Consider the following 135,236-nt stretch of genomic DNA (forward strand, 5'->3'; position numbering starts at 1 on the left):
GGGAGGGGGGTTGGGGCTGGAGCTGTGGCATGCCACACGGTGCAGTGACCATACAAAAGTCAGTTGCTGTTGCCTGATAATTTATAAACGGTCCGAGGACCCACAAAGCCCAAAGCCCAGCGAAGCGAACTCAATGGAATGCAGTCTATTAGAAGCGCGTTAGTCGTCACACACACACAGATACATATACAGGTGCTGGTGCCGGTGCTGGTGCAGTCAATAAAAGTCCAAAGTTCGAAAAGGGAATGGCAATGGGGGTGGGGGAAGGATTGGTGTGCGGTTGAAACAAGTTGATGATTAATGCAAGTTGAATGGCAGACTTTGCTTTCAACTGCAAACTAAAGACCAAAGACTAACCGAAATAAACTTCAGGTCTGCCACTGCAAAGTTTTACTTTGCCAGAGAGAGACAGAAAGCGAGAGACAGGGAGAGAGAGAGAGACAGAGAGAGAGAGAGAGAGGTGTCCGAGAGGGACTACCTCTCGCAGTTAGACTCCTGAATATAATCTCTTGGATAAGGCGAAACTCATCAGCTGATGGGCTAAAACCAAATGGAAAAGGTAGCAAAAAACTAGATACCCTTGCTGCCCCTGTCCCTGCCCGTGTCCCTCTCTAGCAATAGCTTGATGCATTGTCTTTTTTTTTTTGGTTCAAGTCCTTCGAAAGCCATAGCTTATGGTTCGTACTCTTCGATAGGTTCCTTGAAGGATGCTCTCACATTCGTTGCTTTAATTCAGCTTTTTCTCAGACTCATAATCAAATCCATTGCCACCGCTCGCTGGCTCTCTGGCTCAGTGGCTCTGTGGCAAGCGGCAAAGTTGTCTCCAAGTATGGCTTCTCATCGTCCCCAGACACCCGAGAGCTTCCCCCTGTGAGACGGGAAGCATGGAGCAGGAGCCCTTTGCGCAAAAATGATTAATGCGATTTGAACTTTAAATTTACATTGTGTTCATGATATTTAGTTGAATTTATGAGCGCTGTTTGAGTTTGTAAATGAGTTGCTCATTTAATGTTTTAACAGGCTCCCCACTGACCCTCAGCCACCCAAGCCTGCCCAGCCGCAGGAAACCAAACTACACAGGCTGCAGCCAGGCCACAGCATGACACGGAGGACAGGCCCAAGGACCGACACTGAGGCCGACACCAAAACTGAGACCGAGCCGGAGTCCTGTAGCTGTAGCTGTAGCTGGGGCCATCGTCGTCTGATGCTGCAAAGGGTTGAGGCTTAGCTGGACTCTTGCCACTGCCAGAACGGAATTAATGATTGTATTTCATTTCATCTTGAAGCAACAGGAGCAGGACCTACACCGGACAGGACAGCCGCACTCAGGGCTTTAAAGCACTCATCAGTTTTTAAATGGCTTCCTCTCCTTCCTCTTTCCCGGCCGCCCCAAGTGCGCTTGTGTGACACGAAGACCTACGCCAACCGTTTCTTGTCACTGCACTCTATTTGTGGTCTCTCGCTCGCCACCATATTTGGACAAAGAAAAATTTGTTCCCTCCCATCGACCAGTGTATACCTTCAGTAGTTGCGAAGCGTGGTCTATTAGACGGCTGATCAGCAACTGATCATCTTCGAATTTTTAAAGCGAGACAACAAGTGCCGAAGTCGCTTGCCGAAGCATAGACCCCCCCCACCCGCCCGCATTAAAGTCGTGAAGAGTGTCGGCACTCAATTCAAGCCAGATACAAGTAGTCTTCCTGAGAAACCTGAGCGAAATAGGAGGCTAATACCAGGATACTCTTCAAGGGATTAATCGTAGTACGAGTATCTAGCGTAGTAAAATCTATACGACTAGTCACGTGACTTTTTTTCGCTGCCATCCATCAACCAGCAATACTTCTGTGCAGTTAATTTTTATAATTGGTTCGATTTTCTATTGCTATTTTTGTCGTTCTTGCTGCACTGCTGTTGTCCCCCCCATCGACAGTTTATAGAAAGATTTTCTTTTATTTTCCACAACATTCATTGGCAGTGCAGCAGCAGCAGCAAGAGAGTCCTGGAAGCTGCAAGTTCTTTCCTGGTTCCTGGTTGGGTTGCTGGTTATATGACAAGGTTAAGTGTCTTTGAAGGCAGCTTTGGAGACAAGCACAGACAAAACGCCTGCCACAGTGTGTCTCTTTTGTTGTCAGCTCAGAGCACAGACAAGCCGCAAGATGGCGACCACACACACACACACAAGCATAGAGAGAGAGAGCAGTGACACAGCAGCTACAGCCACACTCATAAAGGACACTAAACTGTCGCCGCTTTGAAGTTGTTTTCCTGTTGCCGCTGTCGCTGTCGCCATCGCTGTCTCCGTTGCTGTTTCCACTTTTGTATACCCTTGGCAGAAGGATTTTAATTCCTTTGAGCTTTCAGCTGACTGTCACACAAACGCAAGGTCAAAGCTGGAATTCTTTGCCATCTTTGCCAGCTGATTTGTAACCAAAATTCGATTTGCCTTTAGAATTCCTATGCAAAGATCCCGCCTCCAATAGAGCATCAATAGTTTCGGCTTACTGAAACCGAACGGCCTGCCCTCGCGTTGCTTGTTTTATGATTATTCTCTACGTTTTTTTTGGCTTTGTTTCTTCTTTCGCTTCTTTCGCTGTCTGTGTGTGTGTGTGTGTGTGTGTGCGGAACCATTTTATGTGTCAAGTTTGCCTGTTGCGCTTCTCGGCACTGCCCCTGCCACTGCCCCTGCCCTGCCCCTGCCACATTGCTGCTTTCTTTGTCTCCCGACTGGACTTGCCGCAATGCTCGATCCACAAAAAAAAAAGAAAAACCAACACAAAACCAGACAAAACGACTAACAAGAAATAAAAACACAACCACTGCCAGAGCCTTAATTAAAAAGTTAAATTTTGTTCCCCGTCCGCCGCCATTGAGAGACTTGCCACAAGTTTGTCGTTCAACACGAGAAGTAGGGGCAGCAGCAGGGGCAGAGACAGTGGCAGGTTGATGCCATCGTTCTTGCTGCTTAAACATGGCCAGAAAATGTCACCCCACCCCACCCCAGATCCCAGCTCCCAGCTCCAAAACAGCTGAGCCTTCAAGCTTGAGAGTTTCCTTGGCAAACTCGCACTGCTGCGAGTATTTGTACCCTAACATGAAGTGTGGCATGCTGCCAGTGCCAGTGCCACTTCCGCTGATCAGCTTCGACCTGACATCAGGACATCATTTCGTTGCCATTTCGTTGCGCTGAAGTTCTGTAATTAATTTGGAGCTGAAAGTGCATCATCTTTCGGTTACAGCTGTCTGTCAATTATTTGGATTTTGTCATTCGATTTCCCAGCAATTCGGCCATGCCAATAGGGAATTGTTTTGTGGCCATAGGTTCGCATTTCCACAGATCAGACTGCGGCTTTTCCACACACACACACACAGAAAACATGTCCATTTTGCCCACTAATTGGCATTAGTCGGAAGTTTTTTTTTTTGTTTCTCTGCCACTCGACTTTCATCAGCCAGAGCCAGCGACAGAGAGAAAGTCTGTTATTTTTTTTTTTCAAATAAAATTAACACTGAAATTATTTTAGTGCGTCAAACTCTAAGCGGCTTAGGCCGCCAGCCACTCCATGCCATGCCATCCCTCTTTCAGCTATCATCTTCTTTGCAACATTGCAGCACAGCAGAGAACTGCCAAAGCCATTAACCTGCCAGCAACTGCTGCTGCTGCTGCTGCTGCTGCTGCTGCCCCATGGCTCGCTACATCTAAACAATTTTCAACTTTCCACTGAACTTTCGCCTGGAAATTGTCCCAACAAATTGGTTGCCTGCGAGTACATGAACTGGCGCTTATTTTATGCAGTGGCATTCACTGCGCTATTTTTTATGCATCCAAATACATTATCTGCTGAACAAATTAAATCCTTATAGATTGTACTTTGTATAATCCGCTGCGCAGGGCAAAAGTTTCCACTTTTTGTAAGTTTCCAGGGCTTCGTAGCTCAGCATGTACCTGCCACGAGTATTCCCAGCGGATCAATGATCGCTGGCACGAAGTTCTGGGCCAAATGTAGAGCAATATTTATGCACGCAGGCTACGAAAATTGTTGCATCCAAATAAATGTTGGAAAATGAATGAAAAGAAGCTCCGAATGGCAATGGCAACCAGTGCTCCTCTCCACTCCCATGTGGGTTGTGAAAAGAGTTGAGTCTGAGTGGAGTTTTTGGTTGGCTCTTTTTGGTTTTGTTGAGTGGGTTGCCGGGCGCTTGGTGTGTGATGAAATTCAAGGCCTTGTGCAAATTAAACGCTTAACTAACCATTAAGCAAAGTTTTGCTTGTAGCTCTGCGGTTGTTGTTCTTCCTCCAGATCTCTGGTGTGGTGTGGGTGGTGGGTGTCGAGTGTCGCTTTATGGGCTGTGTGTGTGTGTTGGGTGCTGGGTGCTGTTGGGTGTGTGTGGGAGGGGACAGCAGTGTATTGTTTTCTGCTGCCTGCCTGCTCTTGTTATTTTAATTAAGCAAATTTTCGGTACCAAACATTGGGGGGGAAAAAACACCAAACGAGCAGCAAAAGATAAAATGGTTGAAGTCGGTGCCTGTCTCTGCAGTGGGGTGGGGGGTGCGGGTGCAAAGGGTAATATGCGTATAAAGAGGATAGGTTATGCCCTTTTGGCCCTCAACAGATTGTTAATTGAAAATACTTAATGCCATTTCTTCGCACGCACAAATTACAATAGGGAAAAAGCATTTCTTGGCTGGGGAAAGCCCCAGGAAAATTTACAGAAGAATGTTAAGAAAAATTAGCCACAGACACACACACACACACACATATATATATAAAGGGAAAACTCTGGCAAATAGCACTATAACATGAAAAGCAAATATCGAGAGCCAACTTCAATGATTAAATGGTTTGCCCCAGGCGCAAGGCTGTAAGGATTCTGTCTTTGCCACTCTTCCTCTCTCCCTGTTTCTCTCTCTCTCTCTCTCTTTGTCTGATTGTGTGCTTTGTTTTGCTGGTTGTACATTTATTTGGCTTACTCCCAGCAACCACAAAATGATTTCTACCGCTTAAGCCTCTATTTTGTTTTATTTAAATTCGTTTCGGTTTCTCTCCCCTTTCTCTCTTTTTCTCTTGCTTTATCGTTCTATCTTTCTCTCTCTCTCTCTCTCTGTGTCTCGAAATTTAAGTAGAATTTTACGAGTTGCCATTGTCGATGGTTCACACAAAAATATGCCCCAAAAACATTTTTATATCAAAATAGACAGGATAAAAAGTCTTTGCTCTCCCTTTATATGTACATGTATGTATGTAGAAACCTAGAATAGAATATGGAATATATATGAATATGGAAGTACTTTGTGGGGGGAGGATCGTGCCACACACCCGAAAAATGCTTCCTTTACCTACGGGCCATGTCCAACTGCACTTTCGCCCAAGAATCTATGCGCATTGCAGGGGAACACTTGATGACAAATTCTAAACGCTGTCGCTGTGGCCCGTTGGCGATGGCACCGTCAAATTATGCAACGCGCTCTGCCGCGCCACGTGTTCATATTTCACACGGCTACAGGGCCAAGTAACGGGAGCAGCAGGAACAAGGGGCACAACAGCCACAGCAGCAGCAACAGCAGCAAGCAACAGCAGGCAGCAGCAGGCGGCAGCTGCAACGGCGGGCGACGTTATAAAATTTAATTAATGCAGCAACAGGAGGCAGCAGTCGCTAGGAGGCGCAAGGTGAGGACAAGACTTGGGCTAAGCTCTGCCAGACAGACAGACAGACAGACAGAGAGAGAGAGATGGTCCTAAAGGCTTTGTATGCTCATTGCATTCGCTGTTCCTATGCTGCTGCTGCTGCTACTCCTACTCCGGGGCCCTGCTCCCAGCCCCACCCCATCGTTCTCCTCTCCGCCGTTCTGCTGCGGACAGCTGTAAAGTGCTTTGTTAATTAGCAAACTGGCGAGCGGCATCAGCAGCAGGAACAGCAGCAGCAGCAGCAGCTGCCTTCTGGCAATAATTTGCGCCCACAAGTATCGCAACACATTTTGCCACGGCATGCCTGCGGCATGTGTGCATGCGTGGGTGGGGTGGCGTGGGATGGGTGCGCGCCTGCATTCTACATTCTGCATTCCACTTCCCACGCTATTTGTCAATGTCAGAAGGGATTCACAGGCCATCTCCCAGCGATGATAAAAGTCCCAGCACCAGCTCAAGCACCAGCCCCAGCTCCAGACCCCAGTAAGGATGCCAATCATCACCCCACTACTCCCATCGCCAGTTGCTGGCATTTGCCTTTGAGTTGCATTTCCTTTAAATTGCTTCCTCCCAGTCGCAGCACTGCCTCCTCCTGGTCAGCATCGATGGCAGTTTGATGCCGTGACCCCTGCTTGAGTCAAATATCGTGCCGTAGCTCCCAGCCCACTCATTGGCAGCCGACTGCCGCAACGTGTTAATCGAGAGTAGCGCTCAAAGCGTCGCGTCGCTCATTTGGTTTTTCATTGCCGTTGACGGCTCCATCAATGTGGCTTGATTTTGTGGCTGGGATTGACGGATCCCAGCCAGGCAGCGGGGAGCCAGGCAGCCAGGCAGCCAGGGAGCCAGGCTGCAGCCAGGGAGTGTGGCTGCAATATGCGTGTCTTTCTCGTCTATCAATGACCCATCAGTCAGAGCAACAGCCACACCCCACCAGCGCAGGATAAAGCTCTATCTCCCCCTCTCCCACGCTCTGTCTGCATAATGTAAATTAACTTTAAACAGTGAAAAGCGGGGGGGAAAATCATGTTTACGGCATGTGTGAAAAGTGCAAGAATAAGACTCAATCAGCAGTCTGAAACCTGATTAAGTTGAAACAGTAAAACAAGTGGGGCAAAGAACACGAATTTCTGCCCATTGGAATTTTCACTTTATTAACAACATTTTCCGGTGCACACACATATGTATGTATGTATATATTTATTTCTTGGAAGTTGTCAACCAAAAGTAGAATTCCACAATTTCAAATTTCATTGCGAATTGCCTGTTTGAGGCTTGAGAATTGTTTAAAATTAAAATTAGAATTAATATTTGGATCCTTGGCATCCTTGCATTGATTTGCAGCATGAATTTACATTCAAGTTGGCAGCTTGCAACTCATGGTCGAGCATTGCCTTTTGGTGGCAACCAATCCAGCTCTTCAATCCGTTGCTCTGCCCAGGATGATTAGAATTTTCACTGCAGCCTTGCCTTGCCATTGAGTCGTCTCTGCATCTGGGCAAACCATAGCCCTCATTCCTTTACGGGGGGGGGGAACACTATGCAGGCTGCAGGCAATGAGAAATCATTAAAGACTTCAGTCAGCAATTAATATGAAATTAATACCATAGTTATAAATAATAAATAAATAATAATAAATAAATAATAAATAAATAAATAATAATAAATAATAATAAATAAATAATAATAAAAAAAAAAAAATAAAAAAATAAAATAAAATATAATAAATAATAATAATAAATAAAATAATGTTTTCCACCATTTTCATTTAAAGCCAGAAAGAAGCTCGAATTTGTTTAGCCCTACATACGGATAAAATAAAACCAAAAATATTCTTCATTGCCGACCGCCCCTCTGGCGGGGTGGGGAGTACTGTTCGTATAAAGATTGCAACGGAAAATTGTTTTCTGTGGCAACTTTTTGACTGTCAGCGCGAAGCGGCGCGGCAGTTGCAGTTGCACGAACAAAAAACAAACAAAAAATGTTGTCATGATACTTTATAATGTTATTCTGTGTTGCTGTTGTTGCCGTTGTGCTGTTATGGCATTATCCGACTTTCGCTTTGTCATGAGTGCTTAATTTTTTCTGCTTATTTGCTTGCGTTTTTTTTTATTTGTTTGTGCTTTTTTTGCTGCAAGTTGTGCGCTTTTTTCTGTCCTACCGATTCCGTTTCGCTTTTGTGTCACTGAGAATGTTTTGCATGCTGTCTGTCTGTCTGTCACGCTGCACGCCGCACGCGGGGTATATAAGACTGTCCATTGGGCTTGGCACTGGCCATGGATTTTGGGCTGCAATTTTCTAGTTGGATTTCCCATTGAATGCTGGCATGCATAAATATGTTTCTGCTGCCATGTACATTATTGTGCTGCGAGTTGTGCCTCCCTGCCCCCCTTGAGTTACATTTTGGGAAAATTCTTTTGCATGCGGCCAGAGCTGGCCCGCAGGACGCAGTTTGCAGGCTCGCAGGCTGATGGATTGTTCGATGGCCATGAGCATTCAGATATCACTTTTCGAAAGTAAGCCCGTCATCGGAAAAAAGAAAAGAAGAAAAACAAAACGGGGCACTCGAAACGTTGCTGCATTCAGCCGCCCCTCCACTGCCGTCCCTTTGCCTGGTTTTTTTTTTGTTTTTTGCTTAATATTTTTTATCATTTTGGATGATGTTTGGTTAGGCGGAATGCAAAGGGGAGAAGAAGGCTGTGGGGCCAGGCTATGCATATGAATCTTTCCCCCCCTGTAACGTGTATGTATGTAAATATATGTATGAATGTATGTGCACCCTCAAAGTACGTATACGTATACGTACTCGCACGTACGTATTTTATGTTATGCCCCAGCCGCAGCCCATATTTCTCATTCCACATTCGGGCTATCGGCAATCGACAATCGGACCACGGACCACGCCCACTCGATTTTTATATGCCATTTTCAATAAACAGACGCCGCAGATCTCGCTGTCCCTGCATCTCTGGCCTCTCCCTTCGTCCTGCGGCAGGCGTTCAAAAACAATCAAATATGGAAATTTCTCGGACCAGAATCGGGCATTCCAGATACTGGGGGGGGATACTGGCGACTGGCGACTGGGAACCCAACCACGCCACACATAATGCACATATGTGTCGCCCATCGATGTCCCCGTTCGTAGGCGAGTTCTGCTGCTGCTGCCACATCCGTGCAGCAGGCACCCCCTGAGCCACGCTTCCACCCATCGATTGCATGCATATTTCTGGTACCAGGAGGCACAAGCCAGGGGCATGTGGGAGGGATGTGGGGGCTGTGGGTGCCGGGCGAGAGATAACTATTTTCGATTGCGCATTTCAGTGCGTTGAGGCGGAAATATTTCAATTGTGAAGCTGACTTGTAATTTTTCATGCACTCCATAAGAAAGGGGACAAAGGAGGAGGGAAGAAGGGCAGGATGGCAGTGAGGGAAGGGGGCAGGGGCAGGAGTCGAATCAGCTTTTCGATTTTTAAATATATTTTCGTTTTCTATTTTTCCCCCTATTTTGGCTTTGGGTTTGGATATTTTTTTTCCTTTTTTCTAGCTAGCAGAAGAAACGAATAGAAATTTTGTAGTATCCCCAAAGATACGAGCAGTACATGCCACATGCTTCATGATAATCTTTGCGAAACAGAAGATGCAAAAACTAAGACGCGAAAAATTCCTCAAATGGCACCTTAAATGTTTCTATAATTGTGTCACTTCTTTTCCGCTTAAAACTACTAAATTTACTTAATTGTTTTTTAAAAAAATAAAATAAATATATAATAATAATAATATAATAATAATAATAATAATATAATACAGAAAACTTGGAGTTCTGCTGTTCAGATTCTCGGCACTGAACTGGCAACATGCGGCAACTGATTAGCTGAAGGGACACAAGCCATTTCCAATTTGATTTAATTTGATTTAAATTATAATCTGAATAAACATTCAATAATAATCCTTGTATGAATGCAGCAAGGAATCGAATTAAACTTACTTGCACAGAAAATACAGCTGAAGGCCTGGCTCCTTGGTAGGTGCAGAACAAAAAGAAATACTCGTACATTCATCCATCATCCATCATCAAAGGGATGCTGTACCTTCTGGATATGCTTGACCTTAACAGATGACCAGCAAACGGCATTGCTGGAAGCCCAAAACTACTTTGGCAAATTGCAGCATTTTACGCAGGCAGATTTAGCAGATTAAAATGATTCTTGGCTCTACTTCTGCTGCTTTGAAAGTCCAGCCTCAAAATGTAATTTAAAGTAATTTAATTGCATCATTATTTGAGGCGGAAGTGTTGCAAACTTTCGTTCCAGGAAAGAATAAGCGGCAAATGTGTGTTGGCACTCCATTACCAGCCCATGTGTGCCTCGTACCTCTGTATTATCTGTGTGGGATTCCATTCCGATGATTCTGCGTATATTTAAGTTACCACTAATCCGCTGCTGCTGCTGCTGCCGCTGCTGCCGCTGCTAGAGCCCTCTTGGCCATACTAAAAACAAAAATGTTCCACTTTTATTTGTAGCTGTTTTTGCCAGTTTCCAGTTTTCAGTTTGCAGTTTGGATTTCTATTCAGAGCGCATCCCCAGCGCGCTGCCCAAACCAATTATCCCAGTGGCCAGTGCCAAAGAGAGAGAGAGAGTGCTGCCCCGAAGGGCCACCAGCCCCAGTCCTGCCTGCACCTTCAATTATCGGCTTAGCTGGAGCTGTTGAGAGGGCCCCTACTACAGCTGCAGCTGTAGCTGTAGCTGTTTCTGTTTTTGGGCCTCGTTTTTGTGGATTTGGCTGGCATTCAATTAGGTATTGGCCACACACACACACACACACACACACACACTGACGCTGACGCTGTGCCGTGTCAATGAAGATGGCCAGAGAATTGGGGCTTGCGGGTTATCCACACTTCAGTTATCGCAAAACAAAAGCCACCTCCATGTGGCTCCGCCATAGGCTGGCTCTCTCTCTCTTACAGCTGCTGACAGATCGGATAACGGATATCGGATGTGGTATCTTCTTTGTCCCACTCTTGGCCGGAAAACGGAGATTGAAACTTTTCTTGGTTGTTTTTCTTTTTTTGTTGTTTTGTTTTTTGTATTTGATTTGTCTAGTACTTAGGACAACAATTACGTTTAGGTTAACTAGCATAAAACTATAATCATCACATTATGGCACAATGTATGTTATATAATCTTTATATTAGGTAATATATAAAGGAGAGAGAGAGACAGAATCACAAACTAACAAACTGAAGGCACTGCACTGCTCAGGCTTGGCTTGCGATAAACGTTAGAGTTATCCACTCAATCAATCAATCAATCATCTGTGATGCTTGATCACATATTTTCTACTCTCACTATGCTACGCAGGCGGTGTGTCAGTTCTCTCGATCGTGGCTCATTGCTGAGTGCCCCATTACTCGTGAGAGCAACCTCACGCTCGGCTCGGCTCGGCTCGATTCACGCTCATTCAGTCACGCGTCGTGACTCTTCTCTCACGCTATCAGGCGACCCGTGGCCGCCGCCTTGTTGCGACTCCGACTGCAGCTGCGACGACTGCCAGCTGCGCCACTGTACGGCGCACCAGCAGCCCCACCCCCATGATGATGATGATGTAAATGATGATGATGGTCGCCATTGATGTGCGTCAGCGTGGTGGTGGTGTGGTGGCCCACATAGAGACTCGTATTGTTGCGGGCATGGCGACGACGATAGCGATAGCCCGTGATCAGCTCGCGCACCGTCTTCCGGTACTTGTCCGACAGCACGCAATAGAGAAAGAAATTGGAGGCGGCATTGAGGGCGGCCAGCAGATTGCACACATTGCCGGCAATCACCTGGGCACCCGGCGCTATCTTCATATACTGTTCGAGTATCAGATAGATGGCCCACGGCAGCTGGCACACGATGAACAGGAGAACGACGGCGATCAGGGTGATTGTGACACGATTCTCCTGGGAAACGCTGCCCGTGAGTCCAGTGTTTGACTTGCGCTGAAATCGGAGAAACGGAGCAGCGGAGGAAGCTTTAAGGTTGGCTGTGTGCTCGTCCCATGGGATGCCATCTCACCTTGGTGCGTCTTATGCTGCTGGCATTTGTCAGATCGCCGCGCAGACTCTTTGAGCGATGCACCAGCAGGATGAGGAAACTGTTGAACGTGGCCAGCAGGAACAGGGGACAGAGCACGAACACCACCAGCGTGAACATGCTCCAGGCGTTCGTATACAGATCGTTGTTGCCCAAATCCGACGAAATGTGCTTAAAGACAGTCATCTAGGGGATACAACAAGTGCAAAACGTGAGCAGACAAAGGATAAATACAGAATCCAGGGCAGGGCCACACTCTTCCAGACGTTCTGCTGATTATTCAGCTTCTTGGTGGATTAGCGCCTCTGGGGAGGTCATTTTTCCACTCACATTTTGACAATATTGCGTTACATTAAATGCGAATGCATCCGAGTGATTGAAGTCCCCGCTGCGTTCGGCGCGTGGCAGCTGCAGCAGACTCTCCGTGACCTGCTCCTGGGAGTCTGAACTCTGCTGGGTGGCATCTAAAGTTTCACTCAGTCCCGGCGGCGGCGTCGTCACAGATGATGGCCAGTGCCGGCGCTGTTGCTGTTGCTGCTGTCGTGGAATGTTGCCTGTTGTTTGCAGTAAGCGGCAAGCGGAAGGAGGGGGAGGAGAGCAAATATTGTAGTTGCGCTATCACATGTAGCGAATCTGGAGGAAGGGGAGTGTAAACGTTTACTCACCTGACTGCCCATCACTGTTGCCACTGCCGTCGTAGAGGGGAAACGTTGCAGCACTGCTGATGGTGGTCGCTTGGGGGTCATCATCCTCCTCCTCCTGCAGCTGCCACACAGTCGCTGGCGTTGGCAGCGAGGGCGTTGGCGAGACATTGGCCGGGGTTTGATTGCATGGCTTGTAGGCGTCATCAATCAACTTCCACTCGATGTTCATTGTGTGCTCGAACGCGGTGGAGAGCGTGGACAGCAAACAGAACAGGGCGACGGCTGTCAAAATGATGATGCGTAGATCCACAGATGCGGGTGGAGGGTAGGGGGGTGTGCAGTCAAAGGATATGTTACCCAAGGGTATGCCATCTCAGCACTCACCTGATATCACCCTCTTGGCGAGGGACTCCGTGCAGAACGTTTGCCTCTTCAGCGGATATCGTATCGCGATAAAGCGCTCTATGGTAAAGCACACGGCTATGTAAATGGAGATGTACGCTGGGGCACACACACCAACAGAGAGCGTGGAAAGAGAGAGAGGAGAGCTGGTTAGACAATCACTTGGCCATCCCCCTACCGGCCCCCCCCCCCCTGCTGCAGCTGTTAGATGCTTCGTCCCTCGGCACGGCCAACAGACAGGCGAATGCCTGTCAATTTTTATTCAAAACGTTGCGCACTCTAAACGATTGACGTGGCCGTCCCCGCTGATGAGCCACGCACTCCGCGGGCGGGTGGGAGGAGGTCCCCTGTTGGGTTCCCTGTTCGTATAGCTTTTCGGATTGCTGTGAGCCGCAGCTGACTGACCGACCGCTGTAGCATTTGGCAGAAGGGCGCCGCTAACTTTGCATCGTAAATTGACAGAGAGCTCAATGAAATTGATGCACAGCAGCAGTGCAGCAGCAGCAGCAGCAACACCAAGCCCCAGCCGCAGGTGCAATGCCAATTGATGTGCCACCCCACAACCTTGATGCATGGCCAATGGTGGAGCATGCAGGAAGGATGATTGCCATTCCGCTTGGACTTTTATCCCTTCGATGCCAAAAATGATTTCATTTTACCCAAGGAATCCACCCAATAAAGCCACTCACTCAGGATATACCCTTAATAAATATATTTCTGCATGTTTTTTTTTGTTTGGCTCACCTGAGACATCGCACAGCCAGACAAAGTATCCGTAAAGCAGCCAATAGATCTCGCAGTGGTACTTGATGTACTGGTAGTGCTGGAGTGTGAGGATTAATTGAAAGGTCAGGTATGCAATATCCGTAATTGCCAGAGCCGTTAGATAAATGTTTGTGGTGCACCTCATGCGCTTCCTAAATGGCGACAAGAATCAAATCCCAACAAAAAAATAAATAGAATAGAATAGAAATTTCTCTCTCACTCTCATCTGCACTGGTCTGCATGTATCTCTGTGTGCATTTTGTATCTGTATCTGCATCTGATTTGAATCTGCATTTGTATCGCTGAATGCTGCGCTGTTGAAATCAGGCCAAACAATTTGGTGGACAATGCAAACGTTGCCAAAATGCAACACCAATTGAAATACCAAATTGCCCGAAAGCAATGGCGAGTCAGCGGGGGGCATGGCTGGCGTGGGTGGTGGCAGCCAGCAGTCAGGCAATGGAAAGCACGATGGTAATTTTTTTTGAAAAATTCACGCAAATGTCGGCACAGTCATAAAGGCAAAAGATGGCACAATAATTAAAACTAACTGTTCAACATTTAGTTGTGGCCTGCCACACACACACAGCCACACCCACACAATGGGGCTGGCCCAGTCAGGTCGCACTTTGAATTACCCTGCCAGACATTGGCAGGCAAGCGTCTTGGCAGCTAATTGGGAAACCCAGGGCTCTGATTTGCATGGAAAATTTGCAGCACAGAGAGACAGTGCACACAGCAGTTGCAGCTGCAGGTGCAAGTGCAGGGCACACACAACAGTCGCATATTTCGCAGCACCGAAACAACAATCGCAGCAGCACCAAAAAAAAACAGCCACTGAATCGGACTCATCTGCAAGCTTGCAACCGTGCCCCCGGCCCCCCAGGATCCCTTATCTGTTAAACAACAGCAGCAAAAACAGAAGAAGAAAACGGTGGAAAAGAGACCAGCCATGGGGTGGGGTTGGCTAACGAAGCATTTGATACCCCCCAATGACAGGCGAAGAAACTAATTAAATAACTGGGAATATTTGCAGGAAAATAGCAAGAAATATTTGTGCAAGAAATTATAGCCACTAAGCTAAGCTTTATAAATTTTAAATACACTCAAACAGGGTATCAATAGTCGCTACCAAAGGGTTTTTGCATTTGAAGCATCACATAAAATGGCGGTGGCTGGCTGGCTGGCTGGCTGGCTATTGTTGTCGGGTGTTGGGGAATGAATTTAAAGTGCAGACGTGGCTACAATTAAATGCCGTGTTTAATGTGCTGCGTACCTGTGCGCTCAGTGCCATGTTTCACTGTACTCAACCACACAGAGAGAGAGGAGAGAGAGGCAGAGGGAATGAGGCATACATAGAATGCATAAAATAACACTGCTGAATGGCCACGCCCATTCCATTTCCATTTCCATTGCCGAATCGACTGGGGCCAACATAATCCCCCAGCATACAAGGACGGGACAGAGAGTGGGAGAGTGGGCTAAGCGGGGTGGGATAGAGACAAGTGCACTTACCGCGTCAAAACATAAATGCTCACTGAATTTCCCAATAGTCCAATAACAAAAACGCACGGCACCAAAATGCGCTGCACAACATGCCGCACTTCCGCCATATCCGCATCCGAGAACATTTCAACGCCCGCCTCGGGCAATGTTGTTGTTGCCTCCTCTGAGGACTGCAATGCCTCCGCCGCCGTCGTTGCCGTCCCCATGGCCTCCGCTGCCTCGGCGAGCGTTAGCATCAGCGTCGATGACATTGTCATTGCTGCAGGCGGCAACCAAAAAGGCAGCCTCCAATTGGAAATTGGTGCCTATAACCCACGGACCAGAGCACAGCACTTGAGAGCTTGTTGATTCCGAAATAGGATTCCAATTCCGATTGCACTTTTGACAGATCCGTTGGCCCCTCAGGAGTACGCAGCAACTGCAAAGTGACAGAGAGCGAGAGAGAGAGAGAGATAGTAATTAAAAAATCAAAATCCAAAAATAGTTTAGTCAGCTTACAGCTCTGTGGGGTGGGAGCTGGATGGGCTGGGAGCTTACAGAGTATTAAAGCCAAGTGCCTAGAATCTTTTTTTCGAATGGCTATTATGGCTATCTCCAAGCGCTAGGTACATATATATTTAAGGCATTTTAGTTCGTATTTTCATTCGCAGTTGTTGGAATATTAATTAAAGAAAACTCTGTATTAACAGAGAGATAGATACTGACTTAAAACAGAACAGAAAGGGCGAAGCTTAGAGAACCATTCACATACTATCTATGTATATTCTAGAATTCTAATTGCACAATCGGAACATTTCCACGTATCCCTTTAAGTGCTTTGATATAATGTTTCAATGCATATGTACATATGTGGTTAGGGGATATCCCATAAGGATAATGATATTGGGAGACCCAATGAGAAGTGCCGCAAATGGATGCCATTCCGCATCCTATCCCTTCGAGCAGAAGCCCTCAGAAGCGTTGTCCAAGTTTTTGTCTTGCCACAGCCACTCGGATATTTTGTCTCAAATTACATTTCCACAAACCACACACACACACACCTACCCAACGAGTGAAGGAAAGATAGAGAGAGAAAGCTCACTTATTTATTTGGTTTTCAATTTCGGATTTTTTCGGGGCTTTTTTGCTTATTTCTTTTGATTCACTTTGTGGAGTGTGTAGAGCGGGGGGCGGTGGGTTGTGGGAGGCGAAAATGTTATCGGACCACCATCACCATTGGCCTCAAAGGCCACCCCCACCAGCCCATCCTTTCGAGTGCCTCTCGCCCAGAGCAGACAAATTGCGCGTTAAATAAAACTACGATTGCAATTGCAACTTAAACAACAACAAACTAAATAGAAACGAACGAAAGAAGCAACTGGCGAGGCATTTGATGCCCTTCTTGAATGCCAATTCCGACGCTAGCCAGACGTGTGTTCAATATTTAGACGATTTATATGGGCACTGCGATTAGAAAAAAGCCACAAGAAAATCATTCCAGATATTTGCAGGCAGTTTTTCAATGATGGTTTCCCTCTGTTACGTTGCAAGCTCAGAGATCAGGGTCCGGCTATACCCCGTGGAAAGGGTAACAACAAAACCAGAGAGCACCAGCACCAGCAGCAGCAGCAAAATAGAAATAAGCGAAGAGCAGCTAAAAATTGGAAAGCGTTTTAAAAACAATAAAAGTGGGAAAATTTCCGCCATTCTGCTAACGCCTCACTCTACCCCCCCCCCCACCAACCGCCACCCATCCTCACTGTCATGCAGCAAGTGGAAAATTCGCAAATATTGCACGTATGTACATACGTGCAACAGCAACCTGAAAACGCCCGTAAAACGATATTCGTTGCATTAAGCGAACAACCAAACAACGAAAAAAAAAAACACACGCCCCCCCCGTTCCAATTATATTCTCTCTCCCCCCGGGGGGGCCGGCGCGGGCTCCGGGGGGGGGCTGACCCGCCCTTTTCCCCCCCCCGACAGACAGAAAAAGGATAAAAGAAAAAGTACAAAAAACGAAACAAGAAACAAAAGGAAAGAAAAAAATAAAGGGAAAACCGAAAAGTGTGTACTTCTGGCCACACAGCTGATGACATTTTGAAGAGTGTGGGGTGTGGGGGGCAGATCGTCGCATGCAGCATAACTTTGTGGCATTCCCGGGGGAGGAAGCCACGGGCGAAGGCTCATTCCACACTGACATACTAAACATACTTATGCAAATCTACAAACTAAATAAATAATACATTTTTGTTGGCTCCAATCGGTGGTCAGGGCAGGGTTCCCATCCATCCATACACAGCCTCTGCTGCGTTGAGTGCAACTAATACTCGCAGGTGTGATGCCTCGTTCTCTGTTCCTGATCGCTGGTACAGGATTAGCGTCTGCTTCATGCCATTCAAAATGAAACGCGCAAACGAACGAACTCCTACTGGCCAGTTGCCAGTTGCAGAAGATTATGGTACTTGGTACGCTGCTGCTTGGGTATGATTACGGGCGGCTAACGATAGCCGGACCGGCCCACATTAGCACCGATTTGAGGTGGGCAGCGGCTGCAGGAAGCTGCTGCTGGTGTGCTTGCCATTCAGCCATTGTTTGAAGCGTTTCATCAGCAGAGACCTCAATGGGGCCCACATGCCCCAGGACGCGACGATGCAGCTCGTGGCTGTGCTTGATGGTTACCAGCAGGCGGCGCTTGTCCAGCCAGGGCCGCGGTATTGCCAGGATGGCCAAGACCAGAAAGTAATACTGATCCGCCTGGACGATGTTTCGATGATTGTGCTCCATAGCGTAGTACCTCTGGAGGGCGGTGGGCCAGTGCCAAGGCATCCCTGAGCAGAGGAGCAAGACCCCCCGAAGCCTCTGTATTGTTGGTTTCCTGGGGCAGATTGAGACGCAGATATTGCCGCAGCTGTTGCCGCGAATGGAGAAAGCAGTAAAGTTGCCTGCAATAAAACACAAATAAAAACCAAAGATCTGAATGCGCCGATCCGCTTTGGACTGCCACTGGCTTCCCAGTTCAGTTTTTCCGTGGCCATTTTAGTTTTTTGTTTTTACATTTTCCACTGATTCTCTGATTCAGTTACACTGCTTTACACTGAAAACAAAAAACACTACACTTTTCATCCACAATACCCAAAGGGTGATCAAATCGTGCGTGTAAATATTGCACCGAGCGCGAAACTTGAAATCTGATTATGAATTCCAGTAGATTTCGACTCAAAAACACATGTTTGTATGTATGTATGTGCCAGCAGTGAAAAGAAACGCTGTAAACAGAACGTTCGCGGCTGCCGGCATAGGAGTGGTAGAGAAAGAGAGAGCGAGAGAGGAACGAGCGAGAGTTCGTAACGAATTTTAAGCACAAATCTGCCTGGCGACAGCGTGTATGTATGTATGAATACACACACACACATGGCTTGTGTTGTGTTTTTCTTATGAATTCGCGGCGAGGCGCCGAATTGGTGCCCTTCATTCAATAGTGATTGCGCTTTTTTTTTTGTTATTATGCATATATTTGAACATATGTAAGGAACAAATGTAAGGAACAAATATAATTCTAGTTTTGAGATCCCTTTGGGGCTGATGTGTGCCAGTGCTGTGCCGAATTATTCGAAAGCACCTTCCAGCGCCAGATTATATTTTTGACAAATTTCTTTATCCAGCTCGTGCATGGCGCCAATCGTATCTCCCTGGTATTGGCGAAGTATTTTCATCTTCGCAAATAAATTGGAACAAGCCATTTTTTGAGCCTTCTGTGCGTCAGCAGCTGCGGATGGAGAAATAATTTAAGCAAAAAATGGCAGAAACATTTCAAGCTGTTTCAGTTTAATCACTTACCATCTCCATAGCCACATAACTTCACGAACTTTGCCTTGCACACAAACTCATTGCCGGCGTCCACCACATAAGTGAATTTCACACGAGTGTCCAGATTATTACTCATGTTTGAAATGGATTGAAAGTGATTTTAATGAATTCTGCAAATGCGTCCACCACTCGTCTCGATTGCTCTATGTTTCACCAGCGCAGCGGATAACGAATGACTCCCGACCCAGTTCGTTTCTTTGTGCAAATGCGCGAAAGAAGAATGGCAGACAGGTCGCGAGTTCGAAAGAAGAAGATCGCAACCATAAGCCCAACGTGCGTTAGAAAAGGATGGCATGACATGCAGAGCTCGACAGAAGAGTTCGATGGGCTGCATGCGTGTGTTAGAGTGGGACGGCAGTCCGAGGAGCAGCAGAGAATAAAGAATATCGATAGCGGCGCTACTCCTAACGTTCAGCAGGCAACGCTTTTAATGGCTCTTAACGGCTCCTCCGTAAGCCCTAACAAATCCAGACCAGAAGTTCACCCACGCCAACCACAACAGCTATCAATGTACATATGCACAAATGGATGTTGTGAAAAAGAAATATCTGTGGATAAATGTATGGGGTGCCAGGCATAACATCAGCATAGAATAAAATAGGAAAAAAAATGGAACGGGCTTATTGCATTCTCCCACGTCCTCCTCCTCCCTTGCTACATTTCCCATTTGCCGTTTCCTGGCGCTTCTTTTTGCACCCGGACAATGCATCGTATTTTGCTTGGTTCTTGATATTTTTTTACAAGTACATTCGCATTTGTAGGGTATATAACAATAATATACAATAGGTTTACCGATCATCTGTTTTATTTGGCTCGAAACAGTGTTAACAAATAACATTGGCTTTCAAGGGTTAAATGTGTACAATTTTGTTTCCGTTCCTAAGATATCTTCATTTATATACAGACATATGTATGTGTGTACATATTTCTGTACATGTCTTGGCATTAAAGGGTATGCACAGAACCTTAACGCGTCTCATCCAACTCTCTAATGTGATTCTCTTTCTCGGTCTCTTCCCGCTCCTAGCTATCACCCTCTCCCACACACACACTCCACACGGCCAGCACTCTGCACGCGTGCATGTGTGTCATTTCAGGCACGGCACAAAAAACAAAAGATGCCTAAATTAGCACACACTCAAACAAACAGGCATACGCAATAGGAGCACAGCACCAAAAGGGACGTGCGAAAAAAGGCAACCAGTGCAAGCGAGATGAAAGATGCATGTATGTAAATACTCTCGCTCCCACACACACACTCACACCTAACGCCTCAAGGGCATACTATCTTGGAGGAGAGGTGGCGCATTTTCAGTTGCGTTCGATTCGACATCAAACATTGATCGAAATGTTCTTTTGTGTTTGTGCAGGCGCAACCAATCGACGCATGCTTTTGTGGTAGGTGCTTCGATAGACAGTTGAACCTCACCTTATACAGTATATACCTTGCATTACTCTTCACACACGCTGTTGCTGCTGTGGTTCCTCCTCATACTCTTTGCGCGGGAAGAGTATAAATATTTTCAAGTAATGTTTGCGACGCCCTGAATCCCCTGCATATTCCAATCAGATGACCGTCTGCTTGGAAATTTTTAGCTGTTGCAAAATGGGTGTACCCTGTATAACTACATAAATCATATACCATGCCACGCCATTGTGAATAGTGACTCTAGTAAGAGTATCAGAAAATCTTTGACACCCAAAGCTATTCTTCGCGTTTTTTTTGTGTGTTCGCCAGTGGGACGCCGCGTTCCACTTTAGTATGACCAGATGCAACAGAAATACCTTCGCCTGCTGCCTACTCCTGCACTTCACTTCACTGCACCTGCTCCTGCACTGGCACACTGTGCTGCCTGCTGGTTCTATGTATTTATTTTTCGTTTGCATAATTAGTGAGTGGCTCAGTGGGTTGTAGAGGCAACAACAATAGCGCGGGAAAGTCAAGTGGCTGTGTGCCATTTTCTCAAGCCAGCAACAAAAATGTGCCTTGGCCCTAATTGGCAACAAACTACAAAGAAAATGGAGAAAGAACTTTAAGGAAGGCGGAAAGGGAGAGAGACAGACACAGACACACAGGCTGTGTGTGTTGCGCGGGGAGGGTAGGACAGCGGTCGTGTAGAATAGGAGAAAGAGAAGCAGACAGAGAGAGGAGACCTGCGGCCATGTTTTTTGCGCCTGATTATGACAAGTTGCATTTAAGACTCGCCACATTTAAAATGAACTTTAAATGGGAAAAACTGACTGGCAGGAAAATCCACACTTTTCCCTTTAGAGACCTCTTCCTGGCATCTGGCACCTGTCACCTGGCCATATAAATCTATGAGGGGAGCCAACGAGTGGTCCACGGTTCTGTAGACTTTGCTTATCGTTTGCCACGGAAAGTGTGGGTGTGGGTGGTAACATTCTTCATAGCTTTGCCTCGTGCCACAACTTTACCCTTCCATGCTTCAGCATGTTTACCATGGATCTGCGGGGCAAGAGGATAAAGTCAAATAGTTACAACAGCATCATGACAGGGAAGCTTGCCCATAACCAACCATCCAGCTTCAGCTCCAGCCTCAATTGCAGCCCCAGCCCCAGTCACTGTCTCAGTCAGGTCCCTCAGTCCACTCTCTTTCTGTCAGTCAGTCCACTCTCTCTCTCTCTCTCTCTCTCTCTCTCTGTCAGTCTTCAGTGAGGCAGTCTTTCAGTCACTCAGTCAGCTCCAAGCTCGGTCCGAGCACCACTGCCAAGCAGCAGCAGCAGCAGCATCATCAGGCTTTGTGGCAAAACAAACAGTCAACGATGCAAGTAGAGGACCCCATCAACGGGGTGCACGGACTTGTCCCTGAGAATGCGGACAACAACTACATACTGGCTAGACTGAGAGCAAAGGTTATGCGACTACCTACCAACATACCTTCTTGTGCAAAAAATGTACATAGCCCCCTTATCAAACATTCTTTGACGGATTCGTTGCCATGGCAGTGGGCAGGTCAGGTCAGAGCAGGACAGGACAGGACAGCATTTGTATTTGCTTTGCGACTACTTTGCTGCTTGAAGCAAAAAAAAACACAGTTCTCATAAACAGAAGCTGCTTTTAATCTTTCTCTCATCTGTGGCAGCAAAGCCAATATAATTAATTTTATTTTATTTTCCTGTTTTCCCTGTTGTTGCTGTTGCAACATGGAAGGAACGATCCTTAAGTATTATTCTTTCTCTTAAATTTAATGAAAACTACTTAATAATTGCCCCCACTTCAGGCTTCAAATGTTATGCCAAGAGCAGACCATCAATTTGATGATTTATAAACCCATAAGAGTCACCCCACTGGTTGATGCATTGTTGAAATGAACTGCGGTGAAGAGGGAGAGGGGTGCTGCACCCCAAATATCCAGCTGCATGCCAAGGTGCAGCACTGCTCTGACAGCACATCCAACTGGCTGCTTCTGCCACTGCCTCTGTGCCAGCATCATACCCTGCAAAGAGCTGGGTTCTATAATTCGAATGCAGCGCTGGGAAGCATTTTTGAAGGTTCCAGCTGAAAGGGTATCAAATGGCAAGGCTGAGGGTGTTTGCCTCTCCTTCTTGTCTCTTGTCTCCTTCTTTTACTGTTCTTCTTTTTTTTTTTGACAGACAAAATTGCATTTCGCTCAAGGTGTGACCTGGGTCCAGGAGTGCAATGAGCAAAAGGCTCTCTGGCCCAAGCCTTTATACATAAATCGTGTGACATTCCACGTAACGTGTGGGTGGGAAGGGGCACACACACACACACACACCACGCACCACCACTGAGGCACAGACAGGCCAGAGCCATCGTCCATTGCCATAAAACTTAAACAAAATATTTATTCACACGTCGCTGCATGCTGCATGCTGCGAGCTGCAAGCTTCTGCTTCAAGCTACTTTTCAATTGCAGCTGGTGAATGGTTTAAGAGGTACGCTGGTTGCTGTGGGGGCATGGGGCACGGGACAGAACTCTGGAGGGGCCTTAAGTTATCAACATGGAATGCAATTTTCCAAACTGTCTATTTTCTATGCAAATTCGCTTGCATTGCACCACGCGGCGCCCCTCTCTCTCACGCTCACGCTCACGCTCACGCTCTCAATCTTCAACCGACACCCACAGGACAGAAAAGGACCAAAGGAGAAAATCAGCAGCATAAAAAACGAGCAGCGCACAAACATGCAAATGATATGTGTGTAGTGTGGAAGAGGGGCATTCCTACCCACCCACCCAACTTATGTATATCAACGACACTCCCTGTCACTCCGCTCTCTCTTTCTTATTTAGCAATCAAATAATAATGCTTACGATAAAGATTCTTTCCGGGAGCGTGAATGATTTTGTTGAAATGTTTGCAGTACAAAAAGAGGCAACATTTTTGCATCTATAAATTACGAATAAACGAATGTGCATAATACGGATTTAATGCAGCTATAGCCGATCATCTTCCTGGAGTTTAATAAGCATACAAAATCCTCGTTGAAGCTGCCGCCCTGGTCGCTCGTGGGACATCCTTGAGCACTGCCCACACTCCCCACACCCATCGATGATGTATGCCCAATTAGCGCATTTGCAGTTGAATTAATTCGTTTAGTGGCCATTATTCACAATTTGCTACGGCTGTTGTCGGTTCTCGGTTGTCGGATGGTTAACCAAGCATTTATTTATTTAGCATTATCATTTTCATCAATCCATTGCCATTGCCATTTCTTTTGGCGAAGCAAAGCTCTCTCTTTCGTTCCGTCAATTAGTTGGACAGCCTAAGGGACGGCAGGAAGGGGTCTGGGCCGTTTTTGTCAGGGCCATTCGCTCAACGAGCCGCAAACTTTCCGCTCCGCTCCCCTTACCGCCCAAAACCCAAAAGAAATTAAAACCAAAAACGCGAGCAACAACAAAAACAACAACAAGGAGGAGGAAGGACACGCAGAAGCAGAACAATTGGAATGAAAATTTAACAATTCTGCAACTCTAATCTGCGCGGCAATAAAATGAAAATGCTGCAAGAAGGAAAACTTTGCCACGCGACGAGCACAACAAAACAAAACAAAAATATATATACACAAACAACTCGTAGAAATACAGTGGGAAAACAGCGCCGACACTTGGCTGGGTGTCACCGATATGCAGTTACCCTTTGATATCAGAGTCTTTGATGGCAGTCAACATATTTAGCCAAAAATTGATATACCCTGCCCTGTTGTGGGGCATCGAAAAAAAAAAAAGAAAAGCGTCACGAAAATGCGCAGACAGCAAAAGCGGAAAGTGTTTATACGTACAAGTACATACATACATACATACATACATACGTAGATTTGTATGTTTGCAGCTATTTTGTTATTATTGTTGTTGTTGTTGCGCTTTGCTAAGGATGTTTGCAGGATACCCTGGCGAGGAAGTAACACCGCAGGCATTTACATTCCACAGATGCTACTCTCCGTCAAAGTAGTCCAAGAGTTTTTAGGCTTTCTGTCTAGATTCTATAAGATCACATATCACATTCGTATGCAGCGTTGCTGCAACATATATCTTTTTCGACAGAAACCTCAACGGTCAAAAGATATTTTACTTGCATTAAATTTGTATTTTTGTCTCTTATTAAAATCTGAAAAAGAATTATTTTGAATTGTTATATCGATGGAAATGTAAGAAAATTATGAGACATACTTTATTGCTGTAATTATCTACACATATTTATTATTTGATTTATTTTAGTGTGCCTTTTCACTCCCTCCAAATGCCATGCCAGCACAGAGCCTGCCTGCCATCTAACCGATTGATCATTTAATGGGTATCAAATGGTTGGGTTTTCCGTGGACCATGTCCTTTCCTTCTTGCCTTGCTGTTGTTGTTGTTTTTGGGGGTGGGGGTGTGTCCCTCCATTGTTGCTAAATGTGCTGCGTTTATTTAGAAAGTTATTTCTCTTTCGCTCAGCGTCGGCAGCCGTAGCAAAAAAGTAACTAAAAATAAGCTCAGCCAAAATAAAAACATTGTTGCACATGTTCCACTCCCTTTCTCCGTTCTGGCAGACCTTGCCCCCCCCCACCACCCCGCAACACCAACAGCAGCAGCATAACAGCGCCCTCGTTGGCCCAAAACCTAACAGCAAAAAAAAAAAGATGGAAACAAAAACTAAAACAAGCTGGCAACATTGTTGTCTGTTATTCTGGCTGAAAGCAGGGCCTGTAGAAGAGCGGGCGGGGGGGCATTCCCCGAGTCGTCGCCGCCGACCACCCAATGCCGCACGCCCGCTTGCCTCATTAGCTCGGGGGATTGCCATGGATATGCTAAAAGGTTTTTATTATTATTTTATTCACTTTATTTGCCTGTTCGTCTTGCCTGCTTTTCTTGTTTTTAGTTTCATTTTCTTTGCTGATGATTATTAATGGAATTATTTTATTTTGGTTGTGGGTGGTTAGGGGGCAGCATACGCTTTTTCTTTTTAATTTCATTCGGTTATCATTACCGTGAGACATTGCTGTGGTCTAAGGCATTGTTTGAGCTGGCTTTTCGTTTGGATTTGTAGCCTCCTAATGGCATTTTGGTCCCACTCGTTACACATCTTGGATTTCTTGGATTTCTCCTTCCAAATTAGACTAAATTAAATTAAATTAAATTTAAATTTGAGAATGAGTAGGCGCAGAGATACACCCATTCAAAACCTATCAAAACTCGTTACAGCATAAATCATTCTCTAAATTTACATACGTCTGACCAGCAAAAGGTATACAAAAGGTATATTCCACAAGAGACAGGAAGGCAGGAAGGAAGGATGTTGGCCAATCAGATATTGGCTTGTGGCTTAATTACCTTCACAAACTATCATATTTTTTATGTACTAAAGTCTGCCTCGGACGATGAGTCAAAGAAGGAGAAAAAGGAACTGGAAACACTGCTCCATTCTCTGCGCAACTGTCTGCGTCCAATGGCCACCGCACTGACAGCATTGATTGTTCTGCAAGCCATTCTCAAGTGAGTTTTCCAGTTGCCAAATAGCTAACACATACAGCCAACACTTTGCTCTTCTGTAGATGATCGATGGCCTGGAGATCAAACGTTTCGTTATTTTAAATTAATTGCATTATCCAAAATTTGCCCAATAAAATAAGTTTTCAAATATACCAGCAATCAGACTTGTTTGTGTAACTACACATTCTTTAATTTTCCAACTTCAGGCGGAAATTTTCTGAATGAAAACACCCCCGCAGACCAAAGATACGTGCCATAAATAGACTGAAAATAATAAACATACAATAGATGCAATGACAGTTGCACAAATATTCGAGTATATTTGCGCACCAGTGACAATCAGTTTTGCCACTGAATTTGTATATTTAAAAATAATATTTGTGGATTTGGCCACATGCACATGATGTGTGTACCCTTGGTACCAGCAGCCCCTACCACCCCCTCACCTCGTACCCACCCACACTCGATGGTTACCATAGGGATGGCTGCTGCTGCTGCTGCTGCTGCTGTTATTGCTGCTATTATTATTATTTAGCCATCATTTGGCTGGCAGTCTATTGGGCGTTTTCGTTATAAACAAAAGAAAACACGAAGCAAAACGAACGAAACAACAAAAACAATTTTTGATGTAGCTCATAAAAATGCCAAAAGAAACCAAAAGAAGAACCGGCAAGGCACGAGGAAAAACAGCCCAAACAAAACAAAAAAAAAAAAGAAAGAAAATAATAAACACGAATCGCAAATATTTGTAAGCTTTCATCGGCTAAGGTGGCAACCAGGAGAGGATTGCTGCAAGGGGGGACGACTGCCGTTGATGGAGGTAAACAGTACGAACAGCTAAGGTAGCGTACCTAAAATACAGCCGAAGCATTTGATACCCTTTGCTGGATATGACCTGGTTTTCGTTCCTTCCCTTCCTTTCTATATTATGCAATTTAGGCAGTAATCCCATCTTACACGAATCCAAATGGAATATTTTGGATGCATGCCTCCCAAGAACTCTGTGCCACTCTTTCCCATTTCCATCTCAAAGTCAAGGGTGACCCTCGCTGTGCAAAATGGTAGGTGGGGTATGGGTACATATTTGTGTTGCTTTCCCGCGTTTATTTTTAGAGTCTGTTGAGCAGGGAAATTCGCTTTTGCTACGCATATTATTCGCCTTTTTATTCTCGCATGCGACATAAACAAATTACGCATACGCCGTGTGCCCAACAATAAAAAATTAAAAAAAAAAGGAACCCAAACGACAAATTTATGAAATTTAATCCAATGGAAATGGAAATGAGAACGAAAACGAAAACGAAAACCGGAGAACATCGGGGCGAAACGGACGAGTGTGGAGGCGACAAAATGAATTCAGTTTCAATTAATTGCAGAAGCCGCTGGCTCTGGTCTCTGGTCTCTGGGCTCTGGGCTGTGGCGTTCGGGTACAATGCGGGCATTGGCATTGGGCATTGGCATTGGTTTGGCTCCACTGATGATGGAGGATACGGACCCAAAGAGCCAGGCAGCCATCCAGCCGCAAGGAGAATGTTTTATGATTGCTGATGTCGCGCCGCACCCCCAGCCGGGAGACCGGTTCTCCACTCGAGCCGATTCTCTGTTTGTTTTATTATGCGTAAGAGATTATAATGGAATTAATTACGTATACGCACAGGTGGACGCAGGACATGGCACACACTGCTGGCCACTTAATTAGTATGTGGGGGTACAGACTACATACATATATGTATGCCGCTGATGCTGCCGCTCTGCCGCTGCTGCCTGCCGCTGCCTGCGCTGTGTTTGCTTATATTTAATTGCCTGACGGCTTTTGGCAAACATTTTCGTTGCCCCCTGCACGGCGTGGAGCGGCGCCGCGCGGCTCGGCACTGTTTTATTCGTTTCTTTGTTTGTTTATGTTTTATCCACTTTTTTAAACGTTTACGCCATAAATCCGGCAAATACCCTTACAGCCAGACTACGCGTAAACACGTAAATATTTTTAATGGGAAATGAGAAAAGCGATCGAAGAGATCTTCTGTTCATTCATAAATCAATCTATGAGATAAATGAAATTTCTATAAAGCAGAAAGAAAAGAACGAGCAAGAGTCATCCAATAATGAGAACTGTTGCAAGGGGGTTTGGTTAGCACCCATAAAGTATTTAGTAGGTATATTCTATCAATAAAGAGGGTATTAAAAAAGGCTCTTGCTGCAGGCTCTTCGCGCAAGTGTGATGACTAAAAGGATGGCTACAGAGTTTTGATATTTTTTTTTCTTTCCAGCCTGGCATTTAGATTTGCATAATTAATCAATTAATGCTGCGCTTTATAGTCATCCCAGCCCCAATTAGAACTGTGTGGGCGGTCAAGTGATGATGTTTGTTTTGGGGGTTTGGGGGGTGCCATGGCCATGTCGCGTGCATAAATTTTGCATCATTTTAATTTTGATTTTCAGATTGCACATTTTTAAGCCGCGCACGTTCCCGTTCACAAATATGTACACACACGTGTACACCATACATACATACATACATATATATACAATCGAAACATATACCCAATATTTATTTGCGCCTAAATGGTTCAGGGCAGAGAGGGTTCTATGGACAGCATTTCATTTGATATGCAACTTGTTTGCCTCATCGCCAATGGACATGTCAATTATTTAATGTTTAGTGCCTTATTGCATTTCAATTTTTGCAATTTTTATCGCCAGTAATTTGATATTCACAGCGATTACGTGACGTGCATCGTGGAATTTCCTTTACAGTCCGAATGTCCATAGTGGTTTTTTTTTCTTTTTGGGGCTGCTTTCTATTAGACGGGTGGGTGGAAGAGTGAAATGAGAATTTTTATTGACTGTGCGTCGGTTCCGTATTCCATTTATTATAATCTCTTCATTGGCTCCTCGCAGAACGGAAGCAAAGAGCCTCCCTCCTCTTGGGTTTATTCATACTGAGATTTGTTTGGATTTTCTGGCTCTTTTCTACTGATGTAAAAGTCTTTCAACATTATTTGAAACTACATTGGTTGCTTCTGGGTTGCTCATGGGTTGGAATGCCTAATCAGACTTTACCCCAATTTTGCCCATGATCTCTCAATTGACAGCGAAATTCTTGGGAAATCTTTTTCCCCTTCTTTGAATTCGTTTGAGTCATTTTGTTGTGTCATGTGGCATGGTAATCCCCTAAGATGCTGCCCAAGCCCCCACCAGGTTCCACTTAAGAGATACTCGCACGACATTGAGGTGTCAAAAGTGTGCGCTACTGCACTGCCCTGCCTGCCCTGCTCTCCCCTGCTCTGCACCTCTGTGGTCTATTTTGGTTTTTGGTTTTGGTTGGGTTCGTCATTAGACGACTGCTGATTCAGTCCACAATACTAATGGATCTTTTGGGCAGCCGCTTCCGCCACTGGCCACCGGCCACCGGCCACCGGCCACCGGGCCGCTAGCCCCTTTGCATCCTTTCCTGCTGTCACTGTCACTCTCACTGCGGGGTGGAGGGGAGGGGAGGCACCTCCTCACCTGCCATTTGAATGCATTTGATTTGATATTTTCTGTCATTTGCGTGTCGTTGTTTTCCCCTTCTGTTGTTCTTAGAATTATTAGTTTGTATCTTCGACTTGCCCCCTTCTGTTTGTGTATCTGTATCGCTGTGTCCCAGTGTCACGTTCGCCTCTCGATATTCCTCTTGCTGTGCACGTCTTTTGGCTTTGCTTTTGTTGTCTTTGACATTCTATTTTTAAGCAAGAACAACAAAGCACTAAATACATAAATAATATGACCCCCTCTTAATTGCATTCCCTGTTTCTCTTCAGTGTTTTTTTTTTCTGCTACTCTTTAACCATCTTATTTGTCCCATCTTTGTCGTTGAACAGCATCTGTTATTTCTTCCGCCGGAATTTCCGGTAATCTGTCGTCTTCCATAGATAATGAGTTTAGGCCAAACGCTAATGGCAGGCACCAATTTGTAGGGTAAATTTGAAAAAAAAAAACATTCTAAGAATTTAATGCGATTGGATTCTGCTTTTTTGTTTTGCTTAGAAGAATATTTCCATCAAAGTTCGGGGGCATATGTAGATTCAGATCTTAATATCTCTACCTTTTAGCTTCCGATTTGTTGGTTATTTTTGGTTGGTGAATTCCTTCTATTGCCAAGCGGCTCTGTGATAGAGAAATTATTATTGTTTTTTCATTTCAACCTCAGAGCCTTTTCTGGATGTATGAAAGGTTTTCGAAGCGCTCAGGCCAAGGGATTTTCAGGGGTAAAATCTGAAACTAAAGCACAATATTTAGTTAATTTCACCAATGGGCAAACTCCAGCGTCAATCGTGAACATGCGATGGATTTGATTTGGCTTGTGATTTTTGATTGGGGGGGGGGGGGGATTGGGCGGCGCTAACTTTCAATTAAAAAACCATATAAAATTCATGACTGAAACGTCGCGTCGCTATCGATGTTGGCTTGAATTTTCCATGTTTTACAAGCCCCAGCCCTTCCCACCCTCCCACAGATGGATTTTTGTTCAGGCACACAACAGAAACGCGTGCATAAAAATTTGATGTGGTGTTGGGAAAAAAAGTTTATCCACACAGCAAAGCGTTGAGCATTTCATTTCAATGAGTCTCAATGTACATGTGGCATCATAGCGCCCACCGAGCACCACTCCTCTTTTCAATTTCAATTAAATTTCAATCTGGTATGCCACATGAAAAATGCAAAATGCAAAAATGCATTTGCACTTGAATTCAAAAATGATCTTATCTCCGGCTGCATTCTTTGGCCAAGCGAATTTTCCTTTAAGCGAACGAGAGACAAATTCAGAGGAAAAATTTTTCAACTATTTCTTGGCATTTGGTGACGTGCGGCGATCGTGGGGCGATGGCTCGCTCGGCCAAAGAGGCAAAAATAAATGAAATAAATATAAAAATGTTGCGCATAAAAATCTATTTTGATTCAAGGTCGCGTCATCAGTTTCTCTCAACGGGGTGGAGCGGTAAGTGGATAGTGCCCAGTGGATAGGTGGGGGATATACATACATACATACATTTAGATGGGAAAGAGATCTACGATGATCATGGCAAAGACAAATCACTTAAAGCTGTGCAATATGCGCTCTGATCGATCTAGCACCTTTGGCAGTTTTCTTATAATTTTACCCATTCAAGGATCATGCACTCAAAATATAATCACGATTGGGGATCATCTCACATGAATACACATTACACCTTAAATATGCTTCTCCCTCAATGGAAGAGACCTTCTTCGTGCGGCAGATTGTTCAATTATTCAATTGTGAACCTGAGACGAGTCGGCGGTTGAATGATGATTAGATTTATTAGATGCGGGATTAGCTTGCCCCTGAGCGGAGGGTAGGGTGGATCCAGGGCTCTCCCTGTTGTCTCCACTTTGTGCCGCAACAAAATGCTAATTGAGTTCGAGCTCTCGAGCTCGAGCTCGTGGCTTGAGAATGGGACGCCTACTCCCAGCTTCTATTTCTTGATCAAAGTTCCACACACACACACACACACACACACACACACACACACATTAAACACTCGTATTTTTTGTGAAAATTCGACGTCTTTTTGTTCTTCTTCTTTTCTTTTCATTTTGTTTGTTTGTTTGTGGGTAAACGATTTGATTTGTCGTCGCGACTTTTGAATTGAAATGGAAATGGAAATGTGAAATGGTAATGGTAATGGTACTTCGTTCAATATTTTAATCATCTCTGATTGCCCCCTGTTGTGGACTCTGTTCTATATTGAGACGTCTCTCAAAATTTGTTCGTGGACTATGCAAATGTAGCGGAAATACTGAATAAGTTTTTTTTGGCCCTGGATCATGTACGAGTGCCCAGTCGGCAGTGGCCAGTGGCAGTACGAGTGCGCGTATACCTGTATATATGTACATACATACATGCAAGTAGAAGGTAAACCATACAAACAGACACCTAATACATACATATACATATACATATACATGTATGTAGCTTTAGGGGTTCCTGAATGATCTCTTCAGAGTTCTGCCTCAAGTGTGTCACTTGAACGGTGGCGGGCAAAACAATTGTTTTCGCATATGAGTATCGAGTATATTTGATCTGCTCTCTGCACAAAATCATTCAAATATAAAATATATTAAGATCGAACATACATATGCACATTTAAATTTATTATGTATTTATATATTTGGTTATTTTCTCGTACCTGATTCTCGTTGGCGTTTAGTTTTGGAGTAAATTTTTAGTTGCTTTTCCGCCTGATTGTTTGTATTACTAATTTTATTTTGTTGTCCGACCATTCGCCTGTCATTGAGAGTTAATTCAATTATATTAAAATATTTATACGCCTTCACTGTTCATTTTAATTTTGATATTTTCCATATTTTATTATTATATCTTTTTGCAAATGGTACTAGTAATTTGTCAACACACGATTCTCCACTATTTTTCGTGACACAAGCGCAAATACAATAAGAAATATATTTCTAAACGACACAAAACAAAACAAAAAAAACAAAAAATCACACAATAATAATGAGCAGCAGCGAAGTGGTAGAAGAAATGTGCTCCACATGGGACACACAAGTACTACGTGGCAAACAAATGAAAATTGTTTGAAATTTGTTCGGCAGTCGCGCCATGGGGCATTCTTTGTCACTAGCAAAAACAAAAAGAGGTTATATGTATGCATGGTATAGTTTTTCTTTTTTATAAAAAGAAAGGTAAAAAACTGATTGAAAAATTCAGTGAAATGAAAAGGTATTACTCCGAATGAAAATATGCAAATTATTTGCCATCTAAATGAATGGACGTTTAATTGATTTAATTGCTGCCACATGTTCATCGATCGGCAGCCAACAAAAAAAAAACGATAGAACTTAAATCGTTTTATTTGTTAAGTAGATGAATAAATTATTATATTAATTTGAACATTTTTAGTTTATTAAGTTTGTGTACATTAAATGTGTCTTAATTTTTATTGCAGTTTTTGGGGGTTTTTTTCGATCTAATTATGTTGCTATGCCTGGAAATGATAATTACAGTATTTAACTGTCTTTTTTTCGAGATATTTCGAATTTGTAATTAAGATTTTTACTAGAATAAAATTGATTTAATAAACTTAGTCAAAATCGAAAAAGCATCTGTAAGGTTTTAGGCATTTTGAAATGTTATTTAAAGCCTTTAATTTAGTTTTTAAACATTGTTTCGAATTTGCTTTTAAATTTTGTTATTTCAAATTATTTATTTTGCACCAGAACTGTATTGTTTTGTTTTGAATTTCTTTAATCAAAAATTAAAACCTAAAAATGTACGACTTTAAGCTTTAAGCTATTGCATTTTAAAATCCCATTTTAAATTCAAGTTTAATTCTCATAAAGAAAAATAACAAAAAAAAAAAAACACACGCACACACACCCGTATAGAGAACAGAAAGAGATAGCAGTAGAGGCGAAACGAAACGAGAAGAAGGAGATACGACGTCGCCAGCGCACGTGAAGATCAACGGAAGAGCATCGCGAGGAGACTGAAAAGCCCCGTTAGACACAGATCGCATGCCGCCGACAATGTCGATGGCGATGGCACAGGCACCTGCCTGTGCGTGAAAGCAACTGAGGGAATGGCAAAACGAAGACTGCCCTCCCCCAGAAGGGTGTGTGTGTGTGGGAGAGGGGGAGCACACTAAACAGCGCGTGGGCACCCACCCGGCATCAGTTGTAGCAGAGGCAGCGATCATTTAGGCAAATGATAAATGATACGAGCAGCGCTGCCGCTGCTCTGCTCTGCTCAGCATACAGGTGTCTGTGGGAGCTTCTGCTGACTGCTGCCTGCGGACTTTTTGTCATAAAGCTCCTGGGACCCAAAGCTCTGTGTGAGCTTTCACAAGGTTGCATTCAATAGAAAGTTGTATTTAATTTGTGTGGTTCGTGTCTTGGCTAAAAAGTTGTGGAAGCTTTCCGGTTCACTTTTTCGCCGGCGGTGCAGTGGCTGGTGGAGGCGCCGCCTTCGGAGCGGGTTTTTTTGCAGGTGGTGCAGCCGCCGGTGGTGGTTTTGGCGCTGCTGCTGCTGGCGCGGGGGGTGGAGCACCTGCTGCTGGTGCTGGGGGTGGAGCACCCGCAGCTGGTGCGGCTGCTGCTGGTGGTTTTGGTGGCTCCTTACCCTCGGCCTTGGCCCTCTCCGCCTTGGCCTTGTCGGCGGCCTTCTTGGCCTCGGCAGCAGCCGCCACCATGGCCGCATCGCCCACGGGCACATTCTTTATCTGGCTGAGGGGAGTCGCCTTCGGCTTCCCCAGACACACCTCCGATATGCGATGATGCTCCAGATGGTAGCCATGCACGCCCCGTATCTTGGTCTCCAGATTCTTGGCATAGATATCCGCATGCAGCTCGATCAGATCCACCTCCTTGTCCTTGATCGCCTTCTTGCAGTCGTCGTCCACACGTTTCCGGATATCAGTTTCGAGCTTCTTCAGCTCCTCGTCGGTGGCCAGGCACAGGGAGATGATCTGGCCGCGGAAGCTGTTTATGGGATCCCGCTTCTCGCGCACCTTCTGCACCTCCTCCCGCGAGCGATACGAGGTGCCGGGATCGGACATCGAGTGGCCCACATAGCGGTAGGTGTTCATCTCGAGGACAATCGGCCCATGGGCCAGCGCATACTCGATGGCAAATTGTGTGGCACTGCGCACGGCCAGCACCTGGTTGCCGTCCACCCACAGCCCGGGTATGTACTGTCCCCGCATGTAGAAGTCGGTGCTGGCGGCGGCCCGATCCGCCCTCGTGCCCATACCATAGTCGTTGTTCTCGCACACAAAGATGCACGGCAGGCACCACAGCTTGGCAATGTTGTAGGCCTCGAAGACCTGCCCCTGATTGGCCGCACCGTCGCCATAGCAGGCGATGCAGACGCCACCATCGCCGCGGTATCGATGGGCCAGGGCGACGCCAGCGCCGACAGGCACCTGGGCGCCCACAATGCCATTGCCGCCGTAGTAGCGCTCGCCATACATGTGCATGGAGCCGCCCTTGCCGCGACTGCAGCCGGTGCGGACGCCGAGCAGCTCTGCCATCATCTCGTACATGGAGACGCCCATCAGGTAGGTCCACGCATGGCAGCGGTAGGCCGTTATCATCGAGTCCTGTTTGCGCATCCGGGCATGCATGCCCACGGCCACCGCCTCCTGCCCGATATACAAGTGACAGAAGCCCCTGATCTTCTTCTCCTGGTAAAAGGTGGAGGACACGGTCTCCACGCGCCTCACCTCCAGCATCTGTGTGTACATTTTCAGGGCATCATCGCGCGACAGCTCCACATCCGTAGGTGGTCCCGTCTCCAAATCATAGCACTTGAAGGTCTGCAGAGCTCACAAAAGATAAGACGCTTGATTCACGGCCGGATAGGCTCCCCCACTCCCATTCCCCCACTGTTACTCACATGCTCCAGGGTCACGCTGTTGCATTCCTCCGACTTGTGCCGCCTGCCGCTGTCCGCGGAGACAGCCAAGGCACTGCCTGGGCTCCAGCTACGCGGCTCACCCGTCCAGGCATGGAGTAGCTGCCGTTGCAGCGGTGACTGGACACCGCCCAAACGCAGCAGGCAGCTGATTCCGCTTTTCTTGAGCATACTGCCAGGTCCACCTTATGCACCGTCGACCGCTGTGGACTGAATAGGACCGACCCCCCGTCTAAATAGGAATTTATAAATGTTTTGCAAAATTTTGATAGAAACTCATTGAAGATTTTGATCAAAAAGAAACTACAATGAAGTACACGTACGACGACAGTAAAGGCAAATCGAAAAGACAGAAAAGGAGAGAGAACGAGAGAGAGAGACGAGAGAGTCTCCGAAAAAGAAAGAGACGGAAAGAGTGCTACTTGCCACTTGCTACATAAGATACATAATAGATTTATATTCACTGTGTAGGGAGATGGCCTGTCGCCTGCTTGCTTTTCTTGTGATTTCTCATATAAACAAATTCAAATGAGTCGCAGCTCATGCTCATAATCGTTTTGTACACACGAAAGAGTCTGTTTGATGGATACATCAATTGGAAATCCAAGATTTAGGGCATGGAACTGTTTGAAATTTATAATCGTTACACACAGACGGAGGTTAAATATATGCACAATCTACAGACAGAGCAGACCAAGAGCAGCGTATGCCATCTCCTTCTTTTCGTGGGGATTAATCAACAATTAATCAATTAATATTTATATGTATATTTTCAACAATTTACACCTCGCTTTATCCATATTGAACACGTTCACAATTCATCCAATAATATCCAATGCAGTTTTTCCCCCCAAAAACCATCATCCAGGGTGAGCTGTGTGTGTGTGTGTGTGTGTGTGTGTCTGTGCTTCGATTAGCTAAGTTGTGGCGACTCCTTGCAAAAAAGCCGCTACTAAAGGGCAGGGGGCATTCCAACTTTCGTCTTAAGAGCTAGAGATTTCGTGTGTCTATGTGTCTTGTGTGTCTGCGTTTGCGTTTGAGGCGGGGAGTGGGGTGGAGTGGTTTCGGCAGATCTCTAGTGATTGACACCCTTGCGCTCCTGGATGTGATCCAGATTGAAGCCATTGGTGCCACGCAGCTTGGGCTCCAGATTATTGGAGGACACATCCGTCCAGAGATGGCTGACAGCCAGCTCGGCATCGCTCTTGGCAAAGGCGGTGGCCTCATCGATCTCCTTGCGCACCTTCAGATCGATCGCCTAGAAACGAGAAAAGAGCATTTTTAGCCACGGGAAAAACACACACACAAGGCTTAAGCCTTACCTTGACTTCGTCGGTGGTGATGAGACCCAGCTCAATGCACATTTCCTTGAAGGATGTGATGGGATCACGCTTCTGGCGCACCTCCTGGATCTCCTCGCGGGTGCGGTACGAGGTGCCCGGATCGGACATGGAATGCCCCGAATACCGGTACGTGTTCGTCTCCATTACCAGGGGACCGACAGTGTTCACATAGTTGATGGCAAACTCTGTGGCACTACGCACGGCCAGCACATCCATGCCGTCCACCCAGATGCCGGGCAGGGCATCGCCGCGTGTGTAGTAGTCCGTGTTGCAGGAGGCACGCTCCGAGCTAGTGCCCATGCCTGCCAACAAATACCGAATCGATTGATTACACAGAATCAATACACCCCTCCGCCCACCGCACCTGAATCACTCACCATAGTTGTTGTTCTCGCAGACAAAGATTACTGGCAACTTCCATAGATAGGCCATGTTGTAGGCCTCGAACACCTGGCCCTGGTTGGCCGCACCATCGCCGTAGAGGGCCAGGCACATGCCGCCGTTGCCCTTGTACTTGCAGGCCAGACCCACGCCAGTGCCGAGCGGCACTTGAGCGCCAACAATGCCATTGCCGCCAAAGAAATTCGGGGCGTACATGTGCATGGAGCCGCCCTTGCCGCGGGCACAGCCACTCTGGTTGCCGGTCAGCTCGGAAAGGACACCAATGGGTGAGACGCCCATCAGATATGTCCAGCCATGGACACGGTATGCCGAAATGATGTTGTCCACATCTCGCATGGCCGCCTTCATGCCCACAGCGCAGGCCTCCTGTCCGGAATACAGATGACAGAAGCCCCGAATGATTTTCTCCTTGTAGAGATTACCGGCCGCCGTCTCAATGCGTCGGATCGTCTGCATTTGTGTGTAGTACTTGAGCGCCTCGTCCTTGGTCAGTTTAACTTCGGTGGCCGGACCTTCGTCCAGGCGATGCAGCTTGAAGGGCTGCAATTAGAGCATGCGAAACGATTAGGTAAAGTTTGCCCTTCAAGGAAATTAATAATAATTATAGAGAAATAAATAAAAATTCCTATTAGTTTCTGATGCTACTCAAATTTCTATTCAAATTACCTATTATCATAAGCCCATAATATCTTTTGTGTCTTGATTAATTTATCGATTAATTATCGGTCCTTTTTATGATTGCTACATAAATCATGCTTTCGGATGAGCGATTCCAGTGGATGAGTGAATGGGATGGCCTGATTCCCCGATAAGGGTCGACCCTTGTAAACAAAACAAAATCCAATCAAAGAAAGACAGAGACAGAGTGATGTTGATACCGTGCCTGGCGGTGCGGTGCGTGTCTCCCCTCTCGGTCACGCGGCCGCCACGCAAAAAGCAGCGGCTGCGTGTCAAGTGTGTGCGTCGTGACCTTGATCATTTTGAAAATTGACAGAATGCCGCGCAGCCGGCTAACGGATGGCAGAACACTCTCTGTGTGTGTGTGTGTGTATGGGTCTGTGTCAATGCAACCCTGTGCACTCACACGCACGCACACTCTTGCTATCTGATAGTAAAGCGCATTATGTAATCTGGTGAATTGGTGATTTTGATTTAACTTAATTTTCCACCTTCTGCCCCCGCCACCAATCACTTACGCGATTCACTTGCACCGTAGCCTCCGTGGCATAGTTGTTGGTTTTGGCCACGCCAGCCTGTGCTGCATTCTGGAATAGACCGAAAAATGATGATGAATAACCTCGACAGACGTTCAGGCTTAGCTGCTGCTGTTGATGATGCTGCTGCTGGTGATGATGATGTTGCAGCCGCACTGTCCAGTGATTGCCGCCACTTGTGGTGTTATTGCATTTATTTATTGTTGTGTGTTTTTGGTATTGTTGCTGATGCTGCTGCTTCTGTTGTTGTTGTTGTTGTGTTTGCTGTCGCTCGAAATTAGTGATAACAACGTTGGGGTTAGTGACAGGATTACGTACTTTTTGCAATTGCTTAACAATAAGTGGCAATTCGCTAACGCGTGACAGAGTACGGAACATTTTTGGGCAAAGACTTTCCGCTCAAACTGGATCAAAAAATTCGATTAGGGGGGCTTTACGCGATCGATCTATAACTATATGTGGATCAAGCTGGCTGTCTCTCTCTATCACGCACTGAGCACACCGCACTGCCGCACCGTCGTTGTAAGTGTTAAACAAAAAAACTTAGATTATGTTTCTTGTTCGCGTAACAGGAGTCCGGAAACTAGTCGATAGCGCTATCGATACTATCGGTCGTTTCCCCACCATCGATAGTAGAAGCCATATCGATGTTTTCCCAGCCAGTGTGACCGGGGATTTTTCGATAAAATATACCGCCCGACTCTCGGTAACATACCAACAAATTTACGAAATATACTACATTATATACCGAGCGCAATGTGTGGGTGGCGCTATCGTTAATGTAGGGATTAATGTAATGTAGTTATTTTCCAGCCCTAGTGGCAGTCAATGTTTGCTATATGTCTCCTACGAATTACATCGATCAGCTGCATCCCACGCTCCACCTTATCCCAGTTTCAAAATAAAAACACATTCTCATCCCCGGTCTCAAAGAAGTACTTTTATTTCACATTGAAGATCTCAATTTGGTTTTTGTTTCTTGCTTTCTTTGTTTGTCTTACTCGTATGCTTACTTGAAATTCCCATCATATTCGCCATCATGTCATTTCATTTTTCTTCAATATATCGCTATACGCTATACGCTTAACGCTTCACGCTTCTCACATAATTCACTAATCTCTTACAAAAACTTAAGTAATGTTTTTTTCTTGCACAAAAACCAGCAGAATTAGAAGTAGATTAACTAACATAGAGAGAGCACGTTTCTCGATACGAAATAATTATGGTTACAAACTAAGTTTAAACTATTTTTAAGATTTTTAGTTTTTGTTTTGTTTTTGGTTTGGAATTTGTTATCTTTTATGTTTACTTAAGAAATGGCAGCTACAAGATTTGAGTTTCGAGAGAGTTCTTCACCCATGGATCGAGTACAATTTTCTTGCAAAAACTAACAACAACAAAAATATATGTATAAGGCTTTTAGTTCAACGAAAGTCTGGGGTTAAGTCTGCCAATGGATGGGATTGGGTTTAAAAAAAAAAAAGAAAAATTAAAATCATAGTTTTCAAAACATGCTCTGCTCTGCTCGCTCGCTCTCTCTCTCTCTTTATTTGCTTAATCAGCAACTGATTACTCTCGCCGTTCCGTCCCGTCCCGTCCGTTTGTCTATCTAACTGTCTGTCCTGCCCTGGCAATTCAATGCCCGTTTTCCTATGATTCATTTTATTTTCATTTGCTATCCTGCTTTCGGGTTTCTTTTCTTTTACTCTCTGCCTTTTTTTTTTCAAAATTTTTTTTTTGTTACATCAAAAATTGGTTTTTTCATGCACGATGGCATGCAAATATTCTGCATTATGACAAAAAATTATGCTCTTTTATCTTTAATATGTATGGATACATATGTATATATATGCATGTATATATATATATATATTTGCTGTTCTTGTTGTTGTTGTTGTATATATAAACACTTATTAGAAGTCCTCATGTGTGTTTTGTTGTGTTGTTGTTTCATCTCCATTTCTCTTCCATATCTGTTTTTTAGTTTTTCTTAGAAATTCTTATTAAAGAAAAAAAAATGATGGTTTTTTCTTCATGTGTGTCGGGGTATTTGCCTTTTTTTTGTTTCTGTTTTTTTTTTTACTTTGGTTATTTTGCAATGATGCATTTTTTTTGGGACGGGAATGTGTGTGTGTGTGTGGGAGGGGAAAATCTTACCGTTAGCATAATTAGACCGTGTTCCAAGGAAAATCGTGCTGAGCAATAATCTAAAATAAATCGCAAATAGCAAAGAGCGTGGTGCGGTGGTGTGTGCAAAAGTAACGGTAAATTTTTTGTGTGTGTGTTGTGTAATTTTTTTTTTGTTTGTGTCTCGATTAGTGTTGTGTAGTGGTTGTATAGTGCCAGTGCTGCGAAATGCCGCCTGCTTTTCGGTGTTTCCGTTTTGTTTTTTTCTTATTTGTTTGTTTCTTGGTTTTCTTTTTCTTTTAGGAAATTACGTATTAAGCTTTTGAGTAGGTTTCTTTTTACTTAAGGTTTTTCTTTTTTTGCTTAATTTACACAAATTTATTTAATTTACTTATTTTTTCCATACCGTTTTGTCACCCACTGATTTGCTCTTTCTCTTCTGTCTTTTTGTGTGATTAAATGTTTTGCTTGATCTTGTTTGTTCTTTCTTTGTTTACCCTCTGTTCCACTCCTCTCTTCTCTTCACACATATTTGCCCATTCCCTCATTTTGGTTTTGGTTTAAATTGCAATTGGTATTCTTTTTAATATTTTTTTTGTTGTATTTTACTTTGCTTCCTTTTGCTGTTCCTCCGACAACAAAAATCCAATTGGAAGTATATGTAACGTATATAGCACACATTTATGTAAACGACAAGAGAATAATTACAATATATATTTTGCTTGGGCTGTGTTCCCCGTTTTTTGTTTCTTTCTGTTTTTGCCACTCTTTTTCCTTTTCTTGTCTCTGCCCAAAAATCTGTTTCCTTTCTGTTTCTGTGGATGGACCATATCATCTCCTATATGCTTTACCAATGCCTCGTCGCCTCTCCAATGCTCCATTTTGTTGTGTGGAACATTTTCGCAATTTCGGGGGCTCAAAAGCAATGAAATATACAAATACAATACATCTATATATAATATATGCATAAATATCTATTAAGTTGTTTCGTTTTTGGTTGGTTTTTGGGTTTTTGATGCACAAAATGTGTGTGTGTGTGGTTCTGCCATTTGTTTTTCATTATTTCTTCTTCTGTCTCTTTTTTTTTATCCACATTACAATACATTTAGTAAATAAATGAGAACATGAGAAATGATGATTAATATTCTGCGGCTTCAATTCAATATCGTTTACAATTATTTGCAATTACAATGTTTTCATTTACCCAAGTTGTTGTCCATCTTGTATTTGTTGCTAGGGTCTCGTTTGGTTTTTATCCTCTGCTAGCGCGGCGATTGCTGCTGTAAAATCGGGTGTAGTGGTGGTTTGTGTTAACTGTACTTGAATGTTCTGTATGTGTGTCTGTCTGTCTGTGTGTTCTCTGTTCTGTTCAGTGTTATCTTTTCTCGTTTATCATTATTTTATGGTACTTTCCATTTGCTGCATGCTGCTGCCTGCCTGCCTGCCTGCCAACGATTCGTCATCTTCTCCTTTTTGGATTGAAGGGGGGCGAAATTATAGCTAAAGGGGGGGAAGCGCTGTGTGTGGAAGGGAGGGGCGGGCTGTGTGCAAAAAAAAAAAGAATGTCAATTTTTTCATTCAAGTTCAACATTATTTTTAATCGTGATTGGAGGTTGTTGCACATAATTTTCATGTCTTTAACAAAAAAAAAGAAACAAAAAGTATGTATAAATGTTTGTGTTTTGTTTTTTGTTTGTGTGTGTGTTCATCATATCATATCAGATCAATCAATAAATGTCGCGTGTGTGTGTTCGTTTTAATACATCATATCATATCAATCAATAAAACAATTCTCAAATACATAATAATAATAGGGGAAAATGCATATGTGTATTATGTATCGTTTTTGGTGGTTGTTGCTGCCGGATGGGGAAATAATGATCTATTAAATTGATGATAAAACGGCGTTGGTCCTACTACGATCTTCGATATATATTTATATTATATATATATATATATAATCGGATCTATCTAGCGGTGTATTTTGGGTGCGTGTATTCGTGTTGCAGAAACACATTTTGTTTTGTCCAAACTTTTGGATGCGTGTATCTCTGTGTCTCTGTGCCTGTGATTAGTGTGTGTGATCAATCAATAAATGATTGAAATACCAAAGCACCGAAGTTGGGTATTTTGTATGGGTATTGGCACCCCGCCACACGGACGAACATTCTGTTGGTGTTTCTGCTACTGCGCGTGTGCATGTGTATATGTGTGTGTGTGTGCGTTTTGGAGATTGATTTGCGTATTTGGAACCAGAACCTAGGATCTAGGCACCATCTACAGATGGCAGGTCGACATCAACATCGACCCCCACATCCACATCCAGATCCTCGTCTTCATCGCTGTCGCCGTCGTCGTTCCCTTCCTGTAGCAGATCCTGAACAGGTGCTACAGGAGGTGGAGCCACAGCTGCAGGTACCGCCACCACTTTCCCCTGCTGCTGCTGCTGTTGTTGTTGTAGTTTTTGTTGTTGTTGTTGTTGCTGATATAGCTCCTCCTCCTCCTGCTGCTGTTGAAGCTGCTCCTCCAATTCGGCGCGACGACAACTGCTGCAACTGGTGGCATCACTGTCCTCGACAATGGTGCCATCATCTGTGTCTTCATCCTCCCTCTCCTCAATCTCCTCCTCGTTGTCGTTGCCCACCTCTTCATCCGCATCGACATCCACATCGACTTCGACATCTGGCTCATCCTCGTATTCCATATCCTCCATATCATCCTGATCAAAGTCCAGGTCCAGATCTAGTTCCATATCCGTCTCCAATTGTTGATCCGTGTGTGTTGTTGTTGATGTTTGGTGTCTTCATCATCCGCCTGTTGTTGATGCATCATTTCCACATCCTTTAGCTGTTCTTCTTGCTCCTCTTCCACCTTCTGTTGTGAATCCACATCCACACCTGGTTGGGGATGTTGCTCTGTTGATTGTTGTGTTGTTGTTGCTGTTGTTCTTGTTGTTGTTGTTGCTGTTGTTGTTGTTGTTCATCTTCCACTGATGGATGCTGCTGTTGCTGGTGTTGATGTTGTGTATGCTGTGTATTTGTATGTTGTTGTTGTTGTTGTTGGTGCTGCAACAGCTGCTGCTCTGCCATCAGCCTCCCGACCACCACCGCATCCGACTCGACAATACTTTAACCGCTCTTAAACAGTAGTATGGCCACCTGGCCCAAATAGAAATAAATGAAATGGCGCGTCTCGTGTGTCACATACGATCCAAAGTTGCGGCCCACAATGCAATGCCATGTTGGATTGTATTTCTTGTCGAACTCCTTCTTGATGTAGGCGGCAATGTCCTGCAACACAAAATACAAAACAGAAAGCAAGAGAGAGATTTAGATAAGAGCAATAATAAAAGTCAAATAATAAGGTTTCAGATGTAGGGAAATCTCCTTTCCCCGATTGCCCTTCTTAGTATGGAATAAATTTTTAAAATTTTTTTTTTTTTTTTTTAAAAATTTGTTTGGAAATTTTTGCAAGGCAAAGTTGGAGGCAGGCGGGCCATGACATCATGGCTAGAAGGGATTTATCTGGGAAATATAAAGCATTGAAAGCAACCATAACAAAGCAAACGAACAAGGGTTGGACCTTTGTTTTAAAAGCTAAAAGTCTTCACTGGTAAGTTAAGAATATAGCTCCAACGAAAATGAAATGCCTATACAAAAAAAAAGTGACACAAGATATAATTTCTTTGCTTTTCTGGTTTTCTGTTTAAGTCAAAATTTCGTAAAAACTCCCGAAACCATTAAATTTCAATGCTTTTTATTTCCCATTCATTGAGCTGAAATATTGGGCTTGCAACTATTATTTGTATTATTATCAAAAATAATTCCTCAAAAAAAATCTTTTATAATTTCACTTAAAGTTCCATAAGCCCCCGAAAAAGTTCGTGTTGGAAAAATCGGTAATTTCGTTATGCTTTCATTTTACTTCCCTCGTGTAAAGGTAATTTTGTCTTTTTGATTGAAAAATCGTTTACCCACGAAAACTGTCAAAACAAATTATTAAAAAAAAAAGCGAGCCGAAAGCTACACGAAAAACCGACAGAAACAAGCGATACACATGTAACCTGCTAAATGTTTGAGAATTAGCAGCAGCAGCAGCAGCGGGGAAAAGCGGTAGCAGTTAGCTGGCGGGCAAACTCAATAAAATGCCCTGCCGCGCACACACACACACTCCCCCAACATGCCACAATTCAGCCACTGCCACTGCTGCCACTAGCATTTCCCATTCCACGCGACAGTCGTCATCGTCGTTGTCGTCGTCTGTCACTAGGACAACCCTCAGCACCCGAAAATGTGACCTCAAAACAGGCGAAAATTCTTGGTCTTGGCCCCGCAGGAGAATTCGAGAAGGAGGTGGTAACAAGAGGAGGCAAAAGTTCTTGTTTGCTAATGAGTTACGTTATGGATTGTTGAGTTTTTGTTTGTGGGTCAAAGAATTAAGCAATTAGAGCAACAGTTTCAGAGCCACTGCAGAAAACAAAGAGAGGGAGATGGAGAGAGACTGCAACACCAAGCGGAGGCGTAAGAGCAAGAGAAGCAAAAATGGGGAAAGGCAGGAGAGACAGCCGGAGGAAGAATCTGGGGCTATGCAGGATGCGGCATGCGGCGGCGGCAGGATGGAAATTACTGCGGATTGCAGCAGAACGGAAGGATGAACATCGCATGGATGGTCTGCGTCTGCAGCCCTCTGCGTTGCAGTTATGTTTTTTGTCTCTTGCAAATGGGAAAGGTCATTGCCAGAGTTGCATTTGGGTGGGCGGCGTAAAAGCCAGGGTTACGCAAAACACCCACACACACACACACACACACATAGGCAGCATCCCACGCATGAAGCGCGAGAGAGCCACTGCAGCACACTGGCGTCCACATAAATATGGCCACCTGTGGAGGGGAGGAGAGTGCATGGAAAAGGGCAATTAATTGGAACTGGGAGCAAAGGGAAAATATTTTTCATTGATAAAGAAGACATAAAATAATGAAAAGAAAAGTTAGGAGGTGTTCCCTCACTCCCTAACCCCAAACCCCAAACTCTCTTGAAACTCTCCTGAATGGGGAAAATCCCAAAATAAAACTTTCCTCTCTTTCATAGTTTTTCGGTGCCGCTGCCAAGGATTTGTTGATTATGTGGCAGGGGAAGGGGCGTGGACTGATTGGATTGGGTCACCTTTTAGGGCGGGCAGGAGGTTTCTAGAAGGGGTGGTAGGGGGTAAGGGTGTGCGTGAAGTCATAAACTTAACCCCGTAACCTACAAGACCAAAAATAAACAAAATCAACAACAAAAAAATACTTCGAAAATGTTGCTACAACATTTTTGATTTTGTTGAGCTCCACATTAGCTCCCTTCCGTTCCCTTTCTTTGGTTCATTCATCCTTCCATTCTCTTCTATACCTTCTCCATTCTTTTATTTAAGAATTATCTTTTCCATTTCTCCTATCCATCAAGACGTTTGCCATTACGATCGCCTATAGAGTGATTCCATTCATTTTGGTGTGGTTTTTTTTTTTTTCTTTTGTTTTCTGTTTGCCGTGCGTGTGGCCCCTCCGCCGCATGTCGTGTCAGACGACAATATAAAGTTGATTGTTTTATATTCAATTTTGGTTTGAGGCACACACACACAAATCCCCCCCACCACCTCACCAGCTGCAGCAACTCAAACTCCAGAACAGAACAGACCAGACCAACCCATTCCCATCCCATATTCCTATCCCTTAGCAATGCCATGGAATTTTTTGTTTTGGCAACTCAACATTTTGACACACAACCCAACAACAGCACGGAAGGAAGGAAGGTGGCAGGGGGTAGGTGGCTGGGGGCACGGCAATCGCGAAGGAGTTTCATTTTGTGAATAATAATGAACCTTTTGCTATTTTGGACATGTGTTACCTGGCAGAGGGACATATTGATATACCCCCACCATCTAGACCTTTTCTATGGCACTTTTTGTTAGGACATATTTCAATCGGGTGAAATACTTTCGCAATTAAGCGAGAGAGATGATACCAAGGATTATTCCTCGTTTGCGAATGAATATATCTACATGTGCACCATGATAAAAGGAAAACAAATGTCCCATAAGCGAAAGGACACACACACACACATTTCGATGTGATGGGAATTATCAGGCACAAATTGGTTACTAATTGGTATTTTTGTACGCTTAAATCCCATTAAGTCGCTGGAAAAAAAAGGTTCCCTAAGCGAGCGGCTGAAGAATAATTTTGTTTGTGCAGAGCAAATAAAAGTAAGTACATTTCCATTGAAATATGATCCTTAAAGCTCTCTCTCACTCTCTCTCCCTATCTGCTATAAGCGAAAGAAAACATTCAGAATAAACAAAAGAATTTTTAGTGTGGGGCGGGGATCGTTGAACGGTGCATTAGCCCACCCGCCCTGTCCTGCCCTGTCCTGCCCACTCAATCCAGACTAATCGAAACGAGGAATGTGTGTCAATCATTGTGAATATATGTATCTGTTGTTGTGTTGCCTGTGTATCTGTATCTGATGGGTACTTCTTCAATATTTACATACATGCGAATATTCCATTTTCTGTCCGCATATTGATTAAACATTTTTGGCCACGTAAAAAACAATCGGGGGCAAAACTACAATTTTTGGGGAGGGGAGGGAAGGAGCGTAGAAATATCCTGTAATAAAATGTTTGGCCATTTGTTTGCATTCGCGGCGGCTGTGACTGCGGCAGCTCTGCGGCTTTGTGTGTGTGGCACATAAAAACTAATGAAAGGATAACATCATACAAAAACGAAGAAGATATAGGCGAATAGAAAAAGAGAAGGAGTGTAGAGTGTGGAGTGTGGAGTGTGGAGGGTAAGCAAAATGGGAGAGCGGAGGCGGACACACAAAAAACCTAATTAAATTTATTTTTAAAACTTGACGCAGAATAATGGAAATTCAAGACTTTTTTTTGCTGCTGCTGCTGTTGGCCCTCCTGTTGGCTTATTTTAGGGCTTTGCCTTTAAATCACTGCCGCAGTCAAGGCGCTCGCACACACATACAGAGACACGCACACAGATACACAAGCATAATGCCAATGGATACGATATTTAAGCTGCTCGAAAGGTTGATGCCGCCCGCCGCCACAGCCGTTTTTTTGCCCCTAAAAATATCAAAAACAGCAAGCAAAAAAAAATACAAAAAAAAAAAAACATTGCCTAGAAGAAGCTTAACCCTTGTGTGCCCTCTCCCCACTGTGAGCGGTAGTATTAGTTGCGTATCTAATGGATACCAAAAATTGTGTGTATTCCCCTCAGTCGATGTGGGAGGGAAATTTTTGAAGTTATAATCAGTTTCGGAGGTGGATTACCTGCCGCTCCATGAATGAGTGAATGAGGGGGTGGGCGGAAGCGGAGAAGGTGCAAGACCTGCCCCCGTAACCAGGTGATACATATGCACATATTTATGCATATCGATCCGATCGAAACGAGTCTGTGGATTTGTTTGTTTGTGGGGGTTTAACAAGTTCCTTTTGAATAATTTCCCAAAGGGTGAAATTTCCTTCATTAAGATCTGTTTCCATGAAGATTGTTCCTCCTATTTCGACTCTCAACAACTCTGTTGCAACAGCAAGTATCTGTTCGAAGCTAGTTGGTTATAGCTTGAGGATTGAGCGGGTATAAAAGCTCTAAAGCCTGTATAATTATGTATGATTTCTTTTCCTTCTACAGTCTCCCAAAGGGTATCAAAAATAGCTCAAGGTTGCTGTATAAAATAAGAAAAAGGGTTTTCCTCCACCATAATGGAGGAGAAGATTTTTCGGTGGTGGTGCAAAGGTTAAAAGGTGTTGCTATCTTTCACTCTGTTCCCTTTGTTTGCCTTTCCTTTCGTGTCTTTTTGTTTGTTTTGCTTTGTATAATTTTTCAATTTTAATCGAATCAATTAAATTTGTGTTCCGCAAAGAATAGAAATCCATATTTAATTAGCGTAGAAAAACAAACATAGATACACAGACGCACACACAGACACACTCTTGGAAACAGAGAGACAGACACAGAGACACAGAGACACACAATCACAGAATAATGGCAAACTTATTATGAAATGGAAAACCAGGAGGAGAAGGCAGAGCAGAGCAGAAGGAGTGGGAGTAGGAGCTGGAGAAAATGTAGCAGAAAGAGCAGCAGAATGGAGCGAGTAGAAAAGAGTTAAAAATGCAAGAAATTTAAAGAAACAAAAAGTACAGATAGAATCATAGAGTAGCAAAAGCTACAGCACGTACATAGGTGGAGAGAGATATACAGATAGAGCGAGAGAGGCAGGGCAGTACAGGGGGAGAGGGAGCTGCTAGAGGAGTGCCAAGCCCCCCCGTACCAGGAGACAGGAGCCAGGAGCCAGAGCCAGAGCCCGAGCTCGAGCCACAACGAAGCCCAAAGCTAGTGCGATAGAAAAGGACGGCAATAAAGGGCAATCAATCGTGTGATTGTGTATGTGTGTGTGTATGTATGGCATATATTTTATTTATAGCAACAAGAGGTAGGCGCAAAATAGGGGGCGGGAGCTGTGTGAAAAACACCTGCGTGGGTGTACCCAATATCAGTCCCAATAAGTGAGGAGAGGGTGGTGGGTGGTAAAACGGGGGAGGAGGCAGTGGGAGCTGAGCGGAGAGAGTATGCGCGTATTACGGCTTTTACTGCTCAATTAGCAGTTCTATCTACTGCTCTCCTCTCTCTCGCTCTCTGACTTTTACTTGCTCTTTACTGTTAGCGCCACCCCCTCCCCTTTAACCATTATTACCTATCATTAACCCCCCTCCCACCCCTCACATTTACCGACTAACCCACTAGCCCCCACCCACCACTTATCTCTACCCACTATTTTGCCAACTTCCGCTGTGATTTCAAGTTTGCTTTTGCGTTTTGTCTTTCAAGGACCTTTCCTCCTCCTCCTCCTTTGCCCCTGTCGTACGCCCGCCCGCTGTGTGTACCGTTGGCCGGCTGTGACTGTCTTCTGTCATTGGCATTGACAAAGGCACCGTTAGTTGATGGCCATTCCCCCTGATCCTGCTCCTGCTCCCGCTGCTGCTGCTCGTGCTCCTTCCCCTCCTCCTTGCTCGCTCACTGACCCACACGAAACACACAAACACTTTGGCCAGAGCACGTCTTGATGTGTTTGTGTGTGCCCCCCACCACCCTCGCACTCACGTACCACGTACCCTATTGATTATTCAATTTCTTCGACTCCTCTGCTGCTGTTGTTGACATTGTTTTGCAGATTTTGTTGCTTGTTGTTGTTTTTGTATTTTTATTCAAAGACTAAATCAAGAGCTTATTAGTGTTGTTTTTCTCGCCCTCTTCCCCACCCTTCTTCTCTTTCTCGCTTGTTTGTCATTCCGTCCGTGAATTGGACAACCGTTAACGATGGTCAGTAATTTCCCCTCTCTCTTTACTATAGTCAAGGGAATTTATCTTTTGCTCAAGGGACAGTCATGGAAATTTTCTTCCTTAAAATGAGTCATGAGAATTTTTATTTTCGTTTAGATGAATCATGGGAATTATCCTATGCTTTGAGGAACAAGAGTCTTGGGAATTTTCCTCCTTAAATTCAGTTGTGTGCACAATCCTTCAAAGTGTCAAGGGAATTAAACTAATTTAAAAAATTAAAGCTAAATTTTTCATTAAAAGGATCATTAAAATCGTAGCCATAATTCGGAAAGTGGGGAAATTGTTGGCTCTTTTTTTTGGGCCTTTTCAAAAGGGAATTGGAATTATCATCCTCCCTGAATGAAGAATCACTTAATATAAAATTAAACAAAATATTTTTATACCCTACTCAAAGGTAGGGTATAATTTGTGGTAAAAGTGGATGTGTGTGGGACGTTCCCCCATAAATTATTATATTCTTGATCAGCAAAAGTCGATATAGCCAGGCTGTCCGCCTGTCTTAATGTCCGTCTTGTTGAGCGCTTTGAAAGCTAGGGCAACCAAATTTGGTTTCCAGACTCATGTGATATCACACTGCCAACATGTTTTTTCCAATTTCCCCCCCCCCCCCCCCCCCCCCCAACAAAAAAAAATTTTGGGGGCCCCGTTTTTTAAAAAACAAAAAAAAAAAAAACCCTTATTTTTTGAAATCCCCCCTCCCCCTTTTCCTTTTCTCTTTCTCCCCCTTCCTTTTTTTTTCCCCAAAAAAAAAAATAAATTTTTTTTTTTTCCCCCCCCCCCCCCCCCCCCCCCCCCCCCCCCCCCCTTTTTCTTTTCCCCCCCCCCCCCCCCCCCCCCCCCCCTGCCCCCCCCCCCCCCACCCCGGGGGGGATTTTTATTTTTATTCTTCCTTCTTCTTTTTTTTTTTTTTTTTTTTTTTTTTTTTTTTTTTTTTTTTTTTTTTTTTTTTAAAAAAAAAAAAAAAAAATTTTTTTTTTTTTTTTTTTTTTTTTTTTTTTTTATATTAAATATTTTTTTTTTTTTTCTTTTTTTTTTTTTTTTTTTTTTTTTTTTTTTCTCCCCCCCTTCTCCCCCCTTCCTTTCTTCTTTCCTTTTTTTTTTTTTTTTTTTTTTTTTTTTTTTTTTTTAAATTTTTTTTATTTTTTTTTTTTTTTTTTTAAATTCCTTCCCTTTTTTTTTTGCTTTATTTAAATGGACATTTTAATGAATGGATGGCCATCTGGGGATTTAAGGGAATTTGCTTTTGATATTCATATTTTTACTGCCCCTCCCCGCTCCGCGCAGCACAACGAAAACAACAATCTTTGAAATTGCCATCATAAAATATAAAATCCCTCAATGAAAACGCACAGAGTGAAAACCAATCGTTAGGGCTCTTGTGGAACAAGTCGCCGCACTAAAGTAAATCCGAGATAATTGGCGCCTGCCTGTATGCACTTGCAACCAAAGCTTGCCACAGGGCAAGCAGCAGCACCAGCACCAGCACAACAAATCCCCGCTAATACCCCGCTATGCTACACTTGCAACACAGCACACCTACCTGTTGGTCTCGCAACCCTGCCCACACCCCACCAAACCCCTCACATCTTCTTCTTCTCTCTTTTATGCCTCCCCCACCGCACTCACCTTCTCAATGTTGTACTTCTCCAGGGCCTGTGTCGCACAGTCGACAGCATCCTGCTGCATCTCCTCGCTCATGTCGGCATTTTTGATGACAGCCTTTCGGTCAGACATTTTGTGGCTTTTGTTGTTTGTTTCTTTTACGCTTTAATTATGATTGCTATTTAGCTGCTTTATTATTGCTGCTGCTGTATCCGTCGGTAACTGTAACGAAAGAGAGACAGGATAAGCACCACTGTGGGGGAGAGAGGAGAGAGAAGAGAAAAATAATTAACATCTTGTTGCACATTTCATATACATATACAAATACATAAGAAGGGGGAATGTAATTAAAAATGCGGCTTATAATCGTGTTAGGCGCTGCACAAACACCAACCCACACACACACACACAAACACCAGCCCACACACAAACGCAGGCGCATTGGAGGCTGCTGCTGCATACTTTTATGGGTGACGGTGGTTGGAGGGGGAGGGTCGGCGCCCCACTCATCAGGCATCCATCAGCCCAGGCCTCAAAACTTAATTATAGAACAAGCAACAGAGCCAGACGTAGGTACGTACGTACAAGGAGTATTGCAAATCAAATATCAGAGCTGGATGGACGTCACACAAACACACCCACACCCACACCCCGACCCAGACCCAGACCACAGCGCACCCAACCCACACAGGCAGCCAATTAGTTTGCAAAACTGCAACGCAAGAGAGGAAATGAGATTCGGGAGAGAGTCGCCAAAGCGCAAGAGCTACTGTGGCAGCCGTCAGCAGCAGCAATCGCAGAGGCAGCAGTGCCAGCATTCAGCATCCCAGCCGCAACAGCAGCAGCAACATTGCATGGCCTTGAAGCCAGCTAGCCAGCTCTCCCTTTAACGCACACAGCTAGTTGAGTGTGGCCATAACCGTTAACCAAGGACGCGCAAGCAAGCAGGCAAGGGAGGAGAAGCACACAACAACTAATTCAAATTCAAGGCTCAATCCATGGACTCACATTAAACCCCTCCCCCCCCCATACTTTCATTCCACTGAGAAACTGGACCTCGATGCTCATTTTGTTGTTGTAGCATACTTTTGCGCGCGCCCATGGCATTGCTTATTTACCAAAGAATAATCAAAAAACTAAAAGAAAATAGCAAATAAGGGGGGAGAAAGAGAGATAGTGTGGATGGGGAAGGGGAAGGGAGAGGTAACACTGGAGTGCTCTTTGGTAGTGAAGGGGAAGGGGGCGTTAAAGTGAAACGGTTACAAATGCAAAATGCCAACCGGTAATAATTCAAGAAGAGAAATCACGAGAACAAGCAACAATAAATATCAATCAGTTCAGTGTGGGCACACGCATACATACACATTCAAACGGAGAAGTAACTCACGTATGCACGACTGACTGACAGCTGCCGGCATAGCGGCAGAGAGAGAGGGAGAGAGAAAAGTTCTGAAGTTCTCCTGGAAAGTCAATTAGAAATTGCACTTACAGTTGGACCAACGGAGACGGACTGATGCTCCTTCCTTTTCACCCTTTCCCCCTCCGTCATACACACACACAGAGGATAGTCGGACACAAGGTCAGAAAATATCATAATTATGTTTTCAGTAAAAAATAACAACAACAAAAATCTAATAGCAACTCTACTCATATGTGTGTGTGGCAGGAGAAATGAAGCTATAAATGACATGTAGACCGTGCAGGAGCTCCCCCTCCTGTGTAGACACACACAGCTATAAGAGAGAGAGAGAGGCCGCCGCACCGTCAGGTGATAGAATTCCCCGCTATTACATGCGTGTCTCTGTGTGTGTAGGGTTGTGTCTGCTACCTTTGAGTACGGGGGCCACAGAGACTTTTGCAATTCGATGCCAATTCAGGCGGCGGCAAGCGGGAAAACTCGCAATTTTTAATGGACTTTCTCTGTCTCTGTCTATCATTCACTACCGACTTTTGCGGTATCCTCATGCGCCCCACCAATGCCCCGCCAATATGTCGGATCTGTCGGAAATTACCATCATCATAGACTCCCCCCGTGTACCCGACTTCTGTTACCTGATGAACAGCCTCCCCACAGTAGTAGAGTCCTGCCGCCTTTTGGCCTCTAATTAGGCAGAGTTCGAATTTCCGTTACCGCAAAAAAGGGGTCCTTTATGCTTGATATTTCATCCAGTGGACAAAACAATGAAATTGTCGAGAATACTATCAGTAGCACTAATGGAAAAAATTAACTGAATACTGGAATACTGAAGTAAGAAGAAATGATATTTTGATCTATTTCAGAAATCCTTCAAATTTGTAAATCAAATGTCATCTACGTCCGTACATATGTATGTATGTACACATGCAGCTATGTACATCTCTACTCTTTATAATGACTAATTTGATAAAAATTGCACTCCCCCTCCATACCCCCGCTTCCTACGCAATTATCCAAAAATCAATCTTGAGGCAACAATTTGTGTGGACAAGGTCTGGAAAGTTCCAAACAAGAAAACACAAAACGGAAACCACAGACGACCATAATTGCTGCGCTGCCGACTTCTATGAATAAATTAGCCAGACAACAGATCGGATTAGGCGAAATATTCAAAAGAATTGTACAAGTCGCGGGAGAGCTCGGAACTGAAGGCGGTATACCTTTTTCCGAAATGCCCGCGCTGACGTCACTGAAGCGAAAACTGGATTTTGTACGCCTCTTCTCCAACTATTATATCATTTATGCACAACATTTCATGTTTCAATTTCGATTAAGAAATAACAACAAAAATAAACCAACCAAAACCAAAAATTCGCACACAGTGCGTAGGCAGCGACGCTGACTGCGACAGCGAGAGACACTGACACTGCAGCAGTGTGGCCCACCTGTCTTTCATCTCTTTCCCACTGCGCTGCTCTGCTGTTGCTGCGACTGCGGCTGCGACGCCAGGAGCTCTCGTGTATCCGCATGTGTGTGTGTGTCCGTGCAAAAGCCGCGCCGCACCGCATCGCACTATGGGAATTTGGCGTGCTTTTTTGGTCGAGCGACGGGCCCAAACGGGTACATAATGCAGTGCCCCAATGCAGCGTTCCCAATAATTATACACGTACATTGCACAATACCTCCCCCCAGCAACAAGACCCGAGAACATTCTCACCCACTCACACTCAAACACTCGCCTTTTGGGCAGAATATTGCACTTACCTGAATTATTATTTGTAATTTATTGCATTTGCGCGCGCGATCGTTAACAATGATTACAGTAGAGCTTGCTTCCTTCCGTTTTCTATAATTTTATCACACAAATTGAACAGCTGTCACCGAAAAAGCTACTTTTGTACAAACAAAAATGCTATTGACCAAACGTACAGAAACGTTGACAGGAAAAAAAAAACTACATTTTTGGTTGCCCTAATGCATGTGCGTGTGTGTGTGTGTGTGTGTGTGCCGAGATGGCTCTGTGCATGTGTGAGGCTCCTTTTTCCAGCTATTTTGCACGCAATAAGAAATTTAGCACGCCGCGTTTTGGCACTTAAGAACGAACAAGAAAAAAATATATATGCAAATTCAACACGGGAAAAAAATAGCACCGACCGATATACAGAACTGATTTACTTCCTGAATTGTAATTTGCCGCAAAAAAAAATGCTATATATGTATGTGGGGTATGTGTGAGGCTTTGTGTTTACCGCTAAGCGCACTCGTCGTGTTCGCCTTGTTTTACTGATTGAAACACACTTCTTCCGGTGCAAAAGCCACAACAGAGCTCCTTGACTGTTCGAATATTATTGTTGAAGTGAACGTGCACTGAGTTTGTGAAGCCGCACGAGCCGAAAATTCCGATAACGTTGTCGGGCTGTGCTCCTATTGGTCAGAACTGGGCCGCGTCTGGCAGACGACACTTGGCAGGCCGCGTCTGGCAGCAGTGATGCCCGTGTTTGAGAAGTCGATTCGGGTAACTATTCATTTTTTTTGTGCTAGGAGGGCCAGAAAAATTATAATCATTCAAAGAAACCCAATGGGCAGCTGAAATATTCGAATTACTATGCAAATTTAGTAAATATTTCAAGATTTCGGCAGTCGATTTCGGATTTCAGAGATGTGCGCATCACTGGTTTGCCGGTACGACTGCAGGGTTGCATGCCGGCAGACCGTACGAACCGTTATGCCTACATTCTTTTTGAATCGTAGAAATAAAAAGTTTAGTAAATTATTTGATGGTAATGTAATAACTAAAAGAATGTCAAGAAAATATTAATTTTGACTCTTAACATATTTGGATGATTGGTCGATTGCAGATTTGGAGATTTTGGGGACGATCATTTATTTTACAGCGGAAAATAATTAAATGATTAAATATGTTCATTTAAGTCGACGAAATTGAGAAATATAATGAAATTTAGTTGCGATGGTATATTATATACGAAAATAACTATTGGCGGGGCAAAATATTTGCTCGAAAATAAAGTCACATTATTTGGCGCTAAAATTACGAATTCAAATTTTCCAGAAGCCCGAAAATACGGTCATACTGCGCAGGCAGGTGAACAATAAAGAAGTTAAGAAGCAATATTTTGTATTTGGTATGAACGAAAATGTAATAAATGTACTTAAAATATATAAAAACATAGCCAAAGTGCGAGCAGGGAATCGAACAAGGTAGCAAATGGTAGCGCTATCGAAGAAAGGCAACTCTGAAACGACGACACCGATATCGATATTTTCCCGTGCGTCACTTCAGTTGTTTTTTTCCCGTCCTCGTCTGTGCTGTACGTCTATACTGCTCTATTATACACCACTCATAAATACTGTTCGTTCGGTTGTTCGTTCGCTTGCTTTCTATTTGGTTTCTCGTCTTTGTTTTTGTTGTTGACACTTCCACTGTGTGTTTTTTTTTTATTGTGTGTGTACGTTTGTGTGTGTGCATACGTGCCTCTTACTTGAAAATTTGTGTAAATCCAAAACCTCTGAGGAGCGAACGAAAATGATCGAAAACAACAAGAACGGCAGCGATAGAAAACGACGCTGCAACAACAACAGCACCTATGCGACTTAGGAAGAGGAAGAGATACGGTGTAAACGAGTTTCGGATCTTCGGCGCGCGCTCTTTATACTATCCATCACATCACAGACATCGAATCGAAACCCCATACTTATCCCATCCAGCGCCAAGGTAAAATTGTTTGCCTTAGCTGTGGCATTGACTCCTATTCCAGAGAATATACCGATATATGGTGTATGTATATCTCCCATCCCCAGCTATATTATTCAAATTTTAAATTGAACAAAAAGTATATGTTCGATTTGATTCGAGGAACAAGAATAAGAAGAAGCTGAAAAGCAATTTGGCGGCGATGGGCAGGCAGTACAAATTAAAAGCTACATAGATGGAACACACGCATACACACGCGGGCAAGGCAAACAAACCGACAAACACACACGCCCAGAGCAAAAGGAAAGGCAAATAGTATATGTCGAGGCACACAGTAGGCGTCTCGTTTTAACACTCAGCAACAGCACAGCAGACATTGTATTGGCTGGCAGAGTCAATCGGTCTGGCTCGTTTTATTTTACGGTTGTCGTCTAGTGGCAAATGTCATCAGAAATTACAACACTGCGGATGAAAGACATCTACTAGCTGAGTAGCAGCAACAACTCCAACAACATCTGGACACAACAACAACCACGAATCAGCACCAGCAGGAGGAGGAAGAAGAAGAAGCCCGCATTGGCCGCAAAAATATAAACAAAAATGTGGCCCACCGTGCAAGCGTCGACGACGACAGTGCGAACAACTAGAGCAACGTCCACATCTGTATCTGCAACTGCAACGACATCATTGCAAAGCAACAGCAGCAGCAGCAACAGAAGGAGCAGCATCAACAGCGCCATCGCCGCAACCAACAGATGCCTCATCAAATCCGCCATCGAACGGTCAGTGGTGCGGCCCATAGCTATAGGTGGCATAATAGGGCATAAAGCCCAGGCCACTGTAGCCACTGAGGATGTGCTCACTGTAGCCGCTGAGGATGTGGCCACTGTAGCCACGGAGGATGTGCCAGTCGTGAATACAACCGAGCTGGAGTACGACATCATCAACTACTATACGGATGCGCCCTCATCCACCACGCCCTGCCTCGCTGGCAGTCACCGGCAGCAGCAGCCAACAATATGCCCCCCGCTGTTACAGGGCTCTGGCTCTGGCTCTGGGTCTACGTCTGCCCGTCGCTGTTCTCGCCTCATCGGCAACCATCAACCAACACTGGATACGGGTGCTGTTGAGGCGGGACTAGCAACTGATGCGGCTGCCACCGCATGTGGCAGTCTGTCGGCTGACCAGGAGACCACACAGGAGGAGGAGTTCGATTTATTTGCCGAGGATTCACACACATCGAAGCCGCCGCCCTCGTTCACCACCAAAACACTGCGTTGTCGCAGCACCGCTGCAGCCTTGGACATGGATGCCCGTTCCCGTGGCGGCGGTGGGACACAGAGTCGTCAACGGAAAGCGAGAGCCATTGTGACGCCCCGCACAGCTCTCAGCAGCAGCAGCAACGCCAGCACAGGCGACAGCCGAAGCCCCAACAGCACACCCAGCTCCACCCTGGGCGTCAATATGCGGGTGACGGGGCAATGCAGCCAGGGAGGACGCAAATACATGGAGGATCAGTTCTCTGTGGCCTACCAGGAGTCGCCGCTGACCCACGAGCTGGAGTACGCCTTCTTTGGCATCTATGATGGACATGGCGGGCCCGAGGCGGCCTTCTTCGCCAAGGAGCACCTGATGCTGGAGATTGTGAGGCAGAAACAGTTCTGGTCGGACAACGATGAGGATGTGCTGAAAGCTATTCGCGAGGGCTACATATCCACGCACTTTGCAATGTGGCGGGAGCAAGGTAAGAGCAGCAGCAGCAACACACACAAATAATTACACAGAAAAAACAGGCAAAGGCCGTGGAAAGAGAGATAGAGAGAGGGCGAGAGCTGAAAAACAACGATAATTATAAACCAAAGCAGAGGGGCAATAGAGATGGGCAGCACTGAGTCACGCAATATGTCATTGTGTCGTGTCAGGTCACGCACATGGGCTGCTTTGAAAAAAAGTTGGCGGCAAAAACACTATTCTTATTTCATTGATAGTTTCATTGTTTTTTCATTGATACGATAACTGCGTTTCATTATTTCATTGATAGTTTCATTATTACATTGATAGTTTCATTCTATTAACATTGGCCCACCTCTAGTAATTATGCAACTGTGATGTGCGACGATGACTCAACAATCGCATTTACGCTCATCTCTATTGTCTGCCCACACACACAGAAAAACCCATCCGTTTAACATGTGTGCGTGCTTGTATTTTTCTGGCGCGCTCTCTGACATACACACATACACAGCGACATAGCGGGAATGGAATATTCCACAGGCCTTGCCATATGGCTGTCAGCTCTCAGCAAGCATGGCAACCCCGCTGCGAGTGTTGGTATGCGTTGGCTCCCAATGAGTTAGAGCAGCACCACTCTATAGACACAACGTGTGAAGGCGTTTCAAAAAATGCAACGGCCATTAAAGAAAAGAAACACAAAACAAAAAAACGAAAGACAATAACAACGAGACAAGAGAAAAGAGAAAACCTAGAGGGGGAAAATAAATGTAATGTCCCCATTTTCACCATATGCCCTCTGACCGGAATAACAAACACATGCTCGTACACCCCCTCATTCAATTTTGTTTGTTTGTTTTTTGATTTCCTGCAGAGAAATGGCCACGCACCGCCAACGGACACCTGAGCACAGCGGGCACAACGGCAACGGTGGCCTTTATGCGCCGTGAGAAGATCTACATCGGTCATGTGGGCGATTCGGGCATTGTGCTGGGCTACCAGCAGCCAAACGAACGCCAGTGGCGGGCCAAACAGCTGACGACCGACCACAAACCGGAGTCGCACGAGGAGAAGTCACGCATCCAGCGATCCGGCGGCATGGTTGCCATCAAAAGTGGTGTGCCGCGTGTGGTCTGGAATCGGCCAAGAGATCCCCAGCATCGTGGCCCCATCCGACGGCGTACGGCTATCGATGATATACCCTTTCTGGCAGTGGCCCGCTCTCTGGGCGATCTCTGGAGCTACAATTCGCGCTGCAAGGAGTTTGTTGTGAGTCCCGATCCGGAGGTTAAGGTTGTTAAAATTGACCCAAACATGTTCAGGTGAGTCCCGGCCAGCCACGAATTGGCATGGGGAATGTTGAATGTTGAATTTTAATATTTGTTTATCCACGTAGATGTCTAATCTTTGGCACCGATGGCCTCTGGAATGTGGTGACGGCCCAGGAGGCAGTGGATGCCGTCCGCAAGCAGCATCTTATTGGGGAGATCCTCAACGAGCAGGACGTGATGAATCCCAGCAAGGCGCTGGTCGATCGGGCCCTCAAAACATGGGCATCCAAGAAAATGCGTGCAGACAATACGTCCGTGGTAACTGTGATACTGACACCATCGTCGACGACATCTGGCTCCTCCCAGAAGCCCTCTCCCGTACCATCCCCCAGCCCCTGCCCAGTGCAGCCGTCGGCGCCGTCAGGCAGAGAAATCGATTTACGCCGTGAGTTGGATGCCAGCGATATGGAGGTCGAGGTGGATGTGGATGCCCTGCTGGATGCGGACGACGAGGACAGTGCAATGGATAGCGAGAATAGTTGTCCAGATCCTCACTGCATCGAGGAGGAGAACTACATTCTGGACGCCCCATACAGTGCCTTGGCGAAGCGGCATTTGCCGCCAGAGCCGTTTCGCAATTTTGATTACTATGCCGTCGAGGAGGAGCAGGAGGAGGAGGATGCTGACGAATATATCGATGGGGAACCCATCGATCATGCCGAAGATGAGGAGGCAGGCGATGAGGATGCCGCTGCCGCTGCCGTTTCGCTGCAACAGCGACTGCCACGTTTCTCCTACGATGCCCAACGCCTCAAGCTGAGTCTGCACAATCATCGCAAGATGTGGCGTAAGTCCAACACCGCGGGGGTATATCCCTGGCGTGGCTTGATCGAACAACAGCTGCAGCATCAGCAGCAGGAGGCGGAGGCAGGCGATGTTGTCATGCTGGAGCAGGAGCATCACCTGCATCACTATTCCAATGGGAGCAGCCACATTGATCGCGCCGCCATTTATGGGCAGTCTGTTACGAATTCATCCAATGGCGGAGGCGGAGGCAGAGAGCTAACCGAGCTGGAGCATCATCTGGAGCAGCATTTGGAGAACAGCTTCGGCAGCTATGGCTCCAGTGTGTGCTCCTTGGGCTCCGACTACAGTTTCGCCGAGTCGTACAATACGCTCCTCAATGAACAGGAGCAGGAGGCGCGTTCCCGTTCGGCGGCAGCTGCTGCCGAGGCGGAGGCGGCTGCTGCTGCTGCCCTGGATGATCGCAGCATGCAGGAGATCATACAGGAGCAGCAGCACTATCAGCAACAGGAGGGCTACTCTCTCACACAGCTGGAGACGCGTCGGGAGCAGCTGCATCAGGTGCACTCACACCAGCCACAAGATCAGGAGCCGGAGCAAGAACAGGAGACTTGGACGCCGTCCGATTACGTCGAGCAGCAGGCGCATCAGGAAGAGGAGCCAGCAAAGGAGCCAGAGCCATCGGAGCTCTTGGAATTGAATGCTTTGCTGCAACAGGAGCGAGCCGAGGAGCAGCAGGTGGCTCTCGAGAGGGAGCAACAACTGCTGCGGGAGCAGGAGCACGAGCACGAGCATATGGAGGCCACCTCCAGCAGCTCCACTTCCACTTCCAGTTCCAGTTGCAGCGAAACGGAATTCGTGTTCACCAGCAGTTGGACGAGCGCAGCATTGAAGGAGACAACAACGGAGACAGAGCCTCAAGAGGGGGAGGAGGACGAGAAGGAGTCGTCGTCACCGCCACCAGCACCGTCCCCGCCCACCCTGCAGGACAATAAAGTGAGCTCCACCCTCCCCTCGACCCCGACATCGGCCTCGGAGGCAGGCCTGACCCCAGCGATGCTGCAACTCCGCGAAACAGTGGCCGAGATCCGCAAGGAAGATGCCCATGCCGTCCATTATATCATCGAACAGATCCAGAAACTCCAGGAGGTCGACTGCATGCCAGTGACAGCCGCCCCGGGCATTGGCGAGGCCCTCGATCGCGCCAGTGCTTTGGCCAGTGACTTGTCTGCTGCTGCTGCCCCATCAGCCTCCTCCATGGCAGCCACATCGCCTGTGGCGACGCAGCGCATCCGCCAGATGCGTCGCTATCGGAATGTGCCCAATGAGAATCACCAGCACATGCAGACGCGCCTGCGACAGGTGTTTAAGCACTGCAAGAACAAGTCGCTTAGTGCGGCGGCCATCAAAGAAGCAGCTAGTGGCGCAGGAGCAGCAGCCAGTGCAGTCGGCGGAGCAGCAGCAGCAGCAATTGCTGCAGGAGCAGGAGGAGCGGGCAATAGCTCCTCTACAGTCGTGATTGCTGCCCGCAGGAGCATCAATACTACGCCCAGCAGCACCAAGAGCAACAGCAACGGCAACAGCCGCAGCAGCAGCAGCGGCAGCTCCATTATGATGACGCGACGCAGCCAGACGCTGGCCATCAGTGGTGGAGGGGGAGCTGTGAGCAAGCGCCAGCTGCGCAGCTGCAGTGTCAGCGGCATGGACATGACCAAACGGACGCTCAGGACGAGGAATGTCCCAACTGTGGGTGTGGGAGCCACAGCCGTGAATGTGCCGACAGCTGCGGCATCGACTGCTCGTGTTGATAGTGCAGGTAGAGGAGGAGCCAACAGCACAGCAAACGTCGGCACTGCCAGTGCCAGTGGCAGCAGCAATGGGAGCAATGCCGCCAGTCGGCGCCTCAAGCGCACCCAACAGGAGCGCGAACAGCGACGCAGCCTGCGCCGGAGTACACTGAATGCCCCCATGCCCGGTGGTGGGGCCAACAGTGGCAGCAGCTCCAGTACAGCATCACCGTTTAGCAAGCCGACGCGTCTGCAGTCCTCGTGCAATGGCGCCATCTCTGCCCGACCACCGCCTTCGCCCAAAAAGCTCAACATAGTCGTACCCACACTGGCCATTGGCACACGGGCCTACACGGCGGCCATGGCCGCATCCGCTGTGCAGCTGAACAAACGCTGGTCCCTGCGCAGCAGTCGCCCAGCAGCAGCAGCAGGTGGCCAAAGGAGCGCCATCCGGAACGGAGAGCAGCAACGGCACCAGCAGCAGCAGTGACATCAGCAATCACCAGGATGCTGATGACACCCATCAGCTGCTACAGTGTGCGCAATCGTGGAGCACATCAGCAGGAGCAGGCAGCAGGAACCGCCACAACGCAGCAGCAGCAGCAGCAGCAGGCGACAACACGCAGGCGCTGATCGGATGAGATTCGATCGGATCGGGGCACACAGCGGGAGCAATTGCAAGTACAAATCCCAAGCAACAGACAAACCTTGATAATTAGCAGAACTAAGGAGGCAGAAGAGCAGCGGGCGGAGCAGGAGCAGCAGCAGCAGCAGCAGGAGGAGGAGCAGGAGGCGCAACAATCCTCTGACCATTTTGGACACAGTTTATATATAATAATTTTTTTTCATTGTTAAATTTTGAGAAATGCCAAATAGCTGCCTAAATTTATCATACACTCTACCCCTCCCCCACCAGCCCATATATCAGTGTCGTTTTTGTTGTAAATAGAGAAATATTAGTTCTGAAACCCACACAAACACACACACACACACACAGACAGATCTGATATATATAAATGAGAGATATATTATATATTCATTATACAGAGTGCAAATATTATATTTTAGCTATTAAATAAATTCATCATGTAAACGAACCGATATATATATCTATATATATATTTTTTGTAATACCACACACACACACACTCACGCACGCATACATCACATCACATCCGTTTTGATTTTTTTTCGTCGCATAAAACTTTCAATCGGAACTGTATTTATTTAATAATTTAAACTTAAGCCGAAAACCAATTTTAGTAATTAAGTTCTCGTCATTGAGCGTAAAATTAACAGTGAACAGATGCTAATAATTGTAATTTTTCTTATACATATACATATATGTAATATCATTTAAATTTTGTTTCTTCTCTCCGATTTGTGTGATGCCATCCTCTTGAAGGTGGTCCTCGTTTTAACTAGTATATACATATATTTATTTCATGTCTCGTCGTGGTCGCTCATCTAGGACTATTTTATGAAATACATTGATATTTTTACATAATTAAATTTGACAAGTTTATTTTTTCTGTTGGGCTAGAAAGCAAACCTATGTGAGCCACTTTACATATTTGAAGATATATTCGAATCTGGCGCCGATAACAAAACCGTGCTTGCAGCATTTGGTCACATTGGTCAAACCTAGAATTGACGACTTTTTTCTTCTTCATTTTTCGCTCTCAATTCGTGGTGGGTTTTCAAAATTTGCTCTCTTTTCAGAGGTGTAGAGAGCGTTTTCGTGGTGACTTTCCCCTCATTTTCGTGGTGTGAGAAACATGTATCTTACGGGAACGAAGCTTCATTGTTGCGTCAATCCATACGCGTTCCCGTAAGATACATTTGATTTATATGGGAAAATTTTCAGCAACATGGGGAAATGAAGTAGCAGCATTGTTGTGCAACTTTGGCACGGAATGAGCAACAATCTGCATACCTTGGGAAAATGGATATTATGGACTTGAGATATTGTTTGTAATTTCAGGCTCCAATTAATGCAGAAACTAATCAGTCTCTGTTTTAAAGATATTAACGAAATTTTGCAGCTTACCTGTTCCAATAATAGGTATCAGAACCGGGATAAATGTATTTATAAAGCACAAAAACATATGTATAGATAGGTAAAAAAACAACTCAATCTAACAGAAATGCAATATTAATGTTTCAAAGCAGCCTGAAACAACAAATTTAACATCAATTAAAGGAAATAAGGTATGCAAAAGTCCATACGTACAGAAGTAACTTGGTTGACCAGCAACACTGACGTCAAATTTAGTCAACATTTACGTTTTATGCTTTGGCCATTTTTGTTTGAACCCTATTACGTAAACAATCCAATGAAAAAGAGTTCTGGAAACTAGCCAATCCTGAACAAAATTTATTGATGAATTGCATAAAATTATTTGTTTAGGGTGGGGGCCCTGCTGTCACCGAATAAAGAGGAATATCATGTCACAAAATATTATGGTATGGCAGCCCGTAGCAACTACGAATTGCACGAGTCTGGCAGCGCCTCAAAAACGACGTCACATTCGTTTTATGTTGTTTTTGGTTGAACTTAATATGTAAATAATCCAATAAAAAGGACTTCTGGAAACTTCCCAATCTTGTAGAAAATGTATGTATCTATCAGCTAAAATTATTTGTTTAGGGCTGAGAGGGCCAACTAGCTAGTAATATTTAACGGAATATCAACATCGAGGAATATTGTCGTGTCCGTAGGTATATTTGCGGTATATTTCGAAAATGAAAAGGTGTATTTCGGTATATTTCAGAGGGTCAGACTGGGTATTTTTAACAAAACGAATTCAAAAAAATTTCTCTCGGCTGAATTGTGTTAAAAAAACTATAGACCGTGAGATTAGCAGCAGAAAAGTGAAGTTAAAATCAAGTGCTGAAAGCGGTGCGGATAAAAATGCGAATCACAAAATGCCGCAGAAATTCTAGCAACAACAGCACAGGAAAACCGAAAGCGGTGTGAATATTTTTTTTTTCGAGACCATTGCCAAAGTTGCGCTTGCCGTGTGCGCCCTGTGTGTGTGTGTGGAACGGATAGTGGAGTGGATAGTGGTTGGGTTGGCGGAGAGTGGAGCGTCGAGCGTCGAAGAGTTGTGGAGTGGAGCGGAGTGGAAAGTAAAAGTGGCTGCGGTGGCGGTGTCTGTGCCTGTGCCTGGCTCTGTGCTTGCTGACTGTGTGTGCGCGCGCGAATGTTTGTGTGCTGTGCCAAAAAGAAGTTGCAGAAATATCAGAGTTACGCAAAAACAACGACAACATCACTGCCGCAAAAGATATTGTGTAAAATAATTAAATAGCTAGTACATTGCCAAGAGAGCGCGATTGATTGAGTGAGAGTGTGGCGTGTGTGTGTGGCAGAAGAGTGAGCGACGGCAAGGCTAGAGGAGAGGAGTGGAGTGGAGAGGCGAGGCGAGGCGAGGCGGAAGAGGCGACCCGGCGCAATGAGCATTATTGGCGAGAATAACGGCAGCAGCAGCATCCCCCCTAACACCGCTACAGCCAACATCATAACCACGGCCAATGGGCCGCGCGTCGTTACCATTTACAAGACGGAAACTGGCTTCGGTTTCAATGTACGCGGTCAGGTGTCCGAGGGCGGACAATTGCGCTCCATCAATGGCGAACTGTACGCTCCCCTGCAGCATGTCAGCGCTGTCCTCGAGAATGGAGCGGCCGAGAAGGCTGGCATCAAGAAGGGCGATCGCATACTGGAGGTGTAAGTATTACAAATGTGTTTGTGTGTGTGTGCGTGCGTGCAAGAGGTTTCCCGTTCCCCCCACTAGGCGGCTGGAATGGCCTGGCCTGGCCTGGTCTGGGCCTGCCAGTCCACTCTAGCTTTGGAGCACTGCTTGAAGGGGAGTTGCTAAGTAAGAGAGAGTGAGCGAGAGAGAGTCAGCACACGCTGCCTGGGAATATCAATAAACGTTTGTGTGTGTGTGTGTATGTATGTGAGTTGTTTTTTGGGTGGGTTGTCCGTCCACCCATATAATATGAGAGGGTTGTTCCTGAACTTTTCCATGTGCCCGTGTAGTCGGCAGGCTTTACAGGAATCTTATTCACCGGCAGATTCATATTTGTTCACATTTATTAGAGGGGGGAGAGGAGGTACCGGTGGTACACCGGTAACGGTACCCCCTTTGTGCTCAGCCCCTGCTTAGGCGCTGCCGGAATTTAAGCCGATTGGGCAGCAGGCCCTGGCTTTTGAATTACGTTACAACATCTTCCTTCCCCCGACCCGACCCTATCCATATTTCTTGTTCTCTGCATCTCTTTGTTGTGTGTGTGTGTGGGTGTGGGTGGGGGGTGTGTGCTTTCTTCAATGGCATAACATTATGCCACACAAAAACACAAAAGACACACAGACACTGACACATACACATACAGAAGCTAATTAAAATGTTCGCTCATAGCATTTGGAATGTTCTCTCTTTCACTCACTCTCTCCCCCCACTCTCTTTGTCTTGCATCTTTGACATTTTGGTTTTGCTCTCTGCTCTGATATTCGCTTTCGTTATCAGCAGATGACGTTCCATTCTACTCCCATTCTATCAATCATTTAATTCTATTGTATGGGTGGTTCATGGTGCGCGGGTGGGTTGTCGTTGTCGTTGTCATTGTCATTGTCGCCTGCCGGCCTGTCCTCTGTCCGCTGTTCTTCTCCTCCTCTGTGCTCCCGTTTCGACACGAAATTCAATTAATAAATTTACAAAAGTCTCGTTACACATTCGCGCAACCAACAACTTAATTATCATCAGCACACTGTCCACCGCCCGCCTTTCCATGCCCCAGCGCTCCTTCCAGTCCCACTGCTCAAACTGCTCAAACTGCTCACACTCTCACACCACCCCCCTAAGTCCACACGCGCTGAAAACTTGCAAATTTTCCACATTTTTCACACATATTCCCCATTGAAAAAAAAAGAAAAAAAAGAAGAGATTGTGTGTAGTAGCGGGGAGGGGGAGACGACACATAGCGAAAGAAAGAGATAGAGACAGCATAGTATGTGGGTTGGCAGGGAGACAGGGACAACTGAAAGCGAGAGAGGCGGCGTCCTCCTCCTCCTCCTCGTCGCTGTCGTCGTCTATTGTGTGGCTGTTGTGGGGCGGTGTTGTTGCTATTTGCAGTGGTTCATCATTTCATTATCAGCAACAACAACAACAACAACCACAACCAAAACAGCGGGAGAATGAGCAAACGGAGGAGAAATAGCTGCCGTTATAATTTGGCTAGCTGCGCTAGCTACGCAAACAACAACAACAACAGCAGCAAAAAAAATGCAAACAAGAATGAAAGTACCGAAGCCGAAGCGATTGATACTCTCGCTGATTGAGGTCTAACTTTGAAAGCAGTTTTAAGTTGATTAAATGATCAAATGGCAGTTTAAGTTGATTGAACAATCCGAATGAACCGAATACCCTCTCCACCCTTCCCTTGCTGCATGCAAAATCCTAATACCCTCTCACTCTCGCTCTCTCTATCGAAGGGTATCGGAAAGCAAACGCTCGTGTTGGGATGCCTGGCATGCCCCTGCTTAGAATGTTTGTTTTCTCGCCTAGAGTACGGTGCTCCCGCTGTTCCCCCTCTCTCTCTCTCTCTCTGGCTTAAAGTGTATCCACAATTTCACTCTCAACGAGCGCTAACCTGAAGCCGAAGCCGAAGCCAAAGCCAAAGCCGTAGCCTTATTTTAGAATACTAGAATTTACTGGAGATATATTTTAATTCAAGTTATTTCGGTTTATGCATTGCAGCATGACATTATTCGGCTCGTCTGTTAATCTGTGTCTTTTGGGGCGTTCTCTCCACTCTCTCTCTCTCTCACTCCACTCTCCACTCTCCACAAACATCCGCCCCCGTTGTGTCCGGCTGCAGAGGTTTGTGGTTTTTGTGGCCCGTAAGCCAGTAATCAGCACAAACAACCAACCGCCCCCCCGTCTCCAGGCACATATTTATATTGTTAATCTTTCTGATTGCACATACATGTGTACATATGTATTTTTGCATTTATTTTCGCACATATAATTTTGATTCAAGAGCAATCAATGTTCCTTCCGCTTGTCAGAGCTTCCTGGACCACAAATATTTGACCAAAGACCACCAATTCCGCTGATCATGCGTTAGGGCCGTACGCTCTGCGGTCCACAGGGTGGGGGCGGCGTTGCACAGGCTGCCGTTGCAGCGGACACAGTACGGATCGTTGGCACTGCACTCGGGCACCTCGCCCGCACATCCGCGCACCGTGTAGACCAGATCCAGGCGACTGATGACCGTGCTCACGCACAGCTCCACCGCGTCCGTGCAATTGCTGACGGTCATCGCCTGCGGGTTGGTCATGGCCGCACAATCCTCGTCCTGCTCCTGCGAGTTGCAGCGGTAGCAGCTGCGGACGGACCAGCGGTTGCATCCATCGCTGCTCCGGCACAATTGGCACCGCTCGCCGCCGCTTTCCGAGGGCGAGAAGTCGGCATCGGCGCATCCACGTCGCAGGACAGTATCTGCCGTAGAGGGGAAGGGAGGGGCAACAGAGAGAGACAGAGAGAGAGAGAGAGAGAGATGTACAGTTGTGATGCAAAGAATATTTATCGTATATTTCGGGAATACATTAATCTCCCCCATTCCCCACTCACCCTAACCTTGCTCGCAGGAATAGCAGGCCACGGTACCCTCGGCGCACTTCTCCGTGGGCAGATTACGGCCCGAGCGGCATTCCGGATGGCTGGTGGAGTTGCACACGGCGCAGACAATGTCCCGGCACTGGGCGTTGCACAAGTCGCCGGTGCAGCGGCTCAGCTCTCCGGTGGGGAAGAAGCCCATGGTGGTGGAGCAGCCGCGCTGCATCACCTCCGTCTGGGTGTTGAGGTGCGTGTAGCAGCCCTCGCGGTGGCCGTACATCACCTTGTTGGTGCACTGCGTCACCGTTCCATTGCCGACGGCGCACTGCTGCTGGCGCTGGGGCTGGTGTCCCTCCGCCGGCGCCTGCTGCTGGCGCAGGCAGTCAGGATTGGGGGACAGCCGCTGGTGGGTGCACTGGAGGCAGCGGCTCTCGGTGACGGTGCGCTCCATGTTGCAGCCGTTGTAGTTGCACTTGAGGCAGACGTGCGGACAGGTGGCGGGCAGGTTGGTGTGCTCGCAGCCGCGTTGCGTGTTGGACAGGTGGATGACGTTGGTGTAGCAGCGATCCCCCTCCCAGTAGAAGGGACAGGGCAGCAGCAGATGCGGCTTGCCCGACACGTCGATGCAGTCCGCACCGGTGCACTGGTAGCAGCGCAGCCGGTCCGTGGGAAACACGTGGCGGTTGCAGAGGCTCGTGTTGCACCGGTCGCAGGGCTCCGCACAGTAGCCGTTCGGATGGAGCCGGGCCAGGCAGCCGCGACGCGTTAGGCCCGCCGTGATCGAGGTGACGCACTCGTCGCCGGCCGCCGCGCACTCCTCCACCTCCAGCTGCTGGCCCGGCCGTGTGGCGCACTCCGAGTCCTCGGCCGAGTCGCAGTTGTAGCACTCCAGGGCCTGGGCTGCGCCCAGCACCAGAGTCAGCGCAGCGAAGACGACCAGCAGCAGCCGCAGCAGCAGCTGCCTCTTCTCAATCCAGTGGTTTGCCATCGTCTGAGGCAGCCCGTTCAGCGTTCAGTGACAGCGACTCCGTGACTAGATTGGCGGTCAAAGAACCGCTGCGATTTGCACCTGCACCTCGATAAGATTAGGCCACTCAAGTGGTTCGTGGCTCCAGGTTGCAGGGCCAAAAGTGGTTGGAGGAGGCAACGCCAAGCGATTTGCCCGGATAAGGTTCTGGATGGGGTTAGGTATTGATAAGGCAGCTGCAGACTAGAGTGCTGCACTCCTCACTGGCCTCAGTGCGTACACAAAGACATGTTGGCCAAAGGACACGTACATAAATGTAAATCACTTGCCAGATTTGTGGCTAAAACCTCCCCGAAAGATTCGCACCAAAGGGGAGATCGGAAACCAGCTCGAAGTGCGTGAAAATTGGACAAAATCTGAGGCAGGACAACTGATTCCCAGCAAGACTAAGTATAGTTCTTGGGGCAGCACCCAATGCCCGTTTCCTTGGCACGAGAGTTTTTTCGGGTTAGCTCGTTTAACGAGCCACATTGGCTCGGAACTTAAATCCTGGAAGCCGAACGCGACCTCCCCCCCCCCCAACGATGATGTCCTTTCAAGACGTTGTACTGCCCATGAATGGGCCCTGAATGGCAGCTTCAGCATAATGGAGGACCTAAAGAGAACGAGAACCCCAAGAATGCATTTCCATTTTTGCCATCTGCATCTTTTGTGCTCGTGCCCGTGCCCTTCGTGCACTTGGTTACCATCTACCCCAAGTTGCGCCCAGGAGACGCCTCACTTACCTTGACTGCTGGCTGGCTGGCTGCCTCCCTGGGCCCACTTAACATTGTGCTTGCGGGGGGTGGGCTTTGGCTTTGGCTTTGGCTGTGGGTTGTGAGTGGGTGGGTGGGTTGTGGGTGGTTGCGATACAATCAATGGGGATTATGAACTATTTTCGTTTCGTTTCGTTTTGTTTGGTTTCCACTTTCTTTGCCGTGTGCTGTGATGCGTTCGCCCCGAGTCCCGGACGTCACAGAACATACCCCCGCCCCCCCACATAGATGAACTCCATCTGCATACCTTTTGGTACACTCGGAATAGTTCTGTATTTTAATCACAAGCATAACAGCATACTGCTATTGCATTCTGATATTCTGATATTTGTTATTGGCAAAGACGGAAATTCCTTTCCCCCTTTCGTTGTGCAAGTACACCTCCGCCTGCTCCTGTTCCTCCTCCTTTATGCAATCCTTGCAATCCGGAAGTTTATGTGTGTGTCTTGGAATACGGTTATTGAGTTGGTGGCATCAACAATCAACCGTCGAGAAGCAACCAGCAATCCAAGAAGTAGTCAAGATTCGATTTGGTATGTGGCAATCTATTTGTGGGTTCCCCTTCCTGCTTTGCTTCCTTCGCTTTGTTTTCCCTTCAATGCTGCCCACGAATTTGTGTGTTGTGGTTGAGTTCTGTGTCAATGGCTGGCTGTGGCTGTTGTTGCTGTTGCTGGTGGTTTTTGTGGCATATGCCCCAACAATAATCAATATGTTTGCGTCACTGGATGGCGATGGATGAATGGTTTGGGGAGAGCTTGTTGCTGTTGTTGTTGTTGTTGCTGCTATCCTGGCCCACATTTCAGAGAGACCTATTACATACCCACCTCCCGCCTCTGTGGCTCTCTGTGTGTGGGAACTGTTGTGGGGGGTGGTTTCAAGTTCTGGTTTCCCTTTTGGGTTTCGTTTTGTTTCGTTCCGTTCCGTTCCGGCTAAGCCAGAAATAAACACAATTGAAGGATGGGAATGTGGGGAATGGGAATGGTGTAAGGTCTAGGCTATGATACTCGTACAGCTAGAGCCAACATCAAACAGAAAACTGGAAACGAAGCACACGGACAGAGGATTAAAGTGTTAAGCTCTCGCTCGCTCACAGGGTAGAAGGGCTAAGGGGCTAAGGGGGGTTTGCTATGTTTGGGGATAACAATTTTCACCTGCCCCAGGGAGAATTAACTTTCGATGTGAGCATCGATCCAGCCATGTTGTTACACTCTCTTCACTCTCTCTTCCCATTGAGAAATTTGCTTAAATTGCTTCTTCGCCATTGGAAATAAATCATTGTGTAAACATTGAAACGATGGGGAATATTTCTAATTCTTATTTATTCAGTGTGGTGGTTGGGTGGGTGGGTGGTTGGGGGGTGTGGGGAATGGGGTCTTGCAAATATTTATTCGATTTGCTCAACTTAAACAATTAAATTACCTCAGCTATAGCCAACACCCCCACACCCACCCCCCCCCCACAATGTATACATATATATATCGCTTAGGTAAACATGTGTGCAAATTGAATATATGTATGTATATTGTAGAAAATCCAATTTGCATTTTCCTAGAGCCACTTACGGACTTTCCCACCGCGTGGCATGCCCTAAGTTGTGCTGCGAGCATATGGGATATCAGGAGCGGTCTTCAGGGTCAAGTCAAACTTGATTTTATATCTTCAATCGGAACTGTTTTGCGCTTTTAATCGATATTATTCTTAGATTTCGCCACTAATTAAATCCTGTTGCTTCGTCCTCTCCCCAGTTGCCCCAGTTTGTGTGTGTGTGTGTGTGTTTTTCCCCCTCCCATGGAAATCCCAATAGCACTAATTACACTGCTTGTCCAGATGTTGCTTCGCATGCCAGTCCCAGGGTCCTCTTCAGCTTAGTGTGCAGAAATCACGCATGAACCTTTCTGGGTAGTGTTCCAGAACCCCAAGCAAGGTGTGTCACGACAGTTAGGTGAGGTGTGCTTGGGCTTAAAAAAAAACATAACAAATACAGCCAACCAACTCTATTGTAACTCTCGTGAGGAGAGGAAATGAGGAAATGGTGTGGAGCAATACCTTTGAGCAATTGTCGTGAGAGAGAGTTCTTTGGGTGAAGCTTTCTTCCTGTTTCAGTTTGTTTCAGTTTCAGTTTCTTTTGCTTTCCAATCCTCCCACACACACACACACACACACACTGTGTTGCAATTAAATGAAATTCAATAAATGGCAAACATTTCTTTGTGCCGGCATTTTGCCCAAGTAAAACACAATTAAGTGGAGTAGTAGGAAAAAGTCATTTTGCATTTAACAATAACTATAAATACACCCAATACCAATACCAATGCATATAAATAGTAAGTACATGCAATACGTGGCCACTGCTGTGCAGTGGCACACACACACATAAACACACACCTTTGTACAGGGTATGCGCACGGTAAGGTAAGCCAAGCCAAGAAAGTTGCCTCTGATTTGTAGCATAACGGGTTTCAGTTTCATTTGTGTTCAGTGAGAGAGGTGAGAGAGTGGGAGAGAGGGGCACATTATGCCATGCCCGCTTGCCCGCTTGTTGTGCCATACTTGCCTTGCCTTGCCTTGCCTTGCCTTACATTAGCATACCTTGCCTTTGTCTAGCTTTTGTTGTTGTTGTGTTGTGTCGGTGGTAAACAGGTTTACCCCTGCGTGCCTGTGTGTGCCTGTGTGTGTGTGATGGCCTCCGACTTCGTCTCAATTTCAGTCTCTGCTTGTGACTGTCTCTTGCGCACCTCCTTGCGCGTCCCACTGCTCCCCTCCGCTCTTTTGTTTCCTGCATATTATGCTATGGTATGGTATGGTATGGTATGGTTTAGTATGTCTTGTGTCTCTGTCTCCCTCTGTCGCAATGTGAGTCATGCTGAGTGCGTCAGACACCGTCGGTAGAGATAACAGTGCTGCGATTTATTATACCCTAGAAGGAGAGAGAGAGAGAGAGACACACAAGGATATTATGAGCTAGAGCACATGTTGGCAACAAAAAAAGAGGGGAAAAACAATTAAAGAAAATACAAAATTTCTTATAACTGTGATTAAATTAGCTTTAAAGTTGTTTGAGCAAACAAAAGGAAATACATAATGCAGAAATATATTTTTAAGTTTCCTGTGTACTCTGAAGAGTGAGATTATTTTTATCGCCTCCAGGGTATCAAAAGCTTCGACTAGGCCACACACACACACAGACACACAGACACACACCAATGGCCAGCCAGCTTTTGCCTCTCTCTTGTTTACTTATTTATTTATCTGTGTTGCTCGACGGCAAATTGCAAACCGGAAAGACGCGGAGCGGCGCGGCAGAAGACTCCTCTCAGGATGAGCAGAGCTCCTCTCGCTCCTCTGCAGGAATTGAGTGAGGGAGACAGAGATAGGAAGAGAGTGAGTGAGTGCCGGGTGCGGGGGTGCCGAGTGCTGTGGTGCTGCGACGACTGTTGACATTTTCTCCCTGATTAAGAGGCCACCTCCTCCTCCAGCCTGCCACGCCATTCGGCTTCAATCATTGCAGGCGTTTCATTTGACGGAATCAAGTGGGCTTTGGGGTGGTATGGAGGGAGGGAGCGAGGGTTGGGTGTTCTTCTCTCGTTAATTGATTTAGTTGCATTCCCATTGTGCCGCCCATTACCCAACCAACATTTTCCATTCATTCCCTTTGATACCAATTCCAGGCAATGACTGTACTTTCCTTTATGAGCTTAGTCCCCCCCCATCCCTCATGCTGTTGCGACACCTGCTCGCTCCTCCTACCCATCTCTTGGGTGCTCAACCTTCAAGTTCAATTGGAGCTCTCGATCCCAGATAGAAACGGGCGCCACGCCACTCCACTCCACTCCACGCAACAGCAACAACTTGACCCGAATCGCTTATCTCCAGTCCATTCGCCTTATCAGTGCTCCACTGATGTCAATGCATCCATTGCGTATGTAGCTCTCTCTCCCCCGACCGCCCACCTCCACTTGCATCTCTATCACTCAATTCTCTGGGCTGTTTTTTTTTCTTTTTCTTTAAATTGATCTGCCGGCGATGGCTTGGCAGGCACTTGGCTTGTGGCAATTGATCAGCACTCACACTCCATCGCTTCATCACTCCTGGCACTCAAATGCTGCCCTTCCACTGCGTTCAGTTTGCACAGCTGAGTGCCCTGGAGAGGCGCTGCCAGCGGTGGGTGTGGCAGGGAGCCCAGTCCCCCCCAGGATAACTCTTACATTTCCAATGGATACTAATCTACACCTCTATGTGTTTTTGTTTGTTTGTTATTTTTACAGCAACGGCGTCAGCGTGGAGGGAGCCACACACAAACAGGTCGTGGACCTGATCAAATCCGGCGGCGATTGCCTCACCCTCACGGTGATATCGGTGACCCAGCAGGTGAGTCCCACTCGTCTGCTCCTGCCACAACAACCGCTCTAATTCCCATTTTGTATATCATCCACAGGAGGCCGATCGACTGGAACCGCAGGAGGACCAGAGCGGCTACTCCTACATTGATTACTCGGACAAGCGCTCGCTGCCGATCAGGTGAGCAAATCGTTAAATCAGCAACCACTAAGACACACTCAAAAATACTAACTGATCCTTCTGCTTGCAGCATACCCGACTATGGGATTGTCAACCGGAACGGAGAGCGCTACATTGTCTTCAACATACACATGGCCGGGCGGCAGCTGTGCTCGCGGCGGTATCGCGAGTTCGCCAACCTGCATTCGCTGCTGCGCAAGGAGTTCTCCGGCTTCAGTTTCCCCAAGTTGCCCGGCAAGTGGCCGTTCCAGCTGAGCGAGCAGCAGCTGGACACGCGGCGACGCGGCCTGGAGCAGTACCTGGAGAAGGTGTGCGCGGTGCGAGTGATAGCCGAGAGCGATGCTGTGCAGGACTTTCTCACCGACACCGAGGACGACATCTCGGCATCGCCGGTGGACATTAAGGTGATGCTGCCCGACCACGAGGTGACCACCGTCTCGGTGAAGAAGTCGTCCAGCGCCCAGGTCGTCTGGGAGATCCTGGTGCAGCGCGCCAGTCTCACCGCCTACACGCAGCAGTATTTCTACCTGTTCGAGATCGTCGAGTACAACTTCGAGCGGAAGCTGCAGCCGCACGAGATCCCCCATCAGCTGTACGTGCAGAACTACAGCACGGCCTCCTCAACGTGTCTCTGTGTGCGCCGGTGGCTCTTCACCGTCGGCAAGGAGCTGACGCTGCCAGACGGCGAGCAGGCCGGACGCTTCATCTTCTATCAGGCTGTGGATGAGGTGAATCGCGGCAACATCCGCGCCGACGGACGCCTCTACGAGCTGAAGGCCCTGCAGGATGCCAAGAAGGCTGGCGACTATCTGGCCCTGGCCCGCAGCCTGCCCGGCTACGGGGACGTTGTGTTCCCCCACTGCTCATGTGATAGTCGCAAGGAGGGGCATGTGGTGCCCGCCGTGGGTGAGTGTGCCGTCCAGCCATCTCTTTTTTTTTTTACTTTTCCCCTACTGTAATATCTCTCTGTGTTCCGTTGGCAGGCATGAAGAGTTTCCGCCTGCACGCCTGTCGCGAGGATGGCTCGCTGGAGGCGCAAATGGTCGAGCTGACCTGGGACAGCATCACGCGCTCCGAGAGCGACGAGGAGTCCATGACATTTTGCTTTCAGTACAATCGTCCAGATAAGCCAGCCCGTTGGGTCAAAGTCTACACGCCATATGTACGTCTAATCTGCCGACCCCCCCTGCCACCCCAAGCAGTGCGTTTCCAAAGCTCTCCCGTGCACCTCCCAAGCAAAAAAGCAATCGCTTGATCCATCCATTGTACCCAACAATTTTGCAGTGCCCGAGTGTGGAGTGTGTCTGGAGAGTTCTGAAGCGCACTGAATGGGATTCAAATTTGCCGAGAGAGCTGTGTGTGTGTGTGTGTCTGACAAGAATCTTTTTTCCTTATTGCAGCATGCATTCCTTGCGGACTGCTTTGATCGGATCATGGAGGAGCGCAAATGGGACGACAGCGGCGACTAGAATTGGCGTTTGGAGCGGCTGGTGCAACGGCAGCTGGAGCAGCGGCAGGAACCACAGATTAAGCAACCCAATCCCCTCCAGAGTATCATCAACAGTCGAGCCGAGGCATTGCATATTGTTCGTTAGTTCAGGGACGCCGACCCCCTTCCCATTTCTCTCACTCACTCTCTCTCTCTCTCTCTCTCTGATTGTAATTTTGTTTCTTTGCGATATTCGTGCGAGATTCAAGCGGTGTTCCGATTCAGATTCAGCCACATTCAGCTGCCATTTGTCAAACACCCCGCCCAACCCCAATCCACATGGATCAGCATGTTGCAATCGCCTTGGCTTAATATTGATGATGATATGACGATGATGAGATGGAGAGAGGATAGATGTATGGGTGGGATGCGGATGCATGAATGAATATGCATGGGTGGATGGAAGATGCAAAAATGTTAACAGCAGCAACAAAAATGTTTCAAATGTTTTCGGCACTTAGCACATAGAGCAAAAGGCACCAATTTAGATCAAGCAGAAGAACCGACGATTCTCATATACAATATATACACGCAAAACACATACACACACACATACATAATGATATATATATAGTAAGCCGACCTCAGCGTAAAGTTAATGCATCTTTTTTTGTTCCATACATTTTAATTCGGTTTTTGTTGAATCTTTGGCCAATGGATCGAAGGAGAAGGGAGAAGAGAAGCTCTTGGCAAAGATATAGAAATTGTAAAAAGTCAATTTTAATTGTACACAGAATATATAAATCGTATATATAGAGTATATACCTACATCTACATACATATATAAAATGCATACACATTTACATACATACATATAAAGCATATACATAAACATATATATATATATACATATATAAACGATTAGCAAAACAAATTGACAAGCATTGATTGATAGTTTATTTATTTGTACGGTAGAACCAACTCAACAAAGAGAGAGAATGAAATTTCGGAAAATTAAAAACAAAACAAAAAACAAAAGTGAAGAAGAAGAAACCCAAGCCAGGCAAAGTAAATGCAAATTCAAATTTAAACTCAAATTCACATTAAAATTTAAATAGTAAATGAATTAAGTAAATCGAAACGAAAGCGAATACAGAACAAAACATGAAACATGAAATGCAAAAGAAGAGTAAAGTTGAAATTATTGTACTCAAGCGAAAACTTTCTATAGAAATTGTTAGTTAACTGTAAGGTAAAGTTAAAAGTTATTGATCAAAGGCAAAATCAACACAAAACGAAACTCAAAAATCGGACTCGCAAAACGGCATGTGCATGTGTGAACACAAACGCAAACGAAAGAAGGGGAATGCGAAAGAGAAAGAACTTTTAGCACAGACACCGCAATTCCCTTCCCCCATCAGTGCCGCGGCTAGCGAATGCTCCACCTACAACACCACTTACCCGGAGATGGTCGTAGCTACGAGGTGTACCAGCGGTGCCCACTATTGCTACTAGTAATCAGCGATTTGTTGACGAATAGCCTTGCTCGCTAGTACTGGGGGATACCACACCCATACCCATACCCACTCACACACACACACCCACACATACACAAACACGCATAGGTATAGGTATAGGAATGCAAATACACACACAAACACATATATATATATATATACACATTTATCAACGATGCAAGTGACGTCTGCTTGTGATATTTACAATTTACACGATTATTATGGTTAATTTTCAACCTTATTTAATTGAGTATAATTCCACTCGATGTTTATTTTTTTTTTCTTGCTCTGTTAATCGTTAATCTCTCAATGTCCGCGTCCGCGTATAATTGTCGTATCTTGTACAATGTATTTATTATGTTTAGTTTATAGTTCTATCATAATATGAATTTCCAATTACAATTATTTTTATTATTATTATTATTATATTTTTTTTTTGTCTTTTTGGCCATTTACGAGTACTGTAGCAAACGTTCGGCTTAGATTTGTGTGTATTCCATATAATATAATTAATAATACTTTATCATTGATTTGGCCCTGTCCTGGTTTTTGTTCAACAGAGCGGAGATCATCGGGGGTATCTCTCAGGGGAAGGGGAGCAAAACAGAATATTATACATTATAAAATATGCTATAAAGTACATTCCATTCCTTGAATCAAACATGAAAATAATTATTACTGTTTTCTTACACATTTAATACAAGAAAAAAAGCAAAAAAAAAAACACAAAATACAAACAACAACAAAATGAAGCTGGGAGAAACCATCAAACGTTTAAGTGTAAGGCTAGAACAAAAATTAACAAATTTATCGAACGAATAATAAAAAAAATTGCATTTTTCCCTTTTCAAAACGTTTCCAATGATCAATTCGGTGGGCAGTGTTACACTAATATAAAATAACTAAATTGAAGCCTTGGGGAATCCTCATTATTCGTCGTTTCCCACAGAGTAATTGGAACATAATGGCATAATTAAAAAAAAAAAGCGAAAAAAGCCAAATACATATTTTAAATTATATTTTTCCCGAGTCGCCTTAAAAAAGAATTTTGAGCTGCGGGAAAAAAGTGAAGTCGGCAGCACTGCAGCCAACGCATGGAAAATATTTTATCTGTTTAAATTTGTTCGGTAGCTTCTTTTTATTCCGCTACATCTGTTTCTATTCTACCTCACCAACCTCAGCCGTTATATCTCCCTCCCCTCCACCAATTGGCGCACTTTGGACGAGGAAGAGTGCTTGAGAGAGAGAGAGAGTAAAGCGCATGGAAATAAGTAGCGTAGTTGCAGAAAATTCATTCTGGCTATAATAATGGGCGCATGCACCAGCGCAATGTATCATGCATCACGAATTAGGTGTCATTTATCTCTCTTCCCAAATAATAACCGAAAGCTGAAAACGATCACCATTGAGCAAAAAAAAAAATAACTTGAATTCCCGCTAACCGCTGTTTTTAATTTTTTCCCGTAAAAATAGCTAGATCTGACGGGTAAAAAAAAGCTGATTTGGCAACACTGCGTCGATGCAGAAAAAAAGGAGAAAGTTTTTGTTTCAAATTGTAGAGGTGGGCTACAAAAACTAGAGGTGGGCATGGAGCGTGCCTTTTTTACGATGACCCTGATATGAGGATCGAGTGGATGGAACCCTTTTTAGTGAGACGTCTTGAAAGTAGGTTGCGGTATTAACTAAAAAATTCTAAAGTAAAGGGTATATCCGACAGCGCTGTAAAAACAATCAATCCAGTCAGGCAGATGGGTTATATTCAGACTCCATCTTGAATTGAATGCTCTATAAAGGCGCCGCTTGGACTTTCATAGCCTCCCCAGGAGACGGAGACGGTACTTAATATTTGTTGGGGAACTTGTGCCATTGGTTGCTATTGTTTTCTCAATTATAAACCTACGTGCAACACTGTTTAAATACGTAACTAAAATACTGAAAAAATTCGGAGTGCACTGTTCTACAATATTGGCGTACTCAAGTGTGAAGAGTATCTAGTACTCGCTAGAGTAGCGCACCTTATCAGCTTATAACCGTACATACATATGTACATATATGCATTTCGTTCAGTGTTGCTTATTGGCTTTATCGTTTTATTGCCACAGAGAAATTGTGATTCTGTCTAATTGCAGCAGTAAGCTTTAGTTTGGTGTTTGTTTCTCTTTTGTTCTTGGTACAGCTTTCCCTGGTTATGGTGGAACATCAGTGAGGGGTACGAAGGTGCAACTTTTGTTGGCCATCATACCTATTATCATAGCCATTACCTTAACGGTAGTAATCCTGATCAAAACTGTGTTGGTTTCAATTCAGAAAGTAAGCTCACAGCAATATGATTACAATACGGAAAAATAGCGTCCATTTTGTTGCAGAGAAAACCTAATCCTCAAATTGTATCCTTTTACAGCTTAAAATATTCTAAAAGTATGTAATGGAAGAGTGCTGATCACTGAAGGTATATTTTTATATGTACCCGTACTCAAAAAGAGTTAAAGGGTATTAAAGGAAACCTTTTCGACCCCATAAAGTATAAATATTCTTGATCAGCATCAATAGCCGAGTCGATATTGCCATGTCTGTCTGTCCGCCCGTTCGTCCGTTCCGTATAAAAATAGAGTCGCGTCCACAGAAGCGACTCACACGTTCCTTCTCGTTTTGTCTGTAAATTAGAGATCTCTGGTGCATTGACGCTGATTTTACTGTACATTTATTCTCCTGAATCCCCCAATCCCATCCTAAAATGTTCCTCCTGCCCTGCCCCTTGGGCTCTGCCGTTTGGAGTGTATGGTGATTGTGTTATAAATAAAACTCAATCGTCAAATATTTACCCACTTTGAGAGAATTTATGAGTGCCATTTGTTAAACAATATTGCGAATTAGTTTTATTGTTCTGTCCCGACGCTGGTCGGGACGGGACGGGACGGGCCGTGCGGACGGGTGGTTTGCCTTGCCTTATGCCTTATGCCTTATCAGCGGACACATGTAATTATTGAAAAAGCAACTAAGTGAATCGATTGGATCGGCAGACGAGCGGGTTTAGCTCTTGAGTTTTTTTTGTCAGTTGATTAAATGTTTTCCATGCGGCTATTATCACCGCTAAAACGAGGTCGAAAATTCCCAAGAGAGTGGCGGCGGAGGGAGAGTGAGAGACTATGGCTAATTAGCTGAGCCCACAACACACAACACACAAATGCGATCAGTAAATTTGTTTATGGCTAAAAAATGAATTTAATTAACTGAATCAATACGACACGACACACAGCCACCGCGTCGTCGCCGGTCGTTCGGTTGGCCGGTCGGCCGGTCGGACGGCGGGGAGTTGAAAGCGGATTATCGCTGGGCCGATGATAAGCGACGATTAAAAGCAAACAGCGATTGTAATCGAAGACGACCCTGCTCCCGTTACCGTTCGTACCGTTCTTCCCGGAGCCCAGCTCAAAAGCGCCGCTCTCTCAATCTCCCCTCCCACATCCCACACCGCACCGCACACCCTGCACTCTCTGTCTGATTCGTTTCGGTGTTTCGCTGTTTTCCGAGCCGCTTTCATTCGCCTTTTGACCGCGTTCGCGTAATGGCGCAGTCGACGACAACGACACCTTCGGGGGCCGCGCAGGCGCTGAACGGCGAGTACCTGGACCTGGCCTTTGCGGACGAGGATGAGCCGGAGCAGAAGGCACTGCTGCCGAATACGGCGGGACGGAAGCCCTCGCTGAGCGAGCGGCGTAATGTGGATCTCCCATATCTGCGGGTAGTCCACGAGAGGGACCGCGAGCGCGATCGCGACCGCGACCGCGAAACGGAAGCAGAAGTGACGGCAAGTTCGTCGTCGCCCAACCAGTCCTCGTCCTTTGGTCCCGGCCTGCGGCGCAACTCCATATCCATGCCGTCGGGCATTAATGCCCTGGACCTGGAGGCCCTGCGCATGCGTCATCAGATGCAGGCCCAAGATGCCCTGCACGAGGAGAGCGTGAGTTTTTTTATATTTTAATCTCTAAAACTGTTTTAATCCGCTGTGCTATGAACAATCATCGTTAGCGAAGTTCGCACTAAAAGCAAAATCGTCTCCCCTCCCACTCCAGCTGCGTCTCTTCGCCTCTCCGCTACTCTCTGCGCATGAGTTACACTGAAAAATTCCCCCCCAAAAATAATACCCAAAACGTTAATTGACTTTTAATTATAGTAACTTGACAAAAACAATCCACACATGTGACAAAACTTGAAATTCAGTTAATTTCAAACACGTTCCAGTGCCATCACATGATGGCCAGATGGTCTAGGTAGGGTAAATACTTAAATCAAAATCAAAAATCAAAATGATTGCGGAGAAGTTGCATGCCCCATTTATATATTGGTAACGAAATGTACGTAGGAACGACTTGTTGGTACTACTTGTGCATAGACCAGTTCAAGTGAACAATACGAGTACTGCCCTGAGAATTTGAATTCGAATTGCCACTGCTGCTCATTCTTTGCACAGCTGACTGTAGCTGGAATGCTGCCAGGCGCAATGCAGTCCGCACAAATTGATCGCAAGTGATCAAACCCGATATTCGTGGAGTAAAAGCATATGCATACCCTATAAATGTGCTGATGTTGTAACTGGTAACTGGTGTACTACCAAAACTTATATGTTGCATACTGCGGTAAACTGTAGTTGATTTGTCTATCGATTCATTCAAACCATGAAAATTCTCCCTTTTGGCAGAAGGTGTATTTAAAGTTGCCCTTACCAAGCCCAAGCATTGATGGCCATTGATGGCTGGCCAACTGGCTGCAGCGGGGTAGCAGTTATTCCAAAGTCTCCCTCCATTGTAAGCGGCTCTACTTGTTATTTGCATTCAGCGACGCGTTCAGCTTTGTTCCGTGTGAGTTGGGGTTTATTTTCGATTTATTTGCACTACAACTGATTGTTAATGTCGCCGGCAGATGAGCAGATCGAAGCGATATATAAGTTACGCTAATTACGGAGGTGTGAATCAGTGGGGCACCCGGGCAGGGAGCAGGGCGCAGGGAGCAGAGCGAACAGGCCGCCGGTTGGCGCTGTCCGTCTATCTGGCCTATGAGTGATTTACCAAGACAATAATCAGCAATCCACACACTCGCGTCAGCAGCACACACATAATAGCACATTAGCCATTGGGGGCTGCTCATACGACCCCCTGGCTAAAAGTATGCAGCGATTTTTAGGCAGAGAGCGAGGAAAGAGAAAGATGGAGAGAGACAGAGAGAAAGTTCTTTCGATGGAATTATCTATTTTGGGTGCAGAATGATCTGTACTCTCCCCATGCCATACAAATTGTCTGTATTGTTCTCCATTCCATTGCCCAGGAATTGGATTAAAAGTGAAATAAAGATAGGTAGAATTGAATAATTTTAGCATTAATTTTCGATCAAATACACTGCAACTGATCAAAGACTGATCAAAGACTGATCAGCAGTAAAGATTGTTTACATTCTGCATATATATGTATGTATGCCGGCACTCGATCGGCTATCCACGGTGATGCAACAGCAACAGCTGAGAACCAGGTCAAAATCCATCTGAAACGGGTGCGATCTGGCTATGAATCGGTTCAGAACGGGTCTCTCGGATCGATCCCACCAACCGGTTGCCGAACGATAACGAACGAGAGCGAGCGCGCTTGAGAGCGAAAAGCCCCGTCCGGGCGTACGGCCTGCCTGCCGTTTGTGTGCGAATCTCTGAGCCGGTGACGCCGCCACACTGTGGGACAGTTATTTATGGCCAGTAGTCACGATTAAAGGCTAAATCCGGCCGACACGGCGCTGGCCGCTTGCCGCTGGAAACATCGCCGCCGCCGCCGCCTGTACGAAACCAATCAGAAAGTGCTCGCCGCAATTAATTTACGACTGCGGGTTAATTCTATCAAAACCAAATTCCCACACGGGCTCCGTATTCCCAAGAGACCCAAACCGATCCACTCAAGGTGTATTGTATGCAAGGTGTGGGGCAAAAAAAAGTTTTATTTTAGTTTATTACTAGGATACCTTTTTCCAGCGAGTCCAAAAAAATCAAATAATAAAAAATATCCAATTCGTTAGCTTTTTTTTTTTTTATTGGTAGAATAAAACAAAAAAGTTTTCGAAGCTATCACTCGAGGAAATTTGAAAGAACGCTCTCTTGCGTTCACAATTCACTCAACGTCGTACTGGCGTTGGAGTGCTAGAGAGCCGGCTGAGCCGGAGTGGAGTGTGGGTGTCAATATTCGCACTCAAACACAAAGCGGCGGCTGCTCTCCCAGAAACGCCAGCGTTGGCAGCACTGGCGAGCGATTAAAACGCATAAATTGAGGCGAACCCGGCACCGCAAACACAATATTCAGGCAATAGCAATCCGGCAATTATCAGACGGACGGACAACTCCAGCGCCATTGACAGCGCGACATCAGTGGGAGGTGCACGGGCATGAGCACGAGCACGGCAAACAGCTGCCGGGTTATAGTGATAGTGATTGAGATTGAGACAGTAATATTTATAGATAAACTGTAGAGAGTGTCGAGTTGTCTGTGAAAGATTTACCGCCCCATCCCGCCCTGCCCTGAATGCTGCTTCGAAGATCAGAGCCAGAATGAGCTCACCCAATGGCAGTCGCTTCACGCTGTCGGGTGTGAGACCGCCCGACAAGGATACACATACTGATCAGAATACGGATACGGATATAGCTATGGCTATGGCTACGGATAAGGCAGGTACTAAGTGTGGCCCGAATCGAAATGTATTTGTGTATTGTTCTGAGGAAATGTGTTCGTGATGGGAAATTTTTGTAAATATTTTCTTGATCCAATATCCATAGCCATAACCCTCCGTCTGTTATCGAGCAAAGTGCTTTAGTCGGTGCCTTACTTTCTCCGTTGCACTAGATACCTATTCGGGAAGCTGCGGTCTTAACGCCTATGGCACATTGATAACTGGATATCTGGGGATATCTGGTGTCAGGAGACCTTGGCTGGGGGCTCTGTGCTGCGGTCAGGCGGCGCAATCATGCTAATTGCACTCACCTTGCCAAACCTCTCGCAACTCGGAACAGTAGGTGCCAAAAGGTACCCCCAGGTACCCCGTGCCCCGGACACTTATCCGTTACAATTGTTGACTGTTTGTACTATCAATTCTTAAGCGTTGGAAAATTAATAAAGTATTATATAAAAACACAATTTATGGATTGCTTTCAGATAGCCGATGATGCGACTTCCAGCCTGGGAACGCCGGCCACAACGCCAGGCACCACCGCGCTGAATACGCCGGATAAGGGCATGGGCGCAGCAGCGACCATTAATTTCGCTGCAACCACCAACGATGATGACAGCGACGATGAGTATGGGAATGCCAAGAAACGGGTTTATCGGTGAGTGGCAAGTAATAATGGAAAAAAGGGCTGCAACCCCTAGGGTTAAAGAGAGAACTGCCCGCCAGTGAAGATTCTACCCCTACCCGCTACTGCTGGGTACAGATTCAAATACAGATATTGTACGGTGCATGCTTCGATCTTAGCCCAATTTCATTCATATGCCACTTTGTGGCACGCTCCATGCTCATTCTGTGGCACATTTGCCATCGTGATTCATCGGGCAATTAGATTAATTAATTTGAAGTCGCTGGCTTTTGTGTCTCTCTGAACGAGACAGTAATTCGAATAATTGGTCGAACGACTGGAACGTGCCTTTCCCAACATTCCGGCAAATAGGGGATTGCAGAGTGGAGTGTCGCTTGCAATTGCGGGCCATTTCCCCCGTTCATTTAAATGCAATTTGTATTCGATTCTTGATTTCTCCCACAACCCACCACCAGCTACGAATGCAACGAATGCATTTAGTGGCGCTGAAAATTTTCTATCATTATTCCGCATTTGATTGCCGGCTGAAATAACAGTAATTTTCTACATGGGGTTGGATTGGAGAGGCGCGCAACATTGTCTTAACAGAGCAGAAAACAGTGCTGTTAAAAGCTTGTGCCAAACTGTAAGCCGAGCTTTAGCTTTGATCCAGGCAAAAGTTTCGTTCGGATAGCAAAAAGCTTTACATGCACAGGCACACGCACGCAAAATGAGAGCGAAGCAATTTAACTGTTTAAGCGCATTACACGGCCAGATACAAGGTGCGACAAGGACAGCGACAGCGAAATCTCGACGACATCTGACGACAGTCTCCCTCCGATCCGATGATAAATTAATTTGGAGGAAGCTTAAGCCAGCCCAGACAGCAGAGCAGAGCAACGCAACGGCATCTCTGAGATTCCATGTACATACATACATACATATGTGGTATGGGCACAGCAGAGGTCAACGCCATAGAAGTTCTTTTAGATAATTGGAAATACTTAAAGCTATATTTACGGGTAAAGTCTGGATGAAACGAAATCAGGAACATGCCGTAGCAAAATCGAAAGCAAGGAAGGCAACCTTTGGGTGTCAAAGCTCTAGCCATCAGATCAAGTGTTCCCTGTAGCACATTTATCGTTCTCTTGAAAGATCTAAAAGCTTAATAATGGCTACAAATGATATGTTCTTACATGAAATTGTTTCTAAATAATATGTTGAAGCAATAGCATTAATATAACTCCCCTTAGCCACACCTCGCAATCATTGAACAGCTCGGGGAATGTCAGAAAGAACTTGAAATTACTGCAGTTTGGTGATATCCTGTAAGTACGAGCATCTACTTCATTGAGCGTCACTGTAGATACAAGTGGCATAGCCACAGCCACAGCCACAGCTACTATAACTGTATCTGTATGTTAATGGCCCGCAATGATAGATATGAACGGACCTCCCTCCGCTCAGTTGATGATCGTGATTAGCCGTGATAACAACGCGAGAATATCTATCCCCAGCGTAGTGAGATCCCCCACCGATCTATATCTGTGGTGCATATATCTGAAAAGTAAAAAGAAAAATATCTGTTCGAGCCGCGTTTTAATAGCAGTGTTTATGAGCCCCGCCAGGGTCCCGTCCCGCTTATCGCCGACAGTATTTTGAATTGTAAATAAATCAAACAAATGCATATACTATACTATATATTGTCGCACTTCAAGTATATTCATATAATTATTATTATGTACTCATACATATGTATGTAGACTCGTTCGGGGTATCAGCGGCCTAGCTTCGTGTGCCAGTTTCGGTCGGGGGTTTCCAGATTTATTTGCCACAGAGATTTGCATACCAGCAGCATACACACAGATCCGATCCAAATCTCTCCACCGATTCACAAAAATACATGTTATACATACATACAATATATACATACATATTTATGCACATATGTATAAACAGGCAGGGCAGCCCTTGGGCCCATTGAGAGTGGGAGTGCGAGTGTGTCGCCCAGTGTCTTCCGGCTCGAGGGCTCCTCAAGATGTTGACAAGCCACGAAGCACCGATAATGGTGATCGCTATCGAGTGGGTGGGCGTGGAGGGCTTTGGTTATGGGACATCTTCGCATCATCATCGAGCGCTGCGTTGGGTGTGCGCTTCATATCTGATCGGTTGGGGACGCATCAGCTGACATCGGATGTATATATGGGGACTATATGGGGCTTTCCTTATCGGGATCGTAAATGATTTTGGGCATTATCTACGCCGCGTCATATATCACACAGACAACGACCTCTCTCTGCGACTGACTGACTGTGTGTTCCGTTACCCTCCCCTTCCAGCGATCGCTTTCGCAATCGGAGACGTGCCTCGATCGCCCCGCTGCCGGCCCTGCGACTCAACAGCAAAGAGATGTTGGCCAGCGATTTCGATACCCACAGCCTGGCCAGCAACCAGGCCTCGATAACGAGCGTCAACTCTCTCGCCAGCTTGCTGCGCGAGAAGATGCAGGTGAGTGAGAGATGCCCATCCCATCCCATCCATCCCATCCCTCAAAGGAGATTCCAAAAGTCATCTGCTCTCCGTGTGTGTTTTTCGCTTAGGCCTTTCCCCAGCTAATACGCAAGAAGAAACGGGAGACTAAGGACTACAAGATCAAGATATTCGTCATCATAATGTTCTTCATCATTATATTCCTGGTAAGCCATAATTAATTGCCCATAAAAACATAAAAAAATATTTATCGTTGATCGATAATAATTCGATATACATATTGATATTGACATGAGACATTTGACATGTTACAAGGGGAAAGGGAATGTAAAATAAAATAAAACACTGATTAAACACTCTTTTAGTTATTTTAAATTAAATAGATAATAACATAATAATAATAATTGAAGAAAAAGCGACGGACGGCGTGATGCGTGCATGCGCCATCCACATGCCACAGCAAACTGTAAACTCCTCAAGAGCGACGAGCTGCCTAATTTTATTTTTCCTATTTGTATATGTAATCACTCATAGCGATCAGCATCGTTCATCTCTTTAAAGCATAAAGAGGGCGCATGATTAAAGATCGCTGACCAAAGATGACTAATCAATGCTGATGTCTAGACTCTAAAGGCAAATTCCATGATGTTCCATGTTCCATAAGACATGAATATGTTACAGGAAATCAGTCACTTAAGAGAATCATATTTCCCATTCTGGACTGTGAAAATATTGAATAGAAATATTACAAAGATTTACTGATATTGGTTCATTATCCATGAAGTACTTAAATATTATCCCCATAAACCTTTATGAATTCTGTGACATTTGAGTATAAGTATGAGTATAAGAATGAGTATAAGAATGAGTATAAGTATGAGTATAAGTATGAGTGTTAGTATAAGTATGAGTATAAGTATGAGTATGAGTATTAGTATGAGTATAAGTATGAGTATGTATAAGCATGAATATTAGTATGAGTATAAGTATAAGTATGAGTATTAGTATGAGTATAAGTATGAGTATTAGTATGAGTATAAGTATGAGTGTTAGTATGAGTATGAGTATTAGTTTGAGTATAAGTATGAGTGCAAGTATAAGTGTAAGTATAAGTATGAGTGTATGAATGAGTATAAGTCTAGCACCCATAAATCATAAATTAGATTAAATATTCAATAGTTTTCTAAGCTTTCTCCATTCATAGCTGCAGCCTGAAATTCCCTTCTGATCTCTCTCTCTGTCTCGCTCGCTTGCAGATTGGCTATGCGTACATTGCGTACCACCAGCAGGTGCTGACGAAGAGCTACTTTGAGAAGATCAAATTCAATTCGGTGGACCGCATATTCCGTATACTGAACCACGACGACAAGGAGGTGATATCGGGGCAGCTGGGCGTGACCCTGGGCAGCGATTCGGCGCCGTTCCACTGTCTGGAGGAGCAACGGCGCTCGGACGGCAGTGTCTGTATCGAGTGGAACGGGGTGGCGCGCCTCCACATGAACTTCGAGGACAAGGGCGTCTTTCGGTGCTACACGCTGCAGTGGCAGGCGTTGACGGCCGGCCTCCTGCCCACCGACTGCTACGAGCTGAAGCGGGACAACGGCCTGTGGTTTGGCGGCGGCATCACCAAGGGCCAGGAGTGGTCCCTCAGCTACGCCAACTTCGACTTCATGCCCTATGCCAGCGGGGACAGCAAGGTGCACCAGTTCGGGAACGGGGTGAAGCGCTACTTCATCAACTCCATCGGGGTGGCCATGCAGGTGAGCGAGCGGACGCCGCTGCAGCTGGGCATCAACCGGACGGAGAACCAGTTCTGCCTGCGGGCGGCCAACGATGACTTCACGTTCGTCAATCGGCTGACGGCGCTGCCGCAGCTGGACTACAAGATCTGCACCACGGAGGATATGCGCAGCCTGCACATGCTGATGACGCAGCAGAGCCTGTGGGACGGGCTGAAGGAGCAGGACATCCAGGTGCTGCACTCGCTGCTGGAGGAGCCCGTGTGGCGCATACCCAACCAGGATCTGCCCGACTCCCTCAACGAGACGGTCATCTGCGACTACTCGGAGAGCGCCATTGCCATGGGGCCTGGGCCACATCGTGATCAACGAGTTCTGGCAGGAGAATATCGGCGACTTTACCGTCGACCGTGCCCGCTTCCCCACGCTCAAGGACACCATCGATGTGCTGCATCGGCGCGGCTTCAAGGTGGTCTTCACCATCCAGCCGTTCATCAGCACGGACAGCGTGAACTTCAAGGACGCGGTGCGCCGCAAGCTGCTCATCTACGAGCGGCACTCGGAGCGCAGCATCCCAGCGCTCACCCGCTACAAGAGCTGCTCCAGCGCCGGCGTGCTGGACATCACCAACAACGCCTCGGTGCCGTGGCTGCTCGAGAAGCTGCAGCGCCTCAAGGAGGAGTATGGCGTGAAGAGCTTCTACCTGGACCTGGGCACCGGCTACAACCTGCCGCACTACTATCAGTGCCGCCAGCCGCTCGACAATCCGGACATGTACGGCCGCATGCTGACCGCCAGCCTCGAGGGTGAGGGCCTAATGGCCGTCTCCACGGCCAGCGTGGTGCCCAAGCCGCCCATTTTCCTCAGCACTCCGCCGGCCAACGCCACCTGGGAGGGACTCCGCGAGACCCTGGCCGCTGTCCTCAACTACGGCGTCATTGGCTATCCGTTCGTTCTGCCCGGGGCCATTGGCGGCGACTACCTGCTGGAGCGATCCGTCACCAAAATGGTGACGTTCTACTCGCTCGGCCAACCGCCGCTGCCCGATCCGGAGCTCTTCATCCGCTGGCTGCAGCTGGCCACCTTCCTGCCGGCCATGCAGTTCAGCCATTTGCCCAGCGAGTACCGCAGCGACCTGGTCACACGCGTCGCCCAGGAGATGAAGGAGGTGCGCCAGACGGTGGTGATTGCGCTGCTCAAGAAGTATCTCAGCCCGTCGATGAACGAAGGCCTGCCCCTGGTGCGACCGCTCTGGATGATGGACCCCCACGATCCCGCCTGTCTCATTGTCAGCGATGAGTTCTCCGTGGGCGAGGAGTTGATTGTGGCACCCATCCTAGACGCGGGTCGGGAAGAGCGCGAGGGTGAGTAGCCAGTCATCTGCCGTCTCGTCTCCCTTTCTCTATAATTGGCTCTGGCTCTCGTTCCCTAGTGTACCTGCCGCAGGGCGTGTGGAAGGATGGCATCGATGGATCGCTGCGCAAGGGCAGCCGCTGGATGCACGGCTATCGAGTGCCCAAGGACAAGATCGCCTACTTCCGCAAGATGCCGGACAACACGCGCTTCTAATCGTAATCGCTATCCCTTCTCCATGTGATATGAACCGAGACAGCTCTGGCTGGCACCTCCCCACCCCACACATGTTTATCGTTTATCGGTCTGTGCATATCGATAGCTCATATACGACGCATCGTCTATAGTTGACTAAGAATTACTCCTAAATTATATATTTTATTTCTTTTTTTTTTGTTTGTTTGTGTGTGCGTATCATAAGTTAAGTACATCTGCAATATGTCCGATGCCCGCGATACCCAGGAACGCAATCCATCGATATTCGTATCGTTGATCGAAAGAGTCCATCGAAGGGAGGGCGGGGGGACACACATTAGTCGATTCCTACCGACCATCGAAATGCTTACTCGCTAAATAAATATGTTGTATTTTTACGCGTGATGTTCCCGTTTCGGTCTAGGTCTATTAGATAGCAATAAATATCCATTCATCGATCCGTGGCTCGTCACTCCCCGGCACTGGGGCGGCACTCGGGCAGTGATGCCTCGCAGGGCTCCGTTTCCGGGGGCCGGGTGAGGAGGCCGCACTGATTGTCGGCCACGACCACATCGTGCTGATCCAGGCACACAACCGAGCGACGACGCTGCGGCATTGGACTGCCCGGCTGGCGGCAGGTCAGCGGACAGAACTGCCAGGGACCCGGCCACCAGTGGGCCGGACACTGCTGCTCCGAACAGGAGCGCGTCTGGCGGAGCGGCCGCTTGTTCTTCGCATGCGTCCAGCACGGCAACTTGTCGACAAGCACTAAAAATGGGAATGGGAATGGGAATGCAGTCATTAAACATATCGAATAAACATATGAAGGCGTAAGGTGCGACTTACCCTTGCCATTCTCCTGGCAAATTGGCTCCCGATGCTGGACACCGCCACCGCAGCTGGCCGAGCACAGGGTCCAGTTGCTCAGGCGCCACAGATACTGTCGTCCAGCGCTGACATTGAACGGGGGCAGCGTGAACTCGTAGTAAATGCCAGCATTGCTCTCGTTGCCGCGAACGATCGCCTGTGGATGAACGAGAAGGATTAGCATCCCTGGTCTATTTGCCTTTGGAATATTTCCACTTACGTATACCGATATGGAATGCTGTATGGGCTGAGGTATTTTGATGGTCTCCTGCTCGTCAATGCGATCGTAGAGGCTCTCGGCGCCGGCGATCTCGAATTCACCGGGCATGGAGATCAGGCTGTCGCCGTTCAGGTAGAACTTGTCTGGGCTCTGGGACCGGCCGATGGCGAGGAAGTGCGGCGAATTGGCCTGCTCCCTGATGAGGATGTGGCGGGCGCGTGACGGTATGCTGACAATCTCCACGTAGGCGCCATCCTTGGCGCTGAAGGGCTCCACGTAGGTGTCCCTCACCGGTTTGCACTGATCGCCAGCACCGCCGCAGACACCGCAACGATCGTCCTGCATGTCCGAGTCAACGATCCAATCGCAACCAACTTTCTGGATGAAATGCTCGTTTAATTGATCGGGGTTTGAAGCAGGCAAGGAGTTCGGGGTTAGGGTTAGGGTTAGTGTAAGGGTTGGGTTAAGTAGCGCAACGCGACGGACGAAGCGGGATCGATCGTCGCTTACCTTACCTTGCAGATGCCGTCGATGCACATGTTGTTGGTACCCAGCGTGCAGGGCGTTCCGTCCAGCACCGTCTCGCCCCAGTTGGCGATTATCGTGTCGTCCACATCGCTGCAGAACAATCGACAGGGGTTGTCTGCAAAAGAATCAGATATTATCCATCAGATCTCTGTGGGTATTCCCATACCCATAGCCATTCCCATTCCCTTCTTACTCTTGTCGAAGAAGGGCAGCCACTTGTAGGTCGCGCCCTGGTAGCTCACATTGTCGTAGCGGGCGCACTGCTGGGCCCGGAAGCTCGGCTCCTGCTCCGGGCAGAGCCGCTTGCGGCAGATCTTGTACCGCTTGCGCTCCCCAATGCAGAAGACGCCGCCGTTGGCCGGCACGGGGGAGTCGCATTCGCGCTGCTGCGTGGAAACGCCACCGCCGCAGCTGCGCGAACACTCGCTCCACTCGCTCCAGTTGCCCCAGCCCCCGTTGAGGGCCGCCAGCTCCTCGCGGCGCACGCACTTGCCGTTCTGGCACCACTTGTTCCGGCCGCAGCCAGTGCCAGGCGCCGTGGGCCGCATATTGGTCACGCACTCGCCGTTCACGCGACACCACAGCGTCGAGCAGAACTCGTGCGGGGCGGAGCAGGCGCCCACCTCGCTGTCGGTGGTCAGGTTGAACTGCATCCGGCACTGGCCGCGTGCATTGTATCGCGCCCCGGGCAGCTCGCCCGTATAGTTGTACTCGTCCAGCGGCGTTGGCGGATCGTCGAGGCACTCGCCCAGGCCCTGGCTACAACAACAAAAAATTCATCCAAATGTAAGCACATCGATGTGGATCGATCGATCAGGATCAGGATCAGGATCAGCAGTATCTCTTCAGGCGTCTACTTACTCGAGGAAATGCGTTATGTACTTGCGGCTGCAGTTCGACCAGCAAACCTGCAGCGTGTCCGCTCCGAAGGTGGGCGTCATGATGTGCACAATGGGCCCCACCCGCGGATGGCAGCCGATCTTGGCCGTGTCATGGAACATGCCAAAGCTGCCAAAGAAAAGATGAAGGTACACGTTAAGCAGCAGCATCGGACTATGCGTTGTCTAAAGAATTCCCCAAGGAGCAGGGGGGGACTCAAATTCGAATTCGGTTTAAAATCGCGTGAAGCTAATTGCCAATACAATGTTGTGAGCACCTCTTCCAGCTCATCCTCCTCCTGCTACTACCAGCCCCTGTCCCAGTGCCAGTAAGAAACCTGATTATTAGAATAATTGTGGAATCAGAGCAAAACGTTTGCATAAATTTATCCAATCAAGGGAGAGACATACAGTACAGATACAACAGAGGGCACAAAGTGGCAGCAACAATGAAAATCAAAACCAAAACAAACCGTGACACCGGCCCGTAGCGTAGCTGTTGTACCTCCCGTTGTGCCCGACCCATTGACGGGGGTATTCCAGGCGGGCCAACACTTACACAACCATCGATCCGATCCAATCGATTCATCCATCCAGTCGAGTGGCAGAGCAAATAGATATCTGAATACCCTTTTTTTTGGTGTTTATAGATGGGATATACTTGATCTGTCCCATATGATATGGATGCTCAAATTCACTTCTGATTCGCGGAACTTATCCTATGTCAGTGCACTGCACTCTGTAGAAAGAGATCTCAACATTTGGAGGGAGAAACAGTGCCCCCTCACAGGCCACAAAATATCAATCTACATATACTATGAATTTGTACAAAAAAATTGGTGTGTAAGCAAACTAAACAAATTGCATGCTGTTTTTTTTTTTTGTTAATGATAGCCAGAGAATGTGGTATGGTGTGCACAAACAAACTTGTACTTTTCTATAAATGGGTTCAGTCTTCAGTTTTGCTTGAAGTCTGATAGTCTTCATGTCTGATGTCTGATAGATAAGCCTTTACTGGTTGAGAGGGTTGCTGATGTAGCATAACAACCCATCTGTAATGAGGGTATGCGAGAACAGATCATATCAAACCAGAAACCAGAGAGGCTAGCAGAGGGTATCGCTGCCTGGAACTGGATGACGATTGAGCCGCGGGCGGGCTGGGCGGAGCTGGGCTGGGGCTGTTGTGACTATTCCAACTGTTTGGACTGTTCCGACTTGTGTTCGGGTTGAGTCAATCGCTGACGGTGATCACGCTAGACTGACTGACGGGCACTTGGCTGCGCTTATAAGGCGTTTAACAACAAATCCACTTGGCACGAACACCGAATGAATCTGTATCTGAGTCCGAATGAATGTGAGTGTGAGTGTGAATGTGAATATGAATATGAATATGTGTGCTTAAACCAGATAAGCCCCCAAACGAAACCGGACACCGACACTGTCCCACCAACACGAGACAAGACGAGACGCAACGCAATGCGACAGCGTTGCCCCATGCACCGATGACAGACTGTGTGGAGTCACTGTGACTCACTTTGGGTACAACAATGCCATATTCAAAGTTCAATTGACAACGGAAAATGGCAAGTAACGCCCGCCTGGGTAATGCCCCTCTGAACAACAACAATAGGGAAGAAAACACTCACAAAACCGAGGGCTGCTGCTGTACGTAAGCCCTGTCCTTGCCGGGAGTGGCTGGCGAATCGTTTTTAAGCAGTGACTGTGGGGTGAACAGTGATTGGGTCGCCACTGGCCACACACATCCCTGGCTCTCTTGTACGCTGCCCCGATGATTGCCGCCTGATTTGTGTCTCTGTCGCTGGCGTTAAGCCTCGAGACTAATTGAGTTTGAATTGAGAGGGTAGCAAGGGGGGCGAGCAGTGACTGCAACTGCAACTGGCACTGGCACTGGCACAGGCACACTGTGGGCGTGAGCAACGCAGGCGATCATTGTCACAACACACACGCAGGTGTCAAAGCATCCGTCGTGTTCACTTTGCTGCTGCTGCTGGCACTCTATACCCTTTCAGAGGAAGGGTATAATGGCTCTGAAGAATGGCTAATATTTCAGCAGAATAAACTGAAGGTGGGATTCGAACTATATCTGTACGAGAGTACGCTTCTTTTGGACCTATTTGAGTGGAAACCAAACAGAATATGATTTCTACATCAAATCGAAATCAAAATCTTTCCAACCAATGCCATATCTTGACGCTCTGAAAGGGTATCCGCCGCTTCGACGGCCTCGCATTCGCAGTTCCCTCTGGTTGCATTTCCGTTTTGGCCAGCGGCTGCCGCTGCTGCTGCTGCCTGGCTTCGATTCAATCATTAAACGAATTGGGCTGCCCATAAATCTGCGGGCCTGGGGATCGATGCGTTGGCCGTTGGATCCGTTGCGCCATTGACCAAATGTCTGGCGCGGCAGGTGGCACGGCCATGACGACGACTACCGGTCTGGTGTGGTGTGGTCTGGTCTGGTCTGGTCTCGTCTGGCCTGTAGTCGTGAGGTGGAAGCTGGACTTAACTTACTTGTGGCCCAGTTCGTGGGTGATCGTGTGGGCCAGCATGATGCCATTGTCCTCGTTGACGCTGCACGACTGCTTGGGCTTGCACATCCCCCAACGTTGGCCAGGCCAAGGGTCCTGCGTACGTAAAATGGAACACATTTGTAACTCCCAATGGATGTGGCTGTACATGTGGTTGTGGATCTGTGTGCAACACTTACATGCAGTTGTTGGCGCAAATATTCTTCCGCGTGATCAGAATGGCCACATCGTGATGGTGCGGATCCTTTTCGCTGCCTTTGTTCAGCTTGTGCTGCCAGCTGTGGGTGGGAGGGGAGGAGGTGGGGACACAGAATTAAAGGATTGCTATGCCCCAAAAGCTGTCGCTGTCTGTAAAGTTTACCTGCAAAAGCGATCGAGATTCTTCTGGGCATTCTGTGTGAGATTCAGCTGCTCCTGGGACTCCTCCTCGTCCAGCCGTATGATGCGCACCACCACAATCTCAATGGAGTTGCCGATGCTGGGGTCCTTGTACAGGGCCGATACCATGTTCATGATTGTCAGCAGATAGCCGTTGAGGTCCTTGTGGAAGGCCGTCATTGTGGCATCGGCCACAATCAGCGTCTCCACATGCCTGGGGCTGCTTATGGAGCGTTTCTGCTTGTGCCCCTGTCCCACTCCCTCTCCCTCCTGTTCCTGACCCTGCTCCTGTCCCATGTCCCTGTTCCCGTTCCTGGGTGTGCGTCTCGTACTTGAATTTCGTGTGCGACTGCTGGTGGTGGCGATGGCGACGATGCTGCCGGCGATGCAGCTGCTGCCCCCGATGCCCCTGACCATGACCGTGACCGTGACCGTGACCGCGACCGTGATGATGATGATGGCGACGTATCTGACGTCCGCCCTGGATCTTCACCTTGCCCCTGGCCTGCCACTCCAAGCGTGTCTCCATGCGGCGTCTGGGCTCACGAGTGCCGCAATTGCTAATGCCTGAGCCTGCCGCAGCTCCTCCCCCACCCGCTGCTCCTGCTCCTGCTCTTTTGCGATTGCTGCGCTTTCTGCCAGGCTGTGGCTTCGCCTTCACGGAGGATCGCTGGAACATCACGTGCGGATGGCCGTGCTCCGGATGCGGCTCGTGCTGCTTGGACGGCTCAATGAAGTACTCATTGCTGGCCGTCCGGATGTGCCCCACCTGTGCCCCCCGACGAACAGAAACAGAAACCGTTTAGGGGGCAGCCAGCCAAAGGAAATCGATTCGATCTACTCACCAGCCCCGAGCAGGTGGATATGGCCACATTGGTCGCTGGCTGGCCCCGCACCTTCCCGTGAAAGTGGCAGCTCAGATGCTTCTCGGAGAGGGGCGAGCGGGTGCGCAGGTCCCGACGGTGTCGCTCCACCACCAGATGGGGGGCCAGGAAATAGCTGTGGGGCCTGCAATCGAAGGGAATGTTCATGTATGGATGAATCATTTTGGGGGTCGGGAATTTTTACGTGAGTTCCAGGTGCAGCGTCCCGTTCCGCAGGGGCAGCTGCAGATGCAGCTCTGCTTCCTCCTGCCCCTGATCCGGCAGGCTGCGTCGCTGTCGTTGCAGGCGGTGATCCCGATCGTGAGCATACTCCAGCGAGTGTGTCATGAAGGCGCCGTCGGGGTGCACGCGACGTGGCACCACCAGTTCTCCCTCCCCCGCCATCAGCTCGTCCGTGTGGAGGCCAAAGAGAGTGGGACGGGAAGTGGTACTGATCCTTGTGGTTGCTTCTTCAACTAGGGATCCGTGGGGATCTGCCACTGCCGCCAGGACCAGCCACAGAGAGAGCAGCGTGGTCAGGCCAAGGCTCGGCATCCTTGTTTGTCGTGCGTCGTTCGTCGCCTGTTGGTAGGCGGCTTCTTTCGCTCCTTGAAGTCTCCTCCTTTAAGCCCTTAGCCGTTGTCCAGGCGGTGTCTCAGCAGCATGGCAGCGATCGCATTATACGCCCGCGTAGCCTCAGGCGAATCTGGTGTCCAGGGTGTCGTCCTGCAGCTCCTGCAAGGATGTAGCGATCTCTCTGTAATGGAAACGTATGCCAAATGTTAATTATAAATTGGTTTTAAAATTAGGGAAGCTGGAGCTCCCCCTTCGGGTGGGTGTCTTACCCCCTCCATAAAAAAGCCCTCTCTCCTCCCTCTCTCTGTCTCTGGAAATGGCCTCACCTTGTACACCTATATATCATGGGGAATGGGAAGGATGGATGCCATAAGAAAGAGACTACTTTTAGATCATAAATAATGGCTGATTTGCTCTTTGGCTTTTAGCAGACACTTTCGAGACTTTTTTTTGGGGGAGACAATAGTCCGAAAGACACGAGCCATAAAATTAAGCAAATATTTGAGAGGGGCGGCGGCGCCTTCAAAGGCCGCTTCAGGCATCAGCAGAAATAGAAACAGCAAAAGAGAGAGAGATAGAGACAGGGATAGGGACAGCAAGAACAGTAACAGTAACACCAAAGAGAGGCACAAAGAGTGACAGCCAAAAATACCCTTCATATACGCTCCAATGCCATTTAATGAATATTTAATTTTTGATTACATTTTCCTGGAAATTACAGCGAGGAGCTACTACTAGATGATATTCTGACTCTTACTCGGCTCATTCTAAATCCGAATTCATTGAAGCTGATCCATCCGTCGCCTTAGGCGACTCCAAGACTTTTCTTCTTATGGGGGGAAAAATAAAAGACATTTTTGGGGAAAAGCTGTCCCTTCTTCCAGCTAAAATTGCTTAAATTAGTTATAGATTCCTGTACCATGATCAGAGATATCGATGGGACATAGCTGGGCCCCGATTTGGTCTTTGCAACATGCAACAGAGACACGCAAAATGTTTCTCAAATGTTCCATCTGTAGTTCCTGCCATCGGTGAGTAACGAACAGAATGCGAAAAGCTTTGGATATCAAAATATCTAACTCTGAAAAAGGGATAGACACAGAGAGCAGCAGAAGCAGCAGCGCTCGACAGCCCTCACACTATCTGTGTTCGATAATTATAATTATCAAAGCAGCAGCACAACGACAACTTTATTATTTAAAAGATTGACGCAGTCAACGGCGGACCGATCCGACTCTTATCACGATCACGATTCGTAATTTATGATAAATGTTGGCAATTCCATTAATAAAATTAAACATAAGCTCATTAGCTGCAAAAGAGACCTGACCTGTTGCAAACACGGCAAAAGGAGAAGCACAAAAAGAGAAGCAGAGAAGGGAAACAAGATTGCAGCACACCCTGCTGAAAGTTCTCTTGCATGGAAGATGCTTTGCTCTCTAGCTCTCGGGCACAGAGGAGCAGCAGGAAGAGTGGCAGGAAGCCAAATGTATTCCAACCCGCCGAGGATGCACTTCGAAGGTTCCTGCTGTAGTTCCTGAGTCCATCAGTGAGTAACAAACCCAATGCGAAAGTCTGTGAGCTCGTCATACACAGACGGCAGGAAAGAGCAGAGCCCCCACAACGCCAATGACCTTGGCGATGGCGCCTGCGGCACAGGTGCCGTTTCCCCAAGCCCCCCCACCACCAAATGGCTATAATAATGATGGTCGTAAAATATCGTGGACATTCAAAAATTCCCATTCGCACCCGAAACCCGATTCAGACCGTTGGCCGTTCCTCTATTCCCATTCCCCATTTCCATTCCTGTTTGTGTTTCAGTATTTATTCTGCGAACAGAATTGAATTTCAATTCGCGGCAAAACTTGAAAGAGCCCCAGCAGAGGCACGAAATTAGCAAGCGCCACATGATCATCAGACCGCTCTATGTCTGTCTGTCTGCCTCATTATGCTGCAGTGGCTCCTCCTGGGATAGCGGGGCCAGGCGCCACTTTTAATTATCAATCAATCAATCAATCACAGACGCCGCCGCCACCGTCGCCTGACGGCTCCCTCCATTAAATGAATGTCAGCCAATGATTGCAGCGCCGACTGCAGACTGTCTCCCTCTCCATCTTCATCTATCCGTTCCGTTCCGTTCCGTTGCGTTCCGCTCCTCTGCATCTCTCTATTGGCTGCTCTCCCACTTCCACTTCCACTTGCATTGCATTGCCTTTTGTCTTCGTCTTGCGTCTGCATCCGATGATCGATCATCGATGATCAATGGATGGATGGTTCGATCGTTTGATTCATTTGTTGTGCATCGCTGGCACTGCATTTGGGGCGGATCAAAGAGCAACGAGAGAGAGAGTTTCAGCACCATGGGGATACCACAAACGCACTTTTCGAGCGATATTTCCATTCTTTATCTGTTTTAGTTAAGTTTAGTACTAATTTTCCTCTGCACATTATTTTTTAAGGGGTCGCGCGACATGCAGCAGCAAGCATCGGTTGCTTTTCGGCCTGGACTATAATTATTCCGATAATTGCATTTCCTGGCTAAAGCAAGACATCGATGGTAATCGAATCCATTGGATGACTCATTTCATTTCGATAATCCACCCATAATTCCTGTATGCCAATAAATACCTTATCGAGCTTTGCCGCTTCGCTGATTTGATTAATCTTCACACATGACCGACGATTTCCGAATTAATTTCGAGAATGTGTGAACTTTTTGGTGGGGATCTAAGATCGTCTCAATCGATCATTGGAATTCTTCGGAATTCAGTCTCCCACACACACGCACACACACACACACGCTCTGGAATATGATCTCATTTATGCGATTCCTGCCTTCGTTTTGGGGGGATGGTTCCACGAGTGTTTCTTTCCTCCATTGGGAAACCAATTGGAGAACCTCCCCTTTCCGCCTTTACCACAAAATGTGTCCAAATTTTGGCGTTGGCGTATTTTTTTTATTTTTTTGTTTTCGTTTCTTTTGGTCGATTTGTCACCTTTGGATTTTTGGTCATCCATGGGTGCCATCGATCATCGGATTTGCTGTTCAGTGATGAATATTTTATGCCAATCAAAGGCCAAATTAAGATCCCCATCCAACAGACAGACGAACGGACGACTTCTCCTCCTCCTCCTCTTTCCTGCCACATTCCCATCCACATATCCATATCCGTAGAAAATCATCGAAAACAACCAAAACCGAACCCTCCTCTTCTGGCTGCATACGGGCAAATTTCCGATTTCACTTTGTCTCTAGCCAAAAGGCAAAAGCAATTTGTACGCCCACCAGACCTTATGCCCCAATACTCCATGCTCCATGCTCCATGTGCCCAGACTGGGCACAGTCTCGATCAGAGCACAGGCCAAAGCAGAGCAGAGCAGAGGCAGGCCTCTTGGCTGGTAGCTCTAGCTGCCTCCATTCATACTTCATACGAGTGTGAGCATGTTGCCCCATTCATGCGACGCGTTGCCTGTAGTTTTCATTCAGAAACGCACACTCGCTAGCAGTCGCAGTCGCAGTCCGGCTGGCACTCGCTGTCACCCATACGAATGAATGCCCATAGGCACACGAGTGTTCGTTTGAGTGTTGTGCGTATACCCTTTCCTTCAGAGATGGTATGCTAATCGTTTAGCCACTTCTGACAACTCATTTTACCCCTTAAAAGACATTATTTACGAGAGAGAGATACTGGAAGCAATGACTGAAAATTCTAAGATCCGACAGCAGCGAATCAACATCATTCGGAGATTTTTCCCTAGGGTTCCACCACAGACACTACAGCGGATATCTTCTATCGCCGACATATATCTTAGATATCTCTTAGATATTGTTCCTTTTGTTCCTTTAATATAGATATCATCCCTCTAAAGATCGGCGCTAAAAACTTTCAAAATTCCACTCTTTTCTTTCAACGATAATTCTTGAAGGGAATCGAAGTCTTCGGTCCTGAGATACGTTTGTTCGTTTTCTTTCTTGTTTTATTTATCACGGTTTTTTTCATGAATGAAATGAAACTTTTCACGTAAAACGACGACGCTTTGCTTAGCTCTGCCTTTGGCCACGATTGAGAGTTTGGGTTGGGTCCCTGTCTCTGTCCCTGTCTCTGGCTTTGGCTCCGTCGTCTCCATCATTTCCATCTCCAACTCCGACTCCGGCCCCCGCAACCCATTCAACATCCCAGGCGTAGTATCTCTGTATCTGTATCTGTGTATATGGTGTTTGGGGGCTGCCTGCTGCTGCTGCCCGTTGCTGCTGCCCGTTGCTGCTGTCTCGCGGGGCACATATTTTAATTTCTTTAGCTTCGGTCGTCGTAGCGTCGTCTCAAGAGAGACATGTGGGCCGAAAATGTATTTTTATGGCATTCAGCGGCGTCGTTCGATTTATTATTTCATTTGTGTTATTACCGAGTAATATCCACATACGATCAGACGTACATTTGTATATACAAAGAGAGAAATATATGTATGTATGCATATAGAGAAGGGGGGATGGGATCTCTGGCTCCCACGAATGGCGGGAGTGCTTCTCCGTTTCCCATAGACGTTGGCTCGGGATTTCTCGGGAATGTTCTTCGATGGATCGGATCCGATCGGATTGGACCATCATTTTATGTGACTTTATTTATTATGACACATGCACACAACATTGTTGTTGTTTTTGTTGTTCTTTTTTACGTTTTTGGGAGTTGTCTGTGGCGTGTGTTTTAGGTTTTTTTTTTCTTTTTCTTTTTTTTTTGCGAAGATAAATTTGGTTTTTAGTAGCTCTTTGCTCTGAGCTGAGATCACACAGGAAATTAGCTACATATATATGGAAATACATACATATATGTATGCATCCAATATAGTATAGATACATACATATGTACATATGTATATCTCTGTGGTGTTTTTGTGGAAGAAGCAGTCAAAAAGCAAAGCAAAAACACACTTGAAAGAAGAGAAGCGTAAAAGAGGCGGCACACAGCTGTGATAAGATATGGGGGAGAGAAGAGATCTGTTGGCAACTGCGCGAAACTGTGGAATGAGATACATAGAAAGAGTAGAACGTTGCAAATGATGCAGGAATGTATCTTAATATCTTATCTGCAAGGATATATTAACAGTGCATAAATTCAACTATTCTGAGGATATATTTTCTGTATTTTGAAGAGCGATCTATTTTGGAAAGAAAATCCTGAATTTATTAACCTTTAGTGGTTCTTAGAGGAGGTATTCTGTGGTCCCTCTGAGGGATCTAGATTTATTTTCCGAGTGGCTGCACTTATCAAATACATCTTAAAATCAGCTATCGGAGGAGATCTGCCAAAATCGATGATCTTATCGATCTTATCCCCGCCTGCCACAAGGTAAATTATTCGTGCTGCTGCTGCTGTTGCCACTCACCGAATCCACAAAATCCAAATCCGAATTCGAGCCACGAGATTCCGAATCCAATTCCGAATGCGGCGCTGCTGTAGATGAAGCCCGCAAATATTTTAACCGCAAATAAAGACGACAACGGACGACCACGACGACGACGACGGCGAGTCGGCGACAAAGCAGAGAGAACAGAGAGACAGACAGCAACGACGATGGAGACGATGGAGACGACGACGAGGATGATAATGATGTCAGGTAGGAGTACAGAATGCTCTCTGTTGACGGCTTTTGGGGTTTCAGTTTCAGTTTCGGTCTCGAGCTTCTGTTACTCTTTCACAATACAACAACAAAACAAAGACTGGCGTGGGTCGGGGGGGGTGGTCTGACGGGGGCGTTACGTAGGCTATTTCACAATTAAATTTCGGCGCCACTTTTCTTCGGACACACACACAACAACAAAAAACCACCAAAACTATGAAAACAAAAAAAAAGGAAACGTTTAACGTATTTTTAAGAATCACATTCGACGCGAATCACGGATCACACAAATCACAGATCACGGATCAGGCATATGACAATAGATCTCTGATCGTATCTCGCTCACGTATCGAGTGCAGAGTCGGCGCAACGGATAGGCAACGATTGGTGTTGTTTTTTTTTTTGGAAGAGCCTCAGCCGCCGATCGGACTCAGACTAAGTGAAAATTGCAAAGCGACGATGGTTTTATTTGAAGGAAAGCATACTACCAGGGTAAAACTTAGCAAGGTACGGTCACCCGGCACTTCAGCGGCGTAAGTTTTTTGCCAAGCTCTTTTCCTCGAGAGAGGCAAATTGCAAGAGGTGCAAAAGAAACACAGTCCTGCGTACTGTGAGACCTGTAAGAATGTAATTTATTGATTTATGTAATACTTTTTGCACTGCGCCTATTTTCTATCCACCGCTTGAACATTAAACATATACATACATATGGTCATCCTATATCTACTGCTGTTCTTCCCTGTGCTGCTTGAGTATCAAATCAGAACAAACCCACACAAAATCTCGGAATTGGTAACTTTTGGTACCGCAAAAAGAGGACGCTGACCGAGCTGTCCCTACCTGAGTGGCAAATATACCATGCATACTACCACACGACTGGGGGGAGACCGGCGTCGCCGGAGAGCAGCCCCCAGCCAGAGCCGAGCAATCGCAAACGAGAGCCGAACACCAGTTTTTGTCTCTAGCGCGGTGCTGCCGGCAGCGCAGTCAGCGCACAGATCGACCGCACTGCGCTGTCTGTGTGACCCCCAACGCGGGCCAAAGGAAATGCTGCGCTGCCATTGCCACTGCTGACAGTGACCCTGTGGTGCAGTTGACCACTACAGTGGGCTCTGACGAACGGGTGCAAACGGAAAAGAAAGTGCTCGGGACAGTAGGTACTGCAGTCGGGGAGTGCGCGGAGTGCAGCTGAATGAATATCTGATACCTTTGCTGTGCCAGGGGAACAGACTGACACTTCGAGGTCCTACTGTGAGATAGACCGCGGAGAGAGAGAGAGATGGAGAGAGAGCATCAGCAAAGAACCACATGTTTTGCATTCCATCCTTCCAAGCACTTCCACGAGCAAAGGTGTCTCTGTACAAGGTGAATAATTTCTGCTCTGCCGAGTAACCAATTTCGTTGGGACAGCAACAATGTGTAACGGTCGCGAGAGAGCTCTCTGCAAATGTGTCACCCCATAGAAGTACAATTTGGGCAAATCATCACCTTTGGGCACACACACACACACACTCCTTTCTCTCTCCTTCGCTTTGTTTGCTGATTCAAATGCATTTCGAATTGTCTGCCAATAGGCAGCGTTCACTGTACACTGGCATGCGTTGCCCAGTTGTCGGGTTAGAGGGACTCGACTCTGTGGCTGTGCGCCATATAATTATAATCATATCATGCATATCTGCTTTATTACGGCGATCCGCAGAAATGGCTGCCAGCCGCCAGCCGCCTGGCTCCTGCCTCCTCAGAGCAGGGCGAGCGCTCCCATCAAGGACACCGTTAAATGCTGGCCCCTGCCCTGCCCTGCCTACTGCCACAAAAAGGGGAGTAAATTGCTTTAAATTATCACATACTAAAGATGCCGCGGGGGGAGCAGGTCTGCGGCTCTGGTTCCCCATCACGGAGGAGACAAATCACATTATTAGCCGTCGCCAGTGCCAGTGCCGGTGCCGCCGTCGTGTTGTTGCACGTTATTTTTAAAATTTTCGTTCGGCCCCCGTTTGATTTTAGGCGCCAAGCCGCTGTTGCCGGCGTTTGGCTGCAAATTGTGGCGACACGTCTGGAGCGTGGCAGCAGCAGCAGCAGCACACACACAGATACAAAATGCGATAATGCTAAAGAGAAAAAACTCTATCACACACATACACCTGAGCGGCGGGGGCAGCGCCAGAGAGGAGGGAGAGACAAAAGCCGAGATACAAGATAAGAGACAGCGACAGCCAACAGGCGCCCAGACGGCCGACGCCGACGACGACGCCAACGATGAAGACGCAGCATCGCATCGACGATGCCCCGATGCCAAGAGATATCAAGCACGTCTCAATCATTCAGGGCCGGGCCGGGCCGGGTCGGATGGGATATGATCGGATCGGATCGGGACAGAAAGGTCTGAGAGGTCTGAGGTCTGCGGCTCTGTTGCTCAATTAACAATGAAAAGTCGGTCTGGTACGTCATAATATATTTTTATCTGATTACCTGGCAGCGATACCCTGGCGGATAGAGGTGGGCGCGTGTGTGTGGACACTCCCGATGGATTTCCGCTCTCAAGATTTCTGGACTCATCTAGAAAGAGCCAAAATGATCCTTGGACGATGGCAGCTCGTGTCACGCACTCCCCTCTAGTAGAGTGGCCCAAGACGAGACAGTGGCGCCGTTCGCCAGGGACGGGCTCCCCACAGAATCGTGCGTTAGTCTGTCCAGACACATGGCAGAGTAGATGGCGGCTCCAAGCGACTTCCAGCCATTGTGGTTATTGCTGTTGTAGTTTTTCGCGTGACTCTCATGTCCAGATTTGATCTTACTTGTGGCATCAGCATCGGCGTTGGCGGCAGGCTCCACCCACCACTTACCTTACCTTACCGACTACTTGCCACTGTGCTGTACCACCAGCACAGGCCTCTACTATGGGTACCCAATTATATTTTAAATTTTAAATTATAATTTAGTTTCACGTTTAATTTATTAAATAGTAAATTTAATGCAGATACTACGCTAGTACTATATACTAGGAAATTAATTAATAATATTATCGCTGCATATTGGCAGCCAGCCGGGGATTATGCGGCACATGACACGCATATAATCAGGGGAGTCACTGTACAAACATGCTCCTTCACAGTATTGAAAGCCATAGATTAACTGGGGGATTATCCTGCGTCTTCAATAGCTTCTTTGCCCGCTGATCGTGTCGTGGGCGCCATCAGATTGATTCCAATTTGAATTTCGACGTTTACATGTGAATGGTCACAAACAATATAAACAAAACTCGAACAGCTGTTAAGTACCGCGCTGCCAACTGCTTGAAAAAAGAATGGCCGCAAGTATGACAAATTCAATTAAATGAAATAATGGGATGTGGGCTCAACATTTATTATCTGGCCGACTCAACACACAAATCTAGTCAAACTATATATTTTTAGTGCATATTTGCAGAGTATTTGCCATCCGCAGCGGTCAGCTGTCAAACGCGTAGGTTGGCAGCGCGACAGTCACAGTGCGACTGTCAAAGCGATAAAAAAGTTGTCTCCGCATCGAGAATTTAAATAAATAGTTTCCAGCATTTCGGTAGGTTTTGCTCCATTTGTCCCGCGTCACGCAACTGCCTGAATCCCCGTGAAGTTATCCAGCAGCTGCGGCACACAATTGTCGGGAATTGCGGCCCACAGACGGTCACAAATCGATAGTTGGCCAATGTTGCCAGGCAGCCTTACTTATGTAATTGTTAGGAAAGAGGATTGCAGTTTTTGTGGTTGCTTCTCGTTGCAGAAAATATGATACGTGCACCGCTTGTCAAGGCGCTGGGCGCACTGGGCTCACCCACACATCAGATCGCCAGTCGAGCGGTGCGCACCAGCGCCATCGTGGCACAGACACCGGCCAAGGCGCCCGAGAAGATCGAGGTCTTTGTCGATGACATTCCCGTGCAGGTGCTCCCTGGGACCACAGTGCTGCAGGTGAGTGTGTTGGCATCGCAATCCGCCACTGATCATTCACCATTTCCATCCATTCCCATCCCCCCTCCCATCCGTTTGTGCAGGCTGCAGCCCAGGTCGGCGTTGAGATTCCGCGCTTCTGCTATCATGAGCGGCTGGCCGTGGCCGGCAACTGCCGCATGTGCCTGGTGGAGGTGGAGAAGAGCCCCAAGCCGGTGGCCGCCTGCGCTATGCCCGTGATGAAGGGCTGGCGCATCAAGACCAACTCAGATCTGACCCGCAAGGCACGCGAGGGTGTCATGGAGTTCCTGCTGATGAACCATCCGCTGGACTGTCCCATCTGCGACCAGGGCGGCGAGTGCGATCTGCAGGATCAGGCCATGGCCTTTGGCTCCGATCGCTCCCGCTTCACGGACATCCACTACACCGGCAAGCGGTAAGAGTCCTGCGCTCCTTTCGAGTCCCTCCCTCTGATCACCTCCCCGCTTTCCATCGAGAGCAGCGCTGTAGAGGACAAGGACATTGGGCCGCTGGTGAAGACCATCATGACCCGCTGCATCCACTGCACCAGATGCGTGCGCTTCGCCTCAGAGATCGCCGGCGTGGACGATCTGGGCACCACCGGACGCGGCAACGACATGCAGATCGGCACCTACGTGGAGAAGCTCTTCCTCACGGAGCTCTCGGGCAACGTGATCGACCTGTGCCCCGTGGGCGCCCTCACCAACAAGCCCTACAGCTTCGTGGCCCGTCCCTGGGAGATCCGCAAGGTGAGCAGCATCGATGTCCTGGACGCCGTCGGCAGCAACATCGTCGTGAGCACCCGCACCAACGAGGTGCTGCGCATCCTGCCCCGCGAGAACGAGGACGTCAACGAGGAGTGGTTGGCGGACAAGTCCCGGTTCGCCTGCGACGGCCTCAAGCGCCAGCGCCTGGTCGCCCCCATGGTGCGCATGCCCAACGGTGAGCTGCAGGCCGTCGAATGGGAGGGCGCCCTCATTGCGGTGGCCAAGGCCTTGAAGAAGGCCAATGGACAGGTGGCCGGAGTTGCCGGACAGCTGGCCGACGTGGAAGCGTTGGTGGCGCTCAAGGATTTGATCAATCGCCTGGAGGGCGAGACCGTCGTCACCGAGCAGGGCTTCATCAAGGGCTCCGGAACCGATGTGCGAGCCAATTATCTGCTCAACAGCACCATTGCCGGTCTGGAGGAGGCCGATGCCGTCCTCCTGGTCGGCACAAATCCCCGCTACGAGGCTCCCCTCGTTAACACGCGCCTGCGCAAGGCCTATGTCCACAACGAGCTGCAGATCGCCTCCATTGGACCCAAGATCGATCTGTCCTACGAGCACGACAACCTCGGCTCCGACCCTGGCCTCATCAAGGACGTCTGCTCTGGCTCGCACGCCTTCTCCAAGGTGCTCGAGGGCGCCAAGAAGCCGGCCATCATCATTGGTGCCGATCTCCTGGAGCGTGAAGACGGTGCCGCCATCCATGCCACCATCGTGGAGTATTGCCAGAAGCTGAAGAAGCCAGTGAGTCGCCCTTCGCGTATCTCTCTTGTAATCCTTGATTATTGCTTCCTTGTAATTGCAGGAGTGGAACCCCTTCAACGTGCTGCAGAACAATGCCGCCCAGGTGGGCGCCTACGATGTGGGCTACCAGGCGGGCGCAGATCGCGCCATCAAGGCCCAGCCCAAGGTGTTGTTCCTGCTGAATGCCGATGCCGGCAAGGTGACTCGCGAGCAGCTGCCCAAGGACTGCTTTGTGGTGTACATTGGATCGCATGGCGACAATGGAGCCTCCATTGCCGACGCTGTGCTGCCCGGTGCCGCCTACACGGAGAAGCAGGCTATCTACGTGAACACGGAGGGCAGGCCCCAGCAGACATTGCCGGCCGTATCGCCACCGGGCATGGCCCGCGAGGACTGGAAGATATTGCGTGCCATCTCCGAGGTGGTGGGCACACCGCTCTCCTACGATACACTCGACGAGCTGCGCTCTCGCCTCGAAGACATTTCGCCACATCTGACGCGCCTCGGAGAGGTGGAGGCGGCCGGCTTCAATGAGACCGGTGCCCAGGCAGCAATCGTGAGTAGTACCTGCCGTTCTGTTCGCTGTGCCCTTCGATTATCTTGCTTGTTTTTTGCAGAGCAAATCCATCAGCGGCGGGGCCATCGATGTGAAGCAGAAGGAGCTGCGCGATTACTTCATGACCGATGCCATTTCACGCGCCTCCCCCACCATGGCCAAGTGCATATCGGCGGTCAACAAACAGCAGCGGCAGGACGAACAGTCCAAGCAGAGCGTCGCCATCTAGACCTCCTCCATCCCCCTGATATAACTACTAAATAATTAATGCTCTATATATTTTTTTTTTAACTTTGCTTCCGCCCCCCCAAGTCCCCTTAAGAAGAACAGAATAGTCAGCAGCAGGAGGAAGCAGCAGTAGGAGGAGGAGGAGGAGGAGGAGGATCAGCAGCAGGAGTATGCGCGGGCACGAAACAGCCTCAGCGTAGCGCTGAACTGTCGTAAAATGTCTTTCAAGTTGTTAAAAAACAAAAACAAAAAAGAATTATACAATACGTGAAAATAGGAAAAAAAAACAACCAAAATAAACATCAAATAGAAAAATACAAGCAGCCTTCAGAAGGGATTCCCTACCAAAAGAACTCACAAGCCCACGACGATTATTATCCATCCCGCTCTAAGTCATGTGGAGGAAGAAGAGATTGCTCCCGCTGGAAGTCAAAATAGTTTACGTGCTGCTCAAAGAGAGATAGAACTCGTTAACAGCCCATTGGATCCTTAAGGCTGAAATCTAGATGGAAGAAATTCCATATTCTATACGTTTCCGACTCTATAAGATGTGCTTAAACGTTTCTTAGCAGTTCTCGAATGTCGGATTATAATTTAAGCTTGAACTATTTTCAGGTTTTAGGGCTCCTTACAATTTTGGTGCAATTTTCGTTATGAGACTCAAGAAGACTCTAAAAAACCATTCGCAAACTTGTGCATATAAGGCACTTTAAATTTATAGGCAAAGTCAAATTTCTAGCAATAGTACCCTGTGCTATTCTATAGTCTAAAGTTTACCTGCCTAAATCTAACTTGGATTTCATATGTTTGTCTAGTAAACGAGTGCAATCATCCGCCATTACCGGCTGATCGATTCTGGCCCCCCATTTGATTGCCATAAGTAATTCCACCTTTAATAGCCGAATGTCAATCCATTTGTGGTCTGGCTTCCAGAGGGGTCTGCCAATAATTGAGTGCATAACCTGCCGCCTGGGGAGTCAGTGATCTAGCGGTTCACATTTGTTGATTGGTTTTCAGGTGCGCCCCAGTACCGTTGGGGTCATATGTTATATTGAATATCAGAGTGGCGGCGGCATGCAACAATGCATGCAATAATTATCCCAGGCATACCCAAGGAACCATCGCTGATGGGATAGTTGGAGTCGCAGCCGTATAATTAATTGGATTTTGGGGTTATTGCAGGGGTTGCGCCAGTATGTCAGTCCAGAGGAGCAATCAGCAGTCCCTTGGCAGTTGTTGTGAAAAATGTGCAACTGGCAGCATACTCTAAAATAGCGTAAAGTAGCCTGATCTTCGTGGGGATAGGTCCCATACCGATTCGAGAGATTAGTGTGAGTCAATTGACAGCTTTTACCATATTGGTATGTAGCCAGTAGACAGTCGTAGAGTCGTGGAGCGGAATCCATTAGTTCAAATGCCAATATCGTGTGTCCTTTGGATACTCTTGCTGTAACCTACAAATATGAGAGACAGCTGCATCCACAATGCCACCCAATACCAGCAATGACACATCCTTTAATTGTGGGTTGAAAATTATATTTTCCTACCGTACAGATAAAGGGTTTTTGTTTTTTTTTGTTTTCATGGGGTACTGTAATTTGTTAACATAAATTCAAAATTTTGAGTGCAGCTGTGGGGCATGTGGGTGGACAGTGGGACGGGCGGCAACAGGAGGACTGAATGTGGTGCGGTTCCTTGCGGCAGCCTCCAGTCTTCCACCGGTCACCATATCCCGGTCTACGGTCCCCGTTCCCCCGCTCTCTCTCTCTGTCTGTGTGTATCTTTGCGCCTGCCTCTGCATCATGGTGGGTGGGGATCCTGCAGAGGCGTACGTTGAGGCTATTGCGTGTGTGTGTGTGTTTGGGGTTTTGGGGGCGTTAATTGTGTGAAAACTTAAACGAAACGTAAACTTTGTATCGCTGGGCCGCGGCAACAACAATTCCATTCAATTCAATTCAATTTGCGGTTTGCGGGCAGCGACGGCTAAGGCGATGTGTCCTTCCGGCTGCAGTCGTCTGTTCCGGGGTTGAGTGCAGATCTAGCTGCAGCAGCTGGCCGGTGTGGGGTCCAGGCCGGAGCGCTTGGTGATGCTGAGGCGGGTGAACTCCTCGGCGGTGGTCGGATGGATGCCCACCGTGTTGATCAGAGTGTTGATGGTCAGGCCGGACTTGAGGGCGGCGGCAAAGCCCTGGATGACCTCACCGGCAACGGGTCCCAGGTAGTGGAGACCATAGACGCGCTGGTCGCCGGTGCGTTCGGCGACGGCCTTCAAGTAGCAGTAGCGTACGCTCTTCTGGGGAATGAAGAACTCTGTGGGCTTGTAGAAGCCGTGGAAGACCTCCACTTCGTCGGCGCCATACTGCTTGACGGCATCCTCCTCGCTGAGGCCCACGCAGGCGTACTCGAGGGGCGTGAACACGGTGGTGGCCACGTCCGAGTAGTCCATGCGCTGGTTGGAGCCGCCGAAGAGGCGACGGGCCAACAGGCGGCCGGCCAGAACGGCCACGGGTGTCAGTTCGGGCTTGCCGTAGATGATGTCGCCCACGGCATAGATGTTGGCCACATTGGTGGTCTCCTTCGTGTCCACCTGGATCTTGTCCTTGACTGTGGTAACGCCAGCGTTGGGCAGATTCAGATCCTCGACCAGGCCCTTGCGGCCAACGGCCCAGAGGACGGTGTCATAGGTATCTTCGCCCTCCTCGCCGGTCTCCGTGTTCTTGTACTTGACCAGCAGCTTGCCGTTGTCCTGCTTCTCCACGGAAAGTGGCACCGTCTTGCGCAGGAAGGGAATGCCGCGCTCATCCATCGAGGAGGCCACCAGCTCGGCCATCTGCTGGTCGAAGCCGCGCAGCACAATCGAGCGCACCATCACAGTGGGCTCGTAGCCGAGTCCCTTCAAGAAGCCAGCGCACTCCAGGCCAATATCTATAGGGAAACAGGGATGGATTAGCGAATGCAGGGAGCGGATCAAATATCGTGTGTGTACTTACAGCCAGCGCCCACAACCAGAGTCTTGCCGGGCTCGTGGTCCAGACTGAACAGATCATCGCTGGTGATGCCGTACTCAACGGCGCCGGGAATGTCCGGATAGCGGGGACGTCCGCCCACGGCAATGACGAATGTCTGGGCGGTGATTGTGCGGTCGCCAGTCTTCAACTTGGCCACCATGGTGTGCGTGTCCACAAAGGAGCCCAGGCCATTGATGTACTCCACTTTTCTGAGGGCACAAAGATCGTTGATGGGGCATTTAATGAATTGTGGCGGGGCCACAGACGAGCAAGGGGTTCCACTTACTTGTCGCGCAGATCCACGCGAGTCACCCAGTTGACAGACTTGATGTGGTTCTGCACAGAGGAGACCAGCTTGCTCCAGTCCGGCTTGATCTTGTCATCCACATTCCAGCCATAGGCGGCCGCCTCGTGGACAGCCTCGCCGAGGAGCGAGGCCTGGTGCATCAGCTTCTTGGGAATGCAGCCAACGTTGACGCAGGTGCCGCCAACGCCCCACTTGGTGCCGATGGGCGTGGGCTTCACATAGTCCAGACAGGCCACACGGGCACCATTCTGGACGGCCTCCTTGGCGCAGGCCAGACCCGCTGACCCACCGCCAATCACAACCAAATCGTAATCATAATTACCTGCAATTGAAGGGAATGCCAAGAGAAGTCGTAAGGATATCACAAGATAGCACCTCCTTGAGCCGTCGGCAGGTGCCGACGCAGGCGTATGTCGATGTAGGCCGAGCGGTAGACGCTCCGCTCATGCGGCGGCTCTCCGTCGGCCACGGAGGCGGGCACAAAATCGAACAGATGCATGTCCAGACGGGGCCGCGGCCCAGTCCTTACTGAAGGAAAGCGAGAACGTCTTTTCCCAGTGTTTGCTTAGATGCAAGTCAGCGATAACCACGCCTTGGCCCTGTTCTCGTCCTCCCCCCATGCCCAGGCAAATCAAATTGGAGCAATCATCTGTGACACGCCCGCGTACGCCCATGTACAAACGCCACCCACTCATGCGGTTTGCTTTGGCCCTTTTGTGGACTGCCATGGTTACAGGCGGCCCCGTAATCGTAATCGCAATCGCAGTCGCAATCGAGGCCCCCGGGGCTACACCGCAAAAACAGTTGGCAGTCCCAGTGCCAGCCCTCCACCAGATATCAGTTTTCCCCCGAGGTTCACCGTTTACTTTATCTATTGCCGATCTGTAAAGCCACATTTGTCGTCACGTTGCAATCAATTGTTGATGTTTTTGACGATGACGTTTCCCAAAGATGATGATGCAATTATCCATTTGTTATGCCGATAAGCAATAGAATGCATAAAATGATGGTGAAATCGGGGCCCAACGATAGCCAGAGAGAGAGGGGAGAGAGAGAAAGTGAGAGAAGAGATTCTCGAAAGTTCCGTTGGCTCAGCAAAAGGGTCACACTAAAGAGTCTTGTGAAATTAATTTATGGGTACAGCGGGTACATGGGCTACGGTACACATATTGTAAATAAGTTGAATGGGTTTTTGGAAAGCAGTTGCTAGTGGCCCCCACAATGACTTTGCAGATTGGAGCGGAATAAACCGTTTGCCGCTCTACGTGCCAGAGCAAGAAATACGATAAGCTTACATACATACATATGTCTGAGGGAGGAGGGGCCAACGGGGTATAGGACTAACTGTTATTGCATAAGCGATATACAATGGAAAGGGTTGGGTCTATCGCCGTTGCCAACTGCCCTCTGCTTACCTTTGGAGGACTGCTGACGGGTTGGCTGATGATCGTACATCGTCTGCTTGTCGCAGTGTGGATGCTGTGAGGCAGCGGGAGGAGCTGCCCCGATGCCGCCCATGTTGGCGGTATCTGTGGTCGTTGGTGGCTTGCCCTGACGATTGTTCTGCATCGTGTATAGAGTTCGCTGCCGTGGCTTGTCGTTGTTGTGATAACTCAGGATACTTGAATTTGTGAACTTATTTTGTAGACTGCTAGTGGCAACAGAGCCAGACGTGAATATCGTCGCATACTGCCGCACGAACGTCACCGATAATCTCGAGTTCCACAGGGTGAGCGACATGTCGTCTTACGGATGGATCTATTGTATCTCTATCCAGAACAATTAGCGAACTTTTGCAAAAGCTGTAGAACGCCTTCGTCTGGTCGAGCAGCGGTGGCGGTGGAACAACACAGAAAACACGTCGCTGTTGGAATGCCACGAATGTGGTGGGTAGGCGGAGGCGCCGATAGCGGGCTACGTAACAGGGAGAGACCGAGGAGAGCGGCGAGAGTGCGCACCACTGACGCGAATGCGCCGAGCAAAGCGGAATGGCAATAGAGCGTTCAAGATGACGGCAGTGGCAGTGGCACCAGAAGGGTGGAGACAGCGCAATAATTTGCACAAATTTCCATAAATTCCATTGGAAGCGCAACAGTTGTCCGCTCTAGGGTTGCTAGCATTTGTGGGTCTCCTTTTCAGAAACAATCTTCAAAACAATGGAAAAATTGGCCTCCAAATGGGGTATCGATAACATCGGCAGGATGGTTGGCAACACTGTCAGCTGCATGCTCTGGCCGCCGGCCGTCAAATAATTTTTTTGTTACGACAATAAACTCAAGTGCGGAGTGCAGATAAGCGAGCGGAAGCATTGTTCTGGCAAAATCCATCGAGCCAGCCCTCCAAGCCGCCCATAGCCCCAGCAGTCAGTCGCCAGTGCTTGCCGCCAGTGTCACACATTTTATTGTGGCCCATAGCCCTAATCTTGAGTGCACGATTAGATTTACGCTGATCATTAAAGCCGGAGACCGACATTGACGGACAGAAGAAGGACAAGATGAACTCCATTCTGATAACTGGCTGCAACCGTGGCTTGGGGCTGGGCCTGGTCAAGGCCCTCAACAGCCTGCCGCAGCCACCGCAGCATCTCTTTACCACATGTCGCAGCCGGGCCCAGGCAGTGGTGAGTGCTCTCTAGATTTGTTGTTTTATTTCTCGTCAAGTCATAGTTGCCCCCTCCATGACTCATAGCCCAAGAAACTACGCGAAAGACCATATAACCAGACAGACGGACTAACAACTACAAACACGACGGGCACTAATTCGTGGCGGTCATTCTCCACCAGTCCACTCCACACTTTCGCACTCACCTTGCACGGGCGCCATTTTTTGTATCGTCGTTAAGTTCTCCAAATAATTAAGGCCAAGGGACAGGATCAGCAGAAGACGTGAACACAAAATAATATCTTGAGATTGCGGAAGAAACAGTAGTAGTAACAGCAGCGGGTTGCGGAGATAGCACTCTTGACAGCGAAATGCAAAATGGAAATAAGCGGCGCAAACCTTTTTGCAATAGCTTTTGTACTAGTGTTGGGTAGTTCGTGAACGAACGAAAAGAAAGAACTATTCACGGTGTGAACGAACTAAATGAGTTCATTTTTATCGTTCTGCTTTCGCTACCGATACCCATAAGAAGGTTGCATGGTGTGTGACCTAGAGGGGGGAGAGGTCATAAAGAAAAATCATCCAACAAGGACGATATTGGGAAAAAACATCGAATGAACTAAAAGAATGATTTAGTTCACCGAATGAACGAGCTTTCGCATGCTATTTCGTTCTTAGTGTGCCAAAACGTAGATTCTTATCGATAGTAGTGGCTATCAAAGAGTGGCAACCCTAAACATAATAATAAACTGTATTTTTGTAATGTTTTCGTTTAAAAGGAACTGGAGGATCTGGCCAAGCAGCTCGAACATACACATCTTGGAGATTGGTGAGTGGACAGTCGCCCTGTTCTGGGACATACCCAATTTAATAAAAAACAATCCAAATTCTTGCAGATTTAAAAAACTTCGATGCCTACGAGAAACTGATTGCCGAGATCGAGAGCGTGACCAAGGGAACAGGCCTCAATGTGCTCTTCAACAACGCTGGGGTGGCCCCCAAGTCGGTGCGCATTAGCGCCACCAGGCCCCAGGACATTCTGGACACCCTGCACACCAACACCGTGGTGCCCATCATGCTGGCCAAGGCCTGTCTGCCGCTGCTTAAAAAGGCATCCGAGGCCAACGGCAGCGAGCCCATGGGCGTGAGCCGGGCGGCCATCATCAACATGAGCTCCGTGCTGGGCTCGATTGGGTCCAACACGGACGGAGGCATGTATGGCTACCGCACATCCAAGTCCGCCCTGAACGCGGCCACCAAGTCGCTGAGCATCGACCTGTATCCGCAGAAGATCCTTTGCATCAGCCTGCATCCCGGCTGGGTGCGCACCGACATGGGCGGCAGCAGCGCCCCCTTGGACGTGCCCACGAGCACAAACCAAATAATCCAGACCCTCAGCCAGCTGAACGAGCAGCACAACGGTGCCTTCATCAACTACGACGGCTCCCAGCTGCCCTGGTGATGGTCGCATCGCTGATGGTGACGCCTGTATGCATGTTATATCCCTTTTGTTGACCCTTTCTGTTGTTGTTGTTACTCGCTGTTAAATAATGTAAAAGGGGGGGAAAGACAGAGTCACGTGTATGATTAAAGTAGTTTATTTTTAGGTGCATTCTACTGGATTACAGAAGGGAGTATTGATGTGTCATCCTGACGTAGGTCCTGGGGAGTTGCCGGAGCGAAAAACGGGAGTTCAACGACGCATGTGTAATCCCTAAATGCATTCTTCCGCAGTTTGCGAATGCTTACACACGAATTTGGAATTTCTATGATACATCAATTGATTACGATCTAAAAGTGGGGCAAATTTGCATGATTGGGTTTCTTCATGCGCGGTGGCACCACGGCTGTGGGCACTCTGGACGCGGCATTGCCTGATGCGGGCCGTCCACGCGTTGGCACTGTACCGTCATCGGGCTCGTGGTGTGCAGCGCCATTGGGTGCGTCAGGTGGCAATGGCAGCTGGCGCGGCATAACCATGGCTGTTGGGCGCGTTGAGGGCTCAGCACCGCCAGCCTCTGGGTTCGGGAAAAATAGTAATGAATTGCCCTCGATGGGGTAGGGCGCACGACGACGTGGATCAATGCGTGGCCGCCGACTGTTGGCATTGCCCAGAACCGAGTCGGGGTTCAGTGGCGGTGGGTCGTTCCACCCAGGTGTGAGGGAGCCTGTCGTTACGGGGTGAAGGATTAGTTGCGTGGTCAAGTTGAATCCGACCGTCGCTTGGTTGCTTACCAGGAAAGGCCCCATTGGGTAGCACGACCGGTCCAACTGGCGGCGGCGGTGGCTGTTGCTGGGCGCGCACTTGTCGTCGCAATTGCTCCCCAATCTCTGCATCAAACTGCGCCAACGACTGGGTCACGCGGGGCGACACAGCCGCCGCTGGTGGTCCCTGTCGTCGTGGCTCTGACTCGTTCGAGTTATTCATTTTACGTGAATATGTTATTTTCTGGATTTGTTGGTAGAGTTTTGTCTGCAATGTTGTGCAAAATGTGTAGGCAGCCTATCGATAGCAATGTGATAGTCTGAATGCGGGATAGGATACTTACTCGAACCAGAACACTTTTTCCATCCTCTCCCTTACTTAATAGTCTGCATCTTGATGCACATAAGCATCTTTATGCCTGCCTCGTTGTACAGTTGCTGGCCTTTTTATTGTTTTAGTTGTGTTTTTTTTTTATTTTTGCGTAGTTTGTGATATTTGGGATGGTATGACCGTTTTGAAATAACAACAATAATACCCCCTGGGACACAGCGCACTTATGAGTAGAGCCAAAATCAACTAAAGCGTTTAAGTATTTCAAAAATCGAACCGGATAGCACGAGAGGAATTTTTTCCTTGACGTGTTTGGCAGCTGTACAGCTTATCTTCTACAGTTTTTCAAGTGAAAAAAATCACGAAATAAAAAGCAAAGTCCAACTATCGAAAGTTGGACTATCGTTCGAATCAAACTGGCACGGCTCGATAGAAAAGCTATCGAAAAATTTGAGCTAGCGCCTTAATTCGATTAGTTCGTTACAATTTGATTAAATGCAAGGCCAATGCGTCAGAAATTGTTTGAAAATTAATGGGGGAAATCTCTCTCTCACAGCCACGTATGTGGGAGAGAGAAAATGGATTTAGTACGGCTTCCCATTAGGCATTATTTGCACCTAATCTGGAATAAAACAGAACCAACAAAACAGAGCCACTCATCGATGGCATGCGGCATGTTTCGTTTTAGTTTTTTATTTCGCTTAGTTCTGATGCTTGTATGGCCTCTTACAATAGCCGCTGTCACACGCACAAGAGTCTTAAATCTAATCTTGTGCAGTGGCCAGCAGCTGCAATAAGTACCGTTCGAACTGGAACCACTATGCACTGAGAAGAAGAATCACTGGGACATTTTGGAAATGGAATTAAGTGTTGGGAGTTTGAGCCGAGGGGGAACTGGGAGGAACCTTTGCCGAATATTGAATGAATAAATGATGATGATGACATGGCCCCACCCCCCCTCCTTCACCCAAAAACATATGTTCAAATTTCCAGGCTAGTTATGGGGTCTAGTAGCGGCAGTGTACCATCCAACTTTTCCAACTCGGCTCTGCCCATCGGTAATTGGTCTCTGTGGCAAGGGGCCTGTGCACGTTTTTGAATATTTGATTGCCAGAATGCCGGCTTGCGGCATGGTATGGGGTCTCCGCCAGCTGCTTCTCGTTCCTTTTTTTTTTCCTTTTTTTGTACATATTGATTTTTAATTTAAATACGCTTTTTACTAAATGTATTTATGTGTGCTCCTCTCCTCCTCCTTTTTTTGCGAATTCAATTTAATCGCTGCTCCGCTAATTGATCATATTACGGCTGTCCAGCAGGACATCCTTAATGGCACTTCAAACACACACACAAAACAAACAAGAAATGGTAGATGGATGGATGGACTCATCCTGGTTTCACTTTAACAAAAAAATAGCAAGGGAATTCGCCTCTGATGGGAGCTGTCCTGACCAGGAATTGACCAGGGATTCGTCCTGTCTTGTGGCGGTGGCTGTGGCTGGGTGCTGCTTGTCGCTTAATTAACGGTGTTTCACTGAGACATTGTTCTGGCCGTCGCACGGCTTTTATAGTTGCACGATGGAACCGCCGCTGCCGCTGCCACTGCCGCTGCCGTTGCCGACTCTGCTGCCGTTGCTGACTGCGGCGTCGCATCCCTCGGACTTGTTTAAGTTTTTTTGAACTGCAACAAAAAGACAGGGACGGACGAAGACTTACATGTGTGCGTGTAATATTGTTAGGGCCTCTTCGTGTGTGTGTGTGTGTGTGTTGGTGGAAAAACTGCTGGCACCGCCACCGCCGCTGCCTACTTTCAGGGGCCGTCCGCTTGGAAAACCTACAAAGGAAAAGCAGAAGCAGCAGCAGCAGCAAAAGTCAGCCGAAATACACAAAAAAAAAAAAGGAACGCGGCACATTTCCAAAAGTGCCACAGCCGGCCAGACATTGAGGCAGGTTGTTGTGCCCCCCGCCACTGCCACTGCCACTGCCGCCACACGGGGTGCTTGACACTTCGACCAAAGGCAAAGGCAATGGCAAAGCCAGAGCCAAAGCTGAAGCTGAAGCCCAATTGGAAATATGATCCGTATGGAGATATGCAAACTGCAACTGGAATGGCCAGCCCACAATCACTGAGGAAACCCCATGCTGTTCATCCCCATTACACGAGGGCGTTACAAAAATTAAATAACATTTTTCCACCTGCTCTGCCCCCGCACTTGTATGGCATCCCATCCCCAAGGGAAGCAGGAGGTCCGGTACGCTGCGGTCCGGTCTGGGCCGGTCCGGGCCGGTCCGGTCTCGGGGCTTGGAATGCTTCGCTGGTCAGCGCCCGTACAAGGCAGCTCTATCACGGGGGTGGGGTTCCGTGTGTGTGTGTGTGCATCTGTGCGTGTGGATGCGTGCGTGTATTTGTGCATGTGTGTGGGTATGGGTATGGGGAATCTCAACAAAGGTAGCGTTAAAGGTAACCCCAAACGTAGAGCTTAAGCAGCGCGTATCAAGTGACAGATTGTCTGCGGCAAGGAGGCCATCGGAGACGATCAGTCGATTGCCGTCTTGGGGAAACCATAATTTCCAAACCATTTTCCACAAACAGTACATACATACACATGTCATTGCTTTCCACCCAATAAGGCCGGCCCCTGTAAGTATGCTTTAAAAGAAAAGAAAAACTTTTAGAAAACATTTTCCAAACTGACCACAAGAAATGGAAATTCTTATTTTTTTTTTATAAAATGTCAAAGATCTACAAGAAAGTTGATGTGATTGGAAAAGGATAAGTAATTAATTCAATATATATTGAGTTTGATTAAATTCGAGAGGCTTTAGATGGGATTAAAAGTGAACTTTGGCAGCTGAAGATTGTACCCTAACTATAGAGAAATTGGTAAAGATTCCATAGAAGAAATGGGTAAATCGTTGCCGCGAAAAATGTTGATTTTTGGTTCAAGAAAAATAATTAAATTTTGTGTGGCAAAAGAGATTAAAAGAAAAGGTTTTCGGAGAGTTGTATTTTTATAACAATTCAACAGAAATGGATAAGGTTATTTGTGCATTGAAAACAAAGCAGACTATAGTTTATTATAAAAAAAAGATATCGGTATGCGTGGGGGCTAAAATTTGTATCAGTAAGGAATTGATTGGTGTGTAAAAGTAAAGATTGCAGATGAGCTGAAGGTGGAATGACTAAGCACTGACTAAGGTTGAATTGTAAATTACAGAACAAACAATAAAAAGAACAAATTGAATCTGAAAAACAGATGTGCAATTATGGAGTTTGTCATGGAAAATGGTAAGCCCTTCCAAGTATCATCACGAGTGGACTCGTTGCTTGTTGCTGACTCTGTCTTTGCTTGAGTAATTGAATTGCATTGAATTGAATGTTTAATTAAACCGAAAGAAAGTTGTTGAACGAAATATAAAGTTTACAAAGTGCTGTGAAGGTTGTTGCCTGCCATAGAATTCTCACACTGGGGGGCGCCCTGCTGACAGGCTGTGGCCGTACCGCAAGTACACTTGGCCATGTTGATTTCAATCAATATTCATGAAATAACGTTGTAATTAAATGTGCACACTTCGCCCTCTCGTTGTACCCAGTGAAATACACACACACATTTACCCATAAAGCCCATGGTACACTCAAGTCCTGTACATTCCTGCGAACGCGTCACACGTGTCCTTTGCAGAGAGAGAGTGAGAGAGAGACAGACAGCCAGCTACAAACATATACGAGGCGAAGGAATCCATAGAGAGAGAGAGACAGTCCAGGGAGCAGCGACCTTCGCTGCTACGTCACAATACTTGAGGATACACAAAGAAAAGGCAGCGAAGGCGGAGACTTTGAATACCCTGCAGCGTTCCCATATTTTGTGACAAATTGCTTGCAATATAAAGAGACACAGAACTAAAGAACTAAACTAGTTTAGCTTGTTAAATTTCAAGGGAATATATTCTTATGAATGAATATCTTTGGGTACAATTACAATTTTGTTTCTCGTTCGTAGTTCGATTTTAATTTTTGGGTTGTGATTTATTTAAAAGTCTATAAAAATAATAATAATGCTTACCTTCAAGTGGTTTATTCAGAGAGCTTTTAGAATGATTCGAAATCTGATAGTTTCTTTTGCGCGCTGCAAACATGTGTTGACAGTCTTTGTGCCCTTCTGCTGTAAGAAAAATAAGTGCAAAACAAATCCTTGCAAACAAACCGAACCAAGAAAAGTGTAGAAAGACCATAAAAAGGGTGCAAACGGTAGTGTGGCAGAGGCAGTGGCAGTGGCTGTGGCGGGGGCAGTTTTAAAAATAGATGCCGCCAAAAATCTAGGACACAGACACAGCCCCCTGCTAGTGGAGGGGGGAGTCCGACAACGTCAATGACGTTGCAGACGTTTTGTTTCTTCCTTTTGCCTCTTGCTCGGTTTTTTTCCCCCACTGCTTTTCGCTGGTTCTTTAGCTTCGTCTCGACTCCACCTTCCTCAGCCTGTCGCTTCGGTCTGCGTTCGTGTCCAATCGGCACTGGGTTACTGGGTCTGCAAATCAGATGCCACCCTGAGGCAGCATCCGGAGCAGCGGCAGCGCCCAGCGCCAGCATCCGGCCCCGCGCGGACTATGACGTCAGCAAAACGGCGGGTAAATGGCCTCTGCAGACGCGTCACATGTTGCTGGCTGCCGCCACACACAGTGTGGGTGCCACATCCCCATAGACATACCCATACCCATACCCAAAGCCACAGCCACAGATATCTCTTCATCTCTAGTGCTATTCCTATTCGTGTGTCCCCCTGACATCGCCTCGAACTTCAGCAACAAACAGAACGAGGAACAATATCAACAATGTTGCGGCTGCCCCTGAAAGTAGGCAGGACATTGGGCATTGTGGTGGTGCTCTTTAAGACGGGACTTGAAGTCGCTACAGGAAATAAATACTGCATAGCTGGTGTATTTATATGGTGTGTAGGCTGTTGTCTGGTGAATAGTTTTAATAGGTAAGTCATTGGGAAACCTGGAAACGAGGGATGGGAGCACAACAGCAACTCTAGAGTTGATTATATTTAATTTTTTAAACTTTTTTAGCCTTTAAAATTAAATCTCTTCTTCAATCATAAAGCAAAGAACGAATTTTCTATTTAAAAAATAATAAATGCTGCTACATAAGCATGTCCTTTTTTTGGGATTCAAAGAGTTCGTACGAACTAGAATGTTATTCTGATTCGGAGTATACAGAATATTAGAAAATATGTGAAGGGGCCCCCGTGGAGCGATTTGAAGTTAGAACTAAAATGTATCTATTCTGAGCAGGAGACGAGCTCTACCCCAAGACGTACTGACTTTTTAGGCGATGTTCTTAACAAATTTGGGGAATTGAGGAAAACTCAGCTGCTATATTTTCCCGTTTACAGGATACTTCCGTATTTTGTTTTTGTATACAAATTAAATAATAGGTATTGAATGCATATACTAACAATATCATAGTGTGTGTGTTTAGGCACTTGAAATGTACAAATATATTAAATATAATACATGTTATAATATTTTCTTGAGCATGAATATGTTTTATGGTAATGGTGAAACTGAATAAGAGGGAAAGATTTTACACTTTTATATAAATTAAAACGATATTATTTGGGAATAATTGGATTCGGCAAAAAGACTAAAAGTAGAGCTTTGAATTTTACAGATTTTGTTCTAATGGAGTGTGGATAGAATTTTGTTTGATATAATTAGTCCTACAGGCCATTTTGGAGTAGCCTTTATTAGGAGCTTCTTTGAGACCTTTTTGTGCACTAATTTTAAAGTTTCTCTAACATTTTAATATATATGAAAATACAGCTTACTTTTAGGCAATGATTTTGGGCAATTAAAAAAATAGCTACTTGTGATCATATCATCATCGTCATCTGTGATCGTCATCTATTCACTAACGGTTCTGGTTCTATCGCGTTGTTCTGGCGTTATCTTCGGCGATGATTTGGCCGCACCACGCACGAGCTCAACGTGTCAAGTTTTTGGATTAAAATACGCTCAAAACTTGCATGGTGGAACTCGCACGTAGAACAGGCCAGGACCGATGGCTACCAGGAATTATGTATATTTTAATTTCACTTTCTATTTGCACTTTCACCTTCAATTCACTTTCAATTCATTCGGGACTTACTCTGTATGTTTTGAGCACTTTGAAACACACAACCAAAAAAAGTAACGAAAAAAAAATACTTTTTGGCGCCAAGCCAAAGTCAGATCGAAATGGAAAGCTTGAGGATTCATTTTGTGTCCCCGACTTTGGGAATGGACCTCTGTTTTGGGTTCTTCTGTTGCTTCCATCTGCTGATGATGCTGTGGCTATTGCTGCTGGGGCCAGAGCCGCTCACGACTGTTTGGCTTGGAGACGAGTTTGCGACTGATTTTGCCAAATGCTGTTGCCTCGAATGTAAACCATAACCAGGCTCAATTTGAAGCGCCTGACGCAGGCATCAAGCAGCAGGCAGCAGTCGTGGCAGAGCAGCAGCCGAGTGCCAGAGCAGCAGTAGAGGCATGCCCAGTGCCAGCAACAGCAACAGCAGCAGAGACAGTGGGGCAGCATCGCAAGCTGATGTCGCACATAGTGTCCTTTGCAGATAATGTATGGTCGGGGTGGTCGGGGCAGGGACTGCGACTGCGACTGGAGTCATTTTCTCAATGAAATTTTCCATTTTGCTTGTCCTCGTCTGCTGGGCCGTGTCCCGTGCCGCACTCCTTTGCTCTGCTCTGCCGCACCTTGCAGCATGGGGCGCCGCACCCAAAGCAACGCTTCAACGCTTTCCCCAATGCTCTGCTGGCCGCCTTCCCCCAAATTTGTGCTGCCTCATATCCTGTGAATGAATGCCAGCTATGACGTCACTATCGCTTTCGCTTTCTGCCGCCGCCACCGCCGCCATCTACGTCTGTGTCTCCGTACCCAGTCCCCGTGGCCGCCGTTGCCACTCGGCTGCTGGCTGCTGGCCTCGGCAGTAGGTCACTGTGTTAGCAAGCAGCAGCTTCACGAGCAGCAGCAGCCCCTAAACGTTGGGTGGCGGCACCCCAAAAAAGTGTGGCCAGGGGCCCAGACAACCACCACCATCGCTGCTCACAGTGGTGCAAAAAAGTCGCTGAAAGTAACCAGAAATCAACGTACATAGGCAGATGAAAAGATGATACATATATGTATGTCCAAGAAAGTGTGCACCAACTCTAAAGATGTGTCGGGCTCCCAGCAGAATTTCGATATGATTGCGCTGCGACACGTCCAAACGTGAATCAGTTTGCCATGTGATTATGTGGGCTTAACTCTCAAACTGCGCTGTTCGCATTTCAAAGCATAACTGTAAGTCTTTCAGTCTAAGCCAATCATTGTCTGCGACGCAATTACCACTTGTCTCTTTCGCTCTCCAACCCACTCACTCATCATTGCAGTGGAACAAGCTCAACGCGCTCTCTCATTATTGCACTGCTTTGATCCTCTCTGAGCAAGTCGCCTTTCATTACCCACTCTCTGAGTAACATGAGCACAGCAAATGACCATAGCAACGGTGCATCTAGCAAGGAGATGAGTCAAAACAGAAGGAGAGAACATAAGATAACAAACAACACACAGCTCGTAGGGAATTCTTGAACTGCAGACAGACCAAACACTGAGAATAATATAAGGTAAATATGCAAGTATATTTATTTAAAATCACTTCCGCTTTAATATTTCCACTCTTGCTGGAAATAAATGTAAATGGAACTAAAATATAGTAAATACTATTAGTTAAGCTGTTTTTTTCTCGGTGTAGCATCATATAAAGACTTTTATTCTATCTGAATATACATATATAAAATTCGAGTGGCATTCGAGTGCTATATCCTTCCGCCAGGAAAGGCCATTGGAGTTTACCTTTGCCATTGATGTGGAATGTGTGTGCCACATGGCTGCATGCCACAGCAGCGCACAGCAGTGGATATATGTATGTATGTATATGTATGTATGTATGTGTGCGCTGCTGTTGTGAATGATTGACCGTCGGGTTGGACGTTGGTTTGGTTTAGTTTTGATCCGGGTCCGGGTCTGGGTCTGGGTCCTTGCAGATGCAATGACGTCGACACCCGCTGCACACCTGTTTGACACTCCCTCTGCCACATCTCTGTGAACAGGCTGCCTCTCGCTGCGGCGCAGTTGCAACTTTGGGCGGACGCATGAATGGAATCGGAGACGGAGACGGAGCCGGAGCTGGAGCCGTTGCACAGGCCAAAGGTTCCCGATCCTTTCCGAGTACCTGTCGTTGGATATCTCTGCCACTGCCACTGCCGCTGCCGCTGCTGTTGCAGTTGACACTCTGACCTTTGGTTCCGTAGCTCCTCCCTTACTCCGAAATACCAATACAAGAACAAGAAGTACAAGGAACCGAGAGAGCCCCACACCACACCCCGCCAGACCACACACCACACCACACCACACCCCTCTCTTGGCCAATTAGGGGCCGACCTTCGGATTTATTTTTAGTACCAAGAATACAAAAAGATAAATCCGGGTCAGCCAGAAATCAAAACCAAAAACCAAAAACCAAAACTTAAAGTTAAATTCCATAGCCAAACAAATGGAATGCAAGCTGCAAGTTGCAAGTTGCGGAATGAGGTATCCAGGAGACCACAGGAATGATGATGATTGCCACCGGAGGGCAATCCAAATCCCTCTCTCTCTCTCGTACAACATGGCAAAGGCAGGCCAAGAGAGGCAAGCCAGGCAGGGGGGTTGGTTGTGGTCTCTGCCTGCCGCGGGGTGGTGACCGGGGGAACGGTGGGAGGACTTGTGATGTGAATTTGGATGTGTGGACTATGTGTTGACTATATCTTTAGACAGGCAGCCAGCATAGCCATAGCCTGTTGTCGTTGCCAAAAGCAAGAGGGAACCGCAAACTGTGCGATAGAACTGGGAGGCAAACGCAAGTGAGAAAGAGGCGTATTTTTGATTATGCCAAATATACATTGTATGGATGTCTATATAGACTATGGTCTAGTATACAGCTATACATATATGTATATCTGCCATATATCTGAAGATATATCCCCCACACATGCGAGTGTGCGTGTGTGCCCCGATCCTATGTGCCGAATGCATGGATTTCATTCTAGATTTTTGCGTATCTCTCTCTAGTATCTACACAAAGAGTTGTGCGAATGGGAATGGGACTGTATGTATAGATGTGCAGTGCATTGCACAGATCGGTGGATATACATATAGGTATGTATATGTATGTATGTTGCTTATACAAATGTACATACATACATATTTCTGTAGGAATGCGTCGATTGTCGATTGTTAGTGAATTGCAGGTGGCTGCCGTCTGGCAGCAAACACAGGGGGAAAGACGGGGGGCATCACACAACGATACCTCACTGATTCACTGATTCCCTAAAAGAGATCTCTAACGGCTGTTTACACACATAATAATATGCATATGTAGCTATCCAATATAAAATTATCTACAGGATCTCGTGTGTACGTAAACCCATAGTGCCCTGTAAAATACTCATTATCTTCGTTATCATTCATTATTATGGTTCTGGGCTTAGTCACCGATTGTATCGTTGAAGTACCTCCAGCGACGGATTGATTATTAATCGGTAATTTTTTATATGCAGACTTAGCATAAATAAATCTGGAAAATCTTTGGCTTTTCCTGCGTAGTGAAAGAACTCAGATGTAACACCAAAGGGGCTCCACATATATAGTAACTTAATCAATCCACCAATCGATCAATAAACCATAAATTGGTGCGGAACTTTGTTCTCTTTATTTTGCTGCGTAACTGGCATTAAATTCAAAACAAATTACATAGTTTGTGCTGTTTGGCTGCGTATCAAATTATTTGCCATCGGCTCTTATTCTTTTCCTGCGAAAACCAAAAGCTTTGCGCGTGGCACTGGCACTGGCACTGGCGGTGGCGGTGGCAGCCAACCTGCAGCCAATTATGCATTTCGCCAGCGTCCCTAGTGCATCCATGGTGATAAGTCCTGCATTGAAATTATGCCACAAGAAAGGCAGCTCCTCAGATTCCTTCCACTGCGGCGTCGCCTAGCGAAAGGCAAAAATGAGAAAATTGCTTCAGGGATTGACAGCTTGCAAAAATCTCTTGAATTTATGCTGCATATTGAGTTTTTTTCTTGCTGTTTGTTGTTATCAACAAAGTAAACAAAGTAGCTGGAGATGATTGGAGATAATTGGACATACAGAGAGAGAGAGAGAGAGAGAAGAGACTTGGATGTGTCTGTCCAAGAGTCTTACTCTATGCTTTATATTAAATTGTTTAGCATAGACTTTTTAGACTAAGCTCGCAGCTTCGTGGTGATTGGCACACAACCTGCAACCTGCAGCCAGCAACCGCAGCCACTCGTACTCGTACTTGTATTTGCATCCATGGCGATAAGTCGCGCAATCAAGTTGGGCCACGAGTTCCCTTCTGACTAATTAAACTCCAAGTTGTTGCCGGGGTAGTGAATTGAATCCCTGACCAGGGACTTCTACGGGTACGCTTAATGTAATGGCAACAAGCTGAAGTTGCAAAGACAATTTAATCACTGCTTGCTGGTTTAATACGTTGACTTAACACTACAGAACTAACATAAGCAGACAGAGGAAAGTAATGGCAGGAATACAGTCAGCATCAAGTAAGCGAAAGTTCATTTGGTAACTGAAAACTATGCCCAGGACTTAAAGTATATTTGTATATTATATGTATATATTTCTGTGTATATTTCGTAAATTGTTTCGTGCAGCAGGAACAGCGAAACAGTGAACCAGTCCATATCGATAAGAGTCGATTAATAATCAGTCGATCAGTGAATCATGTGTATCGGTAGCATTCGTTCTCAGCTTTTTATTACACAACCTCAACCAAAAAGGCTTCAAGTAACCGCACTGCCACTGCCACTGCCTCTGCCAGTCCGAGTCCGAGTCGTTTCGGGAAGACAGTCAAAAAGCCAGGCACCTGCAATCGAAATCGATAAGAGATCTCTGAGTCCCTGCATCTACGTATATCGTCTATCGACACATTAAAATAATTTCTCTGCGCACTCAAATTATCCCAAACTATGTACTTGGCTGCATGTGCATTGGATGCTGCAACGTGAGATGCAACTGCAGCTGCACACGCGTGCCAATTATCGCATTAGCTGCGTGCTGCGGCCTGCATCTGTGGGTGTATCCACGGTGATTAATTCCGCTAAATCAAATCAGGCTCTGGTTGTGCGGCGTCCTCTGTGACTTTTGTGACTAATTTCTGGACGAGTGTTGGTGGGCCAAAAGCGAAATGTGAAATTTGAAATGAGTAATTTTGCATCATGCGTATCCCCCCTCCCCACAGAGCGGGGCGGCGCACATGGCTCCGCATGCCTTATTGGCTTAGTGCAGCACCGCAGTCCACTTGCACTGCCAGTCCACTCCCCCCCACTGCCTGATTCCCACTCTGATTCCAATCAAATGCTCGTCCAGCTCATCCCCGGCGGCAGCTCATTGATGACGCTGAAGAATTTCATTCACAAAACTGCAGCATTTCAAGGCGCTCCAAGGCGGCTGGCTGGAATGGGGTCTTGGTGTTGCCTCTGGGAGGCCGCGGCAAACGTCAGCATCACTGACTGGTGCTGGGTGGACCACCCATTGCAGCCAGCACCACCCCAGCTGTGCCCCTGTCACCATCCCCCCCAGCATCAGCAACGTTCTCGTGCATGTCCTTCGGGCTGCTGGCGGAGATGCAGATGCAGATGCATGCCGGAGGCAGAAGGGTTCTGGCTAATGAAGACCAATGACGTACAGGCCCGGAGTAGAATGGGGTGGGCAGGACTGGGGGGATCTGGAGAGAGAGCTGTGTGCCCTGATTGACCTCAGTTTATTGGACCATCTATCAATTAGGCGCCATTTTCCATTCCATTCCTATATGCACATAGATTCCAGCATCATGTTGCATGTTGCATGGCCTGACCTCGCTGCTGCCTCTTGTGCACCGTCCGTCCGCTGCTGATGACGTGGGAAAGCGATGTGGTAGCGATGACGTCACTGCTAAAAACTAGAGCAACTAGTCTGTGTCTGTGTTTGTGTCTGTGTATGCAGATGCATAAGGTTGTGTCGGTGTGTGTGTGTGTGTTGTGTTTGTGGCAAGCCGTCATCAAAATAGCAAGGATAATCGTAGGAGTCAAATGATATAAAATGTTTGAAGTAGTAAACGATATGAAAAATGTTCAGTCAGCGGCGTGAAAAGTGCCTCCAACAACGAAGATCTACAACGAAGCGCTCTAAAAGATACAAAGATTCAGAGGCAGATGCAGATATGCCATGAGGATAAATACATGAAGGAATATCCCGGAGATAAAGATAATCCCTTGGGAAAACTATGCACACAAACAGTGCCTGCAGTATACCCTGCATATAAACGAAAAAGCTGCACCGATCCAAACTAATTTGAGACACAAAAAAAAATGCACACGAAAATGCATTTAGATGAGGACCTCAGGCAGTGGGAATCTGGCTGGATTGCGGCCAACATGTATGTGGATTGAGGCCAGATAGTTTCCTAAACTTTGCAATGATTAATGGCACACAACATAAGGGGGGAATCCCAAGCGCATCAATAAATTTGTTTCTCCCACGTCGGAAGCCCTTCAACTGTCTTTGAATAATTTGCAGGCGCTTCAACGCGTTTGAAATTCAGCCAACTTCCACTGTACGAGTGCGAGTGCCAGTGCCAGTGCGAGTGCGAGTGCCAGTGCATATATAATGCATGTGTAGGTACCAATACTATATGTATGGGCATACAAGTATATATAAACCCTAAATGGGTCAACCAACACACCAAAGTCCACACCAACGACGACGACGGGCTACGGCGACGACGACGACGACGACGACAGCAGCGACAAATAGTTGTCAGGTAGAGCAGATGCGAGTATTACAAGGCCAAAAGCAGCGCCAAAGCGTGGTGGAGGAAGAGATGGAAACGGAGGGGGGGACGGAGGGAGGATGAAACTGGAAGTGTCTGGAGGGTAGGGGCCAAATGGGGCGGGGGTGTGGCGATTGCGGGCGTTGTCCGGGAGCTTATGACGTTTGTTTGGCTTTGACGCACTCAAATCGTGTCTGTGTGTGTGTCTGACCATCCACATCCATCCATCGATGGTTGAGGCCTTTAAGCCTCAACCTTAAATGGCTCAAAGGTGCCCCTGCCCCTGCCCCGCCCGCGTTAGTTCAGTCCTCATATGAAAGCCCTCTCCCACCTTCCCTGATAATGTTTCCTGTTTGTGGCAAAGGCCAAAAATAAAGTAAATGATGTTTTTAAACACACACAAAATCGTTCGTTTTAGAGAAAAACATTTTCTAAATTCATAAATTTCAACAAAATTGGATGAAGATTAGGGGAGACAGGGTGGGGGTGGGGGCGTGGGCGTGAGAGGTGGCAGTGGTTGGTGCTGGGTGCTGGTTGTGTGTGGTGTGCGAGGGGTGGAACTGCAAAACTGTTTTAAATGCTTTCGAACGAGAATAAATGCTAAAATAGATTTCATCCAGACATAGACGAACTGATCAAGTTCCCTACAAAACAAAAGCATTTCCTTCTCGCATTTGTTCGGGGCCCCCCACACCCCACACCCCATGCCCCGTCCATCCGTCTCTACCCATGGCTGCCACCGGGCACCCTGTCGCCCCCTCGACAGCCGTGGCAAGGCATTGTCTATATTTAAATGAAGAAAAACAGAATCAAGCCAAAGAGAAATCATCGTGAAAACATTTCGAAATTCATGTCTAGAGTACAACAACAGAAAAATGAAAAATACAAAAGCAAAAGGAAAACGTATAGCAATAACTGCAAGAGCAGCAGCAGCAGCAGCAGCAACAGAAGGAAAACCAACAAAAAGTACACCAACAAAAAGTACACCAACAAAAAGTACACCAACAAAAAGTACACCAACGATAAATCCAACAATAAACTCTAAAACAAAACCTTACACATTAAAGCTAAAACATCGAAATTTAATACAATAAAAACTACACCAATTAACACTAAACCAACAATAGCGTCAACAGCAATTACACCAATAACAAACTCACCAACAAAATTCCACATAGAAGTTGCACGAAATACAATTACACCAACGAACCCTGCAAAGAAACTACAAGCTGGTTCAACAACAACAACAGCAACAGTGGCAAAAACTTCAACAACAATGCCGAGAATTGCTTTACCAATTGTAGTTACACCAAGAATAGCAATAGCTTCGAATAGCAATGGAAACTACACCAACAATCTCAACACAACATAAAAACTCTGCACAATACACTTTCCTCACCAATGGATTGTTTGGCTGCTTTCGACATAGAAAGATTATATGTAGAAACAGAATATAATTATATATACACAAATGTATGTACGTATGTACGTATTTATGTACATTTCTATGTATTTTCTATGTACGAGAATGTCTCGACATATGTTTTGTATGTTCTATGAACACCCACACAAATTAAATACACACAAAAATATATATAGCTATGGCTGTATATATGTACGTATGTGTAGAAAAAAAGCTTCGTGATCGGAACATTTTCTTTTCGTTCCTCTGCTCGAGCAGAGATTTTCCTTCGTTGAACAATTTAAAAATTTACTTTCAACAAACGTTGCAAGTAGGCATGCTGCAGCGTCATCCAAAAATGTGTACACATATAGTTTGCCATTAATATTGTATATATAGAATAATATATGCACGCGATCGTACATACTCGTATGTATGGGCATGTGTCCATATTCCATACATATATACGCCATATATATTTAGATTGTGCCAGTAGATCAAATAGTAATTTTGTCCAAACATTGATATTAACAAGAAGAGCGCACACACATACATACATACATACATACTCGTGTGCAGGTACATACATATGTACATGCGTGTAAATAGTTTAACGGGTGGAATTTTATGGAATTAAATCTGCTGGGAATATGTCACGGGGCATGGGCATTGCTGTTGGCAAAGCGGAACCTTGAACCATTGCAAACATTGCATTGTTTCCCTCCCAATAAGCTGCTGCACTTATCTGCATTTTCCGCCTTTTTCCGCTTCAATTATTTGCAAATGTTCAAAAGTCTGCCCGTGTGGGCGCATTCGATTATTAGGTGCTCGTGTAGAAAAATTCCATTACCTATTCGAGTTAATTTGTATGGAGGCAAATAATGCATCATCGAACAAACGGCAAAAAATATCTGACAAATAAAATCACAAATTTTTTTCATTCATAATTAGGATTGACACATTATTTGACATGACATTCTTTTTAGCTGGTACAACAAATATAACTATATCGAAATCCAAATACGCTTGCTGTCCGCGTGGAATATTAAAACTTAAAACTTTATTTAATTAAATGAATTTGGTTTCAAGCCCCAAATCTATGCAGATTTAAGTCGGCAGTTGTACGATACTCGTGGTGGTTATAGGCTATAGTATTCCGATTCGGCTGATGCCGAGAAATTATTTATTAAATCGAAAGTGAAGAATGTTTAATTAATTGGGAATATATTCGTTAAGGGTATTTATGTACTGCCCACACATTTGCTGCTGCTGCATTTGATTTAAAATGTCAAAAGTCACACAGCTTCTGGGCTTGTACATACTCGTATGTTCGTTCCATTATTACTGAATAATGAACGCAAATTAAAGAGAATTAATCGTGTAATCCGCTGAGCTAGAAGACAATGCAAAGCCAATGCAATGCAATGCATCAACGAACACGAACAGATGGACACAAATAATGCAATTGGACAGATTAATTTCTGGCATTAAATGTGCTCGTAGCTGAGAGTAACCTTTATTAAAGTAAAAGTGCCAAAGGGTCTATCGAAAGGGAACCCATTAATCCAAAAATATATTTATACCTTTGCTGCTGTTCCTTTGCCTGTTTTGGGCCTTGGCTTTGCCACTTTTGGCATGGGTGGGGGATTCTTCCATTGTCAAATATGCTCCTTGGCTCTATTTGGTGTGAGTAATTAATTTTAAAGCCCACAGGCATCCCAATGACTGAGCTACCCTTAATGGTTATTGACTTTAATTTGCAAAGATCAAGTTTTCCGCCCACAGACAGGCGGAAGGGATGTGCCCAAAAATACTGACATTGCACTGCCTTGATCAAGGTTAAGCGAAAGCGAACCAAATTGAATGCAACTTTTTGTTGATTTTGGTTTCCTTTGACGTGCGTCAAAAGAAACATTCCAGCATCCTTTTCCCATTAGCTAATGCTCCGGCTCCGGCTCCGACTCGGGCTCCGGCTCCGTAGGGACTGTGTCCGTTTTAATCAAGGTAAGCCGCGATTTAAAACCGACCAGCACTTGACAGTTGGCAGCTAAATGAAATTCCATTAAATGTGTGCTAAAACTTTTGGAGAGCCTGTCTGTGAGCCTGCACGAGAGAGAGAGGGCTGGCTGCAGTGGCCACATACTGAAGTCTGCTGGCTGGTCGATTCTGCCACTCAAGAATCAGTGCAACGCATTGCAACTCGTGCCACTTGCCCTTGAACCAAGTTTAGCCACAAAATGTATCAATCAAGGCCATTCCAATTAATCAGGCGTACATGGATTCCCACTGAAGTGGGGGGAAGGGAATCTCCTGCGGCATTGGCAGTGGCAGTGGCATTGGTATTTGCAGTGAGAAATCAAACTGAGAGTGGGCTTAAAATAAAAGCTGCTGGAAATGCCAAAGGTCTCTTATTAATATACTTTTCACAGCTGCAGGCATTCATTTGAAGCAAACATTTTAAGACGGCTTCCCTAGAGCAGGGACTGAAGGCATTAGGAGGGTGGAATTCCTACCCAGAGCTCGGAAGTTACAGCTTCCAGAAGCAGAAGACTCAGTTAATTCTTTAGAGCTAAATACCAGGAAGTTCTCTTTCATTGATGTTTTTTTACTTGAAGATTCCCGGAGCTAGGCTGGAGAATTCATAAATTAGTTTAAGGAACTGCCCG

At 46.8% G+C, this 135,236-nt stretch overlaps 13 protein-coding genes across 18 annotated transcripts; 5 read left to right on the forward strand and 8 right to left on the reverse strand.

Annotated features, from left to right (window-relative positions):
- Positions 1-10,912: 10,912 nt before the first annotated feature.
- LOC111069307 lies at positions 10,913-33,646 on the reverse strand. Its single transcript, XM_022359312.2, has 9 exons — positions 33,277-33,646; positions 32,066-32,345; positions 15,085-15,493; positions 13,549-13,721; positions 12,787-12,903; positions 12,424-12,684; positions 12,089-12,312; positions 11,741-11,944; positions 10,913-11,664 (listed from the first exon to the last, which is right to left on the reverse strand). Exons 3-9 carry the CDS (start codon positions 15,330-15,332, stop codon positions 11,167-11,169), a joined length of 1,725 nt encoding a protein of 574 aa, XP_022215004.2. The 5' UTR covers positions 15,333-15,493; positions 32,066-32,345; positions 33,277-33,646; the 3' UTR covers positions 10,913-11,166.
- A 99-nt stretch (positions 33,647-33,745) lies between these two features.
- On the reverse strand, positions 33,746-35,507 carry LOC111069309 (probable pyruvate dehydrogenase E1 component subunit alpha, mitochondrial). Its single transcript, XM_022359316.2, has 2 exons — positions 35,293-35,507; positions 33,746-35,212 (listed from the first exon to the last, which is right to left on the reverse strand). Exons 1-2 carry the CDS (start codon positions 35,479-35,481, stop codon positions 33,821-33,823), a joined length of 1,581 nt encoding a protein of 526 aa, XP_022215008.2. The 5' UTR covers positions 35,482-35,507; the 3' UTR covers positions 33,746-33,820.
- Positions 35,508-36,061: 554 nt separating this feature from the next.
- Positions 36,062-38,847, reverse strand: LOC111069310 (pyruvate dehydrogenase E1 component subunit alpha, mitochondrial). Its single transcript, XM_022359318.2, has 5 exons — positions 38,588-38,847; positions 38,252-38,320; positions 37,031-37,595; positions 36,633-36,955; positions 36,062-36,568 (listed from the first exon to the last, which is right to left on the reverse strand). Exons 1-5 carry the CDS (start codon positions 38,645-38,647, stop codon positions 36,386-36,388), a joined length of 1,200 nt encoding a protein of 399 aa, XP_022215010.1. The 5' UTR covers positions 38,648-38,847; the 3' UTR covers positions 36,062-36,385.
- Positions 38,848-43,449: 4,602 nt separating this feature from the next.
- Positions 43,450-55,170, reverse strand: LOC111069311 (dynein light chain 1, cytoplasmic). Of its 2 annotated transcripts, XM_022359319.2 has the most exons (3): positions 55,060-55,170; positions 51,418-51,615; positions 43,450-43,686 (listed from the first exon to the last, which is right to left on the reverse strand). In XM_022359319.2, exons 2-3 carry the CDS (start codon positions 51,523-51,525, stop codon positions 43,525-43,527), a joined length of 270 nt encoding a protein of 89 aa, XP_022215011.1. In that variant the 5' UTR covers positions 51,526-51,615; positions 55,060-55,170; the 3' UTR covers positions 43,450-43,524. The 2 variants fall into 2 exon arrangements, with proteins under 2 accessions (XP_022215011.1, XP_041450449.1); XM_041594515.1 differs by lacking the exon at positions 55,060-55,170 and having other exon boundaries at positions 51,418-51,632.
- Positions 55,171-56,133: 963 nt separating this feature from the next.
- Positions 56,134-62,871, forward strand: LOC111069320. 2 transcript variants are annotated; one of them, XM_022359329.2, is made up of 4 exons: positions 56,134-56,543; positions 56,630-58,266; positions 59,128-59,575; positions 59,650-62,871. In XM_022359329.2, the coding sequence occupies exons 2-4, from the start codon at positions 57,123-57,125 to the stop codon at positions 62,603-62,605; spliced, it is 4,548 nt and encodes a 1,515-aa protein (XP_022215021.2). In that variant the 5' UTR covers positions 56,134-56,543; positions 56,630-57,122; the 3' UTR covers positions 62,606-62,871. The 2 variants fall into 2 exon arrangements, with proteins under 2 accessions (XP_022215021.2, XP_022215020.2); XM_022359328.2 differs by having other exon boundaries at positions 56,134-58,266.
- Positions 62,872-64,939: 2,068 nt separating this feature from the next.
- LOC111069355 (sorting nexin-27) lies at positions 64,940-76,563 on the forward strand. Of its 2 annotated transcripts, none has more exons than XM_022359380.2 (6): positions 64,940-65,845; positions 74,786-74,888; positions 74,956-75,038; positions 75,109-75,944; positions 76,022-76,200; positions 76,439-76,563. In XM_022359380.2, exons 1-6 carry the CDS (start codon positions 65,571-65,573, stop codon positions 76,505-76,507), a joined length of 1,545 nt encoding a protein of 514 aa, XP_022215072.1. In that variant the 5' UTR covers positions 64,940-65,570; the 3' UTR covers positions 76,508-76,563. The 2 variants fall into 2 exon arrangements, with proteins under 2 accessions (XP_022215072.1, XP_022215073.1); XM_022359381.2 differs by lacking the exon at positions 64,940-65,845 and adding an exon at positions 74,559-74,681.
- Positions 68,094-69,762, reverse strand: LOC111069357 (G surface protein, allelic form 156). Of its 2 annotated transcripts, none has more exons than XM_022359383.2 (2): positions 68,760-69,761; positions 68,094-68,621 (listed from the first exon to the last, which is right to left on the reverse strand). In XM_022359383.2, exons 1-2 carry the CDS (start codon positions 69,724-69,726, stop codon positions 68,185-68,187), a joined length of 1,404 nt encoding a protein of 467 aa, XP_022215075.2. In that variant the 5' UTR covers positions 69,727-69,761; the 3' UTR covers positions 68,094-68,184. The 2 variants fall into 2 exon arrangements, with proteins under 2 accessions (XP_022215075.2, XP_022215076.2); XM_022359384.2 differs by having other exon boundaries at positions 68,529-68,621; positions 68,754-69,762.
- A 5,195-nt stretch (positions 76,564-81,758) lies between the features above and the next one.
- LOC111069353 (myogenesis-regulating glycosidase) lies at positions 81,759-91,487 on the forward strand. The gene is given in 7 exon segments (XM_022359377.2): positions 81,759-81,945; positions 85,166-85,338; positions 87,645-87,813; positions 87,906-88,001; positions 89,052-89,879; positions 89,881-90,898; positions 90,967-91,487. Coding segments are annotated over 7 exon segments (2,508 nt in total). The 5' UTR covers positions 81,759-81,858; the 3' UTR covers positions 91,104-91,487.
- LOC111069352 (A disintegrin and metalloproteinase with thrombospondin motifs 7) lies at positions 91,235-103,671 on the reverse strand. The gene is given in 14 exon segments (XM_041594559.1): positions 91,235-91,850; positions 91,929-92,106; positions 92,170-92,547; positions 92,685-92,812; positions 92,891-93,456; positions 93,559-93,705; positions 96,105-96,189; positions 96,192-96,217; positions 96,301-96,399; positions 96,483-96,750; positions 96,797-97,268; positions 97,345-97,507; positions 97,568-98,119; positions 103,321-103,671. Coding segments are annotated over 13 exon segments (3,159 nt in total). The 5' UTR covers positions 97,918-98,119; positions 103,321-103,671; the 3' UTR covers positions 91,235-91,551.
- Positions 103,672-107,002: 3,331 nt separating this feature from the next.
- LOC111069372 (NADH-ubiquinone oxidoreductase 75 kDa subunit, mitochondrial) lies at positions 107,003-110,149 on the forward strand. The gene is made up of 6 exons (XM_022359403.2): positions 107,003-107,112; positions 107,314-107,501; positions 107,585-107,916; positions 107,983-109,012; positions 109,074-109,568; positions 109,630-110,149. The coding sequence occupies exons 2-6, from the start codon at positions 107,319-107,321 to the stop codon at positions 109,795-109,797; spliced, it is 2,208 nt and encodes a 735-aa protein (XP_022215095.1). The 5' UTR covers positions 107,003-107,112; positions 107,314-107,318; the 3' UTR covers positions 109,798-110,149.
- Positions 110,150-111,315: 1,166 nt separating this feature from the next.
- Positions 111,316-116,140, reverse strand: LOC111069373 (thioredoxin reductase 1, mitochondrial). 2 transcript variants are annotated; one of them, XM_022359405.2, is made up of 4 exons: positions 115,919-116,140; positions 113,091-113,433; positions 112,787-113,013; positions 111,316-112,721 (listed from the first exon to the last, which is right to left on the reverse strand). In XM_022359405.2, the coding sequence occupies exons 1-4, from the start codon at positions 115,932-115,934 to the stop codon at positions 111,835-111,837; spliced, it is 1,473 nt and encodes a 490-aa protein (XP_022215097.1). In that variant the 5' UTR covers positions 115,935-116,140; the 3' UTR covers positions 111,316-111,834. The 2 variants fall into 2 exon arrangements, with proteins under 2 accessions (XP_022215097.1, XP_022215096.2); XM_022359404.2 differs by lacking the exon at positions 115,919-116,140 and adding an exon at positions 114,527-114,973.
- LOC111069374 (C-factor) lies at positions 115,332-117,287 on the forward strand. Its single transcript, XM_022359407.2, is given in 4 exon segments — positions 115,332-115,731; positions 116,492-116,514; positions 116,516-116,541; positions 116,609-117,287. Coding segments are annotated over 4 exon segments (741 nt in total). The 5' UTR covers positions 115,332-115,605; the 3' UTR covers positions 117,175-117,287.
- Positions 117,288-117,294: 7 nt separating this feature from the next.
- LOC111069375 (formin-like protein 3) lies at positions 117,295-118,532 on the reverse strand. The gene is made up of 3 exons (XM_022359408.2): positions 118,262-118,532; positions 117,948-118,185; positions 117,295-117,880 (listed from the first exon to the last, which is right to left on the reverse strand). Exons 2-3 carry the CDS (start codon positions 118,138-118,140, stop codon positions 117,504-117,506), a joined length of 570 nt encoding a protein of 189 aa, XP_022215100.2. The 5' UTR covers positions 118,141-118,185; positions 118,262-118,532; the 3' UTR covers positions 117,295-117,503.
- Between the last annotated feature and the right edge of the window lie 16,704 nt (positions 118,533-135,236).

Source organism: Drosophila obscura, unplaced genomic scaffold, assembly GCF_018151105.1.
Source record: "Drosophila obscura isolate BZ-5 IFL unplaced genomic scaffold, ASM1815110v1 contig_29, whole genome shotgun sequence".
NCBI lineage: Eukaryota > Metazoa > Arthropoda > Insecta > Diptera > Drosophilidae > Drosophila > Drosophila obscura.

Excerpts from the sequence above, each read along its gene's own strand:
- LOC111069310 (XM_022359318.2), bottom strand. The coding sequence starts at position 38,647 with ATGTTCCGTACTCTGTCACGCGTTAGCGAATTGCCACTTATTGTTAAG. Across the intron at positions 37,596-38,251 it reads CTACGGTGCAAGTGAATCGC|CCCTTCAAGCTGCATCGCCT; the intron begins GTAAGTGATTGG and ends CTCTAATTGCAG. Across the intron at positions 36,569-36,632 it reads TCACCACCGACGAAGTCAAG|GCGATCGATCTGAAGGTGCG; the intron begins GTAAGGCTTAAG and ends TCTCGTTTCTAG.
- LOC111069307 (XM_022359312.2), bottom strand. The coding sequence starts at position 15,332 with ATGACAATGTCATCGACGCTGATGCTAACGCTCGCCGAGGCAGCGGAG. Across the intron at positions 12,904-13,548 it reads CTGGCTGTGCGATGTCTCAG|CGTACATCTCCATTTACATA; the intron begins GTGAGCCAAACA and ends TGTGTGCCCCAG. Across the intron at positions 12,313-12,423 it reads CAACAGTGATGGGCAGTCAG|GCAACATTCCACGACAGCAG; the intron begins GTGAGTAAACGT and ends TGCAAACAACAG.
- LOC111069309 (XM_022359316.2), bottom strand. The coding sequence starts at position 35,481 with ATGCTCAAGAAAAGCGGAATCAGCTGCCTGCTGCGTTTGGGCGGTGTC. Across the intron at positions 35,213-35,292 it reads ACAGCGTGACCCTGGAGCAT|ACCTTCAAGTGCTATGATTT; the intron begins GTGAGTAACAGT and ends TGAGCTCTGCAG.
- LOC111069311 (XM_022359319.2), bottom strand. The coding sequence starts at position 51,525 with ATGTCTGACCGAAAGGCTGTCATCAAAAATGCCGACATGAGCGAGGAG. Across the intron at positions 43,687-51,417 it reads AGAAGTACAACATTGAGAAG|GACATTGCCGCCTACATCAA; the intron begins GTGAGTGCGGTG and ends TTTGTGTTGCAG.
- LOC111069375 (XM_022359408.2), bottom strand. The coding sequence starts at position 118,140 with ATGAATAACTCGAACGAGTCAGAGCCACGACGACAGGGACCACCAGCG. Across the intron at positions 117,881-117,947 it reads ACCCAATGGGGCCTTTCCTG|GCTCCCTCACACCTGGGTGG; the intron begins GTAAGCAACCAA and ends CCGTAACGACAG.
- LOC111069355 (XM_022359380.2), top strand. The coding sequence starts at position 65,571 with ATGAGCATTATTGGCGAGAATAACGGCAGCAGCAGCATCCCCCCTAAC. Across the intron at positions 65,846-74,785 it reads GGCGATCGCATACTGGAGGT|CAACGGCGTCAGCGTGGAGG; the intron begins GTAAGTATTACA and ends TTATTTTTACAG. Across the intron at positions 75,945-76,021 it reads GCATGTGGTGCCCGCCGTGG|GCATGAAGAGTTTCCGCCTG; the intron begins GTGAGTGTGCCG and ends TTCCGTTGGCAG.
- LOC111069357 (XM_022359383.2), bottom strand. The coding sequence starts at position 69,726 with ATGGCAAACCACTGGATTGAGAAGAGGCAGCTGCTGCTGCGGCTGCTG. Across the intron at positions 68,622-68,759 it reads CTGCTATTCCTGCGAGCAAG|ATACTGTCCTGCGACGTGGA; the intron begins GTTAGGGTGAGT and ends CCTCTACGGCAG.
- LOC111069372 (XM_022359403.2), top strand. The coding sequence starts at position 107,319 with ATGATACGTGCACCGCTTGTCAAGGCGCTGGGCGCACTGGGCTCACCC. Across the intron at positions 107,917-107,982 it reads ATCCACTACACCGGCAAGCG|CGCTGTAGAGGACAAGGACA; the intron begins GTAAGAGTCCTG and ends CATCGAGAGCAG. Across the intron at positions 109,013-109,073 it reads GCCAGAAGCTGAAGAAGCCA|GAGTGGAACCCCTTCAACGT; the intron begins GTGAGTCGCCCT and ends TTGTAATTGCAG.
- LOC111069373 (XM_022359404.2), bottom strand. The coding sequence starts at position 114,851 with ATGTCGCTCACCCTGTGGAACTCGAGATTATCGGTGACGTTCGTGCGG. Across the intron at positions 113,434-114,526 it reads CCGTCAGCAGTCCTCCAAAG|GTAATTATGATTACGATTTG; the intron begins GTAAGCAGAGGG and ends CTTCAATTGCAG. Across the intron at positions 112,722-112,786 it reads TCTGGTTGTGGGCGCTGGCT|ATATTGGCCTGGAGTGCGCT; the intron begins GTAAGTACACAC and ends GTTTCCCTATAG.
- LOC111069320 (XM_022359328.2), top strand. The coding sequence starts at position 57,123 with ATGTGGCCCACCGTGCAAGCGTCGACGACGACAGTGCGAACAACTAGA. Across the intron at positions 58,267-59,127 it reads TGCAATGTGGCGGGAGCAAG|AGAAATGGCCACGCACCGCC; the intron begins GTAAGAGCAGCA and ends GATTTCCTGCAG. Across the intron at positions 59,576-59,649 it reads ATTGACCCAAACATGTTCAG|ATGTCTAATCTTTGGCACCG; the intron begins GTGAGTCCCGGC and ends TTATCCACGTAG.